A 108,051-nucleotide genomic window follows, 5' to 3' on the forward strand; every position below is an offset into this window, starting at 1 on the left:
CGCACCTTTGCATGTGTTTGTATTGCAAAATGGGATATGCGAAATGTCATTCCCTGGATCTGAGAAATCCCACCTCTATCGATGTAAATCACCTTAAGAACTCAGTGAAACAGCAAGCTTTGCAAAGTGAATTCACGTCAAGATAACACAGTTCACCGAAGACAGACACATGCACGTCAAAGGGACAACATGGCTACGTAGCGGCATGACGCTGAGGTTTGCAGTAGCCACATTGATTTTGGTGCATGAGGGGTGTTTTAATTGTGAGCACTTACATTCTTGTGATTGCATCATGTTATGAGATGATGAGGAGGGTGTCTGCTCTCCTGAGGTTTCATATTCACATTTTTGACAGCGGTTACTTCTTACTCCTTCTCCAAGTCTGTCCTGGTCAAACTCAGTCGGCAATTCTGTAAAAAGTGTGGGCCACTAACTGATTCTGTTAATGCTTTCCAGGCCGTAAAAGCTGGCTCATTGTCTAAGTCTCAACTTTCTATCAATTCTATCGTCTTTGCCCGCTTTTGCACATCATTTCCTCCACAGCATATCTGATACACATTCACAGTGTTTTTTTTCTGTTCTTGCTTCAAGAACTTATATTTAATTATAGTAAGTTCTCCTTTTTCCCCATTCCTTTAAACCAGTTTATCTACATCTGTCCCCTGGACAGTGCAACAAGCTGATTTGTGTGTGTGGATCTCATATTTGCATGCGCCCGGGCTTCACAGAAACCAGTCTCCACTTGGTTGTACTGTCTCTTCAGCATGGTGTCCCTTCCATGATCGGAACAATCCATCAGGCCTTACTGCTCAGTATTCACCAGACTGACATACATGCACACACTCAAACCTTTGGGATCAGGGCAGGCAGTGGTGAGCAGTGGGGTTAGTTTAGTGGAGCACTAACACCTGCACCACAGAGAGTAAGAAATCACAACACAACATGTTCATGTCCTCAGAAAACCTTCAAAGACATCTACACCTCATTTTACAACATCCCTTTTCTCTTTCTATTTCTCATCATTGATCTGATTGTAATTTATGTACCAAGATGATTACTTTTCCTGCAAGTTCCTGCATGTTCTTTCCAATAAGTATAAGATCCCACACCCATGACACAACCCTTTTGGGTTCAATGTCCCTTTGAGAGGTGCCAAGATCTTCTGACAGTGCAGTTCTACATGACTGGGTTGCATTTTGAAGTTTTAAAGTTGCAGAGCACTTTGATTTTTTGTTTACTTTAATCATTACTGTCTAGTCAAATTTCTTGCATCAAGAGAATCAGCAATCAAGGTTATCTTGATTGACCTCACGTGGATGACCTTACATTTCACTAGCAATATGTTAGTATACCGAAGAGTCACTGACTGGAAGGTGAACAGATACTGTGTTAGCAAAAGAAGCTCAGATCATCAGCTCTCCTCCATCATGCTCGACAGCCGGTATGAAGTGCTACCGTGCTGCGATGTTGCTTCACCAACTCTGGCTTTGTGCATTTAAATCTTTCTAACCATTAAGCAATAGATAACAAATTGTTCAGAAATAACCTTATTAGTTTTCCCAGACTGATGGCCATTACCAGTTGCTTCTTTAGGCTCATTGCTTATGTTTTTACTCTTTTGCATTGTTTTTGCTTTTATTGAGGAGGCCACTCTTGCTTGATAGGTCAGTTTATCATAAATAATTGACAAGCACAACTTGGCTTACCTTTTTCATTCCTGTAGAAGCAGTGAAGAGTGTACATAGTTTTTGAATGAATAACATCATGGTCTAATATGGCATGTGTTTTTGTTCACCAGAAGTTGTATTTACCTTGATTACCTTAAATCATATATTGCATAGGTAATTCGTGATGTGAGAAGAATGTAAAAGATTATGTATATTCTTTTTCGCATTACCACGCATCCATTGCTTCCGCTGATCTTTGTGGCGTTTCACTTAAAGGTCTTGAAGAGATGCTTTTAATATGAGTGCACCACTGGATAAAGGATGGCACCTATACAACCCCGAAGTCCTCTCTGCCGCTGCACTTTTCTCAGAATCTCCACTTGTGGCCTCTTACTATGGATCATCAGGTCGGAGCTGAGCAGCCGTCCATAGAACCAGCGTACTGGCTAATTCACTATTGATCCTGCTCCATGGACCTATTTCCACTTGTGTTTGGTTTGGGACTACAGTTTCGGTCACGCTCTGTCTGTCCCTTAGGGGCCAAAGAGAAGCCTTTGCCACTCTCTTATCAGACAGAAAGCACACACACATACACACACACACACACACACACACACACTGAGTGTGTGGGATGGAGAGAAAAGTAGAAGAAAGGCGAGAACAGAGCGTTGCTAGTTTGGAGAGAAAAGGAGAGAGGTCATTAGCGGATGGTGATGAGTTCCAGCATTGAAAGAAAGCAGCTCAGCTTTGGCTTTATGTGAAGTTGCAGTGTGTTATGTTGTCGCGCTATACTAGTATGTACTGATTCCTACATTGCAAGAAACAAGGATCTGAAGAAATCTACGACAATGGATATAGACAAATGCAGAACTGTTGTTCTGAAAAAGGGCACCTATAAAAAGACAGGCATTCCTATTCCTTTTTTCCCTGTCTCTTAGTCAAGGGAAAGGTCAGTTATTCCATAAGGTCATACGAAGTGGTTGTGTGTGGGTAATGGGGTGATATGACTAGGGGGATTCATTAGGATTGTGTCACTAGGTAAATGTGTGTTGACCAAGGCCACTGACAGCTTGACACACACTCCTGATGCTTCCAAGCCATGCATTTCCTGCATGCACACAGCGAGGGACGCTTCATAGATCAAGCACCTCACATTTCTCTTATACGTTCCTCTCCTCGTCTCTCACTCTCCATCGCATGCTCCCTTCCCCCATCTCTCCAACACACCTTGGCTCTACTTTATCTACACACCTCTCATTCCCCATCTGTATGTCCTTCCCCTCCCATACCTGTCCCTACTCCCCCCCCCCCCCCCCCTCTCCAGCTCCCCTCTGTCTCTCTTTTTCTTTCTAACAGTAACAACATTCCCTGAACTAATTGAAATTCTGTCACCAGGTAAACGCTTTGTGACCAGCTGCTGACAGTCACACCAGCCAGCTCGTAGGTTGCCACTGACAGTCATTGTGCGGCAGACAGGACAGCGTCGGGAGCGCTGGCAGTCAGTTAGGAGCCAGTGTGTGTGTGGACGTGGCCTCTGAGCCGAATAGGGAGACTCCAGCTGTCGGCGAGTCTGTGACACTCCCATTACCCTGCCGAAGAAAAAGGTAGACAGCCGCGGAACAGCTGGATAATGCAGTGTTTGACTGACGATACACTCTACCTCCAACACACTCTTTGCTTTTCACCTCGTCTCCAGGCCTATGACAACATCGACTTGATTCTGTCAGGCTGGGAGCGAGCCAGAGCAACATGTCAGCGCTGTTGAGACCCCATGTTCAACATTACATCAAATTCAAAGGAAGCTGGGTCAAGAGGGAAGAGGGATTGATGATCAGTGATGGCTTAGAGAAGATACTAGGGAAATACCTTTATTTTCCTGGAAATTGCAACACTTGTCACATGTAATTCTTAACATTATTGATAGCCAAGGTTTTATTTATATATATATATATATATATATATATATATATATATATATATATATATATATATATATATATATATATATATATATATATATATATATATATATATATATATATATATATATATATATATATATACTCTATACTCTATATATATATATGTATATATATATATAATGTATATATGTACTGTATATAGATACATATATATTTGTATAAAACTGTCCACAACATCTTTTAAGTAAAAACTAAATATGCCTTACAATAGCTCCTACGACCGTGCTTGGCTAATTAAAGCAGGCTGTTGACAGTTGTCAGCATGACCCTTAGCATGGCGCCCCCCCTCGGGGTCCTGTTAGCCTGCTAATGCTAATCCCCAATGACGGGGGACAGGGCAGGGCTGTCCCCTGCAGCTCCTGCCGTTGTGACCACAGGATTTGTCAGGACAGGCACTGTGATGTGCTAACATGGAGATGTCCCCATGTGCATGTCACACATCTGTAATTAGAAAAGAGGCATGCGGTGGGAGAGCTGGAGGGGACGGTTGTTGTTGGACCACTTGATCTGTGTCGCTGATACATTTCACAAAGGAGCAATCTGCGCCTAAAACTGGCTCATAAAAGAGCAACTGGTCTCACAAGCTGTAAGGAGACAATTTGCCTCCTGAGAGTACATGAACCGTGAGCAATATGATGCTGCACAAAATACCGTCATGACCATGTTAACATTACGATTGAGACAAAAAAAAGAAAAAAAAGATGAGTTCCCCTACCTGTCTGTCACTCTAGGTGCCTTTCTCTCTTCCTCGCAACAAGGGAAGGTCAAGGACACATGCATATTCATGAAGGAGCTTGGCACTGGATCGATGGCTTTTAATTGTTTTCTCTTGGTTGTGGAGGGACGTGCCAGTGTCTATTGATCTGTTTGAGCAGAGGCCACTCACAGAGCACGACTGAGAGACCTTTTCCTGACTGAACACCAATAGTGTGTGAGTGTGCGTCTGCATGCGTGTGTGTGCGGAGAGGCTGAGGACTGTGCGGTGATTAGTATTTTGACACACACAAAACCACAGGCTGCATGAAAGGGCCTCATGGGGTTTGGAGGTAGATAGACACAAGCGGAACTCGTCACTGAGAAAGGCAGTGTGCCAAAGCATGTCCCATATCGGCTTTAAAAGACACTTTAGATGATGTTATCATGCATTTGTCTTAAAATGATTCGTTGCCAGTGGTGGAAATTATTTAAATACATTCAAGACCTGTGATTTAGTAGATTAGCACGTTTGGAGAAGAGACTAAATAATAGCAACTTAATTTTGTACATACGCTTCGGTTGGGTCACCCCTGACATTTCCAACAGAGGCTTAAGTCTGTTCCAGCATATTACCTTGGACATCGCTTGTGCCTAATAACACAGTTTGATTTCTTGACCAATTTTTCAACAAAAGTCATTGGAGTTTGAACTTTTGACAGAGTTATATTGTTTGAAGCAAGATTACCATCTGGGGTCTGTTCGCTTCCTTTCCTATATTCTTTGTAGCTGGCTGAATTTTTCCAGTATGAACAAGCAAAGTTTGGAGGCTGGCAGCAAGTGGGGAGTGAAAGGAGGGTGCAGAGAGGGAAATATGAGGAGTGGGGGATGAGAAGATAAAAAGATTGTGACTGTCATCCATTTGACCTAGGCTGTTGAGTTAGTGCAGTCTGGCTTGTCAAATCTCTGTGCTAACAGTGAATAGCCATATCTGTGCAGAGCATAGAAGGGTGTCATGCGCTACGGTTTCATGGTTCAGGATAAGGCTGGATGAAGCCATTGGCTGGATGACACATAGACAGACACACTTTCACTTTTTCCCCTAACTCCTTATTTCACCCTATCTGCTACTGTCTTGGCCTGAGAATGAGAAGTGTGAGCACTTATTTCTATCGACTCAGCCTGTTTATATGGAAACGGACTATCAGTGAAAACCCACTGCTGTATTTTAAAGAGAGGAAACCATTTCTTGGTCACAGATTAAACCCTGTACTCTCCAATTACTGAACAATGAGCACCCTCTACCCCCTCTCCTCTTTCCACTTTGCCGTAATAACCTCCTCATCCTCACACACACAGGGCCTATTACTGGCTCATTAGCCTGAATCATACAAAAATTAGACTCCAGTCTGCCGACAGTGGTGAAGAGAATGAGTCTTTTTTTCGCTCAGGAGTCAGGGGTTAAGTTACCAATCAAAATAGCCAGGCAGATGTATTGAGACATTTTAATATTGGCCATTGTGGGAGCTCTAAAAATTTTAATCTCTCACTGGCACCACTGCCCCCTAAGGCGACTGAGATAAAAGAGGGGGGCTGGTGTTCAAAGAATTGGTGTACCCCATGGCATTTAGATAATTGTGTTGGAATTGCTGCCACCTTGAACAGCTTTCAAGACGAGCGTCTCGTCTTTATTTAACATACTTGCTTACCCAGACCAAAGATTTCACAGTTTTTTATGTTTGTTTGTTTCTTCCCTGAGGTGTTTCAGTCCCACCTGAACCAATTCTGGTGGAAGAACAGAGCTCTTCTGATTACAACTTTGGTTCCTGGACAAAGTGGGTCTGCCGGCACTATTATGCCATGGTTAATTTATTGTAAACCACCAGAGGGGGCTAACGATGACTGGCCCGAGAGAAACAGCTCAAATGCACTTAAACATGCAGCCTCACAATGCAGTTTAACATGTTTTACAACTGAAAAGCAGATTATTTCTGTCTTAGCTGTCAGATCCCTCTTCCTCCTATTTATTCCTTTCCTCTACTCATGATATGTTCCTCCTGATCATCCGCACCCTCCCTCCCCCTCTCGGTGGTCCTGTCCTCTCTCAGGGTTCAGACTAATGACTAGTGACAGTCCACTGAGGGGAGCGAGCTGTTTGCAGTCAGCAGTGCGTTTGTTGGTAATTATTTTCCAGAGTGTCACATTAGTGTCAGCCTCGTGGCTGCAAGAGAGGAGCGAGGGCCCCGGCTGGCGGGATGGGTGAGGTGGCGAGGGAGGGGAAGGGAAAGGGTGTGATGTTTGGTGGTGGGCAGCGCTGTATTTATGTGTGTAGATTGGGGTGGTTGGTTGAGGACGTAGGCTGTGTCTGCCTTACGGCCACGTAACACTAAACATTAGTAAATGAGCATCAGAAAACACTTTTTCGCACAGTTTTCATGCAGCTTTTCACATGTTTGTTCTGTTTAAACACCATGGTCTTAAATATACATATGGCTTAATGGAAAACATTGGTGGGCAGCATGATGCAGTGTTTAGCACTGTGGTTTCTCTGAGGCTCTGATTCTTGAACCCTCTTTTCTTCTATATGGAGTTTCTATGTTCTTCCTGGTCCTGCCTCGGTAGTCGAACCACACTTCAGAAACCCTGCTGTTCAGTCAGTCGGAGACTCTTAAAGGGCTGTAGCTGCGAGTGTGCCTGGTTGTCTGTGTGTGTGTGTGTGTGTGTGTGTGTGTGCTATCACAGTGATGGGCTTGTGATCCGTCCACAGTGTATACCACCTGTCACCCAATTGTGACGGGGCTCCAAACCCCATGACTGGATGGTGAACACTGTTTTTGTGACGGTAACACAATGGACCAAAACTGGCAATTAATTGTTCCTGTGACATAGTGACCATTTTATTCATTTTGGAAATGATATCCTTATTTATTTATTTATTTTTTTCCTCTGCACGTGCACACCGAGAAATTATCTGTTTATATCCATCTTTTTTGAACGCTGTTTTTTTTTTTTTGTGTGTGTTTTTTTTTGTTTTTTTGTTCTTGCTATTATTTCAATAAAATGTATTTTTCTTGGTGAGAACTTTGAATAAGCCCATTTAGGGCTTCCTTTCTCACCTGCACATATTTTCATGCTTTTTATGTTCATTTAAACTTTTGTACCGTTTTTTTTTATGTTGTGCAAATAAACAAATCAAAAACAAATCAAATCAAATTTAGAATTGATGCTGGTTAAACAGTCATTAGGACAGGAACAACAAAATACTGAGAAAGATGTGAAAGGGTGGAAAAAAAAGAAAAATCATTTGCAGCATCAAGCAGTAAAACGGGTACTATCAACTGTTTAGTAACACGACTGTGTGTAAAAACCAGCATTGAGTTTTCCTAAAGTAGTGATGCGGAAATGTTCCCAAGTCTCTGAAATGATGTATAATATTCTTAGAAAATGTTTTGGATAATATTGGTCAATGCAATATTAAAAGAAAAGTGTGTGGGTGTCTATTGGGGGAGGGTTATCTACGCAGATGGAAATGCTAAAAGCTGAAGCTGTAATCTTCAGATCACAAGGCAGCTGTGCATTAAAAAGGGAATGAAGTGTCTCTGGCTCAGCAAAAACTTTGGACACCATTGTCAATAACAAAAACAAACAAACAAAAAAGAAATAAAAAGCATGTTGATTTAAGATCTAAAACATAATATTATGAGAATATAATTTATGAGAACTCTAACAGGAAGAGCTTCTTCTCCCTCTGTTAAAATGAGGAATATTGAGCATCTTGTAAAGTTATATTTATATATTTATAATATATTACGACTTTATTCTCGTAATATTATGACTTTATTCTCGTAATTTTACGACTTTATTCTCATTACATTATGACTTTATTCTCGTAATTACCTTTTTTTGTTTTTTTGTTTGGCCCTAATACTCCGTCGTAGATTTACAATCACAATCACTTTCAGGTTGTTAAAGTTATTTTGAAGCAATAATCACAAATTTGAACACATACAGACAATATTGGCCCTCTGCCAATACACAAAGCCTGTGTGTGTGTGTGTGTGTGTGTGTGTGTGTGTGTGTGTGTGTGTGTGTGTGTGTGTGTGTGTGTGTGTGTGTGTGTGTGTGTGTGTGTGTGTGTGTGTGTGTGTGTGTGTGTGTGTGTGTGTGTGTGTGTGGTTGCGGGCAGTCACCTGCCCTCTTGGGAGGAAGTGATCAATGACTGAGACCATAATGCACCTCTCTGTATTCAAGCTCACATTCACGCTCACCGGCCGCTTTGGGAAGCTATCTCACACACACACACACACACACACACACACACACACACACACACACACACACACACACACACACACACACACACACACACACACACACACACACACACACACACACACACACACACACACACACACATTGTCACATGTTGGACAGCTCATCTCTCACACGTTCCCTTCCACTCCATCTTGTAGCTGTCTGGTCGATGGCCTCCCTCCGTGTCTCACTCCCCTCCGCTCAGTCTTTGGCAGACTGCTCTGCTGTGCTGCTGTCGCTCCCTTTGTTAATATAGTAGCTAACCTCTCTCTCCGTAGCACTGCTACCAGACAGTCACTATGTTGATATAGTGGGGATGAGTGTGGCACTGTGCCGCACAGTCACTACCCAAATGACTCCGGAGAACTGAGAACTCTTCTTCGTTATCACCAGTTTCGGCGCTCTGAGGATCCTCCCGGGACACTTGGTCTCGTAATCACTTACATTTTGAACTGTTTTTTGAAGGTGTTTATGTCATTTTTGCCTTTGACTCTGTTGTGTTTTATGAAATTTGAAGGCAATCTGCACTAATTAGACACTGTGAGCTTCACCGCAAAAAGAAATTATCACTAATTGTGTGGAAATGATAACAGTGAAACTTCATTTACTCCATGCCCTGGAAAAGAAAACGAACTGGGAATGAAAGGAGGGGTTATAAAAAAATTGAACTGTGACTATTTACTGTTCACTAGTCCAATTACACATTGGGAAAGTTAAAAGACTCTAGATGACCTCTGGCATCCTAATAAAAGAAGTGGGGAACTCTCATTCGCTTCAACTAATCTCTTGTTTCGAGTTACGCTGAAATACAGGAACTGAGCAGTGAAACTGAAATGTTATTAAATCTGCATGAAAATGGCTCACAATTCAATTTATTTAGAAAGAAGAAAAGATGATCAGGTGAAAAAGAACTACGAAAAGACACAGAAAGGGAACAAATCTTTGGCATAAACTGCACATATTGAGATGTTCTGCTCTCTCTGTGCCTGTATGGCAGTCAGGAAGACAGCCAAGTGACACACCTCCTGCCAGAAAATGAAAGCATACAATTAACATCGCATACCATCATCCTCAGCTGAGCGGGCAGGCTTATAATTGGCTGGCTGACCAGCCTGCGTGGCTTCGGGTGGCAATTTATTCTGGGAGCCATGCAGTTTACCCTGGGCAGCTAACGGGCCCTGTGCCGTAACCTGGCTGAGGCAGCGGGGACATCATTAACACTTCACTGGGCCTGCAGGACACACACCCATCATCCACTATACAGCACCCACAGCCAGTAGCACACGGGGGCATCGTGGGGGGGAAAGGGAAGAAATAATCACCATCATGTCAATGGAGCCACTAGTAGTAAGTGTGTTCAATGACCAGCTGGCAAATAAGGTTACTTTTTGGCATTTTTATAGTGAAAGAGTAGAATAACAGCCTTTAAAAAGCATTTCCAACCTTTAGATAACTTTTGGCTATTGATTTTTAATGAAACAGAGATTTGCCTGCAGCAGATCTTTTTTGGGAATGTATATGAGTATATGTGTGGAGGTGTGACGGCATCCTGTCTAACTCAAAACCAAGTGTGAATGAGAAGCAGCTCTCCAAGAGGAATAATGACCTTGCCTTGTCACAAGGAAGACATGTGTCACATACAACTATATTGGTCTGAGGGCAGAACTGTTGCAGAGTCAGTCTGGACTCTCGTTTATGTGTCCATTTAAACGTCTGCATCTGCTGTCTGCCCCTCCACCTCCTCGCTGACCGGCTGTCTTTAAGTGTCACATGGAAAGCTCTTTAACACCTGTAAGGGACAGAGGAACCGTCCAGACCATGCTGGTCCTCTTTGGTCTTCAGACATGTTGAGAAGAGTCCATTTTTACTTTTTGTCCGACTCGTCTGCTTTGTTTTCAAGCTGAATTTGCACAGCAGACCCCCTTTCATCCTGCCGTGCCTCCCCTCTGTCCTCTTCCTTGTGTCTTACACTCAGCTGTGATATTCCCAGTTCACTCATTTCCCATCTCAGGACTGGGTCTTGCGCTCTGATTGCCCACACACTGACACACACGCAAATGTACGCACACAGGCTCACAGCCAAATGGCTGTTCATTAAAGACAGGGACCTGAGGGGAAGCAATCGTCTGAGAGACGGAAATTGCGTGTCACATTAGATTAGCTGTGTAAAGCCTCTGGATTGGCTCCAGGGAATAAGGAATTATTTCAATTACATTATTTCAAAAAGTCTTTAAGCAATACCAATACCGATAAAAACAAATTAAGAGTGATTTGGGCTGATTTGTGATGCTCTGAGCTGTGCTTTCTGACAATGTGTGGGGAATCACATATGAATGATGCAGATATTACACTGTGTAATATGTTGAACTCGAAAGCAGATTATCTTTGACAAATAATGCCATTGGTTTGCATTGTGTCTCATCAAAAGGGAATATTCCCAGGTGTCAATCACGGAGGACAGGGGACTGAGCAGGAGAAGTCTTTTCCCTGCCACTCACTTCACAGGGGTGACACCAACACATCCCCACATACTGTAGATCGACTTGAGTGGGAGAATTTAGTTTTGGAGCGGATGCAACTCAGTAGGTGTGAAAAGACAGGTGTCAGGTTCTGATGGCTAAAATGAGTCATGTTATGAAATAATATTGACTTGTGTGTGTGTTTTTCAATGTCCAGTCTTTATACTATAACCAGTACTGGAGTTGAGGGGGGATGAGGGGGGATGGCATCCCCCCTGAAATAAAAACGGTCAAAATCATCCCCCCAGTAAAACTGCCATCCCCCCTTTCCATCCCTTATGTCATTTCATCAATGAATGTGGTTTTACTGCTATTTCAACATTTAGAGTAATCACCAGAAAAATAAAAACAGAAAAATAACTTATTTGACAATTTTCACCTGTTTCAAGTAAATTTTCCCTTGAAATAAGTAGAAAAATCTGCCAGTGGTACAAGATTTATCTTCTCATTACAAGCATAAAAATTGTTTTTTCCAGTGATGAGTCTTGTTTTAAGTGTAATAAGATTTTTTTTACTAAAATGAGACATTTTAACTAGAAACTAAATTTGACTTATCCTGTAAACGCATATTGATAAGTTCAGAAAACTGCTGCTATGTCATTCCTGCAGTATTTCTGCAGGTGTTTTGGTCAGTGCTATTATTTGTAATATATTATATTATTTGTAATCAGCACAAATTATTTGTCCCTATATGATAAAATCCACCATCCCCCCTGATTTTTTTTTTACAACTCGAGTACTGACTATAATCCCAACGATAACGGGACACTGTGCCACTTCTTAATGTTTTATCAACCAAAACTGAGTGCTGACTGTTGACTCTACTGCACATCTCACTGCACTTCACCTTAAAGGCTGATTTATGGTCCCGCGTTACCCCAACGCAGAGCGCGTACCCTACGCCGTAGGCTACGCCGTAACCCTACGGCGTAGGCTCTGCGTCGATTTAACGCAGAACCATAATTCAGGTTTAAGGGAGGGCAAGAAAGTGTGTCCATCGGCGGGCAGGTCTCGGGGGAGAGGAGGGAGGGTGTGGGCTTCAGAGGAAGAGGGCAGGGTAAAGAGGAGGAGAGGGGGGATTGTCGCACGAAGCGCAAAGACCAAGAGAGGCAGAGCGACCCGCAGCCAGTCCACTCACCGCTCATTCATCCCGCTAGGACGCGTCACCAAACTACACGCAGCTCCGGCGCAACTCCACTTCCAAACACTCGCAACATCTGAGGGAGACCGAGAGAGAGGGAGAGGGAGAAAGAAAAAAAAACACGCTATCTCCTTCTTCTTTCCTTTTTTCCTGCGCAAACGACAGAAAGTGTCTCCGAAATTAACAGTAAGTTGAAAGAGACTGCGGAGCGGAAGAGTTGGTGAAATAAATCTCGAGTACTTCATCCCGGTAAGTGCGGACTGATGCTTCCTCATCACACAAGTGATTGCGGCTTCATTCACTTTAATTGCTTTAATTGGGTATTTGATTGCCATGTGTACCGTCGGGTTTGGAGCTTTTAGTTTTCTTTCTGAACTAACTTGTGCGTCCTGATAATGCGTAAAAAAAAGGAAAAAAAGAATATAGGTAAAAAACCGAGAAGGCATCCCGGTAATCCTTGGCGTGTGACAAACTTTGTACCTGTTTCGAGCTCTTGAGGAATTGCAAAAGTCTTTTTGCTACATGCGCGTTTCCCAAACTGTTTTTGCTCAAAGTTTATTTAGTTTGCCAACAGTGCGTAAACTTCCCTTTTAACCTGGTATATTTTCATTAAACCGAAAGGAAAACTATAGTAAAAAAAAAAAAAAGTTTAGGTCTTTATTCAAAGTTTTTAACATATCAATTTCACTTTAGAAATTGACATTTTGATGTAAGTTACTATCATTAAAACTTGATATTTTTGTTTACAGAAATTAAAAGGTAAAGTTTAATATTTCGGAACAGAAAAAGAAGAAACACGTCTTTTCCACATAAAAAAATACCCATCACTGTTGAAAAGAATTTAATAGTCGCAATTAAAATGATTAACACTTTTTTGATTTACTCAGGCAGTGGGTTTATTTTAGTCGAAATAAAAGAGTTTTTCTTTTTTTCTGTTTTGAATGTGTTTGCATGATTTTTCCTTAATCTAATCACTTCGACCTCAATATTAAGTTAACATTTGCAGGCTCCGTCTATGTGCGTTTTATTGGCAATTTATTCCATCGTAATTATTTACAGGCTCAGAAGGCCTCCTCCAAGCCCCCTTTTTTTGTTGAGATTAGTCCAAAACTGTGATTGTAAAAGTGCCTCCAGGATTTCAACTGGTATGTTTCACAACATGAAAGGACTTAGGCATGGCTTTTCTGAGACAGTTTCCTGTACAATTAATGAAATGAAATACCTTTGTTTTTCATAGGAATTTAAACACAAATCCGATTATGCATTAAATCTGGCAAATATATTTCTTAAACATTATGTGTCATACATTCCGTCCCACATAAATGCTCTGGTCTTACTGTATGTGTCTTCTCTGGTGCCGTAGGACCAGTGACAGGGAGGTGAATGGACCTCCACCGGCCCTTCAAGATGGACAGCCCCTCCTACCTGCCGGCTCCACTGGCCTCCCCCGCTCTGATGGTGCTCGCCTCCACCGCAGAGGCCGGGCGAGACGCCTCCGTGCCCTGCCAGGCTCCCAGACCCTTCGGCGTCCCTGCCTCAGTGGAGAAGGATCTCCACCTCCCCTTCCCCTCAGCCTCCTACACCTTCACCTCCATGTACCAGCGCCAGGGCCCCATGTCGGGCGCTTTCCCGTCCCGAGACTTCCCAGCCTCCCTGCTCCACCTGCACCCTCAGTTCAGCGCACCAAACCTGGACTGCTCCACCCTGGGCATGCTCAACCACAGCGGGGTGGGCGCCTTCCGACCTTTCTCCTCCCCGCAAGAGGAGAGGGAGTCGGGGTGTTATCAGTCAGCTTTCACCCCCGCCAAGAGGCTGAAAAGCTGCTTTCCGGAGCTGGAGGGGAAAGAGTTCGACTTTGGCTCCCTTAAAGCTGCGGAGGAGACGGGGAGGAAGCTTTTCTCCATGTCCGGCCTTTTGTCTGACGGAGAGGCTTCGTCGAGCCCAGAGGAGCGCAAAGAGCGCAGTAAGTACAGTCAGACTCCCTCAACTTGCATCTTTAAAGTAAAACATAGTGCATATTATCATTTTTAATGTCAAACTCACTCTGACACGACAAATTATATTAACATATCTCCCTCAGCTGCACGCACATAAGGAGTCAAATTGAAAAATAAGCTTTCTTAAGTAAGTCTAAACAACAGTTTAGTCGCCTGGTTGGACAAAGTATTTACAACAGCTGACTGTGCCTGACTTTGACCCATGTAAATGGAATACTGACACTTACCCAGCTTAGTGATCATTAGCAACAAATGACCATTAGGCCTAACTGGAAGTCAGACATTTTTTGGGTGTCTGAGGAACACAAATACATGGGAGCGTATGGAGGGTTGACATGCGAGGAGTGAGGATCGGAACGAATGACACGCTGTCAGAGATAACGAGGTGGCAGAGATAGAGAAGAAGGGATGGAGGAGGATACAGAAAAAGAGAGGCAGCGTGAGAGAGAGCGAGAAGAAGAAGAGAGACGCCCGCGATGCACCTCAGCCTGAGCTTCCCAACGACAACCCTCAGCTCAATATGGCCGCCCACACCAGCCGTCTGATTTGTTGACAAATGAGTGGGAGAGGTGTCAGTCAGCGCAGCGCGGAGGGAGAGACGCTCCTCATTACTCCCGGGGATAATTGCCCAACGACGCGGGGGCAGAACTCTCGCCTCAGAGAGAGACTGGAGGGAGTGAGTCAGGGAAGCAATGCTAGGCATGATGGGAAATCAAACCTCCTCAGCGTCGGTCGCCAAGGAGAGCGCCTGACAGATGAAAGCAACCAGAGAAAGACAGAGGGAGAGAGAGAGAGGGAGAAGAGAGAGGGAGCACCCAAAGGCTCAGCAGATCAGAGGGGGACACCATAGAAAATAATGACAATGAGAATGGGTGGGGGTGGGGGGCTGGGGGAGTGGGAGAGAGGGTGATGGCAGGGGTGGGGGTGCTGATCCACACACTCATACACACCACCTGAAAGAAACTTTCATCCCACACATAAAAGGCAGGAGCAGGGACACGCTGTCTTAAGAAAAGTTTGGGTTGTGCTCCACGCGTGTTTGTCACTTTGCATATGTGCATGCCTTTGTTGAAACTTCCTGATTGTGTCGCCAGCCGGTGGCTGAGTGACAGGACCAGGGAGGCGGAGTGGCAGGAAGAAATCCCAATATGGAATTTTAATAAGGACAGGAAAAGAAGAGATGCCAGGCAGCATGGCGGTGTGAGAGGTGTGTCTGCCTGACAACGTTTGCTCTGTGCACTCGTGCTCACCTCTTCATTTTGGGAATCTCATTTGTGGAATGTTGACAAGGACAAAAGACAAGGTGGAACAGAAGACAGTGAATGGGAGGATGGTTGGGTTGGGGGGGGCGGAAAAATGGATTCCTGTACATTTGAAGCTGCTTTTCCAGCTTTATCCAATTAGATTGCAGCTCAAGCAAACTAAGAGCTTTAATGCAATTGAGCTCCCAGTACTTTTCTAAGTCTGACATACACTTGTTCCTCTTGACTGGGTCGACAGAAAGTCACTTCAGGACCAAAAGTCTTAAGTGTTAAGCTTGAAATCTTCTTTTAGTGTCAAGTGTTCATGTCCTGCAGTGACAGCGAGAGAGCGCAGATTCTCACTGGACTGTAAACTACACCATTTAATCCTACTTTTAAAGTTTTCTTTGTTAATTAAATTAATGCCTGAGTAGAGTTGTAATAGTTTTTTTTTCTTTTTTACTGTATCTGTGAGAGAGTGCCATGAAGTAAAGTAAAGTATATCCCTAAGCTGGAGTCCCTCACTAGACAATGCACCAGAATATCTAGAACAGATCAAATTTAGAGGATAAATAACATTTAACTAAGTTCTTACTCTCAAGAATCAAAACTTTTCTTCTTTGCTTTTTTAGAACACTGCAACATTTATCAACATGACCTTTTTTGATCTTTTTCCCGCCGTTTGCCTGGTGTCTGCAGAAGATTTTTTTGTCAGACTCTCGTAGGTGATAATGCCCGGTAGTTTCCTGTCTCTCCAAACAAAAAGCTTGGCAGCAATCCTCGTGTGACATGCGTGTCATCGACAGTGGCCGTCTCCTTCTGTCCATTTCGTGTCTTTCTTCTGTCGATGTTCCTCCAGACTCGCCTCTGTTTTATCAGGGAACGGCTGAGATGCTCAGCGTGCTCTGACAGCTGTTCAAACAGCCACGTTCGCTTTCAAAGGGCAGATGTCTTCACTGGAGCGAGTCATGCTTATTTTCCTCTGGGAAATGCTTTCCGCCGCAGGCCTGAGCTGGAACGAGAATGGTTCTTTACCAGAAAACATGAGTTGAGGAACTGGAGGCGTTGAGTGGCAAAAATGTGCCATGGCCTGACTAGAAGCTGTGTGTTTGCATCTGTGTGTGTGTGTGTGTGTGTGTGTGTGTGTGTGTATTTGTGTCTACAACTCACAGTAGCGGTGAGGCTGAGTGAGAGCTGCGATAACTGGAGCCAGATGTATCGAGAGCCCCTGTGCGTAGATGCAACACTTAAACATCCAGCTCGTGAACATCTGTCACAGGAGTAATCGCTCTTATCTGCAGATGAGACACAATAATTAACAGTATCAGATAATGAATCAGCAATCTGTCTGACAAAAGTTAGATCCACAACCCCTGTTTTCCCGCAGCGTAAAATCCCACAAATGTCTGTTACTCTCAAATTGCAGATAAACTTGCACATTATTTATACTGACAATAGGAATATGTTGATTGAATAGATATTAAAAAGGAAAGAAAATAATTTTCATTGTACAGATCACAGTATTTTTTAATATTTTAACTTGCAGCCAGCTGGTTGCTTATTGTTTTTTTTTTTTTTTTGCCATACATCTCAGTCCGTCCAGAATATTGATCATACATATTAGTATGTTTTTGTGCCTTTTCTTAAAAATGTGCATGTTAACATTACTAAGATCAAACATGGAAGGTATCAAAGATTATCCAAGCATCCAACTCAAGACAAGACCCTTCACGACAACAATATGTGCACATCTGGGTTTTGCATTAGTTGCAGACCATCAAAGACCCCTCAGACTGGGATGAGAGGACTCTGGGAGACCGGCCAAATCTTTACCTGCGGCACAAGAAATCCTCCAAGAAGTGAATAGTGGAGAAACATTTAAAAGTATTCGGCAGATGTGCCCAGTGTGCAAGTGTCCTCCACGGTCGGTTATTCGTGCCGCTTGAAGAGAATCAATATTACACAGATTTGTTTTAGATTTGGCTTGTGGATTAACTCCATGGAGAAGTTTCACAGGTTTGATCTCGTTCCAGATGGAGATTCATTTTTTCGTTGTTGTTTTTCCCTGTGTAAGAAGGTGATTGTGTTTTAGAGTAGCCCTCCCCGTGTACTTAAAAAGTGAGTACGTAAAGTGAATTAAGAGTAAGTGAATAAAGGTAATTAAAGCAGTATTAGCTCACCTAGGGTAGGTGCTTGAGCATTCAACTGCCCGTTTTTGTGCTTTTGTTCATGAACGCTTGCGTGCAAGAATTTACATTCTTTATTGACATTTCTCTCGCTCATACACACAGGCTGGGCCGCGTACTCTCTCTGTGTATGCTGATTTGATAACTGGGATTGTGTGCGTGCTGTGTTTTGAGCGTAGCTGCTGTTGATGGCTGCTGGTATTGACCGGCGCGTCCAGCTGAAAGACACAGTGTTTACATCCCCACAGCAGACCTCAGGAGATCAATAGCAACCACTCGATGCTCATGCATACACATATAGTATCTGCTGCCTGCTATTATTCCCAGTGTGTATTCTCCCTTTCAGGCGGGCCGTGTATGCCCTCCACGCGTTGACAGTGATACTAACCACATTCTAATACCCAGTTTTATTCTACTTCTTGTGATTTTTTGATAATCATGACAAAAGTTTATTGTGATATGAGATGGTGTAAATATCAAAATTGCTACAAGAAAATGTTGAAAAGTAAAAAAAAGGGAAAAAATGAAAAACTAAAGGCTTTTGATAATTTTTATGACCAATCCCACCTGTTGAAGATGCTAATTTTATCGGACAGCCTTGCACAACGCGGCTGCACTCATGATGCTTTTAAAGTGCCATCTGCAACCGGCTCTCCCTCTGACCACACTGGTTGTCTTGCTCTTGATTTTAAATGCACAGGGAGGAAGCATTACAATATTAATGGTGCTTGTGTTTGATGTGAGAGCACGCCGTGGTTGACTGTTCCCCCTCCTGTTGTGATGCTAGTTTGTTCTCCTAATGTTCTCCCAAGTAAAAAAAGGCTTTCATCCTGGCGGGAGGGGAAAGTTTCCTCAGCTTTTTATCTCCTTCCCTCCATCTTCTAAGGACTGGAAAAGGGGGATAGCAGAGGATTTTCTAGATATATTTCGATTTACACGTTGACTGTGTGGTCCTAAAACAGTTTTGTGAAAGCGTGAGCAGGGCGATGCGAGTGTTTGTGGACCACACCGCTTGTCAGAGACAGACGGGATTTCAACAAGTCTGGCGGTCGGCTTTTACGGTAGCAGGGGGAAATGTGCGTGTGTGTGTGTGTGTGTGTGTGTGTGTGTGTGTGTGTGTGGTGTTGGGGTAGGTCTTTTTGCTGTGACCATCAGCACCTGTTAGGTGGTCGACATAATGTTCTGAAGGAATATGAGTCATAAGACATCGTGAAGTCATCTGCGATGGGTCCACACAAGCAGCGCTGCTCCCGCGTGTGCGTGTGCAAACAGTAAGAGGGAGGCTCAAGTATGCCGCGAGAAACGGAAAAAGGGAGACAAAACGAGAAGGAGGCTTATAATGAGTGCAGGGCCTAGGGGTCGTTAATACAACAACCTTGTTTCAACAGAGGCCATCTCCTCTTCACCCCCACCTTCCCCCCTCCCTGTTTCCCTCTCTTTCTATTTTTCTCTCCGTGCACCTGATCGACCTGCATCATAGCTGCCTCTGATCTCACATCAAAGGCACGGTTAGTTCGTGTGTTTGCGCGTGCGTAAAGAAGGCTTGGGGTAAAGGTGCTTTTTCTGTAGATTGAATCCCATGTTTATAAGAAGTAGCACACACACGCACACACACACAAACACGCACAAATTCCCATCCTTCGTCTTGTCTCCGGAGTCTAACAAATCAGTCAGGCAGACAGAGAGGGCACGAAGGCCAAATTCTGGGGTTAAACACATGCCGCTGAGGAGCAGCGCAGACACACTGCAAGACCACACCAATTCTGCATGCTTGGATGGAAGCCAGGGTCCTACATATCTAATATATGATATAAAGTATGTGTGTGACGTTTCTGTATATGCCTAGTGTCACACACAGACCTCATTACGGCATGTCAGCTGTGCTTGTTGCGAGTCTCCCAGCTGTGGTGGAGCTTAACAGAAGCCAATGCGCTGAAAGCATGCCAGGCGTGATAGTTTTACCTCCTAAACACATGACTTCCCGACATCATTTAGTGGCTTGGTAAGCAGGAGTGACAGCCCCCTTGTTGATTGTCAAATATGCCAATTTTGTGTTATTTGAATAAAAGGAGAGCATCTTTAGGGAGCTGTAAAGCAGATATATGGAACAGACGCCCAACAGTTAACCCTATTGTGCAGACACAAACCGTCAGCTGTGAATCCTGACTGACACATGCGGTACACTTGTGCGTTTTCTGTGTATATAATGCCATTTTATGCATTGTGGGATTGTTAGTAGAAAGTAGAGTTCTTTCCATTTTTACATACAGAATAGTGCATACACATCATACTGAAACACAGAATAGGAAAAAGTTAGAGGCCGTGTAACCACTTGAATGTGACAATTCCAACACATAAAATCACAGGAAGCTGCATGGATTACTCACACATTCATCCTAAAGATCCTTTGATCGGTTGAGCCACTTCCAGTGGTGCTTAACTGTGTGGCAAGCTTCCATCACTGCCTGTGCACCTCTGCTTTAAAGGTCAAAGTTGGCCAGGATTGACCTCCTCACCCCGCCGTGTCAGGGTGTAAACACTCCCCCGATTCTCCTCAGAGAATAGCGCTGGGTCTGGGCCATAAATCACAGGTCTGATAATTGGTAGGAAAACAGCAGTCCAGCAGTATATAACCTTTTACGTGTCGTCTCAACAATTTATTATGGTGCTAATGAGTGGCCGTGTATCAGGGTAAGAGCCGCAAGCGAAGGGGATTGAGTGAAGGGTTCACCACAGTAAAATATGGTTTATTTGCTACCAGCACACACACACACACATGCCTTGGCAAGTTGAACACACACTTATAAATGCATCAACATGGGACTGCAACGTGCACTTCCAGCTCCGGAAAGCAAGTGGATGCTCTGCCACTTGGAGGAAGGTACTCGCCCTGATGTATATGCGCATATGCAAACATTCCCTCACACACACACGTATGCATATGCAAACACGCTATCGCACACACACACAGTAGCTGGTGGACTCAGCAGTGTCCATTACAGACTGCCATTAGTATGGAGATTGTGCTAATTGTCCCCATAGACCACACAGGCAGCGCTCAGCAGGCCTGCTGTGAGTCTGTGGAGCTGAGTGAGAAAAGGAACTCTTCACACATGCTATTGTCTCGGTCGTGACCCTATTAGTGCAATTACAAATCAATCACCAAATGATTATAGGATACAGGCTGCGGATTGTTCCGATGCAAATGATGCCTTTTTGGCTCCTCAGGTGGTTATTCTTCTGCAGCTCAAGTACATATTAGTAAAGACACACTACAGCATAACTAAACACCTCATTTGCTACGGTCACAACCCAGTTCAGAGAAAAATAACAGGTGTAAATGTGTTTCTATAAGAAGAAGACTGCTATAATTAAATATATGTGATTATTTTTGTGTCACTCACAATGATTCTTTTTAACTGGAGGGTTATGAGTTTTATCATCGTCCAAATTAAAATCAAATGAACTGCAAAATATATATATATATCTAGCCACTGTTATAAAATATGCAGGTGTTGAATAACCGTATAAAGTATTATCATTTTAACTTCCTATGAAACTGTACATTTAGCTTTGTTAAAAACTAATTTTTTTGAAAAAGCAGTTTAAAATGTGTTGCAGATTATCACTTTAATCCTTTAGGACAAGTATACCAATTATTAATATATCCTCTGAAACGTTTTTCCTCCAATACTCGTTTACGAATACGATTTATAACGTGATAAACTCACTATGGAACACAGTGATCCAGTTTCTCACTACCTGAAACAGTACATTTTGTTTTAAACGGACCTGTGGACTGTGCTCTGGGTGGGCCGGTTCATTCTCCTGCAGACTGGAAAAGGTCCAGTCTCATTAGCAGCAGCTCAAAGCTCCTGATCAGTCAAGTAGAGGAGATTGAACTGTGAGTGGCGCCGGTGTGACCCCGCTGAGCAGGAACACAGGGGAGAAGATCTATACCCTCTGGCGCTGCCACCAGCCTCTTTGTTCTCCAGTGTTTGCTGACGGGGGGATCGGAGGGGCGTATCGATGGGGGCTCACACTGTGCTGCGCTCACCACGGCTACACAGCGGTGCGTATAAATGATATACATGAGCACGCACTCGGGAGTGCGTTTGTGGAAGCATTTCTGACCTGCTGCATGCACAAAACTGCACAAACCATTGCAGAGTTTATCCACGTTGCTTCAGATACACGAACACATCACGAACACGCTGCACACGGTCGCTTCAATTCTAGTCTGTAGTTGAGGGATGTCAGTGTAGTATTTAACTAAAGCCCAATTTGTCTTATTCTTAACAAGATGTGTGATGCTGGGATACCATACTTAACACACAGAGATGTTGTGCCCTTTAGCCACACAAGAAAACAACAACAACACCTCTAAACACATTATTTAGTGCCCACTTTTGCCAAAAAGAGCGTAATAGAGTTCAACATTAGAGCAACAGAGCAGATTTACTACATAGAAGTTAAAGCGTTTCATAATAGCAATGAGTTACAGTATTACACACATTTGTACAGTGGAAATAAACCTAGTAAAGAAACTTTGAAGCTGAACATTTTCATGGCACTTCCGTACTCAGGTTTACACTATTACATTAAAGCAAGAACAAGTGCTTTTCTTTGCATGAAAAGTTATCCTTGAAGATTTCTGCGTGGCAATATCATGAAGATCAGTCTTTCATCTCCCCGATTTATCCCCTTTTGAGTCTGTAGGGTGTCTGAAGATAAGCAGTTCAATCATCTGTATCTTTCCACTATCTGAAGATTAAACCATCGTCATCTGCCATAATTGTTTTCTCATCCAGGCAGACACAATAACATCCTTTAGGAAGTGTGACTAACATAAACACAGGTGCATCACTCACTGCCAGGTGATTGTGGTCCCCTCAAAAAGAGCAGCAGTCATCACGGTGTTTATGACAGTATCAGATCTTATCAGGAGCTTATCTGTAACGATGGAAGGGATGCTGCGGGGCGGCGTCCAGATCTTTCAACAAGCTCTGGCTGGGTGCCTGCTCACACTGCCATCGAGGCCCGCCACAAACATGACAGATTACCTAGAATAGCACAACTGTTTAGAGTTTGTTTGAAGTCCTCTGCCTGCTTAGTCTTTCTGGTGTGCTGCTCACTAATGGCTGAGGTTTCTGCTTCCTACCTGCACTGCAAAAAGTGCATGAGGGACAGGTGTGTGAGGGGAACGCAGGGGGGGAGACTGGTGTTTTCTTTGGTAGAGTTGGGCAATACAAGCTCTTGTGTTTATGTCAGTATATGAGACTTTTTCAGTGTATTGGGGTGTCTTTATTACTCTCTTTTATATTTGATCAAAACTCTTGAATATAAAGTTGGTTTTGCTTGTTGCTTGACATTCAGACAGCATTTAATGGCTGTAACATAGAGCAGCATAATAGGTTCACATTAAACGTGGGACGTTTTCCCCTCCCAATATATTTCATACCTCTAACCTGGTTTTTATTCTATCTTTTTTTACACACCTCTCTTTTCTCTTCTCTTACAAGTATGTTATCGTCCAATAAAGTTGGTATTGAGTGTTTTTTTTGACAAAGTCAAAATGGCAAAGCCCAGAACGCACTGAACACCAGACATAACCGGTTGTTTAAGGAGCAGACATGAACTGCGATCGGTTCAACCCCTCTAGAAGTTATGCAGGGATATAGGACTGGTCTTTCTTTGAAAATAAAATAAAATAAAGCAGGTCCCACAGGAGAGGCAGATAGGACGATGATTCCAGCTGCTTTGAATCAATGACGTATTTTTCAGAAGTTGATTTAGAGTAGAGAGAAGTTGTAACTGGCTGGTAGGAAAGGGGGTCTTGAGTAGCAGGTTAACGGAGCAGTCATAGGGATTAAAAAGGGATTTTTCCTTACTGGAAAGCACAACTACGTCATAGTACTAAGAGGGTATGGAAGACATCTGGAGGTTCTGGATGGTGTTGGAGAACGAGTTGGCCGCATCGCTTACTGGTGACAGCTGATCTGACAATTGATGCCCCAACTTGTGATTTTTTTTTCCCTGTTTTCCATTCTTGTGGGGGTCAAATCAACCTCAGCCGGAGCCTCTTCAAGTGTTAGACGGGCATAAGCTGGGCCTGACACAGGTGCATAGTTCCTCCTCTGAGGCCATGGTGGTACCGGGCTGTGGTTTTTGGTTGCTTTCAGGAACAAGCAGGGTGGGTTATGTCGCAAAGGTGATTATAGTGGCCAGGGAATGTGACTGATCCTGGACTGCTAGTTCATCTTTAACTTGGTTACAGTTTAGTTAAAAATCCTTTCAATTTCCTCATGATTTCATTGAGAGTCAGCAGTTTTTCTAAAGGCAGATTTATGAGACACTTAAATAAATCCCCCTCTCTTACAAGGTGATATAAAAGTTTCCAAAACAAATGAATAAATACAAATGTTCAGTAAAACACAGATCACTGAAACAATGTTGATCTAAGGATGCCTCCACTTACTCTAAACCCTTCCAGTTAAGTAAAACTACCACATAAGGCATTTTGTCACGTTCTTTTGCCTAAGTAATGGACTTATGATCAAAAACCAGAAAGGACTGGAATAAAAACCCTCAGAGCTTCCCTAATTTCCCCAAGACATGAACTTCTCTTACAGAGCAAATGTGAGGTGCTACCTGACAAAGATTGATCCATGAGAGTTCAGATCTTTCTGGAGCAACCAGTGGATGGACCCAGGCACAGACATGAAGGCACAGTCAGATTCTAGACAAAGATTTATCGACAACACAGGTTAGTGGTGTTAATCAAGTGATCTGAGGAGTGGGCAGGAATGCGTCGGCATTACCAGCAGACGGTAAGATGACTGGCGCGGCATGAGCAGCAGGGGGAACAGAGCTGAGAGCAGAGGAGAACTAACAGGATGAGACTGGGGTTTTTTTCTATTACTTTTTTGGTTTCCTCTTACAGCTAATTGTTGTGTTCTTTAAAAAAAAAATCAAATATAACATTTACAGAAAAATATACATATAAACAGGATGCAAATAATACAACAACAGCTATACAAATTATGACAGAGATGATGCTTGAGAGTTTAAAATAGTCTAAAATAGTCTTTTCAGACATAGTTAGATAGCTTTAGAGTTAGAACTACATTTGATATTGTCTAAATAAATATCAAAGGATGCCAAGAATGCATTGACATAAGGTTTCTAAAGCTGACATTTGGAGATGTGGATTTTATATTTCTCATTAATTGTAAAAAATAAATATAAATGGGATTTGGAACCTCTATGCACATTTTGTAAAAACTAGATGAAACTCTATAAGGTTTATTCTGGAGAAAGAAAATTCCAACACAGGGTTGCAGTCAAACTATGGCATATACCAACTGGTGTTAAACATTTATTTAGCAACAAATGGATTGAAGACCAGGCCAGATATACTGCCAGTTTGAAATAGATTGCAGATGTAGAGAATCATCACCAGGGAAACGAGCCAGAACACCCACAGCACAAACCCACACTCGCAAACACACAGAAGAGTCAGGAGGAACCCTGGACTACCTCAGATTAGAGAAAACATAAAAACCAACATCCCTATCCAGTCATCACTCTTGACTGATCCTCTGAGACCTGTCTAATCTGATGAAGATGCTGCACAATTTATCAAATCAGGAGTTGTAATGAGAGGATTTATAGTGGCTTTTTTTGTACACACTGAAACCACTGTGATAGCTGAAGAATAACCTGTCACCACCATCAGGGGATCTCTACTGAACTTACCCCACCTCATGCACTTGTTAGAGGTAGGAGGAAGGCAGCTAATCCGCTCTCTTTCATTGCTATAAAAATGCACAACTGGTAAGTGGGTTTGGTCTTGGTCAGACTTTGCTCAGTTGTTTTTTTTCCCCAGAAGGCATTTTTTTGTCTGAATGCTTCCATCTGAATCTGATACAACCAAAAACAACAACAACAACCAAGAAACAAGGCTTTTCCCTGTATTACTGTAGTTTTATTATCATTGATGAGCCCTGCATAATTAACCTCTTCAGTGAGTTCCACACATACTGACAAAGTGTTTATCCAGGACTGTTTAGAGAAGTTGAGTAGTTGTAAGCAACAGAGCGATCCCACTATTTTCTCCTTATTAACCACTAATTGAGAGAGAGAGAGAGAGAGCGCATGGAAAATGAAAATGAGAGATGCGACGCAGAGATGTTGGAATAATTAGCGCCACAGGGAGGCAAAAAGAGAGGGAGAGAGAGATAGAGAGAGAGAGTTAATATGTGTTATTCACTGGTCCGAGTAATGGTGATCTGTATTTTTAGAGCCAATCAAATTTTTGTCTAGGAAGGAGTTATGATCTCTCTATTGGCAGCTTGGTGTCTCTCTGTCACTCTTACATCTGTGATAAAAATGTCCAAAATGACAGAAATAAAGTTTAGTTGAACCTCACTGTGTGCTGATATGATTGCCTGAAGTGTGGTTAGAGACATGGAAGTCCTGACAGCATGGTAGTGTGACACTTCCAGACTTTGAGAGCAGGTGACTGTGACAGAATGAGTGACAGGCCACCGGTACAGCACTCTTGCTGTCCGCTGTCAGGGAATTCTTGATCCAATACGACAGCACTGATTTTGACAGACAACATTCAGCAAATGGATATTAAAGTCTAGATTTGGCATTTCGTTGCCCACAGAATGGGCTCACTTACATTTTAGGACCGGGGATGATAGATGTAACGTTTCATTGTTGTAGAGCCGGTTTTCTAAAAATAACCAGTTTTGGACATATTTTGAAACCTATCCACAGTCAGATCCAAGCAATTTCTGCACCAGGAGACAGTTGCATCTCACTGAAAATCTAGTTGATCCAATTACCCAAGTAAAGTCCCTAAAATTGAAGATCTTTTGATGTTTACTTGCTTTTCTTAAACTTTACCATACATTTTTTTTCCAAAGTTGTCTAGTTTTGTGTAGTTAGATGAGTTGAAATTTGAAATTTCTTTTAGAAACATGTTCTGGACCAAAGAAGGGAGGCTCCAGCTGGTTTGGTATCGGTTCTGCCAGGAAATGGTGGTGCATTAGGGCTTATAGAACTGGCAGTTTTCATGTTGGGAAGGGGAACATCACTGTTAAAAGGCATAAAAAGGTTTTAGAGCAAAATATGCTCTCATCCAATGTCTTTTTCAGCAAGTCATTGTGAAAGTGCTAATTGCATGTATTGCAAAATCATGGCCTTGAAGAAGATGAATCTGGTTGTTGAACTGACCTGCGAGCTTTTAGCAAAAGCTTTTAGCAAAATGTTTTGCTATTTTAGCAAAATTTTTAATAATGTTTCTATGCATTCCAGACATTTCACCTACTGACAACATTTGGTGCACCATGAAATGAAAAATATGTCAAACAAGACCCAGGACTGTTGAGCAGCTTGATTCTTTATATAACACAAGAGCGGGACAACTGGTCCCCGCTTTACCCAGATATATAAGAAGTGTTGTTAAAGGATGAGGGGATGTAACAAACACAGCCCTGTCCCAGCTGTTTTGAGATGTTACAGTTCTCTTGGTTTAAACATTTAATATTTAAATGTCATTGTGCTCTAATTTCATTTTGAGTTTTTTGTCCCAGCTTTTTTCAGATTTGGGGTTGTAGAAAAGAGACTAAAATTGCATTAAAAACTTTTCAGAATGCCTTCTTCGATTTACCAAATAGCCAAATTAGAATACAATGCATTTTAACCTTAAGGAAGATCTATGAAAACACTTAACCGTGAGCAGCATTGTAAAGATTTTACCAAATGACTTCCATGTGCCAGAAATAATCAGGTTTACTGGTACATACTTGAAAATGAAACTATTTGAATGTATGTGGTGATATTTTCAAAGGAGGTGGTTTCTAAGTAGCCTTGTATCACTGCAGATACCCAAGGACAGTCCCAACTTTGTCTCCTGATTTCCACTCTCTCTCCTGTGGAAGTCACTGTCAGAGATCATTGAGCTATGCATCTCAATGAGGGGCAGATTGATTGGTTTGAACAGAGCAGAGGCAGGTTCGATCTTTACCCTGAGGCCCTGGGAAGGGAAATATGGTCACAGAGACACAGTTGTCCTGCTACCCAGTCCACTCTCCATCAGGGAGGTGATTGAACGCATACATGCAGAGCCACACCCGCACCGGATGGAGCAATTGTAGTGACTAATGGAGAAGATGAGAGAGAAAAAGACGTAGAGGGAATGGGAGGGAAATTCTGAGTTTGTGTGTGCTGATTGACCTGTGGTCAAAGAGGTTATATCCATTGATCTGCAGGGCAGAAGAAAAGGGTTTTGGCCTGAAGTGCTTCAGAATGGGTCTATTTGGGGTTTAGGATTCCTATCCATTCCCACCCGGAGCTTTTTCATCATCTGACTCCCCTTGACTTACAGATGATGTCTCCTGCTGTCCATATAAGGCATAGACTACTACAAAGGCCAAAGGCCAATCAATGTTCTACAAGAGGTTGATACAGGTCTTATTAGTCAATGAGTGATCATTAGTCGTCTAACGAGGCATTGATTTGTGCAGCGGCCAAAGGTTGCAGTGGTTGTGTTGAGTGTCTTTAATACATTAAACACAATTGATTGGATACTATACGGGATGTTTTGAAGAATGCCGTTCTTAGACTAGACAGTGACAGATTAGAGGTCAAGCCAGGAGAGGAGTGTTTTTTTTTATGTTTTACTCGTGTAGAAATTCTGCAATTAATAAAAAGCAGATATCTCGAGGTACTAAGTCAAAGGCAACTGGACGTGCTGTTTCAAAGGCTGAAGCAGCAGCCTTTGAAAACTGAGGAAATGACTCTGCTCATAGCAGATGTGTTACTACAGAGCCTATAATGTTGCTCATTAAATACCCAACCTCTCAATAGGCCATTATTTCCCCAATAAAAAACAAACGGCGGCCTGCATACTTTCCCTTCTCCCCCCTCCGCTTCAGAGGTTAGCTCTACCTCACAGACGGTGAAAAACCCTGACTAATATCCTGCATGTGATGCTTTTAAATAGGAAGCAGGCCGTTGGATAGGGCGGGGTACAGGTGTGGCAGGAGCCAATGGATTTTATAGCCTTCCATCTCGTCTGAAAGTGTGCCAAGGACCTGCCTATACTACCCACCACTACAGTGTTAGCCGCCAAGCGTTAACTTTACTCCCCCCACCAATCTCAACACGCCTACTGGTTATATAGAGTCTCTGCTTGTTATGGCTTTATAGAGGGATTTCTGATGTGCTTAGAGAATTGTTTGATGATTGGGATAATGATGCCATTTGGAGTAAGTTGTCTCAGCACTTTATTGCCAACGAACACACAAAAACAGACCTAGCCTACGCAAAAAAAAACGGAAAAAAAACCCCCTCCACATGTTCCCCTGGATGCTTGCTCGTGTGTCCCCTGCCATTCAAAGTGGTCCAATGTTGCTCACGTCAGTCAGAATTACACCACGTCTACATATTTGTCACCGGGGGTACGTTTGTCAACATGTCTCCACTGCAGAACAGCCTTTTCATGCCCCAGCATAATGTCAGCGGGTGACATCCAGGCCTGATGTGATGTGGCATTCACTAAAGGTCACGTTAGGCATCTTCGCTCCATCTGCATCAGCAGAACTGGCAGCCGTCATATGCGTGCTGGCATCGGCCATTACCCAGGCCCTCTAGGGGACTTGATGCTTTGAGGATTTGTCAGCAGGATTCTGATCTCTCAGTTTCAGGGAGTGCACGGTACGCGGGACAGTCAAAGTCAGCGCTGATGCAGAACAACAGAAATCTGGTTTGGACCATCAATCACACAGGGGGAAAATGAAAGTGACAACACATTTTTCACTTTGAATAGATCAACTATATCATCTCATGATGCTCTTGATAGTAAGGACGGGCAAAGGAATATCATACTGTTTGGATTGGTTATTTGCCCAAGAGGTGAATTCCCTTCAAAATCATATCGAGATAAGAAATTGTATTAAACCATATTTGCGTATGCTCATACAGGTGACTCCCTCCAGACAGAATTGCTACATAAAAATGTATTTATTCCACATGTTAGTTCAGTTTGATAGTTTACAGCAGTCCAATGAAAAGAGAAGACCAAAAATTCTGAAATTGGTTGTGAAAATAGCTCAGCCAGTGATATGAATGACCTGAATTCAACCGCTCTGAGCCGTACATTTGGTCGCCCATGATCTAGGCCTACGTAGAACCAAAAATGGGTCTCCCCATGAGAGTTCTGGCTTAAAACTCGCAGCTGGAGAATGGCTAGACAGTCAGGAAACGAGGTCCTGAACTGGCGAGACACAAAGTAAGAAAAAAAGGAACAATCAGAGACAGTGGATCCATTTGGAGATGGGCCAGTCAAACTCAGCCCAACAGAGACCAGTGAGAGCAGGCCAATCCATCCCAGCCAGTTGCCCTAGTGAGGGGACAGTTAACAAGCCCCGCAGGCAGGTTTTACGGCCCCTGTTTTGTGTCTTAGACCCCCCAGGCTGAAGAGGGGCTGAGACTGACTGATAGTGACAGGCTTTATGTGGGCAGAAGCGGTGGGCAGTGAAGGGGTGGAGACGTGTAAAAACGCTGCTCATGACCCAACAACTGCCACTTACAAGAGCGCAGCATAGGCATCTTGCAGCAAAGTGTCTACACACACACACACACACACACACACACACACACACACACACACACACACACACACACACACACACACACACACACACACACACACACACACACACACACACACACACACACACACACACACACACATTCATCTATGCATGCAAACATGCTCTTTCCCACACCATTAAAGCTCATGTCTGCGAGGAGCAGGGGTAACGGATGGGGGGAGAGGCTGTATTCAGAGGAAAGGGGGGCTTATCCAAAAAGTGGACCAATAAAACACCTGAAAATCAAATCCCATTGCTCTTATCGCGGCGCCATTCAGAGACGTTATCTGTGCAGGTAATGTGGTTATAAATTCAATTTCAGCCCACAGATTTCATTGTTTACTGATGCCTGAATGTTCCGGGCGGCAGAGAGCAGAAAGCTCGGGAACGTTCAATGCGTTTCGGGAAAAGTCATTTAGGCTTCCATGAGGGGATGCAAAAAAGGTGAGGGGGATTGGACGCGGGAGGGGGGGGCTGGGCAGGAGAGTCGTCACACTCCCAAGGACACCTGACTCCAATTTCTATCTTCCATCACATGTTTTATTTAGAGGCCATTTGGTCCTATTTGTTTGGTCATTATGGGTCTCATAGCTCAACTAATGTCAGGGGACAACCGTTCCAATAGTCAAGATAGTTATGTCACAAATCATTTGGAGTTGGAGACTGGGGAAAGTGTTTGTCTATTATTGTTGCGATAGGATCTTAAAGAACTGTAGTCTTTCATACACCACACTTCAACCTACCAACTAGCTTGCAATGTCCTGTTTCTAAAAGAGTTACATTTCCATTGCCAGCATATGTCCTCTTTTTTTTATTTGGCTTGTGAAGATGCAAAATGAGTTGTATCATTCGTGCTAGCGCTCCCCTTATGATTGATGGCTTTCAGGAGTAAATCACCTAATCTACCAGGTAAAAATCCTCATACAGTAGAGCTCCTCAGGCTCCCAGTTGGCTGCTTATGGCAGTAATCCATCAGTGGGACCCAATGGGCCGAGTGGCCCTCCTGGGTAATGTTCCTATTGACAGGCTATGATGTCAACACACTGACAGCAGGGTGCCAAAGCAATGAGTTTATATGTGTGCAACCTTATTTTACTTTTTCCAACCCTGTCTTCAGTAGTATATATGGGCTAGTCAACTCACACAAACACACTCAGAATGTGTTCACTAAGTTAAAAACTGAACATTTCTCCTGATATGGTCTACTTTCATCTTTCAGCTTAAGTTAAATATGGATTTCATTCTGCTTTTTGCTTTAGTTCAGCTCCTGCATTGAGTCTTAAATACTGTACATTTTACTCACTTAGGTTTTATCTGGCATATGCAGTATTTAGTTCAGATAATGTCTTGTTGTAGAAATAGATTTTTTTTTTCGATTCTCCCAGTCTGCTTAAACTATTACAGTGTGGTGAATAGTAGTAGGCTCATCAGTATTACCCAGTACTTCATAGCAGTTCTGTTAAACTCACAGTTTTGGCAAAAATATTTATTTGAGGCGAAATGAATACATGACCCCTGGGTGTATGTTTAGTCATTATGGTTTTTATTTATTTTTTACAATAAATTATCAATTTAGCTAAAATACTGCCAAAATAATGACAAAACCATCCTTATTTCTTAGTTGCACCAGATTTTATCATTGGCATGTCAAAGTAGGTAATAAAAAACACAAAAAACAACAAAATAAACAGCAAAACATCAAATTTGATATTATTCAGTACTTCTTAGACGCACAAAATGTGAATTAAGTAATCTGATATGATACTGCTTTCACCCCTAATATTTTTGGAATATATTTTGCTATCTATTTATAACACGCATTCAACTTATTGTATTACTTTTACTTTAATACTTGAAAGTCATTTTTGTGCCAAGTTTACTTATTTTTTTAAAGTCAGACAGATGTATGATGGAATTTAAAAAATGAAAAGATGGAAAAAGCCAAGACACTTTTAGATTCAGTGTGAGCTTATTTATTACAGCAAAGAGTTATTTCAATCCCTGCTGCCCTTCATCAAACAAGACTGATGTACAGTACAAGCTTAAATCGCAGGTCACATTTAATAGTGTTCATTGAACTTATTCAGTATCTTTATTATTTGTCCTTATACATAGCATTATCGCTATTATATTTTATTATTTTCTATATTTTGAATCACAAACCTGTCCTTATTTACAGATTCTTTTTTTTTCTCATTTTATATACTGTAGCTGCTGCAGCATCTTATGGCTTCTTCTTTGTGAACACCCCCCCCCCCCCCCCCCCCCCCCAAAAAAAAAATAAAAAAATCCCAATGAGTGGTGTGAAATGATGTATTGCAAAGCAAATGCTCATTCACTGGCAGATATGTGCCTGAGGAGCTAATTATAGATATTTTTTCATTATGTTAAATTAAGATGCAGATATGTAGCATAATGGATAAAGAAAAAAAAGTCTGGTGCAGGTTAAGAAGGCAGCTGATGGCACATGTCTAAGAAAACACTGCCCCATGTCTTACACCTGAATGTTTTCTGTAGAATGTTCACTTTTTGTAGATGAGATAACAAAAAAAAAAAAAATCATAAACTTAAAACATAAAAAAAAAAGTATCTTCTTTAACAACTTTCTTGTCCTTCCTCTATCCAGGCAAGGTGAAGGGTCTTTATGACACACAGGCCCCCGTGTGTCCAGTCTGCCAGGCCGTCCTCCGACCCGGAGAGCTGCAGGACCACATGGAGCAGGAGTTAACCAAACTGACCCAGCTACAGATCAGGTATCCTTTTGTCACCTTATTATACTGCAGATATATTTTCACTTTTTGTTCCTTTAACATTGTCTTAATTTTACAGTAAACATTACATTAGAGCCTTTATGAAACAGAGTCCTTATGCTGTAGTTGAGGATTGCATCTTCATAGCCTCCTCAGCATTTTCCAGTTTCATCCAGGCTTTCACATCCTCTATTTATTCACTTGTCATTTCCCTTCTGTTTGGCATCGCAGATTTCTATTCTGTTCAGCTCTCAGGAAATAATTAATTCTGACAGATTTTGTGAGTGGAATCCCCTCCCCCTTTAGTTTCCTCCAGGTGGTGTCTCCCATCTCCTCTGTCACCTGTGTGCAGTGTTTACAAGCTGCTTCATTGTTCTCCACATATTTCATATTGCAGCCTCCGGCCTCGGGGCGACAACTCGCACAGCAGGAGGATAATGTCCTTCTAATGGCTGCTTTGAGCCTTACACACACATACACACACAAGCACAGGCAGGCACACACATTCATGCGGGCTAAAATACAAATATAGACACGCACTCGCACATTACCTGCTGCTCAGACCAGAAGAATGATTCCTCCAATAAAGACATTACACTCCAAATCTGCTTAACGACCGCTCCGTGGACAGTAATGGTTTCAAATTGAACTTTACCCACGGGGACACTGTGTGACCGCACGAGTGTAGATGTGACTGTGTGTGAGAGAGCGGATTACAGCATCTGTGTTGCAGACATAAACAGAGAGTGACTGAAATGAGTTTATACACAGACTCAGAGACAAATTCAGACAAAATAAAAGCAGAGGTTATGTACAAGGAGACATATAAACACAATATTGTTTGTGTGTTTTACAGGAAGACGTGTAGTAGATTGATGCATATGTGGGTGTAGCTTTCCATTGCCATTGTAAAGCTTCTGTTTTTCTGTGCCGCTGTTTCCCATAGTCCCACTCCAATGCAGCTTGAAAACCTCATGAGGACGCCGAAGGTGAGCGTGGCATGGACATCTTCACGGCACAGTTGCTCTGATATTGACTGCATTTCACTATGTTCACAGTATTTTGTTTCTCCTCTTTTTGTCCAGTCTCTTTCACTCTCTTTGCATATTAAGCGGGAAGGAGGATCTCCTACCTCACCCCTTCGACCATCTGAGGAAGCGCACTCAGACCGATACCAGGTATGGCAATGGCAAGTTGTAAGATCCATGTCAAGCACCATTGTACATATGTGCAGTACCAATTTAAACTTGAGTAAAACAACCCTATTACAGCCCATTTACAAGTTCATAATTATATTTATGAGGGGAATGCTGTGTACCAGAAAAAAGCTGTATAAATAAAACAATGTTTTTAATACGGAGCGTTGCTGAAGCGTTACTAACCCTCCTTCTTAAGTGGTGTTTCTGTACGGCCCCCTCCACCGTGAGGTTTAGTCTTTTTATTTTTGTTCTGATGGTCAAAAATGGTCAGGCTACTGATATGTACCAAATTAGAAAAAGCAGGCCAATGTTTTACATAGTGATGGAGATGAGTACCTGAAATGAAAAAAACATTTTTTTCACGGGTAGAGAATTGTTTTAATTTGTTAAACTCTTTTGGGGCGTAATCTTACAGAACGTGTATCTTCACAAAAAGCTGAAGAAAAGGGAAAATCATAATCAATTATTAAACAATTTATAAAACCTATTTAAACATTCACAGCACTTTTATTAAACTGTGAGGCTGAATCATTAAAAAAAATTAGTCAGGCATTACAATTAAAGTAAAATAAATCCACAGCTTGTCAAAATAATTCCTTCATACTTTTGTACACATTTCTATTTTAGTATCTCTTGCAGAGTGTGAGAATGTTTCTGTCCATTGTATTAATGGATAGAAAAAAGATCTAAATGAAATAGTTTTGGACAGCAAGCATCAGTGTAAAAAACATTCTCCTCAGCGCTATGTTCAACGTTCATAACAAGTCAAATGAGCTCGCAATTCATGTAATTAAAAAGTCGAATATGACTCAGAGGGCTTTACAAGCTGCACAATGTTTAAGATTAAGACAAAGTGTTTATGTCGGAATGTCTGCAAAGGCAATTTGATGCACAAATTCTCAAAGATGCAATGCAGTTTGTGTGTAAAAACAGCACGACAGTGTTAGGAAAACAATGGTAATGAGGAAAGGCAAAAGTGCAGGATTTCAGCGTCAGTCAGGTTCTGCATTTTTTGAATAAATATGCCAGAGTGTTATTATAAGAAATCCTCATAAAGAGAGACATGACACATTTATGGAGGAAGTAAAAGCTGAATAGTCGCTTTGTGGTTGAAAAACACAAATAAAAGAGGCTGAGTTTACCAGACAAAAACGAGGAAACATTTTCCACTCTTTTTATCACAGACATTTCTGCGGGTCCGCGCCAACAGACACACAAGACTAAACGGTAAGGAGTCTAAAAGTTGTGTTTCATTGCTGTTGATCTAGTTTATCGCTAATAGAGAGTACTTCAAGCTGTTACATCTGCAGTTTTTAAGTGGCTTTGAATTTAAAAGACTTGAAGAGTGAGAGTTTCCTTTGTTCACACTCATATGCCCAGTCATGTGCTTTTGTTCCAACGACCTCCCTCTCTAGCTGTGCAGATATCTCCCCATTTTCCCACACCATCTCCACCGGCCTAGCGCCCACACGAGCAGAGGAGCTATTAACCTTTCAACTTTGACCTCTTGATATGTTAACAGTCGATGACCTCTGCTGGTGCAGGTGCTACGTCAAATCTGGCCCATTGCGCCCACACAGCGCAGGAGCCCACCTAGACTGCACACAAGCTGGTAAGAAACACGAGAAATACTGTTTGTCTTCCTCCATCTTCATGTTAATTTGTTAGGTCCTATAAAGGGTTCATTAAGGGAAATTATTTTTGACAGAACCAACGTCAAAAACTTTGTTTAACCACGATGAGTCCAATTTTAAATGTAAAACTGATGTTTTCATTTCTAAAACATTATTTTCAGTATTTTCCTGTGCGTCTCTTCAACCTATTTAGTTTTTTATTCATTTAATGAACCACCATTTCTTTATGTGAATCAGATATAATCAGTTGCTGATATGGGATTAGTCTGTGTCCTCTTCTGCCAAGATGACCTGCATAAATGATAAAAAAAACACTTTCAAGTTTTCTTTATGAAGGTTTATAGGTTTATAAAAGGGTTTATAACATACAGCTTGAACAGTTTATCAGATGTTGATGTTTAGTGGGTGATAAGCGTCACCTGACTTGACGCATATATTTACAGACTTGGAGTTGGAAATGTCATAAATTAGGAGCTGCTGCAGCCATATCTGTGATGATAATCCAGAGAGTAAAATGTAGAAGTCAGAAACCAGTGGGATTGGTTTTTTTCCCCACCTTTTCATCTCAAAGCATATCCTCTCTAAAAGCCACTCTATTGAATAATTGGTTTATAGGCAGACCATAAAGAATATAGTATTATAGACTGGTCAAAAAATATGAAAAAGGTGGTTCCAGCAAGTTTAATTGTCTTGTAAATTTCTTGTTTACATACCATGTCAGGATTAATATAGACCTAAAACACGCACAGCATCCAGACACTAACTCACACAACAAAGCTCTTGTTGGAGATGCTCCAGTTCTTAGATGATTCCTCAAACTGCCGCCGCTGTCGAGGTCTGTTAGCCTTTATTGAGCTTTATAACTAGACAGCATAATGAGCTTCTAAAGACACGACAGGGAGCAGAAAGAAAGGAGCACTCCTCTGTTTATTAATCAAACTCACTTTCTCATTCTTCATCCTCTCTGATGAGCTCTTCCTCATCTATGACCGTCTCTTTAACCCCCATTATGTCCGCTGAGGTGGCGGCACTCAGGTCACGGCCACCAGCTCTCTGTGTGCCCTCCCCGCTCCCCTCCCTTGGGGGCCACTGTCATCAAATGGGAATTAAAGGGTCCTAAAACTTAATGTCCCCTTATGCAATTGGCAGTCTGTCAGGTCACAGTGGAAGAGGAGGTTCAGTCGGTGTTCTGCTGTGTTAACTTTTATATTTTCAGCGAGGAGAGTGTGGAACGACAGTGAAATCACAGAGTAGGAAAAGGCAAGAATGTTTTGAACCCAGAGCTGCTGCTTTTGAAGTGTCAATGCAGGGCAGTTTGTGAGATTATTTCTTCTTTTTTTTCTTGCAATTCAATTCAGAGGCAAATCTTGGACATTTTCCTTCATTTTATTGATAAAATGTGTCTGTTTTATTTGGAAAATTCAGATTAACAATACAAAGAATGAGGATGTTCTAGTGCAGGGATAAAAAAAATTATTACAAGCTACTCAACAAAATATAAAATTATTGAAATTTTATTTGCACAAATTTCCATTATTATATATAATTCGTTAACATAAACTGGAAAATCTTTATACATTTAGCCCACGCCTCATGCAGTCAGCAGTCTTTATGCCAGCAGTATTAACATCTTGTCACCCATCTGTCTTCCATCTGTTTCCAGTCAGGATCGGGAAACTGAAGAGGAGGAAACCCGAGGAAGCACAGGTATGCCCTCCAATTCTGTTTGCGCAAGAGCATTTGAAAGTATTTGTGTCTTTGACATTTTTATTGTAATCTGAGATGGCTATATGTAGCAGGAAGGGGGCTGATCTCAGGTTGAGAGAATGTCAGTGGTCCGACACAGAGACGTTGTTGATGGGCTTTGTTCGCGTGGCATCAGGATCACTGTCAGCTCTCTGTGTATCCATGTGAATACACTGCTGGCACTGGTTCACAGCTATGAAAACACAAACATACCTGTAGCTCCAGGCTGCGGGAGGCATATCCGGGCTGTTTATTTTATTTTTTTGTCCAGGCAATGAAGTTGTGATATTGTGTGCATGTTTCAGGAGGGTTCAGCAGACTTGATACCGTTGGAGAATGAGTGGAATGACAGGACAAGGATACAGATGGCATCTACGGGGTTTAAAGGTGAGTAGAAAGCTGCACACGCGCACGTGTGTGTGTGTGTGTGTGTGTGTGTGTGTGTGTGTGTGTGTGTGTGTGTGTGTGTGTGTGTGTGTGTGTGTGTGTGTGCGCGCCTGTTCCATCGAGGTACCCATGTGTGTGACCTTGTTCAGTGGAGGGTGAATAATGTGACTGAGTGGCAGTTGAAAAACCACTGAACTTTTCAGTCTAGATTACGGTAGAACCGGATGCCTTGAAGGTTTGCTTAAAAGTAGCAGTTTCCTTTTACCAGAAAGAGCTCTGACTTGCAAACTTGAAACAAGCTGATTGACAGAAACAAGCATATTCTTCTACGAGGAGTAAAAAGATGTGCAACAAAACAGGTTTCTCTAAATGTGTCTTTATCAATAGGAACATTTTATAAGCCATTATAGAGATTTTCAATTAAAACTCTGTCATCAGGGGCCATGCTGTTGAGGACGACTTCTAAGGAGTGCCGTGACAGCGATGTGGACCTGGACGTGGACGGAGACGATACTCTGGAGTACGGCAGAGCGCAGTATCCTTTTCAGTGAACTAGCAGTGTGAAAAACAAAGCAGTTCAGTGCATGTTTAGAATTGCAGGCCCTGACTTTCTGAAATGGTTTGTTAAGTGACAGATCTCACATACCAACCAATTATGGTTGAGTCAGTCACAGGTGGAAGGCAAGGCAAATTTAGGACTGTTCTGAAAACAAAATCTGTAAATCTGCAAAAAGCAGTGGTTGAAACCTCTTCTTGTAAAACCTTATTAGTTTGAGTCATTTGCATCTCCAGAACTGAATAACACTGTTATCTATTTGTTGTGGAAGAATGTCCTCGAGACTAAACTCGGAAAGATTGAAAAAAGAAAGAGTTGATTCTGAGTATGATTAGGTGTAATCACACCGTGCAGTATGACACCACATGCAACGGGTCACATCTTTACAACAACACAGATTACAGAAAAGTGACCAACACGACAGTGTGGTGTGAGAAATTTAAACATTAGGACTGATATTGCTGCAAATGCAAATGCCAGTTGCTCCCGGTTGTCAGTGTGTGAATGTGTGCGTGTGTGGGTGAATGTCTACAGTGTAAAGCGCTTTGGGGCTGTAGGAGTACAGCTGGAAAGCGCTATATAAGTGTAAGCCATTTACCATTTACCAAATTCTGGAAAAGTACCAAGATAACAGTAAAACATGTAAAACATGGCCTTGGAAACATCTCATCTCCTCACAGGCTGGGGCCTCCATCATTAAACCCAATTCACTGTTAGGTCACGAAGACCCATAAGTTAATAATATGGGATATTAAACCACATGACATCTAATATTTTAATTCCTCCATCACACTACTTACAAGAGACATTTGGTAGTAATTGGACACACGGGCAGTCCCATTGTTATAAACGCAAGGCCCGACTAAGATCTGAAAAACCTATATTTTACTAATGCCCAACTAGAACTGTAAGATATAGAGATTAAAAAGCAGATCCCGATAATGAATTGCTGTTGTCAGTGTCACTGAACGTGTTCTGAACCATTTCAAATCGTTTGTTGCAACAAAGATGCAGAAGGCACTGATTATTAGTAACAGCCCAGCTATCCATCTGTCTGTCTATCTATTTATCCATCTGTCCGTCCATCCATATATCTATACATACAAAAAGCTGTGGTGCATTAAATAATACAAATAATTTTAAATAGAGATAATCATCAACAATAAAAAAAAGTACAAACTCAACATTTAAAATTTACAGTATTTAAAAAACTGTTTTGCAAGTTCCAACCATTTTTGATCTCTAAATCCTAGGTTGAAAAATCAACTTCAAATAAAATAATTTTTCTCAAAGCTTCCCTGGCTCGGTATCTGTCTTTTTGATAGATTTGTGTTTTTCCTGACTTCAGTGTGCAGATACACTGAGACGGATGTAATCCCCTGTTCAGGAGAGAGCTCCAAAGAGTTGACAGTAAAGTATGTGTCTCACACAGTGACGCCCAGCTCACGCTGAATCTGCATCTAATCTTAACTCCTTATACTAATTCTTATCCTTTTTTGGAGATGTGTTTTTCTGAGTATGATTTGTCTTTAAAATGTGTGTTTTCTTGTGTTTCAGCAGCAGCAGGAGCATGTTGCCAGATTCCAGAGTGAACCTTGACTTTTCCAAGTGGTCAAATGATGGTGAGTAAACCAAAGACGTTACCCCCGATAGTCACCAATAAATAACAATCACCGCAGTTTTGGAGCCAAGTTGCTTCCCACAGTTTTCACTATCTGATCGTATTTCTTTTCATTTTGTTGGCTTGCTCAGGGAGTCCATCTACAAGCTCTGGAGATAAACAGGACACGGGCACAGCCGGTCTTCCAAAAACCTGCAAAAACACTGAGATTGAGACGTAAGTTTATGGTTCATAATGCCACTTGTGGCGGTGACAGAATGATCCTGACAGTTTGCTCCGCAGTCTCTTGGTGGTTTCATTCATTCATTCGCTATCATTTCTTTATCCTGTTCAGGGTTGTATAAGAGTCCCAATTCTTGGGTAATTTTTATTTATTTATTAATTTATTAACTTTTGTCCGATAAAGAGGACACACGTAATTTACTTTCATTTATTTAACAATAGAAAAATAACTTTTAGAACAAATAAAGGATTTTCACTTTCCTTGCTGGTAAGAATTTAAGGCATATATATGTGCATTTCTAATATAAAATACATATGATATATATATTTTTTTAATATGTCACATATGATTATCTTATTTATATATATATATATATATATATATATATATATATATATATATATATATATATATATATATATATATATATATATATATATATGCACACATACATACACATACACATACATATATATATATATACACATACAAACCCAGTTTGTTTTTTTCACTTTCCTAATAGCCTGTCATTGTCTATATTGTGAAAAAATATTTTCTTTACAACATAAGCAACTTTTTAATTGGTTCAAGATATTTTCTTGAACCAATTTGTTTGTTTTGCAGTAAATATTAAATGACACTTCCTGCATCAGTTGTGAGTTTCAGTCAAACAAACAACTGAAGAAATCCATCTGTGTTTTTATCTGAGTTTAATCTCTTTTTGATCAAGTATTTTTTCGGAGATGGCAGCCAGACTGAAACTTGTTATAGGTTATAGGTGTTATAGGTTTACCGTTCAGTGGACAAGTGAGGGTGAACAGATGAGGAAGGTGTAGTGAGGAACTAAACAGGTGGAAATAGTTTCAGGTGTGAATCAGCCAATCAGAGCAAAGGAAGTGCAACCATCCTCCCCTGCAAAGTGTATTTTGACGGCCTGGCTCACTATCAGTTCAGACTCCCTGCCCCTGCTCCAAACAGCGTGATACACAACACTATATCAACATGATGATATCATCAATCAAGATCCTAGCGAGCATGTAGACTGCACATGTTTCATCACACCTAATGCTTTGTGTCCCGTCTGCCTCACTGTATATTATGTTTGCACATACAGTCTGTCGTGGAAAAGTCTGTGTGTCTGTTTCTGTGGGGACCCTGACACCCCTGTTTCCCTCCCCCTCGCCCTCGTGCCTCCCGCCTATGATAAATGAGACAGCCAATGCAGGCAATGTGATTGCTGCTAAATTTCATGCTCAGTGTCCATGTTGGCCAGCGAATAATTTAATCTGTCTTCGATTTATAAATGACTCTCCAGCGTCTGCCTAACTCACACGCCTTCCCTCTCCCTTCCTGTTACCGTGTGTTTATGTGTGTGTGTGTGTGTGTGTGTGTGTGTGTGTGTGTGTGTGTGTGTATACAGGATCTCAGAGGATTCCACGCCAACAACACTGGATGCACTTAAAGCTCGGATACGGGATTTGGAGAAACAGCTGTCTAAAGGAGACAGATTTAAATGCCTCATCTGCATGGTGAGTATGGAGGCAAATTAAATCAATCGAGCAGACACAGAAAGGAGCGATAACAGCGCAGTAATGCAGAAACTAGTAATATTACAGCAGGGACCTGTGTTTTGGGCAATAAATCTGTATTATTGGTCATGGTCTTTCACCGGAATATAAGTATTGCATATTTATGTGATGACACTTGGTATATTTTGAAAGATTTGTACGTGTCATTTCGAAGGAAAACTCAGATTGTCTACAATTTATGGTGTTACTTTACTTGACTACTGGAGAAACTGTTGTCCGTCTATATTGGACAGAAAATGTCTGATAGTGGGAAGTCAGTAATTGGGTATTATTTTTAATGGCAGAACAAGAAATAGTATGAATGCTTCAAAAAATAGAAAAGTCATATCAGAATATTTCTATTACCACCACCTGTCACCATCTGTCATGAGTTTTGATTCAATGGCAGTAAAAGTCTTGAGAATGCAGGTATGTTCAAAAAGTACATGATGATGTTTGAGCACGCTGACTTTAGAGAAGTAAAAGTACTGAAAATTGAAAACATTTTTACAAAATAATCAGGAATCCACAAAGTAGTAATAAAATTCAGCTAAAACCTGCTGTTTGAACTAGGAAAACTGAGGAAATGTGCATCTGATGGTGAACCTTTGAATAATGGGATGACAGATGTGCAAATGTTTCAGTTAAAATGTCCAACAACAAAAACTCTTACTCTATGAATATGGTCCTGTGGGATAGAGTATGCAAATATGAGCCTATGGGACAGATTTTCCCTATCCTTGATATAGACTAATACTCTTTTACGTGAAAATTACTTGAAAAACATAAATAAAAGATAGAAGCATAACAGCCAAAATAAAAGCAAACGTGTCACTAATCAAAACAAAGTGAAGACATAGCACATTAACCCTTGACGCCTGATATATGAAATAATACACAGAAAGTTGTAATTTATTTAATTTTATGTGTTTATCATACATATTAAAATTAAAAACACTTCAAATTTTATTTTAAACAGTTTTCTCATTAATGATTTTAGTACCTCTATGAACAAATTAGGTAATTTTATTTAGTTACCATTTATTTAATCTATTTTTTTGTACAAATATCATTATTATTTTAAATGATTGGGGTGTTGCAGAGGTCTCTAAAAGGTATGCATCAAATATTAGGCATGAAATAACAAAAAAACAAACACATTTTTAATCAAACTTATGTAATAATTAATCTGCTAAAATATTATGTGAGTGAAGATAATTTAATAAGTAACTATGGAGCAGGTTCTTTTAGCAAAAACGTCACATTTTCGAACACTTTTATTATCATATAAATAATGAGCAGATTCTACTTTTAACACGAGGCAAAATAAGGAAATAATTCTTGATCTACAAAAAAAGTAGCTAATCTACAGTAAGAATTATCATTACTATTAGTGTTCCTTAATATATCATCTGTCGGTTGGATGATGATGCTGATAACGACATATAAAAGTGGTTTTCTTATGCTTGACTCAACTTGAAGCTTAGAAAGTTAAGAAAGTTTTATATAAATATCTGCTGAAAACACTTTATCGTGATGAATAATTAAGCACATTGGACGTTCCCTACTGTTTAAGAGGTTTGATTTGGCAGAATCGCCTCTGCTGTGATGCTGTAGTTGTAGTTTCACATGGACATCTAGTGGCAGTTCTTAATACAACAGGTTTCACTCACCTGTAGCATCTCTGTTTGCAGGAAACATACACAACACCGCTCACCTCCATACAGTGTTGGCATGTTCACTGCGAAGAGTGTTGGCTGCGGACGCTGGTACGATGTCACACTTGAATATAAAATGAGTGTCCAGATCAAGTTTGAAACAAGTGTCATCTTTATTTTTCCAGGGAGCAAAGAAGTTGTGTCCTCAGTGTAACACCATCACCTCCCCTGGAGACCTGAGGCGGGTTTACTTGTAACTTAACGGTGGAGGGACGTCTCCTGTTCAATCAGAGGTGGACCTGTGGGCAGCTGGTCTGTCATACACTCCCACCTTCCTCTTCACCTGTTCCTGATCTCACCTGTTGTCAGCTTACTCTTAACATTGTCAGACCCCAAGAGAAAGCATCTCTGACCTGTACAAGATCCAAGTTTCTGCTGCAGCACCAGCAAGATCTGAAGAAGCATCAACTTAGAGCTCAGGCACGAAAAAAAAAGAAGCTATATTGGGACATTATTTATCAATTTTCTATTCCTTTTATCTACTTTATGGGGAAAAAAGTTGGATTCAGTTAAACTGCAAAGCACATGTACATAGTTTTATGTATGTACGGAGTAATGTGTGTGTGTATATGATGTTGACCCGCGCCATAAATTTGTATTCACTGTACAGTTTGTCTTTGCTTCACATCCCATTTGTTTAGTTGCTTAAAATTTGAAACATTTATAATAATCTCATCATCATTTGACTAATTTTGTGTCTTTTTTTGTATATCATCATTAAACCTACTTTTGTCAACGTTACTTCAATAAAATGTGTGAAAATGTAGTCGAACTCTTCACTTTTGCTGAAATGTTATTCACCTGTTGCACACGTGGAGTGCTGGCATGAATGGACAGCAAGATTCCCGTGTCGGTCAGTCCTTTTGACATCCTTGTGAGGACGGCTCCATGTGTTGTGTTCGGATTTTGAGAAGTGGGTCGTGGCAGGATTAGCCAGGCACAGCCCGATGCAGCTCATCTGGAGGTGAGGGAACGCTAAACCCTGCTATTCTGAGACAATAATGCAAGACCACTGTGGTCCTGACCATTCAAACAGAGCGTATATAGAGAGAAGACAGCAAAAACGTCTGTTCCTTTTTCAAAATGTACTACCGTGACAGTATCTGAAGACAAAGTGGAGCCTCTAAGAGGTCTGCAGATCCAGTCTGTAGATGAACTGTGCGGCTTCCTGTAGTGAATTAGTGTTTCTATGTGTGTAAGTGAGATTTATGAAGCATATAAAGTGATTCCCTCAAACCAAGTCTGCATGTAGTGCAGACAAACTTTGATTTGTCTCAGTTATTTTTTAAATAAATTGTATTAATCCACACAATTGGCCTGTATGTGCACACAGCTCTTAAATTAGCTTTAAAACAGGAGGTGTTTGAGACTTTAAAATTAAAGATTAGTTACAACATCTACATAGAGAGCTGTGATCTTTTATTTCTGCAATTCACTGCTCTTATGCTGAGAAAAACATGTCATGCAGACGTGTGATTGGTCTATGAGCTGAAGGGAGGTGGCGTTAATTCAGACTGACAGTCAGCCGCTTCAGTGAATCCCACACACACACACACACACACACGCTCTTACATGAATTGCACACAGTCCATTAAGGCCTGATTGAAGAATCATCTGTTACCGGGCTTTGCTACGGCACAGACGCTACAGACGCTGTGAGAAAAGGTAAGAGGACATTTTTCTCAACTCTGCCAATTGTTGCGGCCTCCAGACAAATAGTAAAGTAAAACTTAACATTTATTTTGGATGCACACTGATTAAAAACCATTATAGTGTATTTTTATTCAGTATTTATTTTTGCTTCTCACAAATTTTGATGCTTTTGTACAATTAAAGTCCGAAACAGGTTTTCTTCCTGACAAGTTTAAGAACTCACAAAAGGAAAAGAAATGTAAAATATCTGTTTCAGTTAAGGTTAACAAACCTTTTGTCAGTGTTATAATGTACTTTGCTAAAGCAGAATGGATTATTAATATTGATGCATTAACATGACAGCAGATTTTGATGTTGCTTTGATCATAAGCAAGTTTTTCTTAATTTTATATTCACCAATTTTAAGGCTATTTTTCAAACAAGTTATAGCAATACTTATCTAGTAATAAAGCAATAAAATATCTAGTATTTCTGCAGCTGATCGATAAATGTAGCACAACAGAAATCTTACTTAAATCATAAATAAATGTAAACTCACTTAAAGTGCAAATAGCAGCAGTTCCTGATAATCACATTCACTGAGGCACATGAGTCAATATCTTGTTATTTAAGGTGCAGCCTCCTGTGTTAAGAAAGTTAAGCTTTTTAACTGTTCCAGTGTTCCTGAAACGTCATCCTCTCTTTGGTTCAGGAGGTAACGGGGTCACCTGTCCTAGACCCGTTATGTTACGTGGGTTACATCTAATTAATCCTGCTGGCTGACCCATTATGACTTCATTAGCAGGCGGTTTTAATATTAACCTCAGAGCCTCTGCCTGTCCAACCTATCAGCTATTAGGACATCTTTTAATGGTTTAATTAAGGAGAAATTCTCAGTGTCAACTGATTATTAGCAGAGATTAAAACTAGATCATATATTAATGTGAGAGCAACACTTGTTTTTAACCCTGTGTGTGTGCCAGGATGCCTCCTCCTTACAGTGTAGTGGATCAAAGGATTAGCTTTACGTGATCCTTAACAGGATAGCTAATGTGCTTCCGCACTGCTCAGGAAATTCATAGGAGGATGTTTACGCCACGTAGAAACAAATAGAAACAAAACTGTGATTTATCCACAATGGAGTTTTTTGTAATAAATAAGCATATGCCACACTCCTCATACTGGATGTCCTCAGGCACAAACAGTCTGAGCTTTATCTATTTCTTCTACAAACCTGATCTCTCCATGTCCCGTTTAAGCTTGAGAGCAATGTCAGGACCGAGGCCCGTCGTGCTGAGTGGCCCTTCTGGAGCTGGGAAGAGCACTCTGTTGAAGAGGCTGATGAAGGATCACGAGGGAGTCTTTGGATTTAGCGTGTCACGTATGTTTGTGCGCCAACACACAAGTGGCCTTTCTAACATCACTCTGGACTCGGAGACAGAATAAGCCATAATGTCTGATTCCACACAAAGCAGCACAGTTCAGATCCCAGATAGCCAATAATGTTTGGTTCAAACAATAAATACCTCTGCAGCAGCTTTGTTTTGGCCCCGATTTGGCTTTAAATGACTGCACTGACTGAGAGTGATTGCGGCAGCATAAACTTCAGCCCCCTGTTTATATTTTAATGTATTTTTTGAGGCAACGTATGGGCATACCTGGCTCTTACCATAAGCCATAACCCATGACAAAGCTGGTTAAGGGTGTTCGGGGTACAGCTAGTCCATACGGCACAAGCCGTAACCAGAATTAGGCCACCTTTGGCCTGCACACAAGTGCCAAAATAAACCTATATTAGGACCAAATGTATCTGCTATCTGGGAATATTTTTTTTCTCTTCAGCATCTTAGTATTCCTGTAGATGTTTTTATTCCTGTGTGGTTTTTAACAGTGAAATCCTGTTCTCAGATACAACAAGAAACCCTCGACCAGGAGAGGAAGATGGCAAAGGTGAGCTGTGACTCAAGACAGATTTGCTGGCGACAGCTTTTAGTTTCTACATAAGTGAGTGGTTAATGTTTTAGCCCCTTTACAACGGATTAGGAATCAGTGTTCCTCGAACTCACATGCAACAGACTTTGACTTAAAGTTGAACCTGCACAAGTAAACATAAATTATTGGAAAAAAAAGAAAAAAACAGAAAATATTTGCATGCCAAATTTCCAAGCCTTCCCTACCTGCCCAGTCAGTAACGCCACAGCACTTTACTCCCAAGTAAACTGCACAAATAATTCTGTCATTTATAGGGATGAATCTCTTTCTGTGCCTGTTTTGCTCTCTCCATAGGGCTGAACAAGCTCCCCCAGCTGCTTCTGGGGGCTGCTTTACTGCCAGTAGCAGACGTCTTTTCATCTGAAGACATAGAAACCTCATTTTCGGGTCCAAATGAATCAGAAACCACACATCAAGGTGATCTTACTGTGATTTATTGATCACAGTTTTCACGGCAAAGGGATGGGGGTTACTTTCATCATCCTGCCATGCTGTCATTGGATTATTAGAAACATATGTGGCAAATAAAAATATATTTAAAAAAATTATTCAAAGAAAGAAATTCATAATAAACTCAGGAATTATGAGACAGTTTACACTTTGGAGTAAAAAGCTTTTGAAAATAGCCCCCCCGTGATGCCTCTGTTGTGGTTCCGAACTTCCTATTCTTTCCCAGTGTGGCTGACGAAGCAGTGATGACCACTAACTTGTAACAATCAGACAGGGCTTACAATATGAGCTGTTTATATTCACTGGATCCACATGGTCTTAAAAAAAACCCAACTTTTTTTTAGTGTTGCTTTATTATGTTTTAATGATGATATATTAAATATTTTTACTTTCCACCATTAAATTCCTCCAGCGATTAAAGTAAGACAAGAGGGATTTCTTCTCACTTTTGGGCGATAATGAGGTTTTGAGTTTGTCTGCGAGTGTTCTGTAAAGTCTGTTTCCAGGCTTATTATCTATCCATTTACAGCACAGTCACTTTGTGTTCAGCGTTTCCCTTCAGATTGTTACTTCGCTCTGAGCCAGACTCCTTTATGTTGCTGTTGTAATTACTGTATTTTGCCATTACTTGTAGCGGTAGTAACATTTGCTTTTGAAACTCTGCTCTTTTAGATTTCCATAGTTTTTGATATTAGGAGAATTAGACACATGGACTGGGTACGGTCGGTTTAGTGTGTTTTGAAACTGTAACTAATGACATGATTTGCCGAGAGGGACCGACATATCAAAGAGAAAAGTATTTCTGAACTTCGCATGACTTTCCTATAGAGGAGACTACACCATTACTTGTTCATTAATAAAGGTAACTAATTGTGAACTCCGGCTCAGAAGGAAAATCACTAGTAAATATACACTAGCAGTCATGAAAAAATGGATTTAGGAAGAAAAACTTGTACATTGAACATGCCTGTCAACTGTGTGCAATATTGTATTATTATTATCATTAATTTTTTATTTTTTTTAAAAATGTATTTAATAGGGACAATGCAGGTTTACATGTGATCACATTCACTCATTACAAACAAGCCAATGTGACTGATGTTCTGCATACAGAGAGTATAGCTATTGCTAGTTTCCATCTCCTGCCCTAGTTAGGCTTTTAGTAAAAGAAAATGAAAGAAAGGAGAAAAAGAATACAAAAATACATTCAATTTTCAACATGCAAAGCTATATCCTATTTACAATTCTCAGCTTGCAAGAGAGCACCCTATTAGCGGTTACAGGTGATTAAAAATGCGTACATTTCTGATTTTGCTTCAACCAGTCTTTGACATTTTTAGTAAAAACCTTAAAATCTTGAGTTGTTTTTATCTCAGTTGGCAGTGTGTTCCACATTTGAGAGCCCTTTATAGAGAACGCTGACTGATTTCAACCCAATTGATCTCCTGGCAGCGCTACAGTACATTCATGACTAATGTTGCATCTTACAGACTACCACTTCACAACCAGAGAGGCCATGCAGGAGGGCATCGACAATGGAGAGTTCATTGAGACTGCTGAATTCTCTGGGAACATGTATGGGACAAGGTAAAAATAGACTTTTTTTTCTAACACTGACATGTAAATGGGTTGATATTTCTATTGCATCCATATGTACTCAACAGGCAGCATCTCATTAAGCTGCTAACCTTTGCAAAAGAGCATTTTTGTCAAAGTTTCTCATAAAGTTTTAACCTTCAATGTGAATTTCACTCCAAAAGCTTTTTTTTTGTTCAGTGAAGGTACAATAAATAAGCATCAGTGATAATGGTAATGTTAATGTTAAAGATATTAGGATCCATGCCTTACAGAAACAGCCCGTGGGCTTTGTAACAAGGATAAAGAGGATACATAATGATCTGGTGACAGATGGAGCTTTACACCTAAAGTCAAAAAGAGAAACACAACAGCTTAGCACCTTCTGTGTCACGTTTAATCTCTCCTTCTTATTCTGAAGCTCACACTCACTGGCTGAGTCTGAGCAGCTTGGATCAATGCAACGATCCTCTTACCTCAGCCACTACATGTAAAAGAACAAAGGAACATGATTACACATTCAATTCACTGCTTGGGCACCGTCAAACTCGCTCTGTTTGGTCTCAGTTGGTTAAAAACGCTCTTGGTTTTTTAGTAAGGCTGCTGTGGAAGACGTGCGAGCCAAGAACCTGATCTGCATCCTTGATGTGGACATCCAGGGGGTGAAGAGAATTAAGGAGACCGACCTGAACCCCATCTATATCTCCATCCAACCTCCATCCATGGAGAGCCTGGTAAATGTTAAACTTAACACTTTACACTCAAGTAATATTTTTTGCTAAACTTTAGTTTTTATTAGTCTATCTCAGCTCTTACCCATGTAGAGTTAGGCATATATGTATATTCATTGCAAAGCTCCCTGTCTTTTGACATTTTTTTATTTCGTTTTGCATTTTTCGCAGTAGATTTTTTATCTCAATGATCATTGATGGTAGTTCTATTATATTACTTTTGCTCTTTTGCCTTTCTTAGGAGCAACGTCTGAGGGACAGGCAGACAGAAACGGAGGAGAGTTTACAGAAACGTCTGGAGGCTGCGCGCATTGATATGGAGCTCAGTAAGTTTCACAGCAGTTCTGCTGCAGCATGATGCTGGAATAAAGAAAAATCACTCAAATTAAATGAATGTTGATTTATAGGTAAAGAACCTGGAGTGTTTGACGTTGTTATCATCAATGATGACCTAGAGAAGGCCTACGAGGAGCTGAAAGAAATCCTACATGAAGTAATGAAAACTATAAAATGCCCTAGCTGTTACTTGTTCAAATTCCTAAATATGTTGGATAAGTTTGTTTTTTCCTCTCTCTTTCTCTCTGCAGGAAATCCAAAAAGTTCAGGAGGCCATGTAATTAATAAACACTATCTCAGTTTTTCTTCTGTGGGATCCCAAGACCCAGAGCCGAGTGGGCCTGTCAGAGATCATGCACATGAAACAGTCTCTTTTCTGGAGAAAGTTCATTTTCCCTTTCCTCTCTACGTCGTACGGTCAGTTGTTTCGTCTGAACTGTTTTCAAACTGAGATGGAAATGTGGACTTCTGAGCTGAAAGATGTTTCTTGTTGACTAAGTGATAGGAGAGCTGTGTTAGATTTAGTTAAATGAAGAGGTGAAATCTAGGTGTAATACACAATATAATATATATCTACCACTTTGGTGTAAGAGAAAAAGAAATGGACAACTGCCAAATCCAGTGCTGCGTTTGTCTCTACAAGTCCAGCTTTGGTACTGACCTACAGTGCATAAGTCACGGAGCACCCATGACTGCCACAAGCCGGGGTTCACAAAATAGTTACTGTCATTTGTTTTGTTTATTTCAACTAAAGCTGAAATAAATTCACACATAGCAAAGTTCATCAATTCTTGACATCAATACATATGTAAACCCTTCTGCACATGAGGTGTCCTCTGACAGAAAGTCCTTCCTTGTATTGGACTCCAGATATGGTACTGTACATGTCATGATTGTGTGTTTGTATACAAACAAAAATAAATAAAGAACCCAAGGTCAATGACTGAGAATTTGCGCCATTTCATAAATCTTTCATTCATGAATTTATTCTCATGGGAGTTTAACCCAGTATAATTTTGATGTGTCTGTGATAGATCATGCAAAGCTTTAAATAAATACTGAAATATATGTTCTTTCTTTAAGTGGCATCATAACATAGAAAACATTTTTATTCAAAGCCAAATGAGTGTTTCCATCTGACACTGCAGCAGAGGACCACAGCAACACCATCTTATGGCAAAAATCTAAACTTTACACGTCATGCACCACTGCAGTCAATGCTCAGATGTAGTTTTATCCTCCCTGATATGTTTCCACATAAACTGCAGCCCACACACACAGTTTACTAGCTAAATACAAATTAAAACCTATTAAGACGCATCACATGTTTAAAATCAAGGTATAACAAAATGCGTGCCTGAATAAGGGCCACACAGGGAGCAAACGCAGATGTGATGAAATATTTCAAGGCTGCACGTTTTGTTTTAAAGAAGTAAATCTCATGTTGTGGTATAACGGCCTCACTGGAAGAACGGACCTTGAAGCTTTGTGCGCACCTGATCTCGTTTCTCTTCTTTCTGTGCGAGGTAAGCTTTGAGCTTATCAGTGGAGAAACACACTTTGGAGTGTCGGGTTTTGTGTGGGGCACGGTGTGCACGCAGCCAGGGGTTCTGGAGGCATTCGGCTGCAGTAGGTCTCCCCCTGCACAGTTGTTATCAAATCAGTCTAAAGTTAGATCCTCCCATTTCAGCAATGGGCCTTAGAAACATTTGAATTTGATGTTGATTTACCGCAATACACAAAACAGTGCAAGTGAAATCCACTCACCAGGATTTGTTATTCAGGCTGCTTTTCATGAAGTTTAAGGCTCCCTCTGACAGGCCAGGGTAACAGCATCCAAACTGGATCTTCCCCTTCCTTATGTTCTTGTCTTCCGCCCAGCTGTGGTCTGCTTGAAATGGGCTGTCGGCGCTCAGCCTCGTGATGCAAAACATAAATAACTGTTTTCAGATGGGTTCATTATAATGTATATCAGAGCAATAGAAGGTTGCTGGATCTGTGTTAACATTTCTTTAACTATTACCCACTTGCATACATTTGTATTTACACCCTTATCTCTGTGCTTACATGATAAATGACAGAACTCCAATAGCCCAGATGTCAGTTTCAGGTCCCACACCATGACCCTCCAGGATTTCTGGAGCTTTAGGAAGGACAATATAAACTGACAAAACAGACACAAACAAGATATTGTCCTCAATAAGTTTCAACAATCTCACTCAAATGCAAAATCTTCTGGACTAGGAAAATGTTTCAAATCAGAAATGGATAAAAAAATAAATAAAGGCTTGTTAGGCTATGGTAGCTAGCATCAGCTGAGCTGGATGAAGTTAGGAGTTATTTCCATCCATCAATCCGTCCTCCCTTAAAGCAAGTGTACCTTTGCTGTGGCAGTCTGTTGGAAGGCCATGACAGTCAAAGCTTTAGTGCATTAGAACAATCAGCAACTACCAAAGCATCAAAAATCTTGCACAACTCAATTTGTCTTTTGGGTGTGAATGAGAACGGTTACCTTTGCTGTCTGAGACGCCGTGGATATGCTCGACATTGAGAGGCTGTCCAGGTATGAAGGACTGAGCCGAACCCAAGTCAACAATCTTCAGTTGGTTACAATCGTCCACCAGCATGTTGTCAGACTTCAGGTCCAGGTGGATGACCCGACGGCCGTGAAGATAATCCACGGCACTAAGAATCTGAAGCAACAGCTCTGTGACATGAGTCTCTGCATACAGATCTCTGAGGGGATACAAACAGACCTCGTCAAACTTAACAGAAGCTCTGCACTCACAATTAAATAGTTTAAATTACTTTGAAGACATTAAATTACATCAAAATGGACTCACTGTTTTGAAACAGGACAGTGTTATTCAGAAGTTGTCACATTTTGTAAACTGGCCATAATTGCAAAGATATATATATATATATATATATATATATATATATATATATATATATATATATATATATATATATATATATATATATATATATATATATATATATATATATATATATATATATATATATATATATATATATATATATATATATATATAAGATAAGATAAGATAAGATAAGATAAGAAATCCTTTAATAGTCCCCCAGAGGGGAAATGTCCAGATTACAGCAGCAAAGGGGATAGTGCAAAACACAAGAGGCATCAATATCACACAATAATAATAATAATAATAAAAAACACTATAAACATATATATATATATATATATGTATATATATATATATATATATATATATATATATATATATATATATATATATATATATATATATATATATATATATATATATAAATATAATTTTAATATATATATATATATATATTTTTTTTAATTAATTATTTTCCCTCATGACAAAGTAAGGCTATATAAAACAGACTTTCCACTTCAACTACAGCAGAGATCACTGTTGTCGAGCCCCACCACAATCACCCCTGGACACGTTTTTTACCTTGCAGCCAGACTGTGGAGCAGTTCCTTGCCGGGACACAGCTCTTCCACTAACACCATGTAGCAGGTGGTGATAAAAGCATTGCACAGCTGAACGAGGTGAGGGTGATGAAGTCTCCTTAGCAATTGGTACTCCCGCAGCACCAGCGGTCTTTGTTCTGCCTGGTAAGATGTGATCTTGGCAGCAAACACCTGGCTGGTTTCAACATCCCTACACACGGTTATTACACTGAAACGACCCCTGAGAGATGCAAAGAGAGGATGGTTTTATGGCAAAATGGCATCTGGTATCATAGGCACACATGCAGTGGAAATACATGCAGTAACTAGTTCTGATCAACTGTCATTCTGGTGTCTCTGACAAAGCAGGTAAGGGGCATGTAGGAATGATGGTCTATATCCTGCTAAGGGAGAATTTTGTCATGTTTAGAACAAAATAAATGCCACCAAAAAGCTAATGAAGTTTCCAACATCATGGTCAAAGACCATGCTTTAGTAGTTTAGTTGTGTTATCATTAAACCATCATGACTACTGGTGCAATGGACCAACATTGATCCGTAATCTGTTCAGATCAATATCTTTGGCTTGGAACACACGTGATCCACGGATTGATTTATGAAAAAAAAAAAAGTTGTGCGCATGTTTAGTCCACACACAGTGTGGTCATGGCGAGCACAGGAGCGGCAGGGCTTGAACACCCCGCGTCATTTAAATCCCCTGTATGGGAGCATTTTGTCTTCACTGTCAAATATAATGATGAAGGAAAGAGGCTGGTGGATAAAACCGTGACGGTATGTAGACACTGTGGCACAAGAAAGCCATATGACAGTGGAAACACGTCAAGCATGGCCACGCATTTGAAGCGACATCACCCCGGTGTTTCACTGACAGGAGAGAAAAGCAAGGCTGTTTATGCCCCGTGTTGCACAATCCGACTGGGCTAAAGCCATCACAAATGCTATCGGTGTGTTTATAGGTTCATGCAGGGGACATAAAGATTACAAAGAGACTGCAGTGGCATGGACAAAATGTGTCTTCAAACCTCAGACAAAAATAACAACAACTCCCAAAGTAAAAGCCTTATTTAGGTCTTTTTTTCCTGCTATGACAAGTATCTCAAAGTATATTTTTCAGTGATCAAACACATATAAACACGTGCAAAAAACTCACAAGGTCAAAGTAAAACCAATACTCATGTTGCTGCTGCTGACTGACGGGAAACAGATTGTTCTTGCCAGATGCAGTTACCTGTTGATCTCAGAGAGGAAGCTGAAGCTCTTGTTCCCTGCTTGATGCTCGGAGCCCGTGGGCTTTGACCCCAGCGATTCAGTTTGAACAAGAGGTATGTGGATCTCTGTGAAAGAAACATATACACATGTGAACCCCTCCAAATAAAAATAGTTTTTACATGACATAATGAAAGTCATTGAGCTCAGCTTGGTGAGAAATCTGTTACACATGTGCAGTTAGGACTTTATCAGCGCTTTCTATCGATTTAAAGGAGCTTGAGGCCGGATTGTGGCAAGATTTATGAAAAAAATCCGTATACATTTTAAGTTTTCTAGTAATAATGTCAGATGAAGCGTTCCAAACCCAAAAGAATGAGCCCTCTAGTGTATCTCTCCTTTGCCTTGAACAGGCTGTGTGCTGCAAAATGTGCTGCAATTCGGTCCCGAATTACCCGCGCTGGGCTGCAGATGTGACGTCACATGACGCTGCATGCTCGTTCTCCCGTGCCGGCTTCACTGTTGGCTGCAGTACCCCCAACGGCCGTCGTGGTGAAGGGTGGCGCTAGAGAGTCTCATTTCTTAAAAGGAGCCTCAAGCTCCTTTAATTCACTTGTTTGTTCTCAGCCATGTTTTTTTTTTGTGATCACACAAAACACACCCCAAAATTTATGAATAAGAAGCATCTTATTCTCATTAGTTGATCTCCAATAAATCTGCAGTAAATATCAAAACATTTTGAGATTGTTGCTATGCACTTAAGAATCAATATATTTAAACCGGACTGGATCAGCCAAATGATTAAAGACAACATCAGTGGAGGTATATTTACTTGTATAATTATTTCCTATCAGTGGGAAGCAACAACATGCCTCAAACTAGGAGCAGTATGGGTCAGGGGGGTAGAGTTGATCCTCTGCCTGCCACCGTATAGAAGCGTCCTTGGGAAAACACTGAAGTTCATACCTGTCAAGTCTCCCGTTTTGGCCGGGAACTAACGTATTTTACCCCTCTTTCCCGTCGTCCTCCCTTATTAGTATTTTCCTGTAAATTTCCTGTCTTATAATATAATAATTTTGAAACAGCAAACTGAATTGCCACTAACCTCACGAGAACTGCAACCTGCTGTGGCCTGGGTGGCAGTTCTCGCAAGGTTAGTGGCGACAACGGGGACAAACTCGGAAAAACCAATCAGATGGACGGATGTACAGTAATAAGAGAGAAGAGGCATTTCAATGTGTATATAAACTGAAAATATTGAATATAAATAAGTATGCTTTACTTCCCATTTGTGTTTTCATTTAGGCTCTATTATAGGACTTACATACACAGGAATGTCCACAGAATTTCAGTGTCAACAAAGGTTGAACTATAAGATTCTGAGCACATATTTGTATATTGTAAGTGGTTGACAGGTAGTTATTTTAGATTTCTCATAAATCTGTCTTAAAATGTAAGATACTGAACCTCGGTTGGGCAGGTGGGACCCTTATTTTTAAATCCAAAACTTGACAGGTATGCTGAAGTTCCTTATTTGCTCATTGGGACTTTATTGTAGAAACAAGGTGCTACACGCTGTTTATAAAGTGCACAAGGCTTTAGAAAAAAAAAGAAGCCAGTTGAAAGAGAAACACTTGCGTTCTTTGTCCTTTTTAATCTAAACAAGTCTAAAAAAGTGTCTGATAAGTCCATGTTTTTTATACACAATGAGTCAGAAAATCTATGCTTCATCTGCCATCTTTGATCCCTGATAACAAATGTTAAAAATAAATGAAAGAGATATGCATACAAGAGCAAACTTGTACAGTGTTTTTTTTCTTGCCTTCAGGATATGTGGCCATGACAACGGGAGCTGAAGCTTCACTGAAAGGGCCTGCCCCGGTCTTTGTGATGCAGCCCACCCTGAACACGTATGAGGCTCCTCTTGGTAAGTCCTTGACCACAAAGCAGCTATCAGTCACCTCATCTGACAGGACTGCCCACTCCCCACCTGTGGAAACAAGCAAATGTGCTGCACTTTGTCATTGTCATAGTTTTCCAGTTCAATCAAAAAATCCTCTATTGAATGTTTATTAAACTTATATTTATTTAAATGATATTCATTATCTTAAATAAGGGCAAGAATTCCAGACCAACATGATTTTTCAAACACACGTTTTATTTCTCTGCTTCCTTATTTTCTCTCCCTGTGACAGCATCTCCCCCACCTACTGTATCATCTTCATGAACCTAAATAATCTAAAATAGCAGCAAAATATCTAAAGCATCATTCCAAACACTGTACAGGACTGTCTCAGAAAATTAGAATATTGTGATAAAGTTCTTTATTTTCTGTAATGCAATTAAAAAAACAAAAATGTCATACATTCTGGATTCATTACAAATCAACTGAAATATTGCAAGCCTTTTATTATTTTAATATTGCTGATTATGGTTTACAGTTTAAGATTAAGATTCCCAGAATATTCAAATTTTGTGAGATAGGATATTTGAGTTTTTTTAAGCTGTAAGCCATGATCAGCAATATTAAAATAATAAAAGGCTTGCAATATTTCAGTTGATTTGTAATGAATCCAGAATGTATGACATTTTTGCATTACATAAAATAAAGGACTTTATCACAATATTCCAATTCTCTGAGACAGTCCTGTATACTGAACATAAATTAATCAAAATTAAATAGTTTGACTACCGTGTCAGTCAGAAAATGTACAATTGCTTAAAAAAGAAAAATCAAAAGGCTTTTTATCGTCAATGTAAGGCACTTGCATAAGGCACCAACAACAACAACAAAACAGTAGCCATACCAGCTTTTTGAACCTACCCTCCGTACAGTACTGCACACAGTAATTGACAGGGTCATTAGCCTGAACAGGCCTCCACACCAGCAGGACTCCTCCTCCGTATAACTGCAGCACCTCGGCTTTGTTGGGACGGACTGGCACATAAGGATAAGAGAAAAAGTGGAACCAAGATGCATTCTTCAATGTGACTGTGACGTGAAACATTAAATGCACAGTCCACCTACCTTGTGTCTTTTTAAATGCTGGTATTTTGAAAGACGCAAAGAGATTTGAATTCTTCTTGTTGCTCTTCCTTTTAGGTGGGATTGGAGCTGATGGTTTCACTATTGGACCTCCTGCTGCTGCTGCTGCTGCTGCAAAAAACACCAAATAGAACAAATTACACCAATGACAATCAAATAATCACCTTGCCTTGCAAATATGACCACTGTACAGTATGTCTGTTGTATTACATTAACTCCATGTTAGATGGTGACGTATCAAGGACACAATTTCCTTCCTCCTTAGGCTGAAATACAAACAAAATCTTTGGTAATAACTCACCTCCTTTACTAACATCCTCCTTACTAGAAGACCTGGAAAACAGTTTGGTCAAGCTGGAGGCTGAAGCTCTCATCTTCTTTCTCAGAGACATAGTGGGTGTATCAGGTTTCATGATTTCTCCCAGTGTGGGACCTAACTCTGCGTCATCGAGCTGGGAGTATGAGTGGCCGGTCCAGGACTGTCTACGGAAGATCTTGAAAAGTCCTAGTTTGGGTGACTTTCCTATAGGTGGGCGGGCTTCGAGGGCTGGAGCAGATGCATGCCTCTGGAGTCCAGAAGCCTCTTTTCTGTCTTTGGCCCTTGAAGGCCTCTCAGGAGCCTGCAGAGAGCACAGGCTGGGACTAGGGCTTGACAAACTGGGATTAGAACGTGTACGATTACGTGGCGGTGCCTGAGGAAATGAGCTTCTGGGTTTTAGTTCTTGAAATGAGCGAGGGGATGGTGAAATCAAGGGCTCAACTTGTTCATTATCACTAACTTCTGATCCGTATTTTCCCCTGAGATGAGAATGACTCAGTTCCTCGCAGGAACCGAGCCTGCTTGAAGATTCTGAGCCACCGTGGTCCAAAATTAATGACTCAGTAAGAGAGCCTTGGGAGCTGGCAAAAGTATCTCCTTCTGTCTGCTTCCGATCCAGTTTGGATCTCATTCTGCCTCTAGCAAGGAAGTCTGAGGGAGCCCCTTGTACCGCAGTGACAGAGTCTCTTCTTCTTGTGGCTCGGTAGGACCTTGGGGCCGCCAGTAAGTTTCTTCCTGCCACTTCATCATCTGTCAAGTCTTCCTTCATACTCTGAGATCCCTCTTCTTCAGTTTCCTTTGCACGGGCAGGTGAGGTAGGAGATCGACGTGAATATTCATCTAGAGACCTGCTTCTTCTGTGAGGTGGGAGATTGACTTGGGCGAGGCCCACACCACTGTCAAACGAGCAGGACTTCTGCATGGTGGGTTGCAGGGATCCTCGTCTCTGGCCACGGATATTGTCTGTTTCATCCTCCACATATTCAATAAGAGGCTCATTGAGACGTCCTGAGAAGCTCCTCCTGATAGGCTTGCGCCCTCTCTCTTGCTTTTTAGCCTGAAATTTGTCTCTTAATGTCATGTGTCTGGCAGACATAGGAGAAAGCTGTTGAGAGGTGTTGTAGAAGGTACTTCGGATGACACTCCCTCGAGGGATGCGCCCCCCGTCACTCCCTGAGCCCTCATCCCCCTCAGAAAGGTAGAGAGATGGATTGCTGTCCCTGCTGAAGCGACGTTCCCTCTGAGGTGTCTCTCGGTCTGTGGTTGTTGATGATGCAAGTGACTGTCTGCTTATACTACGCTCCATTACATACCTCCTTTCCAACATCTCCCCATCCTCTTCCTCTCCCAATGTGCCTTCCTCATCCTCCCTTTCATACAGTTCGTGTTTGGTGAAAGGTTCTGGGATCTGTGCCCTCTCCGTTAAAGGATCGTACTCTTCTTCCGTTTCCTCCTCCTCCTCAGTCTGGCTGCAGTGTTGGAAAAAGTGCCAGGAGTCAGCCTCGTCATATTCAGACGAAGAGCCACTGCTCAAGGAGGTGCTGCTGTGTTCCTGGGGCTCACGGGGAACTGTCACCGAAGTCTCCCTGATAGGAGCGTCTAGCAGCTCAGGAACGGGTCTCAGCGTTAGCACTGACCCTATGCATGTCAAAGTACGCTGAGGAAACAGATGTGAAACATACTGATCAAGTCCAATTTTAGATAAAACGTTCTTTTAGTCAACTTGAACTCAGCTTTTATAATCAAAGATTTTTCTGCATTTTAAAGGGGACCTATTATGGAAACTAATACCTATTTTAAACAGGCCTTGAATGTCTTAAAAACAAGCTTTTAATTGTTTTTGCTAAATAAATTAGAAATTCAGCCTCTGAGCCATGTCTTTATCTTCCCAGTCTCTAACCTCATTATCTATGCAAGATTCTGAGTGGGCGGGGCTATGATAATGAGACACTGTGCTGATTGGCTGCCTGAATGACGCGATACACCGCTGAAAAAATGGCGGAAGCTCCAGCCGGCGGAGTTAGTTGTGGGCGTGGTTTCACGCATCGGAGGTAGGGTTGCCACCCGTCCCGTAAAATACGGAATTGTCCTTTATTTGAGAAAAAAATGTTGCGTCCCGTATTGAACTAATACGGGACGCGATTTGTACCGTATTTTCATTAACCTTTACACCAAATTCTAGTTGAATTATTGAAATACGGTAAGTAACTTTTACACCATATTCTAGTTGAATTATTGAAATAAATTTACTTTTACACCATATTCTGGTTGAATTATTGAAATAAATTAACCTTTTACACCATATTCTAGTTGAATTATTGAAATAAATTAACCTTTACACCATATTCTAGTTGAATTATTGAAATAAATTAACTTTTACACCATATTCTAGTTGAATTATTGAAATAAGTTAACTTTTACACCATATTCTAGTTGAATTATTGAAATAAATTAACTTTTACACCATATTCTAGTTGAATTATTGAAATAAATCAACTTTTACACCATATTCTAGTTGAATTATTGAAATAAATTTACTTTTACACCATATTCTGGTTGAATTATTGAAATAAATTAACCTTTTACACCATATTCTAGTTGAATTATTGAAATAAATTAACCTTTACACCATATTCTAGTTGAATTATTGAAATAAATTAACTTTTACACCATATTCTAGTTGAATTATTGAAATAAATTAACTTTTACACCATATTCTAGTTGAATTATTGAAATAAATTAACTTTTACACCATATTCTTCACCTGTAGGCTATATTACATCTGGGCTGATGTGGACATACGTAGCATAGGAGGCTATTTCAGTTGCTAGTATGGCTGGCTGTCTGTACAGTCATGAAAGTTCAATGCTATTAAAGCACTTTAAACTTTAAATCAAAGCATTTAGTTTTTTCATATAAAATAAACACATTTTTATTCAGTTTAGAAGTTTAGGGGCTTTTTTTTGGCTCCTGCGCTGCTGAAATCAGGGCGTCCCTTATTTCTATTTCTGAAAGGTGGCAACCCTAATCGGAGGCCAACCTATGTAAATCCCATTTTGGTTACGTAACGAAAGGGAGCAGAATCTGAACGGCTCGTAGAAGCCACATCACACTGGATGGCTCATCCGGGCGGCTGTACAGACACTGCAGAATTTGGTTGCTTTCCTCCTTCTCTGAGTTGGCAGGCTGAGGGGAGACCACTTTATATAAGTTAAAGCAAGCGAAAACATGTTTTTCATAATAGGTCCCTTTTAAGAAACCGGTTGAGACTTCCTCTTTATAGTTTCAGTTAGAAATTCAGCCCAAGGCCACACACCTGCCATTTTCTTTTAGCGGAAAATACTTTCAAACTCCTTGTGTTGATTTCATCTGTATCTTCTCCTGCATGTTCATCCTGTGACAGTAATCATAAAGTCTTTGTGTCTGAGGCACACGAATACTTAATACAACAAAGTTTGAATTAAAACAACAATTTCTTTGAATTTCAGCCCAACCTGGAACCACTCGTGGCTCAAGCACTCAAAGGCAGATGGTCGCCTCCTGTTCAGGAAAATAATGAAATGTTAAGACATCACATCTGTGTGTACTTGAAAAAAACATTGTGTCTTCTGTTTGTAAACACAACCACAGATGGTGAGCAAACACTTCACTTTTCGAATAACACAAGAATTTTCCTTTCATACTAACTGAGACAAGTGTCCTCAAACAATCACCAACCAGTTCAATAAGTTTTATTCAGCTTTCATCCTTTTTAAGCTGCTATTGTTTTGTCTTACAATCAGCCCCATAAAATCTCACTTGTGTTGGGTTGTGGAACCAGAATCAAGATTAATACCACAAATGCAAAGAAAGTCATCTATGTTCATAAGTCTATGGCAGATACTTTGGTTAACTTTAGTTTAATGGATTTTCAGGCTGTGCAAATATTAGTTTGGTTAAACAAAAAGAAATTAGTTGCTACTGTACTCTGGATCTGGTTGCAGGACCATATGGAGAAACGTCGTGGCTTCAGGGCTCCTGCACATAACATCCGGTGCATCCCAGTTTAAAGTGCCTTCCCCCACTCTCAGCAATGTTGCCCGATCAGTCTCGCCCACAAAAGGGCAACGGCACACTAGACTGTAATGATAAAGGTAAAGAATGATGTACAAACTCAAAAAAGATGCTGCTGCATACTTCAGATGTAGAGGTTGTCGTCAAAAAGGCACTGATACATACCACAGGTACGCTATGACACCTACAGCCCTAAAGGAAAACATAAGAAGCAAGTTACATGTTTCATTTTTTTTTTTTTCAACAACTATAAAACACCAATTAAAAGTCATCTATAGCTTAGAGTGGTAGGTCTACAACTGGATATTTGGAGAGAAATATACTATAAAGTTTCGCAGAAATACAGTAACAGTATTTGCAACTTATTTAACATGCAGATGAGTAGTTGAACTCACCAAATATCAGAGGCTACAGTGACGGGTTCTTGGTGAACAATCTCTGGAGCAACAAACTCAGGTGTACCAAACATACTATACTGGTGCCGGGATATGTCTATTTCCTGGCAAAAGCCGAAGTCACAAATCTTGATCTCATCTCTTGGTGGATACACCATTAAAATATTGTCAGGCTAAAGGGAATACAAAGGTACAAAATTTGGAGTTAAGAACTATGTGAAAAGTTATTCAAATGCCAACTTTGAGAATCTCAACTGGAACATTTATCTTACTTTAATGTCCAGATGCAGAATGTTCAGGCTGTGAATATGACCGACTCCTTCAAGAATTTGCTGGATATATGACTGCACCTGAAATAAAGACATGGAATATTTGTGAAGACTTGTGCGTTATATTATTTTTAAATTTGGATGGATCTGTAAAGGGAAGTGTCGCTTTGCACCTCTTGTTCTGAGATGGAGCCTCTCAGTATTAGATGGTCTATAAGGCCATGAGAGCAGCACCTAGAAACAAGAACTCACAGATTAAATGTGTTCACATGTGGACAAACCCACAATAAGGATAAGTAGTTTGGTATAGTGAGAATTACAAATGGAAAGATACATTTCTGTGATTAGCACCAGCGTGCGTCTGGTGCAGAAGAAGTCCAACAAGCAGGCCACCCTGGGGTGTGCGAGACGGGAGAGCAAGTCCCTCTCTTGGAAGGCCCTGGTCCGAGTGCTGGTCCGAAGAGGCAGAAACTTGGCAGCAAATACTTCACCTGTTCTTCTGTGGATGACACGCTTTACCACCCCAAACGCTCCCCTACGTTAGAAAAAGATTCTTTCTGTAAGACACGTCTTGATGTCTGATGAGCCCCTCAGACATCACGATGATGATACTCACCTTCCTATTTCCTCGTGGACATCATACACAGAGAATAACTTTCTTCTCTTCCCCAGCTCTATTTCTCGCTCATGAGACTCAAATTGACCTTAAGAAAAAGTACAGATTATTATTGAGGTTGGTACTTTCAACTTTTCTTCCAAGAATATCATTTTGCATCGTCCTTATGGAAGGGTCTTTGTCGTCTTTGTAAAGTTTTTGTTCATTGAACTGAAGCAACGATGCAGAGCAGCCATGCTGATGTCTCACCTTCTTCAACTGTAAGCTGAGCTTCACAAGAGGCATGGCCAGAGTCGTTTTGGGCCAAGCAGGTGTATATGCCACTGTCTTCACCCTCAGGGCACACTATGGTCACTGAGCAACGGGCACCATGTTGTACCACCTTCACATCGTCACTGGCTGCAAGCTCCTCTCCATCCTTCAATCACAGAGGAGGACTTAGCTTTTAATAGGGTCATCAATTAAGCTCTTTGATCACTTAACACTTCAGTACCGTTGCTTCACACTTTATTTTATTTTTATTTATTTATTGGCTTTGTCTCGAACACAACAAAACCCAATCAAATTAAAAGCATCAAAATATTTAAAAAAAAAGCTAAACAATTTAACAGTCTCATTCAAAAATAAAACACACAGCAAAACAATGTGTTCGAGAGGGAACAGGAGGAAGCAGAACGCTTATTTAGTCCTGTCCCTTCCTCACAATATCATATCATATTATATAACCTATAAAAATTAAATAAAATTAAAAGAAAAGAAAGAGAAGAAAAGAAAAGAAAAAAAAGGAAAAAGACAAAATAACAAAAAATAAATAAATACAACACAAACAACCAATAAGCAATATCAGTAATTATAATCCTAATTGAACCGGTCTCCTACAATATCCTAAATTCAAGAGTCCAATCTCCCAGTCACCTCTACAATGATCCACGAACAGCCTTGAATGCTGGCAGTTATATTTGTATCATATATAATCCATCCACAATGAACAAAATAATAATCAAAGAAATACATATGTAAAGTAAATTATTTTCTTTAGACTTTAGACACTGAGACTATGAAGACTGATACATGCACCCAAAATTAAAATATGTGATACAAAATAAAAACCATGAGAAATAAACAAAAAACTAGTTGGGTAGACGTCTAATTACACCCCACACATTCCATAGTTGCAAAGCCCAGTCTTTTTGCAAAACAAATTCACTTTTCAGGTCTCCATGTCCAATTCTCATACCTTATACCACTGTATCTTAGGAGCAGGTCTTCCTGTGATTATGGCTGTAAATGTTGCTGGTTGGCCTGGTTCTACACATAGGTCCTCAGTGGGCACTTGGATGGAGGGAGGTGCTGAAAAGATAAATAAAAAGTTAGTAAAAGTGCATGTAACAACAATTTTTAATCTGGAATTTCAGAGTAAAGCATACCATCTGTAATTTCCTGCATTTGCTCAGAGATATAGATCTCCTCCTCTTCTTCTTGTAAACACAGAGGCTGCTGGACTGCATGATATGGTGCGGAGGAATGCACACCCACTTCAGTACTACACTCATCACTGAAAATGGAAAAAGGTCATATACATTAAACAGCAGAACTAACAATGGCCAAACAAATCTTATACTGTAATTTGCCAAACAGATCTTGAGTCACAATTAATTAATTCAACTGGGACTACATCCATAGCTATTTTAATGTATGGTGTTTCAAAGCTAATGCCTCTTGGCCTAATAACACAGGTGGCTCAGGAAGCTTGGGGAGGAAGAAAGTCTGAATAAACTCTACCGGAGGTGGGGGCATCTTCCATCAATCAAAAACAAGTGTTAAAGTTCTGCTTTGCTATTTGTTCTTCAAAATATTATATTCAGCATGATGAGTTTTGCTTCAGTGTAAAACTTATCATCATATCCATAGGGCAGCAGATCTTTTAAAGCATTTTCAAGAAGCAATGCTTTAAATAAATTGTTACACGGCAACCATTCTCAGCTTGAGTCATACATCACTTTCATGAATATTAAAAGGTTTTAAAGCCATCAAGTATTTGACACTTTAATTAGGCTGATTGTGGCGGATGTTGATTCACCTAAAAAGAAGTAAGGACAATATGTTAAAATGACATAACTTACTGTTCAGAGTATTCAGGAGGGAAAGCCATCTTGGCAATAGAGGTGGGGTTGAAATCAGTCTGCAGCCACTTTTTCACAAAAGAAGTGGACCAGCCCTCTGAGTCTGCATCTATGAAAACCAAAACACTCCTCAGACAAACTTTTAATCCACTCAAAATAAATATTTGATATTCAAATATACTGTTACCAAAATGGGAAAGTAACATTTTAGAAAGTACATTACCTTACAGTCCAGTGAGAGTTTAATACACCGTCTGTCTTACCTGGCAACTGCAGGGTTTTACCCCTCTAACCCACCTCATCAACAGGACAAGGGCACATGCCCACTCCTGCATGGGCAGAAAGGGGGCACTTGGCCAGCACATGACCATCTTGTAGGTGTGGAGAGTTAGCTGGGCATGCGTTGGCAAGAGGAGGAAGGGGAATGTTGAGTGGTTATTTGTTATCATGACAGTGATGATTTACATGGAACGGTCCATGTGAGGAACCCCCTGCTTTAGGACAATAGAGGGAAGATGGAAAAACATGAAGGTTATGGACAATGAAAAGACAAACATGGATTCAAAAATCTAGGAAGAAAACTTCCCCTAACTAACTAGCTAAATTCATTTTAACAATCCATATTACAGAACACTAACATATATAAACTCTCCTTCTCTGTATTTGTTTAATATGACTTTTCTCCACTGTTAGTTGTTGGCACCTTCATAGTTGTACTGACTTCTGCTTGACAACATGATTGTAATGGAAACATGTGATCTGTTACAATCCATGATCTCTGTGGAAAGTGAACAGATGATGAAAACATTCAATACAATAAATGTATCAATGCCTTTTCATGGGAGAAGATGCTGGGCAGTACAGTGTGATATCTGAATGGCAGCCACTAGATCCCATCATTATGGCTACAGAACACAGTTAGAAATTGCTCTTGTTAAATTTGTAGCTTCAGTCGTGACTTCAACATGACAGAAAAAAATACTCAGATATGAATTACGTGCAGATGTTGAGTTACAAACGGGGTACTAGAACAGATGAAGTAACCAGTGTCACAGATGCAAGACCAATGAACTGAGGTTGGGTGTGTGGGAAAATTAGATGAAAAGATGGTTGTGTCTAAGCAAGGAGTTATTCTAAGATCATGAGAGCAATTGGAGAAAAAGTTAAATCAAACATCTAAGTACAGGTGTAGTGGACTTACAAAATGCATTAGTTATCATATTGCTGACTTTTAGATTAAACAATCAAGACAATTTAACTGAAATGAAAATATTAGAAATGCGATGGAAGACATAATAGTAAACCACATTTGAAACTGTGGTAATGCAAAACGGTTATTCTTCTCACTTTAAGCATTAAGCAGGCTGCACTTTAGGCCATAATCGATGGGAATCTAGGAACATCTGATCAGGTAGGTGGAACTACTTATGATGTGAGTGTGTGTGAAATGGGAAAAAAGAAAATGTAAGTATGAGAGTGGAATCCCAAAACAGTACAAACTTGATATAATGGATGAATGAAAGTGTTTGAATGGGGAAATTGATTGTCATTGTTGTTTGATGTGAAGTGAAGAGATGTCATGTGATGCGATGACAGGATCGAAAGTAAAACAATGGCATGTGCTGTATCCCTTCTGATACACAGCTGACCCAGTGAGAGTGTGGACCCCCAATGTTTCACCAGGGGTTTCCACTCTGCGTGAATTGTGATTGCTTCAGAGGCTCGGATGGCCCTACCTTTAGTGGGTAACTCCTGTGGCTGCTCGTTCTCAACATCCGTCGGTGGTACAAAGGCAGGACACAGACCTGCCTTGCACTTGACGTAGCCAAGTTCATTCCAAAGCTAAACAAAGCAACAGATTTGTTTCCTTTGACGTAAGAGTTATCATCTGCATTGATACATTAGAAGCACAAGGGTCTTATACCTCACACTCATACTGTCCAATATCTGCCTCTGTTGCCCTGATGACTGTCAGGGACAGGATTCCACTCCGAGCATCACTCACAATGGAATATTTATGATGGTCAGTCAGATCTCGACCATCTTTCAACCACCTGCAGAGGTACGAAGTTTTAGTAAACACAAATAAATGACCAGGTTTTTCCTGAACTGTTGTGTCTCATCTGTCTGCCCATACCTGATTCGTGGTAAAGGAACAGTAAGTGTGGAGCAAAAGAACTGGACATCTTCTCCATCTATCAGGCAGGCACTCTCCAGTCGACTCAGAAACCTGGGTGGAGCTGAATTGGAGAAATGCATGCAAGTGTGATAAGTTTTTCTTTATTATAAATACACTTACAGCGGCAGTGTCTGCCGCATTAAGTTTCTCTAGCATATCCTAAATATTATCAAAGGTTGTTAAGGTGTTAAGGTCTGGACTAGCTAGTTCAATTCAATTCAGTTCAATTTTATTTATATAGTGTCTATTGCAACAGAAGTCTCTACACGCTTTCCAGAGGCCCAGAACATGACCCCCGAGCAATTATTACATAAACATAACATAAACAATGGCAGGTAAAAACTCCCCTAGTGGGAGAAAAATCTTAGTAGGAACGTTAGTAAAGTCAGCATTGGAAATAGAACTGTGAAACGAAACCCAACTGCAGGGACAAATGTAAATGAATTATAAAAGCACTACTAATATTTTTACTCCCATCCAATTAAAAAGAAAGGAGCAATGCTATGGTAATGCTGTCGTTACCTGCAGCTCCACCATTTTCAACTGTGATAATGCATGCACTGTATGAGCACCATTCACCTCTGATGTGACTCTGGTTATTACACAGTTTTATTTCACCGATACCACAAACTCACCCTGCACGACCACCTTAGCCAGAGTCCCAGCACTGCCCATAGAGTTTGTAGCATAGCAGGCATACTGTCCAGAGTCTTCAGCAGTGAGGCTGTCCAGGATGAGACTGCACGTTCCTGACCTGTCGGCTGTGATGATGTGACGTGGATCATCCTCCAAAGGAAGGCCATCTAGGAGGTGGTTGTCATGGAAAATTTAGCCTTTGGCCACATGATTAAACCAAAAATGCTGAGAGCAGCAAAAATTTCTCCCTGGCCGATTTACTAAGATCCTAAATAAAGAGTACTAAATTGCGTGTGCACTGAAAAAGTTTGCACGTGCTGTTGTTGTGTGTTTTGCAGGTGATCAACTAAGATTGCGTGCGCAATTGATAACAGGTGCAAACCGCAGTATTTAAATGAGGTGTTGCGTGTCTTACGGTTTGCGAGCGCAAAATGAAATTTGACGAGTTGGAGTTAGAGATATTAGTGGAAGAGGCAAATTGTTGTGCCGTATTCAGCACCCCTGCCGTGAAAAGCACCCCCTCGTATATTCAATGATAAGTAGACCAAGAAATAAAACAACACAATGACACTTCAATATATTTATATATACACACTCACACAAACACATACTTAGGAGTTTATATTATATATATTTACAAATATTATGGAAGACAACACAGTAAGCAGGCTATTAATTAATGACATCAATAACCATTTACCCGATTTTTGTTATCTGTGACTGTGATTGTGGGAAAGTATGACTATTGTGGAATCCATGAGCGCATTTAAACATGAATCATTAACACAAAACTGGACGCTAAACAGAACGTGACACGGAATGAGAATATCATTTTTGTCAGACGAGGGGGTGCTTTTCACGGCAGGGGTGCTGAATACGGCACAACACCGGGGTATGACAACTGCAGAACAAGTATAGGTGCACAATAAGAAACACTTTTTTCTCCATGAAAACACGTGATTTATTTATTATCACAAATAAAAAAATGAATGTGCCTCCTGTGGCAACCTTTTGCTGAATAATACTTGATTTAACATTCAAATAAAATATTTCTCCTTTTGCATGTGGAGAATCCTCACCACAAGTTGAGCCGTCCCCACCCCAGTCCTCAAATCAGCCCTTAACTCATTCAACAGCTCCAAGATGGAATCGCTAGATAGTCGATATGTTTCAACTATCTGGTTTTCATTCATTCCAAACAAATTTACACGAGTCCGAAAGACTCTCTCTCTGCTATTCTTTGATTTTGGCGATGTCGCCTCCTTGCCACAATAACAGCAGCCATCGGTGCGTAATGCTGGGCAGATTAGCACCTTCCTTTTGAACGTATTAAATACAGACGCAATCACAATCCCCGCAATTACTTTCTGGCTTGGTAAATCTCATTGCGAGTGGTAAATTAACTTATTTGCATTTTCCCATCCCAGTATTTAGCGCTTTCTGGCGGGTACGCCCCATATTGATTATTCATCAGGGCAAAAGTACTAAATGAACAGCGTGTGCTATTTTGCTCATTTGAGAGGCGCAGTCCTCTTTGTACGCTGTTAGTAGATCAGCTTGCACATTGGTTTGCGGGTGATGTCAAGTTTGCACACGTTTTTACGCACGCAAACCTTTAGTAAATCAGGCCCTAAGTGTGAAGACTGATACTCTGCTCCAAAAAAGATTAACATAGACCGTAACTATGTTTTGTCTACCAGAATCATAAAAATGAATCATCATTCTTACGGCATCATCATTTATGCTTTAAACAGATGATGCTTCCTTTGTTTCATTGTCATTCTGCATCAAGACACCTGATTTATGTTCTGACCCTATTGCATGCAATAGATTAATTAAATCTACTGAAATCTGGCTCATCTCTCAAGTCTTATTCTTGATAAGTTAGACACTCAGTTTCAGTCCGCACATTCACCTAGTTGGAAAGGACATATTAAAGAGCATTAAATAGGTTTTTCCACAAGAGTGGTTTAAAGAATTTTAATGCAGTCATGCGTTGTATGCGTTTGCTTACTTCAGTGTAATTGATAAAAAATGTAGGAGTTATATGGGGTTATATGCAGAACTGAAAGCACATTTTGACAAGACACATATTATATCGATGTATGGAGTGAGAATTAAGTGCAATCCTTTCAGTACTGTAATTCAATAAGCAATTCCAGACCTTTGATCCAGCTGATAACTGGTTTTGGAGATCCTGAGACTTTGCAAGTCAGTTTGATTGTTTGTCCTATCTTTGTTGCACAATCACACAGATGCGACTCAAAGAGTGGAGGGCCTGTTGATAGACACAAATAAACAAAGAAATCTTCAAGCACATGGTAAGAATATTGAACATATCAAAAAGCCAAATAATACATAACCTTAATTGATACAACACAAGTGGACAGAGAACTTTAGAAATCAAGGTTTTTTCTTAGGCTGCCTTGAATGTTCTGACATGACAACATACTTCCAAAAACAGGAGAGTGAAGAAAATGTTCTGCTCAAATATTACTTAGAGTTTACTTTTCTTCAAGTTGGTGTGGCAAACCTGGAACAGAAATGAAGACGTACCGGTAGTAGGGAGACTGGAGTGTTGCTGCAGTTCCTTCAGGTCTTTAAGCCAGGAGAGTTTAATAAGTGTGGAGTGGCTCTGCAGTGTGTACCTGCGAAGGGAGCCCCTGTGCTCATGCCACAAACCCCAAGACCTTTCCTCTCCACCCACACTCTCTTTTATTTCCACATCATTCAGCTAGAGAGATTGCAAGAGTGAGAAGTGACACAATGAGAGGACACTATTGTACTGTGATGTCTTTGTGTCATCCACTGTTGGAATATAAGTTAAATGAGAAAGAAAGAAAGAAAGAAAGAAAGAAAGAAAGAAAGAAAGAAAGAAAGAAAGAAAGAAAGAAAGAAAGAAAGAAAGAAAGAAAGAAAGAAAGAAAGAAAGAAAGAAAGAAAGAAAGAAAGAAAGAAAGAAAGAAAGAAAGAAAGAAAGCAAACTTACCTTCATTTTGTTCCTAAATGCATATGTGTCTCGGTTCATGCTACTGTCTTTTTTCAACTTGCACAATACAACGCAGTCCTTGAAGAGAAACACTTGTCTCTGATGCCCTCTAGGGGCCGTTTTAATTTCTGGAGATTCCTCCCATACTGTGAAGACACCCTACAATGGAAGAAGGTCAATCAGGTTCACAATTGCACCCAACGCTTTTGTTTATAAAAAGACTTATGGAAGGAGATAAACAATCATTTCCGAATGGTAGATTAATGTTACAACTCTCTAACCTTTTATCTCCCCATCAGACTTTTACACTTTTTATGTTCATATTTGACTTGGGAACTAATTTGGCTGTAAACGGGTTGCAGTGGTCTTTGCTCACCTGTCGCACCGGCTCGCCCAGGGCAGTCAGGGGTGCAGGGTAGTTTTCTATGAGGGACACCTGATGCAGGTTGTCGGATCTCCAGGGCAAGCAGGACACCATGGAGAAGGCGTCCTCCAGCAAATAGCAGCTCTGGCCACTTCTAGCTTTGTTCTTTATTAACTCCTGACAAATAAACAAATAAGTATTGCACGCTTCTAAATTATTCTTGCGAGCTGGAGCTAAACAAATGGTTGAAAGAAGATGTACTGTAAAGTTTATATAAAAAGCAAAAGTGATAACAGAGGTCTATGGTTCTCAAAGTTTATTAACTTTCATTCTCTTACACATAAGTCACAACCAAAATCACTACAACGGCATCTCACATGCCTGCTTTTCCACTATGCAAATATTCTTTTCTTATATGTTTATGAGCAATATAATATTTATATTGTAATATATTTCAGCATATAACTGTAAACAAAGCTGTATGCTGACCTTCAGTAAAGCCTGGTAAGTTTGAATCCTTTCTCCTGGCTGCTGGAGGAAAGTAAGAACATCCATGACAGGGGAGTCAGACTTGTCCAATTCTCTTAACTCCTGAAACAGGGTGAACAAATAAAAGGTTCTACATTAGTTTAATAATGTTCTGGCTCATCAAATCATCATTTGATGTGATGTTTATGTTTGAACCAAAGAGAAAGATGTCGTCAGTACTTTAAAATAGTGCTGGACAGTTTTGTCAGTGACGCAGGCCTCTGCTTGTGCTTGTCCCACCATGTAGTGTAGATACTTCTCAAAGTCTTCAGAGTGCTTGATTAGGAGCATGGCAACATCATCATCTGTGACACACTCTCTCAGAACAGGAAGGATACAGCTGAGGAGGCATAAAGTTATGTTTTTGATGGCATGTTTTCATAATAAGGTTCTTAATCATATCATCGTTACCTGTCATTTTAAAACATTCAAATGGGCACAGAATTATTAACATACGCTATAATGAACAATCATGTTTGCATGAGTGTATTACCGTTCATGTGTAACCACAATGTCCTTGACGTTCCTAAAAAGGATTTCTTTCTGCTCAAGGATGTTAACGGGGACATGACTGCTGGAGTCCAGAAGATGTAGCTGGTGAGAGATAAATGTCTTCATTGCTTTTACAAACTCTTCTTCTCCATCGATCAGTCCTTGGATCAGCTGACTAAACATACAAGAAAAATTAGAGCATACTCAATGGCAGTAGTATATTCTTATTGTTCACATTTGAGATGTGTTATTTAACATAAAGTCTGATCACAAAAGCAACATTATCCAGATGTGAGGAATAAGAGTCCAAATAAACAATCATGACAGGACACCAAACCTCAGAGCTTTTCTGTATTCTTCTCCTGTAGACCCAATCCCATCAAGATCTTCTGGAGGTGTTCTCATTTGTGGGAAGGTCTCCTGATTGAAATGGCCGTCATGCATTCAATAATTAGAGACTTTTCATATTCCATACCATAGATTTTCATCTTTCAACATGATACTGTTGGTTCTGAAATGAGATAGAAGTGTATCTGTGTTTAAGTAACCATCTAAATGTATACATCTTACCTTTCTTTTCTTCTCCAGATAGGCTGGACACAGCCAACCCTGCCGAGCGGGGTTGGTTTTAGTGGGCTTGGTCCTCACCAACCACCTATCAGGATGAACAGAGTCCAGGACCTCTACAAACTGGCCTTCCTTCAGAACAAAACTGTCCTTGTTTCCATTATTAGGACTGCAGTCAGCTCGAGCCACATAGATGTCAAATGTCTGAGAGAGAAAAACATTATATATATACATTTGTGGGGTAGATATTGTCACTATGTCAGATTGTGACTCCAGAGCACCTATGCTTATTAAGGACATTTGCTTAGAATGAACCAATATATCCTTTATAAGTTTCAAAGGCAGAACATGTATGTGGAAATTACTTCTCGTCGGACGTCTTCCCCCTCTGATTCAGATCCAGATGCCGTACTAGCTATTGGTGTGTGGGCACGATGCTTTGGAGACGGTGCCCTCAATTTACTGTCATGAGCCCCTATGAGTCAGAACATAGAGCAGTTTAACTATACGTACAAGGTGAAAAGAAAGAGCTGATGGAGACAAACAACATGTGTTTTAAAAAAAGTTAAAACCTGATTAAAATTTAAATAAAAACAAGCAGTGACCTCCAAATCATGATGCCTTGTGTTTAATTGAACATAAAACAAAAAATATGTCAAATTTGGAAAAGGATATGGATAAATGTGCCTAATGTTTGACAAATGTATGCTCATTTTGAATGTGATGTAAGTGACAAAACTGCAAAAGTTGTGTTATGCTGAATCATCTAGTCTTTCTGCACGACACAAACTTGTCATCAATACACCGCCTGGTCTAACATCTGACTGTCTGACTGTTAAAAATGACAGAAGGCATATATCCTGGTATCTGACTAGTTGAAATATGAAATTTCCAAAGCACAGACTTGTTTCCACTGAAAACATCTGAAGCAACAAAAAAAGAAAGGGAAACAAAAGCATTAATTGTACTTGAAATACATTGCATTGTTTTCAGTCTGTCAGTTAAAACAGCTTTCAAATCATGTTGTGTATTTTTTTGAAAACCAAATACATAAATACATTGTTAACTTTACTGACCTTTGACTGTCAACTGTTGTTTAATAGGCTTTTCTTTATCGTCCTTCGGAGCTGCTTCGTCTGTTGGTTTTGAAAGCTCCCTGGTATAATGTTCATAAAAAAGATTGGTATCTTTACGTGCAACATTCAACAAGCGTAATTAAATACAGAGAAACAAATCTATACTTTACTACCTCTTCGTGACTGGAGTAGTGTCGACAGGTTCCATTATGTCTGGAGCTGTGTCATAATCAGAGGGACTCGACACTGTTAAAAGCAGAATGGAAACACTATCAGTCATGTTTGCGTCATTGTATATGGTTGATAAATACCAATGTGTTTGGTCTTTACAGTTTAAAGTTACTTACTGGAGCTGACAGCAACGAGTGACGATCGTCTTTTCTCTTGTAGGTTCACCTGAGTGTCCTGCTCTGTCAGGTTGTAGGCTTCCCACAAAGAGATACTTACACTTTCAACATAGTTTCCAGCATCTGCACCTGAAGTGGGAACCTTTGTCTGACTCTGTGGTGGATTCTGAGTCTGTGTTTTTACTTGAATGTCAGGCTTTGGTGTGGCGAGCTGCAAAGGAGTTATGGCTGCAAGGGGTGGATGGACAGGCTTCTGGACTGCAGGCGCAGGCTGTCCAGGCTTTACTACAGTTATGTTCCCATTGTAGGAAATCCCACCAAACTTGTTTGCCACCTCACATGTATAAACACCACTGTCACTGTTAATCAGATTTTTGATGACGAGTGTGCATTCTCCATTCTCTGAAGTTTTGATCCGGCATCGATTATCATTCGTCATATTTTGGCCATTTTTTAGCCAGCACACTGTGCTGAATTTTCCCTCTACAACACACTTTATGGTGAGTGTACCATGCAGATCTGCATTCTGGTTCTTGAACACCTCTTTGAAGACTGGTCGCATGTCTTTGCGGGTTTTGTAGCCTTTGAAGGCAGCTTGAATCCTGACTGCAGCTTCTTGCATTTGTGGTTCGTCCTCAACGTTGATGTCTAGAGGAGACTGCTCTGATGGCTGTGTATTCTGGATTAGCAGCTCATCTTCACACTCCTCAATAACGGAAACATGGGGCTGATCATCGACATGGTTAGGTGGTATATCAGTCAATGCCTCTGAGAAAGCTTCATCTTCAGAAATGTAGAGAAGAGGAATTTCTTCTGTCATCTTTGTTATTTGTTGTTCTTTATCTCTTCTCATCGGCTCAACCGCCAGTTTCATTTGTTGGTCCACTTCAGGTTCTTTTTGCATGGGTTTAACTTGTTGCTTTACAGGCTGCTTTATTTTATCCGCTGTTTCACTGTCAGTTGGAATGGACTGGCTCCTCTGCAATCTTGATTTCTCTTCAGCCTCCTTTCTCATCGGCTTTATCGGTTGCATAATCAGCTTCTCTTCATCTTGATCTGTCTCTGTGTCCCTCGATACTTGCTTTTGCATTCCCCCTTTCACTTTGCTTTTTGTCCTCAAAGGAGGCTTTGGAGGAGAAAATTCATGCACTTTTTCATCCAGCTTTTCTGGTTGTTCCACAGGTGGTTTGTCCAGCTGGTTAATGGGGGATATTACCTTCATTGGCTTTTCTTCTCTTTGATTCATAGTGGGCACTTGCTTTATTTCTTGATGTGTCCATTTATGGTCTTCAGAATCATTCTTTATCAAATGAGGACTGATTTCCTCTGTTTCTTTTGAAATACACTTGATTGGCTGCTTTACCTCTGTTGCTTTTCCTTTAGATCTTACTGGTGGTTTCAAAGTCTCCTCTGCTGTCTTGTCTAAATCACCTTTATATTCTGCAGATGTTTCACTTTCTTTAGGTGTATCTTTCCCAAACAACGTTTCTATTGGTTTGACAAGATATTTTTCATCCTGGTTGTTCTTTCTTATTGTTGGTCCTGCTTCTTTCACCTTCTGTGTTGTTTCATTTGTTTCTTCTAAATGACTTTGTTGCTTTTCCCTCTGTTTCAGTTCAATCAGAGTGTTGCCCAAAACTCTATCTGACGGACTTGTTTCATCACCAGCTTTAACTGCTTCTTCAGAAATCACTCCTGGTTGGTTTGTTTCTAAAACAACACCATTTTCTGTACGCAGAGGTCTATCCGGTATATCAACCGTTCTGTCGACTCTATAATCCTTCTCTGGTAGTCTTGCTGACTTGTCAGGTTTTTTGTTCACCTCCCCATCTTTCTCTTTATTCCTTTCCACTTGTGTTAGATTTTGTGCATCATCACGGTTTTCCTTCATAGACCTTGCAGGTTGTGTGCCCTTTTGGACCTCATTGTTCTCCTTTTCCACAGATGCCTTTAGGTCAAGAACCGACGGCACGTCTTTCTCTGAATTTGTAATAGATGCTTTCCTTGTCCTCTTTTTGGGCTCAGGAGGAACAGGTTTGGTCTCTAAAAAGCCTGGTCTCTCATCCTCTGGGATAGTAGCTGGTTTGGAAATATTTCCTTTAACCAGTGGCAGTATTGTGGTAAGTTCTGCTTTTGGTGGAGTGAACTGTACTTCTATAACGGGAGAATGAAAAAAAAAAATGTAGATGAGCCAGCCAGCTTGTTATTATATGGTTGTCAACAGAGGTGTCAAGTCAAAGTACAAATACTTAGTTACCTTACTTAAGTAGAAATTTTGGTTATCTATACTTCACTGGAGTAATTATTTTTCAGACGACTTTTTACTTTTACTCCTTACATTTTCACGCAATTATCTGTACTTCATACTCCTTACATTTTAAAAACAGCCTCGTTACTCTATTTCATTTCGACCTTTAAAAAAAAACTATCCAGTTAAATTGCTCCATCCGGATAGAGTGAATTTGGTTGTGGTTGTTTCAGATGTTCTTGTCCAGTTTTGTTCTTACATCCGTTGCCCTCAGATTCCTGCAACTAAACTTGGATGTACATTCCAATAAAGGTTAGGATAAATGATAACATGCCTCTGCAGTTTGACTTTTTGCACCATTACAATACTTATAGGCAACTAGTCATCATATCTTCTGCTCTCTGAAACACATGTTAATGGTCAATAGTACACACATATGGTTCTTTAATATATATATATATATATGCATTATACTAAGATATATTCATTTTCTATGGCTTTTTTCCCCCTTAAATGACTTTTACTTTTATACTTTTACTTGAGTAAAAAACTTGAGTTGATACTTCAACTTCTACATGAGTATTTTTAAACTCTAGTATCTATACTTCTACCTGAGTAATGAATGTGAATACTTTTGACACCTCTGGTTGTCAATCAAAAGTCAACATGTACACACCTTTCACTTGTACAGTTGTGGAGGTCTCTGCTCCTCCAGTGTGACAAGAGTAGTTACCACCGTCCTCTGGCTTGAGCTCCTTAACGATGAGCTCCACGGAGCAGTCGTCCTGTTTCATCTCATACTTCCCACTGGCTCTCAGCGGCAGCTTGTTCTTCTTCCACTGCACTGTCACTCCAGGTTTGGACAACTGACAGTACAGGGAGGCTCTCCCACCAACTTCAGCCTCTATATTTTGTAACTCTTTGGTGAAGAATGGTGCAAGCTCTTGGTGGGTCGGATAGAGAAAGAAGAAAAATGCATACATGTCAAAGAAACGATAGGAAGAATTTGCACGGTTTAATTTAGCCAGGTGTGTTAGGCGTTATTGAACACACCATTGAATACGTATGTCCAAACTTTTTTCTGTATTTCAAAATTGAAACAAAATGACCTCAGGGTTTGTGTCAGATATGAAGTAAAATAGTCAATGCATAAATCAGCAACACTCTTGTAAACACACCTTTCACTGCAACATTTGCTGTGGTTTCCACTCTCCCTGCTTGGCATGTGTAGGTGCCACTGTCCTCAGGTTTTAGGTCCTTGATGTTGAGCTGGAGGAAGCTGCCATCATGGATGATCTCATACTTCCTGCTGGCTCTCAGTGGCAGTCTGGTTTTCTTCCACTGAACTGACACCCCGGGCTTGGACAGCTCACAGCACAAGGATACCATACCTCCCTCCTCCACTTCCACATTTTGTATTTTTTTCTTGAAGAATAATGGGAGCTCTGTGAAAAATTGTCATAAACAAGATAAAACTCTTTCGTATTTGTCATGATGACCACCAGGCCAACTGCGAAATATTTGTATTTTTCGTTTTTCTTGACTATAAGTTTGTAATTGAAGTTATGCTACAGTATCTTGCAGATAACACTGAGCTCCATTAGACATGCAGTTTTCCAAACTCACAAACCTTTCACTGATATAGTTGCAGAGGTCTCTGCACTTCCAGCGTGACATGTGTAGATGCCACTGTCCTCAGATTTGAGATCCTTGACATGGAGCTGTAGTAGGAACCCTTCCTGTTTCATTTCATACTTCCTGCCGTTTCTCAGAGGCATCTTGTTTTTCTTCCACTGCACTGACAATCCAGGTTTAGACACCTCACAACACAGGGAGGCAGTACCTCCCTCCTCAGCCTCCACACATGCTAGCTCTTCTTTGAAAAATGGAGGAAGCTCTTGAAAAACAGACAGACATATATTATTTAAGTAGTTATATTCCATGTGGGTAGGTGTAGGGTATTACATTCAAAAGAACAATTAAAGCCTGTATGTTAAGGAAATATAACGAAAAATGTTGAGTTTGATTGACATACCCGTAGGCGGTGGTAATTTTATTTAATGTTATTTTAATTTTATTTTAGTTGTTTTTATTCACTTAGTTTTTTTTTGTTTTTTTTTATTATTATTTTTAATTTATGTTATTTGTGAAAGGTGCAGATCAGATAAGATTCTTCTTCTTTCTGCTCCCTTTTCATTCATAAGTTAGGAACATTTGTATTTGTGTTTGTATTAAATTGTTTTGTTTTTTGAATGAAATAAAGAATAAAAATGAAAAAATGAAAAATGAAATGGGTAGGTGTACGTTTTTAAGTAGAATAATGCAAAAACCTTTAGTTCTGTCAAATCTGAAAATTAGAGAAAATGTTAGAAGTCTGTTCTAAAAAAATATTCAGGGCCACACACCTTTCACTGTCACAGCTCCAGTGGTCTCTATAGTTCCTGCTTGACACGAGTAGCTGCCGCCATCCTCAATTGTAACATCTTCTATAATGAGCTGTAGAAAGCAGCCACCGTGTTTCATCTTGTATTTTCTGTTCTCTTTTATTGGTAGCCTGTTCTTCTTCCATTGTACTGGTAAACCAGCCTTTGATACCTCACAGCGCAGGCACGCTGTACTTCCCTCCTCAACAGCCACATTTGTCAATTGTTCCTTGAAGAACGGTGGGAGCTCTGAGGAAGAGGGTTAAGATTGGAGAAACATGATCATGCAGCATTAGCTTAGTACGAAAATGCCTAAGGGTTTTGTTGATCATTGCGACCCACCCCTCATCTAATGACATCCCAGCTAAAGACAGCTGGGATGTGGAAAATATTTGTGAAACTTCAGTTGTGAATGCTCCATTAGGAAATACTGAGTTTGTAATCATAAAATGATTGGTCGTGATTTAGTTTTTGAAGACACTCTAAGATTGTAGTTTTCATGGTTCACCAACCTTTCACTGATACAGTTGCTTTGGTTTCTATGGCTCCTGCTTGACAAGTGTAGCTGCCGCTGTCCTCAGGTTTGAGCTCCTTGATGATGAGTTGTAGAAGGCAGCCCTCGTGGCTCATCTCGTACTTTCCGCTGGCTCTCAAGGGAAGTGTGTCCTTCTTCCACTGCACAGAGACACCCGCTTTGGACACTTCACAGCACAGCACAACTGTACCCCCCTCATTGGCTTTTGTGTTCTGCAGGTCCTCTTTGAAATATGGAGGGAGTTCTGGGAAAGATAAGGTTAAGATTGCAATGAGAGAAAGTATTTGATATAACTGAAGTTATGTTTCAGACATTGGGTAATGGTGAAATAAGGAAGAGAATATTGTGATTTTGAGCCTGGGTATTTGCAATGGTAAATAGTGTATAGTATTGAATTAACATTATCACAAGCAGTCACTCGTTTCATTTCTCTGAGTCTAATCTTTATCACATCATGAACAAATATCCAAAAGAGCAGACCTTTCACTGACAGATTTGCAGTGGTCTCTGTGACTTCTGCCTGACATGTGTAGCTGCCACTGTCTTCAGGTTTCAGCTCACTGATGTGGAGCTGGTGGAGACAGCCATCACGTTTCATTGCATACTTTCTGCTTGCTCTGAGAGGCAGTCTGTTCTTTTTCCACTGCACGGATACCCCAGGTTTAGACAGCTCACACTGCAGGGCAGCTGCACCCCCCTCCTCAGCCTCTACACTCCTTAGCTCTTTCTTGAAGAATGGCGGGAGCTCTAAGGAAAAGTTAAAAGTGCAAAAAAAAAACAGGTTGAGTAATGAATAAATCACTTTTATTTTACTCTGAGTTTCTCAACAGAAATTTTAAACTTTACGGTATGAAGTCAACATAAAAGTCACACACCTCTCACGGACACAGTCGCAGTGGTCTCTGCAGTCCCTGCTTGACATGAATAGCTTCCATTATCTTCAAGCTTGAGGTCCTTTATGTAAAGCTGAAGAAAGCATCCATCCTGCCTCGTCTCATACTTCCTGCTAGCCCTTAGTGGTAACCTGTCCTTTTTCCACTGAACTGGCACTCCCAGTTTAGATAGCTCACAGTACAGGGAGGCTGAACCTCCTTCCTCAGCTTCCACACTTTGAAGTTCCTCCTGGAAAAATGGAGGAAGCTCTGGGAAAATTAGGAAAAGTACACAGTTGGAGCGATTTAGCATAAAATGTTTGATAAATGTTTGGTACAACTTAGTAAATCTGTTATTCAATGAAATCAGGTAAGAAATAAGAACCTGGCAACTACCGCAAGAAAAGGCATGCTATTGAGAATGCTTAATTTAATTGTATACCTGTTACAGTAAGTTTGGCACTGCTCTGTTCATCCCCTGTATCACAAGAGTATATGCCGATGTCCTGGGGCTCAACATCAAATATAAGAAGCAAATTGACTTTTCCCTCCTTACGCATCTCATATTTATCACCATTTTGAAGAGGAATATGGTTGCGTCTCCAGGTAACCAGCGTGGTAAAGTCAGTGGTGGTGCAACATAAAGTAGCCGTCTCTCCTTCCATGACCACAGTATCTTTGGGTTTCTCTTCAAATAACACTAGAATTTGAAATTAAATCCTATTTTAGAATGTCTCACAAAGAACAAAGTAGTTTATCTAATAGCACACAGTTATGCAAAAATAATGCAACTTTGGTTGTTTCTCACCTTCGGGCTTAGGAACAACGAGCAGGCGTGCAGAGGTCCTCTCCTCCCCAACAACAAATGCCACTGTGCCCGTCTCATCCGGAGTTGTCATTGTGAGGACTAAGCGGTGCTGGCGACCTTGAAGTGTCATCTGGTTCATCTCGTTCTTCTGCAGCGGGCTGGAGCCCAGCCACCAGACACCCTCACTCACATCTGCGTGGCTCAGCTCACACACAAATACAGCATCATCTCCTGCTGTCACCGTCATGTCTTGCAGCTCTCTAACAATTCGAACACGCTCTGTGGAGACAGCAGAAACTATACACAGATGGCTTTTTAAACATATGACATATGGCGCATTTATACATTCGGAAGTTAATTCACTCAAACTCTTTTAGACGTCTTCACTGGATGTAGATTGTTTAAAATATCTGGGTAAAAAGTGCACTTACCCTTCACAATCAGCTTACAAGTGGTCTTTTTGCCCCTGCTGATACAGCAGTACTCTCCAGCATCGTCCCGCTGTAATTTCTTGATCTCCAAAGTGTGCAAGGGCCCTTTTTTCTTGACAATGCAACGCCCTCCTTCCTCCACTACAGTGTTGTCTTTCTTCCAAGTGACAGGGACACTAACACTGGAAACTTCGCAAGACAACAGCACCGATTTCCCCTCCATGGCCACTTGGCTCTCTAGTTCTTTCTCAAAGGACACTGATGCTGCCGCTGGTTAAAGTAAGAAAGGAGATTATTTCACAAAAGCTGAATGAATACCCAGTGCAGGAGACAGTTAAGTTTCTTGTATGTTAAAGAGTTTGTTTGACACTTCACTGACACTGGTGGTGGTGGGTAAGCAGACACGGGTATTTACATAATTACATTTCATGTAATAAGTTCATATAATTGTATTATTAAATGTAATGAACTATGGTTTTACGATGTGGACCATCCTGTACTGAGTCAACACATTGATGTACTGAATACTTTGCAAATATTATAACAAATGCACAGGCAATATTTTGTTAAATTACAATATATAAATTGGATTATGAAGAAAGAACATGGAAACAGAAATGATGCAGTTAACAATGATGTTTTCATATATTTCATCTACCTCTCACGTTCACTTCAGCTGTTGTCTTCTGCACACCAAAGATGCAGCTGTACTCTCCAACATCCTCTGGCTGGATGTTTCGTATGGTCATCTCAGCTATCTTTCCCTTCAGTGTCATCTGGAATCTTCCTCCATGAAGGAGCTGGTCCTCCCCTTTCCACCACTGAACAGGCACTCCGGCCTTCGACAGCTCACAGCGCAGGAATACGCTGCCTCCCTCTGGGGCCTCTTGGTTCTTTAATCCCATCTTAAATGTAAGGGGGATGGCTGTGGGTATAGGGGGGGCAAACAAAATTTATCAAACAATAAAAAAGATTTGATAAGAAATATGAAATGTTTTCCAAAGAAAACTCCAAGATTAAGCTGAATATTACATTATGCGTATATGTTTTGAATAATTCTGCTGTGTACCATAGTGTGTACATTTACAAAACTTTACATTATTGTTACTGCTCGAAGAAACTAACAAGCTTTGATGCTCATTTTTACTACTACTACTACTACTACTACTACTACTACTACTACTACTACTACTGTCATTTAGCAGACGCTTTTATCCAAAGGTACTTACATCTGAGAGAACAACAGAAGCAAGAAGCAAGAGAAGAGCGAGGCACTGAGATGGTCAGGCTCAGAGAATTACTTACTGATAGTAGCAACCTTTTCAGTAAAGTAGGAAAATAACTTTTCTGCAGTCAAAGCAGAATTCACCAAGCGTTGGATTGTTCACCCACTAATGGGGAACGTGAGCTGGGTTTAGCCCGTCGTAAGACAGCTTAGTTTTACCCTACTGATGATGTGTTGTTGCAATAGTAGCTGCTCTGCTACGCACGAAACCCTGACCCAGAATCAGGTGGTTGAGCAGGTGGTGGAGAGAGAAGAGAGTTAAACGCCATGAACAGTTGTCTGGAGCATTTTGGATGTTTTTCTGGTAAAAGGCTATCTTGGCTTTAAGCTGGATGTAAAAAATCAAAGCTTTTGTCGCTACTCAGACAAGTCAGGGTGCTCTTTGGATTTGCAACACTTTCTTTCTGCTGCCCTAAGTCCAACTCTGTGATCCCTCAAAACCTCTTTGAGCCATGGACTGGGAGGTTTCTATCCAGCTGGTTTGGACACCAAAGGACAGAATTTATCCAGAGAGGAGGCGAATGAGGAGCAGAATGTTTCTGTAGCCTCATTTACAGATAGTGTGGAAAAGGGAATCTAAGGTAGAGCAGACCTCATCAGACAGTTGTGTTAGGCTAAGAGATCGTAAGTTTCTGCAGTTGGAAACCATCTTTGGAATCGGGTGAGTGACATAAGGAAGGGAGATGGAAAATGTAACCAGGAAGTGGGCTGAGAGACACACACGTCAGCTCTAGTGCCTCTCTGAAAGATTTGATTTTAGTACCTGTCACTTTCAGCCATTGGGATAACGGCTACAGTTACAGGTACAGCTAGGAAAGCATTACATTGCATGGTGACTGACAGCTTGAAGTAAATACAACACTACAACATGCAAGCACTTCAGTATAGTGTGGTCTTTTGTGGAAAATATGAAATAACTTTTTGATACTAATGCTAATGCATGTGAGCATTTGTACTTTTAGTTTTCCCTTACGTGTAACTGTGACATTAGCTGTGGTTTTCACATCTCCATAGATACAACTATAGAGTCCGCTGTCCTCCACTTGAGTGTTTTTGATAGTCAGCTCCATGATGCTGTTTCGATTTTTAACCTGGTACTTGAAGTCATTCTTCAGCAGTTCTTTTCCTTTCCTCCACTCCACTACGAGGCCGGGCTTAGACAGCTCACAGCTCAACATTACGCTGTTCTCCTCCTCCACCTCTTGGTTCCTCAGCTTTGTTTTGAATGTGATAGGTGGAGCTGCAAGATGAGGCACAAAGGAGTCATCATTTGTCTTAATTATGTCAAAAACAAGTTTCCAAACAAGTCTCCACAAGTTTTTAACAATGTTTACACAGATGTAATTTGTGCTTTAGACACATTTTGACTTAAATCATCCATACATCATATGGCTGTGAACTTTTGCTTTAAATCTGTAATACTGAATTACATTTTCTGTTATTTATGTGTTATCGATGTCTGACCTTTTACAGTGAGCTCAGCAGTTGACTGGCTGTCTTGAGTTTTGCAGGTGTATTTGCCAGCATCACTCTCTTCCAGATTGTTGATTATCAATTTAGTTAGACATCCCTCTTGTTTCATCTCATACTTGTAACCAGGCTTTAGGATGACTCTGCCTTTTCTCCAGTCCACAGGAGCTCCTGGTTTGGAAAGCTCACAGCAGAAAACCCCACTGTCGCCTTCCTTCACCTCCAAATCCACAACTTCTTGCTTGAACGTTACAGGAAGTGCTGAGAAGAAATATATTAAAGAACTATTTTTAAAAGCTTCTGTCCCATTGACTCTGCAGGAAATGTTGCGTCTTTCACAATGAAGATAAGATGCAGAAGTAGTAGCTGAAAAATCCATGCAGAAATGAAGCATACCTCTTATTTTGACATCAGCCGAAGTCACAACACTTCCAGCAAAACAGCTGTACTCCGCAGCATCTGCCAGAGTTAGGTTTTTTATCAGCATTTCAGCCACTCGGCCCTCTTGTTTCATTTGATACTTTTCTCCCTCCTTCAGGAGTTGTGCATCTCTCCTCCACTCCACCTCCACTCCAGGCTTAGAAAGTTCACACCGTAACATCACATAACCTTCTTCCACAGCTTCCTGGTTCTTCAGTTTCTGCTTGAAAGTCACTGGGATTGCTGCGGAGCAATAGCCAACATTAATGATACTCAACAAAAATGACTTGGATTTTTATAGCGCCCTTCTAGGCACCCAGAGCGCTTTACAGAAATCATTATTCATCCATACACAGTCTCTCTGGTGGTGGTAAGCTACGTTTGTAGCCACAGCTGCCCTGGGGCAGACTGACGGAAGCGTGGCTGCCATATCGCGCCTAACGGCCCCTCCGACCACCACCAACATTCATACACATTCATACACATTCACACGCACAAGCACATTTATCTTCTCTTTTTAAATGTGCAATGTGTCTCACCAGTAATGATGACAGTCGCTGTTGTTTGTATGTCATCACAAACACAGCTGTATGTGCCACTGTCATCAGGAAGACTTTTCCTGATGAGAAGTTCTAGTATGGAGCCACTCTGCTTCATCTGGTACTTTTCTCCACTGGTCAGCACACTGTTTCCTTTCTTCCAAAGCACTGGGACTCCTGATTTGGAGAGCTCACAGGACAGTGTCACTCCATTTCCTTCCTGTATCTGAATATTCTTCAGTTCTTGGATGAACTTAATGGGCCGTTCTAAAGAAAAAGCACATGAAAAATAGTCAAATTGTTAATAGGTATTTATTGACTTTTTTTTTTGCTACAAAACTGAAGTTTTTTTTGCCATGTTTGGGGCTATCTACTACTAACTTTCGGTTAAAAGATTTAAAAACACACATAACCTAATAACAGTGGTATTTTTAAGACTTTGCAAAGCTGTATGTTTTACTCACATAAAGTAAACATTTTTATCATATTTACATTTCAGTCTTCCAGTTAAAATGTATTCAACCATTTCACCATTTAATATTTGTGGATATTTGAATTTGCAAATTATCAGTTAATCCACCTTTCCAAGTGAAAAACCCAGTGCATAATTAATAAACCAGCACGATGAAGGATATAGTGAGGGGTTTTCTTTCGGAAAGTAAATACTTGTGCTCACTCACAGCTAGAACCAAACTCAGAATCAGTTCTTTTTTCTCTGTCAATCAGTTATGAAAGTCAGAGCCAGGAAACTCATGGCTACTCTGTCCCTCGATGGGAGAAGCGGTTACGTCAAGGGCCAGAGATGGGATTATCGTGACCAAACAAAACAAAAATCAAGCCCATGGGAGAAATTGACTCTCTCCTTGCATTACGGTGCTGACTGAACTTTTGCGGCACAAGGACATACCAACCAGTCTGACAGAAATATGCAGACCCCTATAATCAAAACAGGGCCATTGTAGCCTCTGGTATGTTTAATTCAAAACAAGAAGCCACAGTGGAAAACATCCTTTAATCTTATGAATATGGTACTGTAGTCAGCATTTATGAACATTGTCAGATTCAGTGCCTACAGCAGCTATCATAATGGCTGTTCAAATCAGAGTTTAAAATCAGTGTTTGCATCTTAATTGATAGACATTGCTGGGTGATTCAATATGGCCCTCTGGGATTGATGGATCATGCTCAAAACATAAATTCTTATAGCCATATTCATAGTTCACATCCATCCATCGTCCGCCTCTTATCCGTTCCCAGGTCGCGGTGGCAGCAGTCTCAACAGAGATGCCCAGACTTCCTTCACCCCAGACACTTCCTCCAGCTCTTCTGAGGGGAGTCCGAGACGTTCCCAGGCCAGCCGAGAGACATAGTCTCCCCAGCGTGTCCTGGGTCTTCCCCGGGGTCTCCTCCCGGAGGGACATGTCTGGAACACCTCCCTAGGGAGGATACTTGAACTCCTCCACTTCTCCACCCACCCGGAGAAGGCACGCCACCCTTTCCCGGTGGACAACCATGACCTCGGTTTTGGAAGTGCTGATTCTCATCCCCGCCGCGTCGCACTCGGCCTCAAACCGCCCCAGCACATGCCGGTCCGATGAAGCCAACAAGACAACGTCATCCGCAAAAAGCAGAGAGGAAATCCTGAGGTTCCCAAACCGGATCCCCTCCGGCCCCTGGCTGCGCCTAGAAATCCTGTCCATAAAAATTATGAACAGGACCGGTGACAAAGGGCAGCCCTGCCGGAGTCCAACATGCACCGGGAACAAGTCTGATCTACTGCCGGCAATGCGAACCAGACTCCTGCTCCGATCATACAGAGACCGGACAGCCCCTAATAGAGGGCCCCGGACTCCATACTCACTGAGCCCCCCACAGATGGCACGAGGGACACGGTCAAATGCCTTCTCCAGATCCACAAAGCACATGTAGACTGGTTGGGAAAATTCCCATGAACCCTCGAGCGCCCTGCGGAGGGTATAGAGCTGGTCCAGTGTTCCACGACTGGGACGAAAACCGTATTGTTCCACCTGAATCCGAGGTTCAACTATTGGCCGTATTCTCCTCTCCAGTACCTTGGCGTAGACTTTCCCGGGGAGGCTGAGAAGTGTGATCCCCCTATAGTTGGAACACACTCTCCGGTCCCCCTTTTTAAAAAGAGGGACCACCACCCTGGTTTGCCACTCCAACGGTACTGTCCCCTTCCTCCATGCAATGTCGCAGAGGCGTGTCAACCAAGACAGCCCTACGACATCCAGAGACTTGAGGTACTCAGGACGAATCTCATCCACCCCTGGTGCCCTGCCACTGAGGAGCTTATGAACCACCTCAGTGACCTTGGCTTGGGTGATGGATGAGCACGTCCCCGGGTCCTCACCCTCTGCTTCCTCAGTGGAAGGCATGTCAGTCAGGTTGAGGAGTCAGTCGGGTGGAAGTCAGGTGGAAGTCTTCCTTCCACCGTCCGACGATGTCCCCAGTCGAGGTCAACAGCTCCCCACCCGCACCGTAAACGGTGCCGGCAGAGTACTGCTTCTGAGGCGCTGAACCGTCCGCCAGAATTTCCTCGAGGCCGACCGAAAGTCTTCCTCCATGGCCTCCCCAAACTCCTCCCAGTTTTTGCCTCCAGGACTGCCCGAGCCACGGCTTGCTTGGCCTGCCGGTACCCATCTACTGCGTCAGGAGTCCCACAGGCTAACATAACCCGGTAGGACTCCTTCTTCAGTCTGACGGCATCCTTTATTTCCGGTGTCCACCTACGGGTTCTAGGATTGCCGCCACGACAGACACCTGAGACCTTGCGTCCACAACTTCGAGCTGCCACGTCGACAATGGAGGTAGAGAACATGGTCCACTCGGATCAATGTCCCCCGCCTCCCCCGGGATCTGAGAGAAGTTCTCTCGGAGGTGAGAGTTGAAGACGTCCCTGACAGAGGGCTCAGCTAGACGTTCCCAACATACCCTCACAATCCGTTTGGGTCGGCCCGGTCTGTCCAACTTCCTCCTCCGCCAGCGCATCCAACTCACCACCAGGTGGTGATCAGTTGACAGCTCAGCCCCTCTCTTCATCCGAGTGTCCAAGACATGCGGCCGAAGGTCAGATGAAACGACAACAAAGTTGATCATTGACCTCCGGCCTAGGGTGTCCTGGTGCCACGTGCATTGATGGACACCCTAATGTTTGAACATGGTGTTCGTTATGGACAAACTGTGACTACCACAGAAGTCTAATAACAAAGCACCACTCGGGTTCAGATCGGGGAGGCCGTTCCTCCCAATCACGCCTCTCCAGGTATCACTGTCATTGCCCACGTGAGTGTTGAAGTCCCCCAGTAGAACAACGGAGTCCCCAGTTGGAGCACCATCAAGTACTCCTCCCAGGGACCCCAAGAAGGCCGGGTATTCCGCACTGCTATTCGACCCTTAGGCAAAAACAACAGTGAGAGACCTTTCCCCGACCCGAAGGCGCAGGGAAGCGACCCTCTCGTTCACCGGGATAAACTCCAACACATGGCGACTGGGCTGAGGGGCTATAACCAAGCCCACACCAGCTTGCCGCCTCTCACCCTGGGCAACTCCAGAGTAGTGGAGGGTCCAGCCCCTTTCAAGGAGCTGGGTTCCAGAGCCCAAGCTATGTGTGGAGGTGAGCCCGACTATCTCTAGTCGGTATCTCTCAACCTCACGCACAAGCTCCGGCTCCTTCCCCCCCAGCGAGGTGACATTCCATGTCCCCACTGAGAGGGTTTTGGTCCAGGGATTGGGTTGTCGAGGCACCCCGCCACGACTGCTACCCAGTCCACATGGCACCAGCTCATCACAGTCCTTCCTGCGGGTGGTGAGCCTACGGGAAGGCAGGCCCACGTCGCCATTTCGGGCTGAGCCCGGCCGGGTCCCACGGGCAAAGACCCGGCCACCAGGCGATCACCTTCGAGCCCCAACCCCAGGCCTGGCTCCAGGGAGGGGCCCCGGTGACGCCAATCCGGGCGACGTAACGGTCCTGGATCTCTTCTTTGCCATTCATAGTTCACATCATTAGTAAATATCAGTTAGCAATGAGCATCCACAAACACTAAGTGGTGTTTATGACAAACTTTGTCATAAAACTTTGTTTTAAACAATTAAATAGTAAACTGTTTTAAACAGTTCAAAAGTAATATGTAAATACTATTTAATTAAGTAAAAAAAAAAACAGATACATTCTGTGTTCTGAGCCCTTGGAGCTACATGTTTCTGTACAAAAACTTCAGAATACACTAACAGGAGAAACAAATTAAACTAAAAGAAGCATAATGACGTAGCTTAGGAATGGCTCTGTGTAGTATATCAAAAAACATGAGCTTGAGACTTTTCAGATTGTAACCAGCTGTGAAAAAGCTGTAGCAACACACCAGCACCAGGTTTAAGATGATCCAGAAGTAGCATGTGTACGCTCATGTTATTTCAGCACAATCGGAAAACCTCTACTGCTGAATTGTAGCTCTATTTCTCCTCTCTGTTTCTTGTGTCTGCCTGACCCCCCCCCCCCCCCCCCCCCACACACACACACACACACACACACACACACACACAGATGGTGCAGTTTTACTTTGTCCTCTGTTTTCAGTGCAGGATTCACTGTGGACATGTGATTCCAATCACAGCTTTACTCAAAGTCACTAAAAACAAAAACCACAAAACTGGATGTGTTTCATGGGGGAAAAACTCAGTGAGGAGTAGAGCAAAGCACAATGCTCCTGAAGTCCAGTCCTCGAGCCCCACTGCCCTGCGTGTTTTAATGAAACCCTTCTCCAACACACCTGACTGAAATGACTTGTGAAGACCTTGCTGATAAGCTGATGGTGATGGATTAATTTGACTCAGGTATGTTAGAGCCAGAATTGTCTAAAACATGAAGAGCAGCCGCCCTAAAGGACAGATCTTGAAGAACACTGCACTAATATGTAATAGTGAGGCTACAGAAAGCAGCAAAACACCCAAAAAGCTGAGCTGAAATGGCACAACACACAAAAAATGATCATTTGGATTTTCTATGCAAACACACAGCTGCATGTGTTACTAAATGCTTGTTAGATAAAAACTGTTCCTGAAAAATAATTCACCCTTTGCAGGATAATGGGACCCATCTTTAACTGCAGTTCAAATGTGGAAATGCTAAAACCTCTTGTTCAATCTCACTCCATGTCTATATAAGAGTAAAACCTTTTAAACCTTTAAATCTTTAATGTATTGATCCAGAGAGAGTTTCAGCATTTTCAAAATGACAAAAAATGCAGAAAAAGTACAAGATCAGGACTCACCATTAACTATAATCCTGGCTGTTGTCTTCTCTTCTCCACATGTGCAAGTATATTCCCCAGTGTCCTCCACACTGAGGTCGGCAATCTTCATCTCCACCTGCAGATCTTTTTTCCTCATCTGGTACTTGTCTCCATTCTTCAGCACCTCTCCACCTCTCCTCCACTCCACTGACGGAGCATGCTTGTTGAGTTCACAGCGCAGAACCACACTATTGCCCTCTGTTACCTCTTGATTGGCTAGCAGTATCTTGAAACTAGGCGGTAAAGCTGTCAATAACCATGAACAAATCAGAAAGAAATGTTTTAAACAACAGCTTGAGACAGGATAAATCTATGGCTAAATGGCAGGGAATGAAGAGGTGGGCTCATCTAAGGTTCATGCTCACAGTTGATATGTTCCCCTTATAATAGATTATGTCATAATCCATTATAATTCAGATGGTCCGTTAGTCACAAAACAGGAGTATTGTTCTAGTTTAAATTCTTTGACATGTAATTGGATTTACATGAAAAAAAATACTATATACTTTTTCTACAGTTTACTTAAGGGATCTAAGGCATGTTTCTCCTATACACCAAAGACCTCAGCAGCAATGTACAGTACAAAGTACTGTTACATCAAGCCATGAATATGATAGCAAAGTGGGTGACAGATATGAGTCAAATGTCTCTCCATTAAGATTTAATAATGGAGTACACACAGTACTATGGCAACTGGAACTATTTTATTTTCATTTTGAATCTGACCTCTTTGACGTCTGCGCGCATGTGATTCTGTTGGATACAGGTATTTTGGTGTTTTTTTTCAAAGGAGAAAAGACAGGTGATTTATAAGATTGCAAATCAAAATAAAGCCTTAGTGAGAATCTGTAGATGCCAGGAATGCTTTTTCTCACCTTGGACAATGAGCTCAGCACTTGATTGGCTGTCTTTAGTCTTGCAGATGTATTTGCCAGCATCACTTTCCTCCACGTTGTTGATAATCAGTTTAGTGAGACAACCCTCCTGTTTCATTTCATATTTCTCTCCAGGCTTAAGAGTGACTCTGCCTTTTCTCCATTGCACATGAGCTCCAGACTTGGAAACCTCACAGCAGAAAACTCCAGAGTCGCCTTCTTTAACCACAAGGCGCTCTATCTCACGGTCGAAGGTGACAGGAAGTGCTGTTGTGGTTGTATTAGAAAAATTGTGATTTCATTGCTTTGAACTCTTACATTTAATCTTGCTCAAATGGGGTCTCTTCTTCTTTTTATACATATAAATGGTTATAGGAATAATGTTTTGTCTTTTTCAGTCTTTAGACTTACGTTTCACTCTGACTTCGGCCGTGGTTTTCTCATCTCCTGTGATGCAGCTGTATTTCCCGGCATCTTCTGATTGTATGTTGAAAATGGTAATCAGCGCTTTCTTTCCTTCAAACTTCATCTCATACTTTCCTCGATTGACATACCGAGACAACTCCTGACCCTCTTTTTGCCATTGAACAGGAACTCCCTTCTTTGAGAGCTCACAGCATAATGTCACGTTTTTCCCTTCCTCACCTTCTTGGCTCTTCAAGCTCACTTTAAATGTGGCAGGAACCGCTATTGAAACAAGCAAAGAAATCATTAGTAAAGCCTAAATAGAAAAAAAGGAAAGAATATCAAATATCAGACAAAATCTTTAAAAAAGAAAAAGCAGAACCAATTATGAAACCCAACAGAATGGCCTTACTGCACACTTACTATATAACAAACATACCAATAACTTTTACAGTGGCCTTTGTTTTCTGCTCTCTGCACACACAGGTGTAGATACCACTGTCCTCTGGTTCAGCATCTCTGATGGTGAGCTCCAGGGCAAAGTCCCTCTGTTTTATCTGGTACTTCTCTCCGTTGTCTAGCTGCTCTCCTCCAAGCCTCCACTCCACTGGGACACCAGATTTAGAAATCTCACATTGCAGTGTGATGTTATGTCCCTCTTCAACTTGAAGATTCCTCAGCTTTTGTTTGAAGGTAACAGGAATGGCTGAAAGGCAATTATAAAGTGAGGCAGTGAGACACTTGTGAAAAGAATAATGTTACATTGAGATCAAATATATGTTGTATGTAAAATGATTTAATGGCTCAAATCTAAGTTAAACACTGATTAAATAGCAATACCATTCACAGTCAGAGTGGCAGTGGTCTCTATGTCTCCACAGATGCATGTGTAGATATTGCTGTCCTCAAGTGTCACGTCAAAGATCCTCAGTTCAACAAGCAAGTCTCTCTGCCGGATGTGATACTTCTGTCCGTTCCTGAGGAGTTCATTCCCACCTTTCCTCCACTCTACTGTGTGACCAGGCTTAGACAGCTCACAGCGTAATGTTGCAGTGTTGCTCTCCTCAATTGAAACATTCCTCAGCTTCTGTTTGAAGGTGACTGGTAGATCTAAGGAGTTACATATGACAATGTATTGGATCAATAATTATGATGAACTTCTGACACTGGCTTATTGTTAAACATATCAGATAATTAGTCATTCAAATGTATACCAGTAATCTTGACTGTGGCAGATGTCATCTGATCGGCACACACGCAGCTGTAGACCCCACTGTCCTCAGGCACGGGCTTCCATACCAGGAGCTCCAAGGTGGTCTCCCTTTTCCTAATCTGGTATTTGACCCCATTCCTCAGCAGCTCTTGCTCCTTCCTCCACTCTACTGGTATTCCAGGTTTGGAAATTTCACAGCGCAAAATGACACTGCTGCCCTCAACAGCTTGCAAGTTCTTTAGTTGTTGAATGAAAGTAATGGGAATAGCTGAAAAACCAAATAAGTTTTTTTTTATTCAAAAACGAAACAGATAAACAAACTAAATAAAATAGAAAACATTGAACATCAGATAACAACAAAAAGAAACCAAAAAGCACAACAATTAAAGGAGCTTGAGGCTCCTTTTAAGAAATGAGACTCTCTAGCGCCACCCTTCACCACGACGGCCGTCGGGGGTACTGCAGCCAACAGTGAAGCCGGCACGGGAGAACAGGGAGAACGCACATGCAGCGTCATGTGACGTCACATCCGCAGCCCAGCGCGGGAAATTCGGGACCGAATTGCAGCACATTTTGCAGCACACAGCCTGTTCAAGGCAAAGGAGAGATACACTAGAGGGATCATTCTTTTGGGTTTGGAACGCTTCATCTGACATTACTAGAAAACTTAAAATGTATACGGATTTTTTTCATAAATCTTGCCACAATCCGGCCTCAAGCTCCTTTAACTAAACAAAATATCAAAACTGAAAAAAGAACATATTTTTTAAGGCATGCTTAAAATATATAACAATAACAATTACATCATTTGTGACAAGTTGGGCTCTCTAGTAATGTGTTTTCTTAAATGTTTTAGAGTAAATATTGAAAGTGTGTTAAAATTGGCTAAATACATGTGAAATAAAAGCAACTTACAGTGCACTTTTAGGCTTGCTTTTGTTTGATGCTCTCTGCACTGACAACTATACTCTCCTGAGTCCTCAGGCATAAGGGCTTTGATGGTTAGCGAGATGATGGTCTTCCTTTGCTTCATCACGTACCGGTCTCCAGGCCTGATACTCTCAAAGCCTTTTCTCCAGTGAAACTGGACCCCAGGAAGCGAGTACTCACAGGTTAAGGTAACCACTTCTCCTTCTTTGGCCTCCACAGAACTTAGTAGCTGGGTGAACTCTGCTGGTATTGCTAAAAAGAATGATGGGAAATTATCCGACTGTATCTATCTTATATAATATAAAGTAAGAAATCTGTAAATATAATTGTAAAAAAAAGAGAAGCGAAATCTGTAAATCGTGTCAGTGGATAAAACATTTCTATCATACCTTTAACAGTTACAGCAGACCTAGTAGTGACAGATCCAGCGCTGCATTCGTACACCCCAGCATCGCTGTTGCAAACCTCCCGAATAGTCAGCCGAGCTTCACATCCGAAGCGACCTGCAAAGTATCTGGAGGAGTTCCACATCAAGCAGCCATCTTTGTACCACAGGATGTGGCAGGGCTTGGACGTCAGACAGGACAAAACCAAACCACCTCCTTCAAAAGCCTCACAGTCCTCCAAGGCTTTGATAATGGTGGGGCGCCTTTCTGGTAACATGCATGAATACAGCAGAGGACAGGAAATTAAATGTGGCAAGAAAATATACATGAAAAAACCACAAATCTTGGCAAGTTTTAAATCTCACCTCTAACCAATAGAGAAGCATAGGATCTTTTGTCTCCTGCTGAAAATGAAATAGTTCCAGTGTCTTTGCGAGCGAGCTGTCTAAATGTGAGGCTGTGGTAGCCCCCTGGAACCATCTGGATCTCATTGAGCTCATTGGTATAAAGCAGAGTCTCATCCAGATACCACTTAACACCGGCGTAGTCACTGGGACAAATTCGACATCTGAATGTGACTGTGTCCCCCTCAAGACACTCTACATCTTCTAATTCATCCAAGATTACCACTTTCTCATCTGAAATTAAAAAATGAGGGTCCAGTTGAATATAAATGACAGCAGATTATTCTGAGTGATGAAGTGTGTCACTCTGACTACGTAATGATCTCACCCTGCACAGTCAGCTGTGCCCGGCTCTGCATGGTACCAACGTCACATATGTAAATGTCCGTGTCCAATTTCTCCAGACAGGTGATGGTTAGGAACAGCACCACCCCCTTCTGCCTGATTACATACTTCTTCCCAGACCTCAGCTCCACCATGCCCTTCCGCCAAGTCACACGCTTGGCCGGCCTCCTGGTCTCACACTCCAGGGTCACCTTACCCTTTTCCTCTCCTCGGGCTTCTTTCAGTTCCCTCGCAAATGTGTGTTGGAGTTCTAAAGTGAAAAGTGAAGTTTTGTAAACTGAGTCCAAGCTTTGCACTTAGAAATGCCACATGTAAAGATTATAATGGAGAACAAAGTCTTGATACATAATGGTCAGTTAAATCTAAAGAAAAGTAAGGGTGGAGATTTGAATCTTTCGCTTATGCACCTTTCTTAATTGCTGCAAAGTTTTAAATGTGAATGCCAGGTTTCATGAATGTAACAATGACACCAACTGGCATTTCATTACATACATTATCTTCCCCACAGTGACTTAAGCTTGTTTTAAAGTCAAATAAATACCCAGACATGACTAACTTTCAGAAATCACATTGCACAACAAAAGAAGCAATTTTACGTTTAAAATCGTGAGAAACAAAGCAGCAGCAGCAGCTGTACCGCTTATGCAATCTTAGCTTGAAAAAGTGGTTATAGACATTATGCCCCCCCCAAATTACATTTGAAAGAAAATAAATTATACATTTAGATAAACAATAACTTTCTACTGCAGCTTTTCAAGTATTACATACATATATTTCTTTAAACTACTTTTGTGTCTTTAATAAAGGTGACATTCCAAGTGAGACTTTTAGCACAACGGATTATGCAAAAGAACAGCTACCTCTGATCTCCAGCTTGGCGTGGGAAGCAACACCATCAGCCTGACAGCAGTACTGTCCAGAGTCCTTGATGCTGGCATGCTTGATTACAAGTCGCGCAAGGTTCTTCTCCACACTCATTTCATACTTCGGGCTCGGCCTGATAACATGTCCATCCTTCAGCCAATGAATGGTGACTTCTGGTTTGGTGATTTCACAGCTCAGCTCTGCATCCTCCCCAGGTACTGCTTTGACATTCAACAGCTCTCTAAAGATGTGCACTGGCTTCTCTAGAGGAGGGGAAACACTAACAAACTTTGATAAACAGAAACTTAACACATTTTATGTGCTAAAACTTCAATCAAAGTATTCACCTTTAACAAATAACATGGTCCTACAGCTTAGGTCTTTAATTGTGAAGACCACATCTCCAGCGTCAGAAATTGCCACATCCCTGATGGTCATCTTGTACTTGCAGCCATTATTGATTAGCTGGATATGGCTGTTTGTAACAACCTTCTGACCATTGATTGTCCAACAAGGCTCATCATTTAGATCATGAGAGAGATGGCACTCAAAAGTGCAGCTTTCACCCTCCAGGATAGAGGTCGTCTTCAGGCGCTGGGCAATAGCAATGTGTAGGTCTGTAAATAAACATTAACAGCTAAATTATAATTAATATGTCAGAGTAGTTTTTAATGCATATCAGACTGAGCTATCCTTACCATGTACTATAACTCTTGCCTTGGACTGACTGGTGCCCACGTCGCAAATGTAATGTCCAGCATCATCCTTACTAAGTGAATGGATGATCAGTGCCATGGACTTTCCAAGCTGCAGCAGCTCATGTTTGTCATCAGCTGTCAAAATCATATCATCCTTTCTCCAAACAGGTGTCACTGAATCTTTGGAAATTTCACATTGCAGGGAAACTTCTCCTTGCTCCTCTCCAGCTACATCTTCCAAAGACCTGAGGAACACAACTGGGCGCTCTGGAACCAACACATTTGCACGTGAATTAATTTGTTTATAGACACATTTTAGTTAATAAAAAAATAAACTCCTTATTGTGCACATCAGATTTTTCCATAGCGTACCCTTAACCTTTAGGGTGGTTGTCTCAATGAGGAGACCTGCTTTGAAAGTGATTCTGCTCTGCTGTGGCTGCAGCTTCTTCATTTTAAGGGTGTGCATCGTGCCCATGTGCTGTATCCTGTTGATAGCGCTGGAATAGAGGCGGACATTGTTGAGGATCCACTCCACATTGGCAACCACATAGTTGAGTTCACATGAGAAAGTGGCAATGCCATCTTCCTCGATGTCCACTGGTTCAAGGTGTTTGACCATCCTCAGGGTTTTCACTAAAATGAAAACACACCATTTACTAGCAAAAACAAACCTAGAGTTGCAGCATAATAAACTTAGGATGCATTAAGTAATGTTTAACACACCTTCTACGTTGACCTGTGCTGAGCTCTGAGAACCTCCCGCCATGCAGCGGTACTGCCCTGCATCCATCCCCGTCAGGCCATGAATCATGAGCTCTGCCCGTTTCCCTTCTCTCCTCGGGATGAACTTATTAGAGGTCTTCAAAGCTGTCCGACCTTTAAACCACCGCACCACCCTTGGAGAGGGGACAAACTCACAGCTCAGAGTCACAGAGCTGTTCTCCTTTGCTTCCACATCATCCAAATGGTGAACAACCTGAAGAGGTCGCTCTAGAGAGAATAAATGCACAAAGGGAAAAAAAATACTGATTTACTATATTTATTTTCTTAAATCTATTTTTGAGCATAAATGGGAGATTAAAAGAAATAATAAGAAAAGGAAAAGTGATTCCATTTGAAGAGGACAATTTAATCAACATTAAACAACCTACATTTTACATAAAGACAGACTAAACCCATATCACAAATGCTGTGTGATGACTGTCATTGTGTTTCCAAATGTCTTTGACATTAAAGTAACAACCTTTTTCATCTAAAATGTTTTCATGTTTAAATATCAAAGGGAAAACTCTGTATTGCCTGTGATTTTAATTCTATAATTGGAGAATAAAAAGGGGAGAATTACCGTTGACAGTAAGCTGAGCAGTGGAACGGCTTTTCCCAGCCACAAACACCACGGGCCCCGACATGGAGCTGTCTGTGGCGGTGAAGCAGAGGCTGTGGACGGTCCCCTCCCTGTCCATGTCCACTGTTGCACAGGGCTCCAGAACTTCACCATTCAAGGTCCACTTCGGTGGCCTCCCTGACTTCATGTTGGTCTCTGCCTGGAATAGTGCTGGCTCTGGTTCCATCACATTCACTGATTTCAGTCCATGTACTATGCTGATAGCCTGCTCTGCACACACCAGAATAATAAACAATAATCAGACTGAGTATAAACAAAACTAGTTTTTACGTTATTGTTTGCAAACGTACAAAACAATTAGCTTCTTCTACTCAAGAGTTTTCTTGCAATCTCACAAGAATAACCCATTATGGAGTTGCACTACAACATTTGTGCTGTGGTTTGTAAACTACATATGATTAATGACAGAATTTCAAAGACTGCAAATATCTCACAACAACTTACAACTTTGTAATGTGACCTTGGGTGAGGAAAGGTGCTAATCAAATAAATTGTATTATCTTTTTATTATTACCTTCCACCAGAAGCTGACATGATGTTTTGTCATCCCCTGCATCACATGTGTAGGTGTCTTCATCTGAGGAGCAGACATCTTCAATGGTCAGCTGCCTGTAGATATCTTGGCTGATTAGTTGGTACTTCTTGCAGGGCAGGAGCTCCTTCCTGCTCTTGTACCACCTGACCTGAGCATTGGCTCGTGACACCTGGCACTCCAACAGACCTCGGTGGTGATACATGGCTATCTTGACCCTCAGAGGTCGGGCTATTTGGACCGGGAGCTCTAATAAAGGGAAAAAAAGATTTAAGACCTGAACAGACTAAAAAGGTGCAAAATATTCATTTAGTCTTCTCTTAGATTTAGTATTTTTTAATGATTGATTCTTAAATTTACAAAGCAGTGTATCTTCCATTAATCCATGAAATATTGCTTCATGTCAGATATGAGGCATTAGATTAAATTAGATTAGATTAGAATACTTTATTGTCTGGTTCTTACCTTTTACAATAAGAGTTGCATAAGACGAAACACGCTCTCCAGTAAATCTGATCTCTCCTGCATGCTCTGGTCTGACTGACTTGAAGAACAAGGTGTGGATTTTACCTGAAATGCAAATAGTATGAAAATTTTTATTCAAACCGAGGTCTGGCTTAAATACGGTACTCAATTGAGGACCAAGTTTAGTCAAAAGAGAAGGGCATACAATAAGCACATCGGCCTCTTAATGGCTGATCTCCTCACCCTGATGCCTGATCTTGATGTTGTCTCCAGTTCGAATCCGGCAGTCGTCACGGTACCATCGACCATCCACATCCGCCTGGTTGACCTCACAGATAAAGTTTACGGGCTGGCGCTCCATTGTATCTATATTCTCCAGCTCCTTCACAATATAGATTTCCCTAGCTGGCAAAAAGTATTCAGACTATGATTGTCAGCTTACTGAAAGTAGTCACACAGTGCTGTGTAATAATTTCTGTCATTGTTGAGTACAGAGTTCCGTTGTTCAAGAATTGTTTGAAGGAGGGGAATAAAAATATTTCACCAAATTACTTTTGGTTATCTTAGAAACATATGTGCTTCTTGAGGATTGTTGGCAGAGACTAAAGCAGGACTTTTTTTGAATGTTTAGACTTTGGTCATGAGAAGATTCCAGCCTGGATTTGACCAAACATACTGATGCAAAGCTTTTGGTCACATAGTAATTCACTGTGTGGTACTAATTTACCTGTGACACTGAGTTGTCCTGAGGTCTGAACGTCGTTGGCATGGAAAGAGAACAAACCAGCATCTCCCAAAGTCACCCGTTTCAGTAGAAGAGAGTGTTTTTTCCCATTCATGTTGATGCGACAGTTGGGCTTGGATTTAACCGGCAGCCCATCCTTCATCCACATGCCTTCGATGTATGCAAGGTTGAGAGTCACCTCAAAGGAACAGCTCTCACACTCAGGTACCTCCACATCCCCCAGGCCTTTCACCACTTGCAGACGGTTCTCTGGCAGACATATAAGTTAGATGTGACGGTGCCTTACTCATTAATAAAAAAGACAAAAAAAACATGCTGAAAGTTGTTACGACTACTTACTTGCAGCTGCAACTATTCCTCCAGATTTATTGTCGCCCATACTCCCTCTTGTCTTTCAGGGAGGCTGGGGAATATTTAGTGTCTACAAATGATGGGCTACTGCTGCAAAGGAAATAAACATATTTGTTGTGAACATAGTTAAATGTCACCTGCTAAACAAATGTCTCTCTAAAAATTTAGAAGTAACCACCAAAGATGCCAACAAGGGCCTATCAAAATGGATAGCATGGTCTCACCCTTACATGTAGTGGATCCCTGTCATAGCATACCAGTGTTGCTCAGCAGTAAAGAGTAATCTTTGTCACCTCGCTCAGCTGAGCTCAACACTACAGATATAGACCCGACTGTGATGCCTCCCCATCAAACTGCGTGCACTGAGCACAGAGACATGGGGCACTTTGAAAAACAAGAAAGAAGCCTGACTGTGAGTCACTGAACTGATTGATATGATATTTGAGATCATGAAATACTCACAATCTTGGCTCCACCCACAATCACTATTGTGTCTACTGTGTCTTATAATTAGGTCATTCTTGCAAACAAACACCTTCATTAACCATTAAGTCCTCTTTTCACAGGGAAGGTACATGGAAATGCATTTCAAAAGATAATTTAAAGTTAAAAAAAAACAATCAAAAACACAATGAAAAAGTAAAGAAAACAACACAAAACAATACCTGCTGGTTTTAGGGTGTAACGATGTTTTAATCTATTAATTATTTTAGAAAAGTCATGTATCTCCCATTAACATGCGCAATATATGATTCAACCTTGATTGATAATACCTTTATTATTCTTCACTAAGGCTCTTTTAAAGTGCAAAGACATCAAAAATAATTATTAGAAACATATCAAGGACTCACATACCTTCAGTTCAGACGGATGTTTTCTTAAAGAATATATCCTTGCATCCCCTCCTGTTGCTGAAGTTACAAAATAAACCATTCACGTGAAAAAAGAGAATAAAACATCCAGCACGGAAACAAAGCTGTTCGAATCTTGCCTTTGCTCTCACAAAGCCTTTAAGATTAACAGCAAACATTTAGCCAAAAAAGATTATGTCCACGTTTTCTCGCTACATCCCAGCGCCCGAGGTTGACAGCCTGAAGTCCTTTCTTTTTTCTTTTTTTGTTCCTTAGTGTGATGGAGCATAGTGCTGAACAGCTGACGTATCTTTCCCCACATACTAACCTCCAAAATAGCAGTACGTCAGTATGAGGTCAAATATAGATTTGGCTTTAAAGTTGTGAAGCAACTTGTGCTCAGCATCAATGGAACCATCAAAAACAATCTGAATATATAACGCAGGCTGTGTTTGATGGTTTTTCAGTGTGTATGAATGAGTTACTAATGCTGTGAGTGGAAGTTTCTTTAAACCACCTTTTTAAGTTTTGCATTGGATTCGAACATGAGAATTAATTAATCCCTGTTTTTACACGATCATAACAAAACCAGAAAACCCCAGGTAAGAAACATCAAAGTCGATGGACTTCCAAAGGGAGTTTCCAACACACTCACAGTCGAAAGGTCATGGAGATTAAGTGATGTGATGCTCCTATTTCACTGGATTATCATTAGTGAGTCGAGACATGAAAATACTCACAAACAGGCACATACAGTATAATATAAGCTGAGAAAACACAAATTGTTTGTCAAACATTAAAATCTTAAAAGTAACAGAAAGACTGGTTAATGGAAACCCACCTTCTATCCTCTGCATTAATTTTATCAGAGCGATTTAAATGAATGTGGCTCCCTCGTTTAGAATGAACAAAGCCAGCAGCAACCAGCATTGTACACATCTCCTTTTGATGGACAGCTCCATGTGTCACAGAGGCCTCCTAAATCCTGTGAAACTCTATCGACATGATAATCTCTGTAGAGTCCCGCTGGTGCTCAAAAAAAAAACAACCTCGTCATCACTTAGAAAACACTGGGCCACAGAAGCAAATCAGCCTCATTTTACTATTGTACATCCACTTATTATTTACAATGCTTTCACCCATTTTCTGTGACAATTCAGAGAGAAAAAAAGTTGAATAATGAATTTGACCATACATTTTATAATAATAATCAGTGCATGCACTATGCTGATAGTCTAATAATAATTTGTGATTATCATTTTGAGACAGGTGGCTATTTGATCATTAAACATGGAAAAAAGCATCAAAATCACATCTCTGGACAATGACCTGATCTTTTCTGTGTATTATATTGGTAGAGCATACTAAAAATAGAGTAATGTTGAAGGAACCAGGGCAATGTGAGGATCTGTTGAGTGAATTTAGAACTCGATGAAACAGCTGACCGGTTTGTCTAAGCCTCTGGATCCACGTTTAGAAATAACCCTCCTCATGTGTGGCATTTCCTCTCATCCAGATTTTCTTCACCTGACCATAGTCATTACAAGGAAATATAAATTGGCATGAAAGTAACATGTTCATGTGCATTTCAGAGCATTGAGTAAGACAAAATAATGCATTCTTTTTTGCAGAAATATCCCTAACACAGTAGACATGAAGACATGTGACAACCAGGCAGCTGTACTTTGTCATATTATGTGAATGATATCATATGACCTTTACTGAAAAAAATGAATCATACAGTGCTGCTACGTCTAACTGCAGAGTATTACACTGTCGCCATAACACTGTTTTCCAGACTAAAAAATATAGAGCATTTATTTTTTTAAGTTAACATCAATGCACCTCTGATACAGGCAATCTTGTATAAGCAAATATTTAATGAGTTGTCAGTTATTTAGTAGCTCAATAAAATCTCGTATAGGAAGTGGGTTTGGCAAAATATAAAGCACTATACAAAGCACTAGGATTAGGTAATGGAGTGCAATATTGTGGTTGGAATTGTGTAAAAAAGCACACAGAATTTGAAGTGGTGACCCCTTGAAAAGAGCTGACACCCTTCCATGCAGACTGCAATCTGACTCTTTCAACTAAAACTGGTAGCAACACTTCGAATCACCCTGAACTACTGTAACTCCTTCACAACAAGTCAAATTCAAGATTCAATATTAGTTGAAGCTAAAAAAGGAAGTGAAGCAAAACATTGTGAATTCATATTAGCTAAGTTTTTTTCTGGGTTTTTTTTCACAGAGGTTATATACTTATCTGCACAATTCTACTGCTATATGCCCTTTTTCCAGATTGTGTGTGAATGCAACAAGGCATACACTTTTGCTATCAGCTGTGATCTAACTGCCCTTCTTATATTGTAAGTCACATCCACCCACATGTGTTACATCTCCTCTCCTCAAACAGCCCAGTCAGGGTATAAAAAAAAAAGGTAAGAGACGTTGTTCGTGAGGAGACTAGTTTACCAAATTATTCCGGTTCTTGTTGTGATGATGGAAATGCTGTCAATTTCAGACTGAAGCAATGTTATGATATTGTGAAAGAATTGTGAAACATCGTGGTATATTTGGCATGGAACACAGCTTTAGATAGTATTTGAAGCATCATGGCAAGACCACCCTCTCCAGGTTAGTTTCCTGTTGTGTTCAGAGGAACCCGGCAGACAACTGTCTCTTGACCGGCAGCACTAAGATTTTACCCCATTGTCACTTGAAGGCCTGCAAACCACATGTACAGTATCTCCATCCACTCACAGACAACATTTAAATTTATTTTAAATATCAACTGAATAACTTTCATACTTAATGTTAAAATGGCATATAGGAATCAAATAACGATAACGATGACATGGGTTCAATGCCATTTTGCCTCAATGTAAAGTTATCTGAGAATAAAAGGGAAACCAGTACACAATTAAACGTATAATTTCTAATTTGATAATGATTAACTTTATAAAATGAAAGCATTCTCTCATGTATAATATTGTTGCCAGTTTATTAGTTACACCCAAATAAGCTTAGAGCAAATTTTCTTCAACATATTATATCTGAATAGTTCTAATGTTTTTGTTTGCACTGTTTCAAGAGGTTCTGAGAATGTAAGTCATAACAAGGTTTCTGGAACTGAACCTGCACAAGGATCATTAACAGTCTGGATGTTATTTGGTCTCTTGATTCAAGTCTGGGGTCATCTTGAGGAGTCATATGTGGAGCTTTTGCACCTGTACTGAATTACACAGCTGGATGTTTCTCTTATTTTGTCAACAACAATAAAAAAATGGGGGGGGGGGAATTATAGATAAATACATTTTAGTTCAGTAACACTATTAACTGCAGCCACTGCACAATTTTCCAGTGACACAAACAAACATCTTCCTACAGAAAACTTAACTGAAAAGAGAGATATGGTCATTCAGTTTTTTTCTAAATACAAACCAGAAGGTGGCAGCAAATCATCACTAAATACAATTCAGACATCTTTCTCAATTGAAATACTTAGATTTGAGGGATACACGGAATAGCTACACACCACATACATCCAATGAAAACAAAGCGACTTGGATCATAAAACAAACAGATATCTGAACGAAGTAATGAATCTACATGAGCAATATAAAGCCTTACTTGCTTGTTTCAAGCAAGTGCCGTGTTGCCCTGTTCCAATCAGCTCCTGAAAAAGAGACAGAAGAGTCAACAGTCCTAGCAGATATACATTAATCGTCTAACTTTTTCTTAAGCACTCATGTTAAATGTTAATGTTAATGTAAAATGATAAAAGTGGTTTCATCCAACTCAGATCTGTGCGTACGTTCCACATGTCTACATATCTTCTTCTGTTCCACAGGTTCTTGTAATGAGCCATCAGATGAAGGGAATACAAATCTATAAAAAGTTGGAACTTTATTTCATATGAATATCTTGGCATTTGCTTATGTTTTACCACCTCTGTTTTTATGCACAGACAGCTTTAGTTCAGCCAGTTCTTGTCTTTCTTGTCCTTTTTTCCTTCTCGTTTCCTATTTCTTTGGAGGCAGTTAGCATTACATAATGGGTTTTACGCACCATTTCAAGAAAAATAATGTCTTGATCATAGTTTTAGTTTTTTCTCCGTTTGTAGCTCATCCATACTTGCACTCATTAAATTAAAATATGACAGCATGAAGAATGACTGAGGTCAAAGAGTAAGGTTAAAAATGATCATGATCGTGACAAAGAACCTTTTGGATGCAGATGAGGGGCAACTCAGTGTCAACCGTTCCAGTATTGCTGAGCACACAACTGTACTTTTTCTAATCTTGTTGCTCAACAACTTTGGCCTCAGATGCACTTGCTGTGCCTTCTCTGCAACTCGAATAGCCTAATATATGTGAAATGCTCATGTCATATATGCAACAAGATGACATGAGCAAATTTCAAGTCCCAAATCATTGGGTTTTAACTAAGAAGATACTAATACAGTATAATAACTCGGAACAACCTCCATTGCAGTCCTGAGGGTGGACCGCTGGGTCATTGGCCACCTCAAATTGTTTGTATATTTGGTTGCAACACACATGATGTATGATCAGCCACTGGAAAAACCCCACCCTGTCCCTTTGTGGACAAGTGACCTCTTCAAGTAAAACATGACTCAACTCTAACAGGACATGTTGCTGTGGTATTTTGGTGTTTTCAAATGTGTTTAGGAAGACTCTTATTTAAAAATATAAAAGTAACAAATTCCCTTTGTGTCATGTGGGATTTATTTTATACCAGTATATAGTTATATCATGGACAAAAAACCTTATAGTTATATTATGGACAGAAAAAAAAAAGAAATTGAAAGCATCACACAATACTATTGGACCTGTAACTATTGAACAGGGTTATGTGTAATTTTAACATTTATAAAGTGAGATACTTCAACATTTTAGGTACAGCCTGATATTGATTTTGTTCATACTTTTGTTTTCTTCAACTTTTTTTTTTAAGTCGCTGGATTTCTTGAAACTGAAACTACAATTCAATTTGCGAAACTTACATTAAACTACCACTGACAAAATAAAGACATAAATAGACAGACTGTGCAGTAAAGTTTATAATTGCATCCTAACTTGAATGCTGTTCTTCAGTCGTGGCTCAATGAGTGTAAAAGTGTCTGATAAATTACTAAATGTGAATATGATGAGCATTATAAACAGCAATACAAGTAGAGGCGTTTGAAAGGGTTTACAACACATCTCCTCCTCCAGATGGAGTAGCTAAGTCAGTCATTGAATACCCCAATAACCCATAAATAAATATATAGCTAATTAAGTCAACCCACCAGGTGTGCAGTGATTGGCCCGTCACCATGGTAACGGTACGCAGGAAGTTCTGCGTAATAATAATAATAACAATAACAATAATAACATAGTTATATGCAGTACTCGAGTTGTAAAAAAAATCAGGGGGGATGGTGGATTTTATCATATGGGGACAGATAATTTGTGCTGATTACAAATAATATATTACAAATAATATAATATATTACAAATAATAGCCCCCAATTCTGCAGCCTTCTGTAAGCTTTAAATATCCACTGGGCTTACATCAAATACATCAAAACACAACAATAAAAAACAGTTTTCTGAACTTATCAATATGACTCTGTCCTTCACAGGATACATAAAATGGATCACTGCAAAAACTCAAAATCTTAACAAGAATATTTGTCTTATTTCTAGTTAAAATGTCTCATTTTAGTAAAAAAAATCTCATTACACTTAAAACAAGACTCATAACTGGAAAAAACAACAATTTTCACCTGTTTCAAGTAGATTTTTACTTAAAATAAGTAGAAAAATCTGCATGTGGAACAAGATTTTATTGCTTGTAATGAGAAGATAAATCTTGTCCCATTGGCAGATTTTCCTACTTATTTCAAGTGAAAATTTTCTTGAAACAGGTGAAAATTGTCAAATAAGTTATTTTTCTGGTGATGACTCTAAATGTTGAAATAGCAGTAAAACCACATTCATTGATGAAATAA

The 108,051-nt window shown here is 40.8% G+C and overlaps 3 protein-coding genes and 1 long non-coding RNA gene across 5 annotated transcripts; 3 read left to right on the forward strand and 1 right to left on the reverse strand.

Annotated features, from left to right (window-relative positions):
- The first annotated feature begins 12,293 nt into the window (after positions 1-12,293).
- On the forward strand, positions 12,294-44,542 carry rnf220b (ring finger protein 220b). Its single transcript, XM_061738325.1, has 16 exons — positions 12,294-12,565; positions 13,680-14,279; positions 33,035-33,161; positions 34,105-34,147; positions 34,244-34,336; positions 35,542-35,584; positions 35,880-35,969; positions 37,655-37,698; positions 38,043-38,124; positions 38,563-38,659; positions 40,036-40,095; positions 40,238-40,302; positions 40,433-40,517; positions 41,945-42,053; positions 43,787-43,861; positions 43,936-44,542. Exons 2-16 carry the CDS (start codon positions 13,700-13,702, stop codon positions 44,005-44,007), a joined length of 1,665 nt encoding a protein of 554 aa, XP_061594309.1. The 5' UTR covers positions 12,294-12,565; positions 13,680-13,699; the 3' UTR covers positions 44,008-44,542.
- Positions 44,543-45,351: 809 nt separating this feature from the next.
- On the forward strand, positions 45,352-51,466 carry guk1b (guanylate kinase 1b). Of its 2 annotated transcripts, XM_061738326.1 has the most exons (9): positions 45,352-45,475; positions 46,702-46,823; positions 47,351-47,392; positions 47,729-47,851; positions 49,375-49,471; positions 50,055-50,193; positions 50,432-50,516; positions 50,598-50,683; positions 50,778-51,466. In XM_061738326.1, exons 2-9 carry the CDS (start codon positions 46,712-46,714, stop codon positions 50,805-50,807), a joined length of 714 nt encoding a protein of 237 aa, XP_061594310.1. In that variant the 5' UTR covers positions 45,352-45,475; positions 46,702-46,711; the 3' UTR covers positions 50,808-51,466. The 2 variants fall into 2 exon arrangements, with proteins under 2 accessions (XP_061594310.1, XP_061594311.1); XM_061738327.1 differs by lacking the exon at positions 47,729-47,851.
- obscna (obscurin, cytoskeletal calmodulin and titin-interacting RhoGEF a) lies at positions 50,426-102,158 on the reverse strand. Its single transcript, XM_061738324.1, has 79 exons — positions 102,038-102,158; positions 101,171-101,272; positions 100,814-101,080; positions 100,330-100,491; positions 100,087-100,191; positions 99,604-99,870; positions 99,030-99,299; positions 98,408-98,674; positions 98,054-98,317; positions 97,682-97,948; positions 97,331-97,600; positions 96,980-97,246; positions 96,103-96,369; positions 95,736-96,008; positions 95,374-95,637; positions 94,970-95,236; positions 94,056-94,322; positions 93,682-93,951; positions 93,281-93,547; positions 92,848-93,123; positions 92,437-92,703; positions 92,288-92,314; positions 91,541-91,807; positions 86,250-86,516; positions 85,687-85,953; positions 85,285-85,551; positions 84,794-85,060; positions 83,194-83,460; positions 82,536-82,805; positions 82,105-82,383; positions 81,739-81,996; positions 81,300-81,566; positions 80,905-81,171; positions 80,402-80,668; positions 79,872-80,138; positions 79,097-79,363; positions 78,645-78,911; positions 78,143-78,409; positions 75,219-77,372; positions 75,045-75,117; positions 74,872-74,951; positions 74,161-74,270; positions 73,799-73,999; positions 73,566-73,648; positions 73,230-73,403; positions 72,917-73,076; positions 72,698-72,799; positions 72,221-72,385; positions 71,845-72,003; positions 71,412-71,589; positions 71,020-71,133; positions 68,855-69,022; positions 68,178-68,280; positions 67,965-68,094; positions 67,777-67,882; positions 66,041-66,149; positions 65,345-65,472; positions 65,155-65,267; positions 64,167-64,335; positions 63,918-64,005; positions 63,636-63,836; positions 63,475-63,535; positions 63,305-63,382; positions 63,033-63,205; positions 62,803-62,829; positions 62,551-62,703; positions 62,079-62,124; positions 61,901-61,978; positions 58,567-60,241; positions 58,248-58,376; positions 58,044-58,157; positions 57,042-57,209; positions 55,242-55,347; positions 53,994-54,233; positions 53,039-53,262; positions 52,907-52,921; positions 52,594-52,690; positions 52,294-52,443; positions 50,426-52,167 (listed from the first exon to the last, which is right to left on the reverse strand). The coding sequence occupies exons 2-79, from the start codon at positions 101,208-101,210 to the stop codon at positions 51,987-51,989; spliced, it is 17,952 nt and encodes a 5,983-aa protein (XP_061594308.1). The 5' UTR covers positions 101,211-101,272; positions 102,038-102,158; the 3' UTR covers positions 50,426-51,986.
- Positions 55,114-62,335, forward strand: LOC133458445 (uncharacterized). The gene is made up of 3 exons (XR_009783950.1): positions 55,114-55,335; positions 57,048-57,146; positions 62,073-62,335. It is a non-coding gene; the product is annotated as an uncharacterized LOC133458445 (long non-coding RNA).
- Positions 102,159-108,051: the final 5,893 nt, after the last annotated feature.

The sequence above is a fragment of the Cololabis saira genome, chromosome 13 (assembly GCF_033807715.1).
Source record: "Cololabis saira isolate AMF1-May2022 chromosome 13, fColSai1.1, whole genome shotgun sequence".
Taxonomy (NCBI): domain Eukaryota; kingdom Metazoa; phylum Chordata; class Actinopteri; order Beloniformes; family Belonidae; genus Cololabis; species Cololabis saira.

What these genes read in the sequence shown, in the direction of transcription:
- rnf220b (XM_061738325.1), top strand. Translation starts at nt 13,700, where the DNA reads ATGGACCTCCACCGGCCCTTCAAGATGGACAGCCCCTCCTACCTGCCG. An exon ending in ACCTCATGAGGACGCCGAAG is followed by an intron (nt 34,148 to 34,243) that starts GTGAGCGTGGCA and finishes CTTTTTGTCCAG; the next exon opens with TCTCTTTCACTCTCTTTGCA. An exon ending in CCTAGACTGCACACAAGCTG is followed by an intron (nt 35,970 to 37,654) that starts GTAAGAAACACG and finishes ATCTGTTTCCAG; the next exon opens with TCAGGATCGGGAAACTGAAG.
- obscna (XM_061738324.1), bottom strand. Translation starts at nt 101,210, where the DNA reads ATGGGCGACAATAAATCTGGAGGAATAGTTGCAGCTGCAA. An exon ending in GGCCACTGTAAAAGTTATTG is followed by an intron (nt 93,124 to 93,280) that starts GTATGTTTGTTA and finishes TTGTTTCAATAG; the next exon opens with CGGTTCCTGCCACATTTAAA. An exon ending in GGCTAAGGTGGTCGTGCAGG is followed by an intron (nt 68,281 to 68,854) that starts GTGAGTTTGTGG and finishes TCTCCAATTCAG; the next exon opens with CTCCACCCAGGTTTCTGAGT.
- guk1b (XM_061738326.1), top strand. Translation starts at nt 46,712, where the DNA reads ATGTCAGGACCGAGGCCCGTCGTGCTGAGTGGCCCTTCTGGAGCTGGG. An exon ending in ATCAGAAACCACACATCAAG is followed by an intron (nt 47,852 to 49,374) that starts GTGATCTTACTG and finishes TGCATCTTACAG; the next exon opens with ACTACCACTTCACAACCAGA. An exon ending in TGAAAGAAATCCTACATGAA is followed by an intron (nt 50,684 to 50,777) that starts GTAATGAAAACT and finishes TTCTCTCTGCAG; the next exon opens with GAAATCCAAAAAGTTCAGGA.